Source organism: Equus asinus, chromosome 28, assembly GCF_041296235.1.
Source record: "Equus asinus isolate D_3611 breed Donkey chromosome 28, EquAss-T2T_v2, whole genome shotgun sequence".
NCBI classification, from domain to species: Eukaryota; Metazoa; Chordata; class Mammalia; order Perissodactyla; family Equidae; genus Equus; species Equus asinus.
In genome coordinates, this window is record NC_091817.1 from 50,893,178 (window position 1) to 50,998,424 (window position 105,247).

A 105,247-nucleotide genomic window follows, 5' to 3' on the forward strand; every position below is an offset into this window, starting at 1 on the left:
GACAGATTTGCATGGAACCAGAGTTGGAGGGACAGACACCAACATGTCACGAGTTTACTTCTGGGCTTGGGAGGGCGTTTACCTGCTTATCTCATGTCCTAGTGTTTCACAGGAACCGTCATGATTTCCTGCATAACCACAACAACAAGGCCACGAGGGGGATGGCCTTTCCTGCGCCTGGCTGCTTCTCCCCTTGTCGCTGGGCCTTTGTGGGCTGGGGGAGCAGAGGGGCAGGTGGAATCCTAGGACCCGCCGCCTCCTGCAGGCCCTCCGGAGGCCATGCTGGCCCAGGCATCGCAGACCCCGGCTATGGGGAATGGCCTTTTCCTCCGCAGCATCGCCCCATGGGTGCGTCTGGAGCTGCCGCCGGCCCCTCCTCTTGACTCAGCTCCCAGCTGAGGCCCAGGTCACCCTCCGGAGGCAGCCACACCTTTGAGGTTGTGGCCAGAGACCCCAGTGGACCCGAGAGACTCGAACTCCCAAACTGCATTCTCTTTCCTTCCCCCGCACTGGGTGGGAACGCCACCTCCCCCTCACCTCCTCCACGGTGCATGCGCCTGATGGGTAAGAGCCAGATTGGCGGGTTTAAGCCCCGCACCCCGACTGGCGAGCCAGGAGGCCTTGGGCAAGTTTCTGAACTTTTGGAAGCCCCTCTTTCCTCTTCTGGGGCTGTGGGAGGGTTAGTGCCTTAACCATTGCCGTCAGCGTGGAAAGTGTGTGGCAGAGAGCAGATGTCACAGCCTCCACACCTGGCAGAGATGTGGACATTTGCCAGGGGTCGAGGCCAAGCTGCGAAGTCGTTGGGGGAACTAGTCCTCAGGGGAAAGCTCCCCAAGACCCGGCGGGCCAAGGAGCCTGAGGAGGAGACCCTGAGCCTTGCAGGAGCTCTGGGCCTTCCTGTGTGGGGCTGCGTGCCCACTGGAGCCCAGCCCCTCTCCTGAACTTCCCATCCTGACCTCCTGAGGAGCTCAGAGAGGCCAGGGCCTCGCCAGGGCGGGGGGGCAGGTGTTCTGGGGAACCTGGCTCTGGCTCTGGGAGGACCTGTGGCCCCTGCAAGCCCGGAGCCGCCAGCACAAGCCCACGTGCACGGCTGGTGGACTGCCCCAGCTCCGGGAAGGTGGGCTGGGGAAGGCACGGGACTGGGAGGCTCAGAGCAGCCCCCAGCTGGTCTCCACAGAGGGAGGTGTGTCCTCCGACAGCTGCTTTCCGAAGCTGTCTGAACCTGGGCCAGCTTCCTAGCCGGGGTGACACAGGGGCTGGGGGAGGCACAAGAAGCCGGCTCCAGATCGCCCCACATCCCTCTCTGTGTCTCACTTGCCCCTCGCCTCTTCAGCCCAGGGGCTCAGGAAGCGGGGCCTGGCTGCTGGAGTCCAACTGACACAGCCCGGTTGCAAAGCAGTGCCCTTCTCTGGAAACCCAGCACGTGGTCCTTGCCATGGTGCAATCCCATCAGGGTGCAATCTCATCGTCCCCACAGCCTGCCTGTGAGGCCCGCCTGTGGGGACTCCTTGGCGAGGCTGCCGTCTCAACCTCCAGTCGCCTGAGCCCATCTGGGGAGCATCCTTGTCCCGTCGTTGGTGGGCCCTCTGACTCCAGGATCATCTTCTGGAGTCCTGGTGGCCAAGCATGAGCCACCTGACCCCTGGTCTCTCCTCCCCTGGCCCTTGGCCCCCTTCATCTTAAGTGCCCTCCTGTCCCCTCCCACATGGGTCTTGGCCAGGTCTATGCCTATTTTTGGGCAGAAATTGGCAAAGAGAGTGGGCTGGGAGGTGGCTTCTGCCCCCGGGGACACCTCCTCTGCCGCACAGCATCTGCAGCCAGGACCAGATGTGCCAGAGCAAGGTGAAGCTCAGGGTGCAAGGCGCCCCTCCCAGGGATCCCAGGCCTGTTCCCATCAGCTGCGGGCTGACAGGCGTGGAAGGGCCCCCAGGCCTGGCCTGGTCAGACTCTGAGCCTCAGCCCAGACACCCCCAGAACAGTGAGGGGCTGTACCCGCTGTTGGACTACAGGTTCCAGACAGCAGGGACGGTTCCGCCTGTCTCCAGTCCCAGCCCCAGCCAGGTGCCTGGCACACAACAGGCGCCCACGAACGCTTGTTGATTGAGGTGGCCATCACCAAATGCCGGGGGCCTGGAAGCCAGGTCCTAGAGATCAGGGAGGGGAATGGGGATTTGGTGACCAACTGGGACTCCCCTAGGGGCTGCCTGTGGGGGACCCTGCGCTCAGGAGCCAGCGGGTGGCAACCTTGAGGCCAGAGCGCACATTGCCCAGGGGGCCTGCCCTCACCTCAAGTCCAGGAGGGTGAACACTGGCCTGAGCCGAACCTCTCCGCCTGGGGTTCCCTGGAAGATTTGAATCCGGCCAACCCGGCATCCCAGAGGAAGGATGCAGGACTGAGGCGGACTGAGGCCACCTTGCAGGAGCACCCTCCTCCCGCGGCCCCGGGGGCACCCTCTTCCCTGCGGCCCCTCCAGCCTGTCCCTCCACGGCTCCCCCTCTTCGGCCCGAGTGGAGGCCTCGCTCTTCCACTGCCCCCTCCTCTGTCCCCCTCCCCGCCCCCCTGCAGTCCCCGCGTGGTGGCGGCCGCGGAGCCACGTGTGCCCCCGCCCGGCGGGCGTGCGGGAAGCGCGGCCGCGCCTGGCCCGGCCATCATTTCCCGGCGCGGCGGCGGCGCCGACTCGCGGGCAGCGGCCCCTCGGTGCGCCCGGCCGGTACCCGAGCGCGGCGGCGGGAGCATGAGCGCGGGCTCGGAGCGCGGGGCGGCGGCGGCCCCCAGGGTGGTGCCCGCGCCCTGCGCCTCGAAGGTGGAGCTGCGGCTGAGCTGCCGGCACCTGCTGGACCGCGACCCGCTCACCAAGTCCGACCCCCGCGTGGTGCTGCTGCTGCAGGCGCAGGGCCAGTGGGTGCAGGTGGGGCGGGGCGGCCGCGCGGGGAGAGGCCGCGGGCCGTGCGGTCGCGGGCGCGGGCGGGGGCCCGGAGCTGGGGACGCAGAGACCGAGGCGGCGCGTGAGGCTAGTGGCGTGCAGGGCAGAGGCGTCCAGGAGCTGGAGCTGAGCGCAAGGTCAGGGATGGGGTTCCGGGTGGAAAGGGTGGGTGCCCAGGAGCTGGGGCGGGGGCTGCTGTAGGGGCTGGACAGGAGGCGGCAGCGACCGAGAGGCGCTCCAGGTGGAGAGAGGGAGCGTCCCAAGTGGAGGGTGCTACCCAGAGTCCCAGGTGGGGACTGCGGGAAGAGTGAAGTGCAGGTATGGAGCTTGACTAAGGGGCCAGAAGGCGGCGGGGGGCGGGGGGGGGGGGGTGCTGCAGCGGTGAGCAGCACGGCTGAGTGGAGCCTAGGGGTTGGACTGGGGTCATAGGTCCCCCTCTGGCCCGAGAGGCACCCGGAGCACTGCTTGTGCCAGGTCCTTGTCCGAGAGGCAGAGGCGCCGGGACCGCGGGTACCCTGGCAGTGGGGATTCCGGGAGTGGAGGTCTCCCCGCCTGTCCCACTCCTCCTGCTCTGCAGACTCCAGCGCGAGTCTCCAGCGACCCCCGGTGACGGTGATGGGCCACTGCAGCGTGTGTGGCTGAGGTGGGGACGGGCGTTCCTGCGCCCTCGGACCTGGCTCTGGGCGGCGGGTCTCGGCGACGCGAGTTCCCCTTCCACGCCCTTGGGTCCTGGGGTGGTCGGGTGCCTGTGCAGGAGCAGGGTATCCCCAGGCCCCCTCCCTTGTCCCCCGGCTCAGCCCTCCCCGCGGGGGCAGGTCCGGCGCTCCGCGCTGCAGTCACCATCTCACAGAGATGCATGGCTTCACCTCAAAAGGGCGAGAAAAGGGACGCGAGTTGCGGGGTCGGGGGTGGGAGCCTCGGTGGAGCCGGGGAGTCGGAACCCAACCCGTTTCCGACCGGGTGTGAGCGCTCTCCATGCGGCCCTGGCAGGATGGCAGTGCAGCCCGGGTGGGAGGGACCATCCGGGCTTAGCCTCTGAGGGGCCGAGGCTGCTGGACCCTGGCTTCCCGACTGCTCTGCTGTGACCTTGTGCCATCTCCTGTCATCTCTGGGCCACCAACCTTCTAGAGCTGACAAACCCTGCAGTCGTTGACCTCTGGGTGAAAGGCTGGCCCAGCCCAGGGGCGCACGCTGGGGCGATGGGGAGGATCTGCCAGCAGGGGCCCCTGCACCCCAAACACCCCGTAGCCTTTGTTGCCTGGCCTGAGCACCACCTGGCATAGACATCCCTGGGTGGGAGCAGCCCCTGCACCCCTCCATCTGGGGGAGCGGGAGTCTGTGGGACTCTGAAGAGCAGCACAGAAACCTACCTCCCCAATCTGGATTGTGCTTTTTGGGGTTAGGGGACTCAGGTCAGAGGAGAAAGCTGAACCCCAGGGGGAATCTGTGCCCTGGTCCCCCTCAGTCTCCCTGCCTGCCCAGCCAGGTGCTGGGGAGAGAGCTCCACTGTGGGTTTGCCCAGCCCAGGGGTCCAAGCTGACTCTGTCTCTAACTCAGTGTGCCCTTGGGCATGACCTTTCCTCCGTCTGAGCCTCAGTTTCCCCATCTGTGATGAGGGGATAGAGCAGGCCATGGTGGGCATGAGGTGAGAAGACACAGAGAAGCAGCAGTCCAGGGCCGGCCGGGCAGGTGTGCCTTTATTTCAGGGAAAGAGGTGCCGGGGGTCCTGAGAGTGACCCCCTGGGGGTGACCGGAAGCCTGGTGGCAGCACTTGGGAGTTGGAATCCTGGTGGGTGGAGCACAGGTTGGTGGGAGTCCTCCCATGGCATGGCCTGGAAGTGAGTCCTCCAGGAGCCCCTGAGGCCAGACAGATGGGAGAGGGGACCCTGAGGTCTTGGTGCCTGAGGCCACGGTGCCCAGGTGGAAGCCCCTCCTGTGTGGGGCCTGCTCACCCCGGGCTGCTTGCAGGTGGACAGAACCGAGGTGGTCCGGAGCAGCCTGCACCCTGTGTTCTCCAAGGTCTTCACGCTCGACTACTATTTTGAGGAGGTGCAGAGGCTGCGCTTCGAGGTCTACGACACCCACGGGCCCAGCAGCCTCAGCTGTCAGGATGACGACTTCCTGGGGGGCATGGAGTGTACCTTGGGGCAGGTGGGCGCCCCCATCCCCTTGGGAGGGAGGAGGCAGGAGAGATCCAGGAGGGCAGAGGGGCCGACGGGCTGGTCATGAGGGCTGGTGCGATGGCAGCGGTGGCATGGGGACAACGTGATCAAACACTGACTATGTGCCAGGCACCACAGGGGTCCCTACGGATGAGCATCTTAGCTCTGCCCATCTTCATGGCTCCTTTTCTTAAAAAATTCCTTATTAGTTCTTTTAAAAATATGTAATTTTGAACTGGGAGATGCATTCATATGGTTCAAAATTCAGAAAGTATAAAGGCATGCCATGGGATGTCTCCCTCCTGTCCTATCCCCAGGTTCTGTTCCATCCGACAGGAGAAGTGTAGTGTTGCCCGAGGAAATGAGCAGATGATTCTTTCTCTCTATCTATGTTTCAAAACGCAGATTACATCTGCTGTTCTGCAACTTGCTTTTTTCACTTCCGTGGCATAGGGGGCCCGTCCACATTGGCACATCAGAGTGTCCCTGTCTCTCTCTGCGGCAGCGTGACGGGCCCATCGGTGGCAGCTCCATCATCTGTTTGTCCAGCTCCCACCTGAGGGATGTGTTTGCAGTCCTCTGAAGATGTCCCCCTGTTAGCTTCTCTGTTATCAGTGTAACAAGAGCTCTCTAGCCACCAGCCAGATGCCGAGGTGCCAGGCTCCGGGCCCAACCTTCACAGGCCGCACAGTGGATTCTCACAGCTCCCTGTGGGGGCACTTCTTCTTTCTTGAGGTGTAATTTACACACATTAAGCTGTGTAGACCTTGAGGGTTGGTGTTGATGAGTTAGACAGTCATGTACTCCTGACCGTCGCTCAGATCCCACAGAACATTTCCTCGCCCCGCAGGCCCCCCACTCCTCTCCAGCCAATCCCTGCTGGCTTTGCCTGTTCTAGGATTTTGTGTCCGTGAGTCAAACAGTATGTTCTCATTTGTGTCCTGTGTCTCTTGCTGACGTGATGTCTGTGTGACTCACCCCATTGCTGCCTGGGTCGGAACTGGTTTAGGGCAGAGCGTTCTGTCATCCCCATTTCACAGATAAGAGGACTGAGGTTTAGGAGGGGTGCAGCCCCCGGTGAAGGCAGCAGCGCAACATTCCACCAGGTGCTGGCCTCCTACCTGCTCGTCGTGAGCACGGGAAAGGACAACACACACACATACACATGGACACACATGAATACACATGCATGGGCACACACGGATGCATTTATGGACACAGATATTAGCACATGCATGGACACACACATGTTGGCATACATGTAGGGACACCTGCATGCACACAAGTGCAGGTCCATGCACACACATACAGATGCACACATGGACATGCATGGACACACACATGTTTGGATAGACATGTAGCCTTTAGACAATGGCATGCCCACTGAGGACCTGCTGTGCAGCCATCCTGGCCGACTCTCCAGGTCTGCAAGACCCTTAGGGGAGCCGCAGTCAGTGGTCAAGGTGTGGGCGCTGGCTTCACATCCCAGTGGTGTGAGCTTGAGCAAGTCCCTGAGCTCTGCCTGGACCCACTTCTCCTCATCTGGGAAACCAGACGGTGACATCAGCTCCTCAGCGGGATGTGAGGGGACTGAGGTAAAGCAGGCCCGCTTGGCCCGGAGCCGGCGCGAGGGAAGTGCTTGCTGACCGCCAACCGTTACCGGGAACCTGCAATGTCTTTTCCTAATAGGAGAGCCCGGGAGTGAAGCCGGCAGACGGGAGAATCGGGGCCAGGCACGCAGCCCCCTCCCTTCCCACCTGGCAGAGAGCTTTCCTGCCCCCGCCCCCACCTGGGGTCTGTTTTCTTTTCTGCACGGAACGTTCCCAGGAAGCTGCTCGCCAGGCAGACCCTGATGGATTGGTGGGTGGGTGGTGAACATCCTCCGTCACGTCTGTGTAGCTCCATGGTCTCCCTGCCCCTCAGACAGGAGCCTGTGTTGGGCGGGCGAGGCAAGCTGCCCCCAGAGAAGGGTGGAGTCCCCGACTGAGTCACTGATCCTCCGCAGCCCTGAGGGGGTGGTCATCATCGGTCCGTCTCGTTTACAGACCAGGATGCCCGCCTGCCTGGGTACTGCCCTCTGGCTATATACAGTGTCCCTGCATCCACTCCCTGGCCCAGTTAGGGGCTCATTGCCCAGAGCGGGAGGCAGCCAAGGAGGGGCTGGTGACGGGGTGGGGAAGCCCAGGTTGGGGGACGAGCCCCAGGGGAGGCTGTGCACCAGTGCTCCCACTGCAGAACCCCCTGTGCTAAGGAGAGGATGGTGGGCAGCCAGGCTGTGCCTCCATCTCGCTCCTGCCTCCGTGCCACCCCGGGGCAGCCTGGCGGTTCAGGGCGTGGCCTGGGAAGCCCCTTGGCTCATGCCTGCTGTGGGCTGTGGGAAGGCCCATGCTGCCCTCGGATCCTGTGGGCCGGGTCCATGGATGGCCCAACACAGGCCCTACCGCTGGGCTGGCGATGCGTCGGCGGTCAGTGCACGGACACCTGCCCCTTCTGCTGTGGCTCGCATGCCTGCTTACCAATGTGAGCTGTGCGACTGCTTCCTGACCCTGGCGGTCTCGCCACCTCTCTGAACCTCAGTTTCCTCACCTGATACACAGGTGATGGGAGGCCCATGAGGTGGTGGAAGTGCAGGCACCTGGCAGAGTGAGAGGTGGTGGCCACACGGGGGGACATCAGGTGGCTGAGCATCGCGAGAGAGGGCCATGGGCTGGTCCCTGCCAGGCCCTGAGGGCGTGGGGCCCTGGGAGTACGTTTTGAGGAGCCAGGCCCAGGGAGACTGGGGGTCTTGGGGGGAAGACGGGGGACTGAGGGCGGGGTTGGGGTCCCCAGGGCTGCAGGAGCTGACTCCTCCCTGGCTTTTCTGACTCCCAGATTGTGGCCCAGAAGAAGATGACCCGGGCACTGTTGCTGAAGTTTGGCAGGCACGCCGGCAAGTCCACCATCACGGTGAGGCCACCTGCCTTCCCGCCAGCCCTCCCCGCCTTCAGATGCTTGTCTCTTCCTTGCCATGGCTCTGAGGGGTCCGAGGAGGGACCGAGGGCTGAGGCCCAGGGCTGCCTGCGGAGCCCGCGGCTGCACAGCTGCCTGGGTGTCCAGACGCCTCCCTTCAGGCTGGGCTGCAGGCTGCGGGTCCCGTGGTGGGGTCAGGCCCGCCTTAGAGCCCAGAGCCGTGGCTTCGCCCTGCCAGGTGATCGCCGAGGACATCTCCAGGAACAACGGCTACGTGGAACTCTCCTTCCGGGCCAGGAAGCTGGACGACAAGGTGGGGGGGTGGGCGCCCCCGCGTGGGGCCGGGGGCTGGGAGGGGGATGGAGAAGCTCAGCCCCGACCCAGCTTTGCCCCCACACATCAGAGGCTGCACCTGCAAGATGACGCAGGACAAAACTAGCAGCGGGGAGACAGGGGATGCGTCGAGTGAGAAGCACTCAGAGCTGTGTGGCTGGCAGGCAGGTGTGCTGCTGTCACAGCCACCGCGTCTGTCATTACTCTCAGCGCTTTGCTGCTCTGTCCTACTCCCTGGGGATTTTCCTGCAATATCTCATTTAATCCTCGCAGCTCCCTATGGCAGGGGCACTCGTGGACGTTGAGTGATGGGGACACAGACTCAGGGAGGCCCCCGTCTAGACAGGGGAGGAATTGGATCTGAACTCGGTTCTGTTGGCTCCTCACCCGGGGCTGGGGCACAGAGCAGTGGTGTAGGGTGTCGTCAGCCCCCTCCCCTGGACGAGAGATTGAAGCCTGGTGGGGAGGGGAGGGGACAGCAAGTGCTGGCTGGGGATGTGCACAGGTAGCGAGAGAGGCTGGGCCAGATGCTGGGGCTGGGAGTCCCGGCGAGGTCCTGGGGAGCTAGAGAAGGCTCTGGAGGGGAGGGCGAGGCCTGGGGTCACTCTGAGATGCTGTGCGGAAGGGCTCTGCCCTCCTCTTACAGCCGAGGAGACAGAGGCTCTGAGGGGTGAAGGACACAGCGGGAAATGGCTGAGCAGGGCTGAGCCTGGTCCCACCCGCCGGTCCTCCTGCAGGATCTCTTCAGCAAGTCTGACCCCTTCCTGGAGCTGTACCGGATCAACGACGACCAGAGCGAGCAGCTCGTGTACAGGACAGAGGTGACGGGTCCCTGCCCCGTGCCCTTGGAGCTGACACCCCCTGCAGGGCTTTGGGGACAGGAATAAAAGGACAGCGGGGTGGCCGACCCTCGACACCCCCTGTGTCACCCGGGGCCCCCACACCTTTCGGGGTCTTCACCCCAACCACCACCATCTCCGTTTCAGCAGGGAGTGAGCAGGCTCGGAGGGAGCGTCTGTATTAGAACTCAGGAATCATAGTTTGTCGTCACTCCCTCAGGAGAAGTGGCATTTCAGTGACAGCACTGAGAGCACTTCCTTTTGAGATCAATTAACTTGAATAAAACAAGAGGCTATTTAAGGAAAAAAGGAATCCAGGTGGCTCAGGGATGTGGCGGGTGTTATGAAGGTGGTTCCCATCGGAGAGGTTTGGAAATGTCGCCCTGGGCTGGCCGTCCCGCCTGAGCCAGGCCCTCCGCCCGCAGGTGGTGAAGAACAACCTCAGCCCAGTGTGGGAGCCCTTCAAGGTGTCGCTGAGCTCCCTGTGCAGCTGCAAGGAGGCGCGGCCCCTGAAGGTGGGAGACGGGGCTGTGCGGGGGAGCCAGGGGGCAGGACGGGGGGCTGGGGGCCAGGCACCCTTGACCACACTGGGGCCTTCATGGAGGTGAGGTTTGTGGGGAGGGGTGGGCCAGTCGGAGGTGGTGGGGAAGGGGGCAGCCTGGCTGGGGACAGGATGGAGACACCCAGGCTGGCGGCCCCGGAGGGGCAGGCGGGCTGAGGGGCCTGGGTCCCCAGTGCCTCGTCTGGGATTATGACTCCCGCGGGAAGCACGACTTCATTGGAGAATTCTCCACCACCTTTGAGGAGATGCAGAAGGCCTTTGGGGAGGACCAGGTGAGCTGGGGCCCCTGCCCGTCACGGAGGCTCTCAAAACTGGGTGAGGGCTGGGTCCTGACCCGTCTGTGGTGGAGTCGCCAGGAGGAGCGAGCCACAGAAAGCAGGTGGGGTGCTGGCTCCAGAACTGTTATTATTGGTATAACCCAGAGAAGACTAATGATGATGATGAAGAATGATAACCATCCCACCAGGTGGCCAGAGTAGGGACAAGGATCGCTGTGTTATGGTTGGAAAATGGCCGCCCAGGGCTAGAACTGAGACCCGGGGCCCCTGGCTGGGGCGTGTGAGAGGGTGTGTGCACGAGAGAGCGGGTGTGTGTAGGGGGGACCGTGTCAGACAAATGGCTGGGCGTTGGGGGACCAGGTGGAAGTGGGGGACAGGGAGAGACCCCTCGATGTGCTGCCAGCCCGCAGCAGCCCCTGAGCTCAGGTTGGGGTGAGGTCACGACGAGGATTGCTAGCCTCCCTGGCCCCTTGGGGTGGGGTGTTGGGCGCTGGCCCTCTGGGGTGGGGTCTCTGCCAGTCCCTGTCCCCCAGGCCCAGTGGGACTGCGTGAACGCCAAGTACAAGCAGAAGAAGCGAAATTACAAGAACTCAGGTGTGGTCATCCTGGCAGACCTGAAGGTGAGCCAAGGCCCCTGCCCGCACACCCTCCCCATCCACCCACGGGGCTCCCGCTGAGCCTCCCTGGAAGTCTCCCCATTGCCAGATGGACCCTGAAGAGCTCCCACGGCAGAGGTCCAGTGGCCCCGATATGTCAGGGAAGGAGGTGGGAGGCATGGGGGGAGACAGAGGAGAGAAATAGGGAGAGCCCCAGGGCAGAGAAGAGACATGGAGAGAGGGGCTGAGGGCCCAAGAGAGGAGGGCATGGCCCGCCCGCTCCTGCCCTGGTCGCCCGGGATGGGGGCGGGTCCCTGGGCCCCACAACCTGCAGCCGGCAGCCCCAGCCTGTGTCCCGGGGGGTGGCGTGTCCAGGGCGGGCTGCCGACGCTGCTGCCTGGAAGTTCCACAGGGTCTATTCTTTCCTGGACTATATCATGGGCGGCTGCCAGATCCACTTCACCGTGAGTCCACGGGGCCCCGCTCTCCACCCGGCCACGGTGGCTGCTCCATGCAGCCAGCCAGGGCACACCCCACAGGACGGGGGTCAGCCTGGGCCCCCCTCCCAGGGATCCTGAGTGACCCTTCCCTACCCTGGACCATTTAGCACCTGGGGTGGATGTGTGCAGACAAATGGGTACAGTGAGGCCCTTCTGCAGGGTCTGGAGGTCCACACGCCCTCCCCGGGCACGGAGCCTTCAAGCACCTCCCTGTGAGATGGAACGGCACAGTGGGGTTCAGGAGCTGCCCGAGGTCGTCCTCGGGAGGGACATAGCCAGGACTCGCCCTCGACCAAAACATAGTGACGAAAAAACATGCAAGGAAAGAGGAACCATAGGGACGGCACACCACGAGCTATAAGACCAAGCCGGTTTGGCCCTGGCCAGGAACGGCGGGCGGCAGTGGAGCTGGACAGAAAGCCCCGTGTCTGTGCCTTCCTGGTGGCCTCTGTCCTCGTCCATGATGCACTGGCTCATGTCGCTCCACTGAGCTGCAGCCAGAACGGCAAGGGGGCACACGGGGACCCCAGCCTGGGGCTCATACCTCTCAGGCTCTGCCCGGGGAGGGTGGCGGCTGAGAGGAGCTGTGTCCAGTCTGGGGCCTGGGCCCCTTCCCCACCCAGCCTGGGCCCATGACGCTGCAGGAAATGCTGAGGGCTCAGAGTGACCACATTTGCTCCCTGCGGGCCTCGGTGGGTGTTACCCCCAGAGGTACTCGTTTCCTCCTCAGGGTCCCAGAAGCTTTGGGATTGGCAGGATCTGTTCTCCTCAAATCATTCTCTGACTGCCCCAGCGCAGAGCTAGGCCCTTGGGCTCTCACCCCTGGGGGCGCACCCAAGCCTTGGTTTTCCTTACCTGTCAAATGGGGGTGCAGGTGCCCATCCCGGTCCGGGGGGAGGAAGGGGCTCCTGGCTCATGGTGCTGGGGCCTCCGCAGGTGGCCATCGACTTCACGGCCTCCAATGGCGACCCCCGGAACAGCCGCTCCCTGCACTACATCAACCCCTTCCAGCCCAACGAGTACCTGCAGGCGCTGGTGGCCGTGGGCGAGATCTGCCAGGACTATGACAGGTGTCCCCACCACACTGCCCTCGCCTCCCGGGGCTCCGGTCAGGCCTGGCCCATGGGGTGGGCTTCATGGCTGTGTCCATCGGTCGGAGGAATCTGCCTGGGCAAGGCCGGAACACACGGGCCACGGAGGGGCTCACTCCATGGGGCAGCCCCGGCGCCCCTGTGTGGCTGACCGCCGTGGGCAGGTCCAGCTCCCTGAGGGGGAGCGTGAGTGGGTCAGAACCTCTGTGCGTCAAGGTGGGACTGGCCCTCACCCACATGGTCCCCATCACTCTCCACACAAACATGAGGGGTCTGTGTCCCACTTTATGGACTCAGTAAACTGAGGCCACGGAGGGGCAGAGCTCTCTGTCTGGGGTGATAGTGGCGGCCGCGGTCCTGCAGGCAGGTGGCTGGAGCCTTCCCAGGGGCCTGGAGCAAAGGTGCAGAGACCAGGGAAGGCGGCTCAGAGCCATCCAGTCAGCTCTGCCCCCACCCCTCTGCCTGGTGGGCAGTTTCTTCATGTTCTGTGCCTCAGTTTCCCCCATGTGGCTCACAGCAGGGCCTGGCCCTCAGTAAAGTGTCAGCCTTGGCCCGGGTCACCTGGGGGTGGCACAGAGCCCCAGTCTTCTGGCTCCGGTTGATGTCTCCCCAAAGCGCCTCGACTCCTACCCCTAGAAATCAGGGACCCCTGTGTGATGGGGCTGCCTCTCTTGCAGCGACAAGAGGTTTTCTGCTTTGGGGTTTGGAGCCCGGATCCCTCCCAAGTATGAGGTAGGACAGCCTGGGGGCTGGAACCCCAACCCCCTGCATCTGCCAGGGCCTCTGGGCCGTGCTCCTTCTGGGCCCCTCCCCGTAGAGGCCATCCTGTGTCCCGCCCAGCCTGCTGCCCCTCCCTGCTGGGAAGGGCGACTAGTTGAGGGCGGTGGGCAGGGTGCAGGGACCCCACCTTCCAGCCAGAGGGGCTGATCTTCCACCTCCCAGCACGAGTGCTCTTTGGGAGAAGGGAAGGCAAGCTCGGTGTCCCTGGCAGGAGAAGGAAGGACCAGTCCTGAGTCTTCGGGTTACAAATGCAGTTCAGCTGGCTCACGCAGGAAAGTGTGGTGGGAGGTGCGTGTGGGCTATTGGCTAAGGCAACTCCGGACCTTCAGGTCCCGCCAGGACTAGTCTGTCTGTCTGTCTGCGCTCTGTCCTGGGGGCTCCCTGCCACGAGGCACTTTCCACCTGGAGGCCCCAGGACCTCCAAACTTCCCTCTCCCAGTAGGTGGGCTGTGGGGGTCCAGGAAGAGTGGACCAGCTGACCGGTCCCCTTTGTGCCCACCCAGGTGTCCCACAACTTTGCCATCAATTTTGACCCCGAGGACGATGAGTGTGAAGGTGGGAGCCTGAGGCATGCTGGGGAGCGGGGGTGCAGCCGGGCCGGGCTCACGCCCTCTCCCCACAGGAATCCAGGGTGTGGTGGAGGCCTACCAGAACTGCCTGCCCCGGGTCCAGCTCTACGGCCCCACCAATGTGGCGCCCGTCATCTCCAAGGTGGCCTGCATGGCAGCGGCCGAGGAGCACACCGGGGAGGCCTCCGTAGGTGCCTGGGGCAGGCCGTGGTGGGGACCGGGTGCATTAGAAGGTGCTGTCTGCCGTGCGGGGATGGGGAGGATATGGGGTCAGCTGTGTGAGGTCAGGCAGGCCAAGGAAACAGCCCATGCAAAGGCCCTGAGGCAGGAGGCTGGAGGCCAGTGTGGCTGGAGGAGCTACAGGGGCCCTGGGAGACACAGGGGGCCAACACCACCACCCGTAGTTCTGATCTCGAGGTGCAAGGAGAATTCTCACTGGGGGGTCATGCCCCCCAGAGGCTGATTTACTGATAGTCTTGGTTCTCCCTGTCCCGTCCACGCCTCCCCACAGGCAGCCCCACGTCTGTGTGTTCTGTTGCACATATATCGTTACTTTGTTCGCATGTATTTTTAATTTGCACAGATGATACTGTGCTAAGAGTCGTGTTCTGCTTTACTTTTTCATCACGGTTTGTAGATCTGTTTGTTCGTCTGTACGCGCAGGTGGTCTGTGGCTTTCTCTTAATTTTTTATTTTGTAACAACCCTCACATTTACAGAAGAGTTATAAGAATGGTACGACTTCAGTTCGACCTTCACCGACTCACCAGTCCCGGCTCCTCCCTGCCTCCTCCCCCCTCCCTCCCTCACTCTGTCTCGCTCCATCTCTCTCTCTCTCCGTCTCTCTCTCCCTGTATATTACTACTGTCTCCTTTCTGAACCATTTGAGAGCCGGCGGCTTACCTCCTGACACCCCCCAAGTTCTCCCTGTTGACCTGCTAACAGCTACGACACTCTGTAGGTGACACAGCTCAGCTTTCAAGCCCAGGGTGGTGAAGGCAACCCCTCTGATGTCTCACGCCCATGTCCACATTTGCCCATCGTCCCAGGATCTGCCTGCCCATGTCCTGGTCTTCTGACCAGGCTGTTCCTCAGCCTTGCTCTGTTCGGACTCCAACCCCCATTGTCCCGTTGCCTGGACTGCCCCACACCCCACACCCCACGTGGGGGGCGGCCCCACGTTTTGTGCTTCCTCTCCTGACGCAGAGCCCCAGAAGCCGAGGGTTGCTGTATCTTGTCCCTTCACCACTTAGGACTTCAGTGCATGTTTCCTGAGAGCCAGGTGTTCCCTTATATAACCACCACACAAATATCAATTTCAGGAAATTTAACTTAGATACAATACTTTTGGTTTTTTTTTTTTTAAATCAAACAAAGATAAAACCCACCCTTTTTTTTTTAGGTATGCTTTTTTTTTTTTATGGTGAGGAAGATTGGCCCTGAGCTAACATCTGTTGCCCATCCTCCTCTTTTTTTTCCTCCCCAAAGCCCGAGTACATAGTTGTATACCCTAATTGTAGGTCCTTCTAGTTGTGGCATGTGGGACGCCACCCCAGCATGGCTTGATGAGCAGTGCTACATCTGTGCCCAGGATCCGAACCCGCAAACCCTGGGCCGCCAAAGCAAAGTGTGCACACTTAACCATTTGGCCACGGGGCTAGCCCCCAATACTTTAATCTACAGAATATATTCCAATTTCATTAATTTGACCAATAATCATTCTATAGCAGTATTATTTCTGGCACAGGATCGAGTCCAGAATCAAGGATTACATTCAGTTGTCATGTTTCCATATGATTTTGAAGCAAGTCCCAGACACGTAATTTCATCTATAAATATCAGTATAAACTCTAAAAGAGGTAAGATGCAGCCACAATCGCATTATCACGCCCGAAGGACAGCAGCTGTTCCCTAGTGTCAAACGTCCAGGTAGCCCGTTTCCGCGGCCCCACTCATGTCGGAGTAGGTTCCCAGGCAGACCGTCATCCTCGCTAGTCCCCCTGACAGTGGCAGCGCAGCTGCTGAGGAAGCAGGCTGTATGTCCAGTCACAGCTCCCGGTCTGGGGTCCGAGGGCTGCACCCTCCCGGTGGCGTCCACACGTCCCTCTCTTCTGAGTCCTGTAAACGGGCCGTCAGACTCCTAGGAGGCACTCGGGTCTGCCGCCTCCTTCGTCTTGGCCCAGAGCCTTCCTCAGGGTTCTCGCTGGTGCTTAAGTTGTTTTCCCTGGAGCCATGTTGATGCTGTGGGTAGACGCTGGGTGTGCATCCAGGGACCCACTTCCCAGCGCCCTCTACCCGAATTTTCCTGCTGCCCATCTCCTTTTGCCCCGTGCAAAAGTGCTGACCTTTCTTCCTGACACACACATGGCCTCACAGGGCCCTGACTGCATCATTCGTGTCCAATCCTGGGAGGCCCCTTACTCACAGCGAAGCTTCCAATCCATCTGGCGGGGGATGGCACACGGTGTTTGCACAGCTGGTGAAGCGAAGCACAGGGCCGCTAGGTCTTCACCAGACCTAGTCTGGGGGGTGGGAGGAGTGTATGTGGAGCTTTCCTGAGGAGGGGCGTCTACCTGGGGCTGGGAGCCTTGCTGGGCACCCCCGGGGCACTTCCAGCCCTGGACGGGAGCCTGCTGAGCACGTGGGTCTGGAGGCTCAGTGAGGGGAGACGGGCCCGGGCAGCAGGGAGCCTCTCGGAGGAGGTGGCGTCTGAGCCTGTTCCACTGCCCGTTGGTTGCTTTCCTCCAGCTGCGTTGCAGTGCTGGGCGCCCGCTCGGCCAGGGCTGGGCCCATTGGTGGACAGCCCAGCCTTCTGGAGGCCGGAGCTCCAGGGCCGTTCCTCCTTCTTGTTCACATTTTCTCTTGTCCAGATTTTTAGTAACGGGCACTGAGTGGTTTGTTTCTTTTAACAATGGAAATGGACTTTTATTTGGAACAAGTCCAGTCTGTGACCCAGCCAGGCTGCACCCATGTGTGTCCTCTCTAAATTTTTCCTTGGATTTCAAGGTCCCTTCAGGGTGTGGGGAGCCCCTTCCTGCCCAAGGCCTGCAGATCCCTCCTTCTCTGGCCTCCAACCTGGGTTCAAATCCTGGCTCCACCAGCCTCAGTCTCGGCATCTGTCAGATGTGGGCATTCTAGCATCTGCCGCAGAGTCAGAGGCCAGATGGAGTAGGAGACAGGTGGAAGCCTGGAGCACAGCACCTGCCAGGGAGAACAGGCTTGTGAATTGTTATGCGTGTGATGTGTGTATTATGCTTCATCAAAACCGATTTAGGAAAGCCTGTAACTACCAGTAAGGGATGCCTGTGGCCGCTCCAGGCTGTCTGGGGGACTTGGAGGGTTGGTTGGGAGTAGACAGGCTGCCCTGGAGGTGCAGTCCCCAAGGGCCTGAGGAAGGGCGGGGAGCCCCACTCATTCCCTGTGCCCCCAGCAATACTACATCCTGCTGATCCTGACGGACGGCGTGGTGACCGATATGGCAGACACGCGGGAGGCCATCGTGCGTGCCTCCCACCTGCCCATGTCCATCATCATCGTGGGGGTGGGCAATGCTGACTTCACCGACATGCATGTCCTGGATGGGGACGACGGTGTCCTGCGCTCCCCAAGGGGCGAGCCCGCACTCCGTGACATCGTGCAGTTCGTGCCCTTCCGGGAGCTCAAGAATGTGAGTGCTTGCGAGGGGCCGGTGGCCAAGGGCCAGCGAGGAGGTGCCCACGCGTCCCTGGACTGTGCGCCAGGCTCTGGGCCCGGGGGGCAGGAGGACACGCAGGTCCATCACTCAGAGGCTGAGTGATGGTTCCCAGGCCGCCTCCTTCCCCTTGCTCTAGACATCAGCAGCTGTCAAGCACCTAAAACCCTTTCTGCTATGAAAAATGTCAAACCCACATAGTGGAGAGAGGGCAGACAACGGCTCCCATGAGTCCTGCTTGCAGCTTCCCCCAGGCACTCCCAGACCTCTCTGTGCCATAGTCGGAAGTGCACGTCCCGTGGACACACGTGATTTCCCAGGGGAACGTGGAGGTGGCCTCGCCTCCCTTCCTGCCCCAGCCACTTTCCCTCTGTGCCTACCTTCCCGAGGGGTGGATAGGGTCCCGTGAGCACAAATGCCACTCAGGACAGTGCCCCAGAGCCCGTTAGATGTCACCCGTGGTGTCACTGCTGTCAAGACTGCATGGGCTTTGCAGCCTGCTAGGTTCAGGTCTGAATCTTCAGCAGAGGCTCAGCTGCCACCAGGTGAATTCCTGGTCGGGGTCCCCTGAGCTGATTCCAGAGGAGGAGACCACGGTGAGGAGGGCCCAGCTCTCGAGGACTAGGCCGGGGGTGTGACCAGTGGGGACGGGGGATGGGGCAGACCCCCAACTGTAGCCACGTTCCCGCCGACAGGCATCCCCAGCAGCGCTGGCCAAGTGTGTGCTGGCCGAGGTGCCCAAGCAGGTGGTGGAGTTCTACAGCCACAAGGAGCTGCCTCCGCGTGGCCTCGGCACCCACGCCCGAGCAGCCGGCCCAGGCTCAGCCCCGTGAGGACACCCCGAGAGAGAGGGCGGCCAGGAGGCGTCCCGTCTCCGTCTCCAGCACCCTTGGGGCCCCTTAGCACCCCTCAGAGGCCTCCTGTCCCCCAGCCCAGGCCTGCCCCTCGTCCTCCCACGCTCCTGCTGCCGGGGTCAGCCTCCAGGCCTCCAAGGTGCGGGATGAACAAACCCAGGCCCGTGGGGAGTCCTGAAGCAGGAGCTGCAGTGTGGGGCTCACAGTGGCGCCATGGCTGGCCCTTCCCAGCTGGGCGGATGTGGGAAGGAGGTCCTGGGAGCTGGAGGGGCCTCCAGCTCAGCTGGGGGTAGGACCTGCTCCTGAATGAAAAGACGGGTGTGGAGCGGGGGTTCCTGCTGTTCAGCCGATCTTTGGTAGGCAGCGTTCGGTCAGAGAAAACACCCCTGTCCCGTCCCCACAGGCAGATTCCTCTTTGTCCCTCCTGGTGCCCCCACTCCCCCTCAGGCCCCTGCACTGTCTGTGGGGCCTGTGGGGGTGGGGACGGCTGAGGTGTAATAAAGTGTTGTCTCGTCCCAACAGCAGCTGTCTTGGGCCTTTACTGTCCCCACCTCCCCTCTCCCCACCCTCCAGCAGAGGCCTGCACGATACCCCCTCCAGCCCCCACACCGGAACAGGGAATCTTCTAGACACAGGCTCACAGGGTTCTTCCTGGACTGAACGAAGGGCCCTTCCAGGAGTACAAGGTGTTGGAAGGGCGATGCTTGACTCCTGCAGGGCCAGAGGGTGTGAAGGCCTCCCCCACCCCGAGCGGCCTCCTCTTGGCCTCTTGTGACCCTCAGCCTAAAATCTGCACCAGCCAGGCTCAGGTGGGGAGGGGCTGCCAGGCAAGGCCTCTGCTTGACTTCAGTCTGCACTGGGATTTATGAGGACCTACTATGTGTTACATGCTACGTGCTCTGTCAGGGGAGAGGGCACCACCTGCCAGAGTCTCCCAGTCCTGTGGGCATGGGTTTCCGATTGAGATTTCCTTGAATTATCTTGTCTGGGAAAAACAAACTGTCCCAATCCTGACTCCAGGCCCACCCAGCCACTCACCCACCTCTCCATCCATCTGTCCACCCATCTGTCCACTCTTCCATCCATCCTTCCACCACTCTACCCATCCGTCTATCCACCTGTCCACCCCTCCATCCATCCATCCACCCCTCCATCCACCCATCCACCCCTCCACCCATCGGTCCATCCATCCACTCTGGGGGCCTATTTTTAGCTCCTGATTCATCTCCTGTTAGGCAGGGATAATAGGCATCACCATGGTAACCTGGCTACTGCTGAAATCCGAGGGGCCGATATTGGTCTCTTCGGGTGGGGATGGAGAGGACACTAGAGAAGCAGCCCCCTCCATCCACATTGGGAGGCAGCAGGGCCAGTGGGTGGGTGGGGTCATGGGTCCCAAGGTAGGGGGTGATCGTCAGCCACGTCCTGACCCAGCCACTGAGTCCTGTGTGACCTGACTGTGGTTTCAGCATCAGAAAGCCTCAAGAAGTTCTGGGCTCCACTCAGGGGCGAAACCAAGGGAGGCTGATCAGTTGAGATCCCCGGGGAGGCGGAAGGCACAGAGGGTTTGGCTAAGAAGAGTGCAAGGGGGTCTGTGCACAGCGCTGTGGTAGCAGTGGTGGCCCAGGGAGCCGCCCCCGTCCAGGGCAGGGCAGGGGGCCCAGTGAGCTGGGCGTGGAGGAAGGGGCCCTTCCCAGAGCCGCTGCCTTAGAGGGATGTAGCTGCTCCCAGAGCACGTGAAACAGGGAGGGGGCAGAGGTGTGAAGACCTCCCCTCCCACCAAGAGGAAGCAGGCAGCAGTGGGGACAGCCCTCAGGGGACACCCTCTTGGAGAGCAGGTATGGATGGCGGACAGCAGGAGGCAGCTGCCCTGGGGCTGGGCCAGTGGGCAGGCTCAGCGGGCTGTGGAGGTGGAGGGCCGGCTCGGCTGTAAGGCTGTGGTGACCTTTACCAGCCAGTGTCCAGCCTGGGAAGGCCACCCAGCTCTACCAGGGCGCATACAGTCATAGAGGAATTACCGCCCTGGGGGGCTCTGCTGGACGTCCACTGCTTTTGCTTTCCCACGTCCATTCCCACCTCCCTCCCATTAGCAGCCTAGTTTTCCTTTGAGGCCCCCTTGCTCAGTCCAAGTATTTTGAGGGCCTGGATCACTGTCCAGATGCCAAGGCAGGCATGGGACCACGCCTGGCCAATCAGAGAGCAGGCTGTCCCCTGGCCACAGTGATTGGCTCACAGTGGGCACGTGACCTGAGCTGGCCAATGAGACTCGGTCTTGGGACTTTCACTGACTGTAGGCTGGTGTGGTGGGAGCAGGCAGCACTGATGGCAGCAGCTGGGCGGGCATGTGGGCAGGCCTGCTGAGGAGGAAGCCCCCGCAGAGCGAGCAGCTGAAATCACTGCTTGGAGGTGCCTGGGTCCTGAGCCCGACTGTCCTGTGAGGGGAGCCCCGAGGGCCCTCTGCTCAGGCCAGTGGCTGGTGTCCGCCAGAGGTCGGCGGGTGCTGCAGTGCACAGCCTAGAAAAGCAAGCTCAGAGCAGGTGAGCGACGGCCGGGCCGCCCAGCTGGCCGGGGCAGTTCCCAGATTCACACCCTCACCTGCAAAGTCCTCCGTCAGGTGACGATCATCCAGACGGGTTCCCAGGGTGGGGACCCAGGACCGGGGTCAGAAATCCTGCCAACCTGCGTGGCGACCTGCAGATGAGGTCAGCAGGTCCCCGGTTCCCGAGCACCAACGCCAGGACGCAGGTTCTCCCGGCCAGCAGAATCAGAGTGTGCAGCAGCAAGGACCCGCAGCGGGACCACCCGCACCGACTCCAGAAATTGCTGCGTCTGCCGAGTGGAGCGGTCCCTTCTCAGAGCTGGATTCCTGATTTACAAACAGCCTGAGGGTGCTTACAATGGCCAGTGGCCTACTCACTGGTCCAGAGTCAGACTGGACATGTAGCTCCAGCCTTCAATAGCTGTGTGACCTTGGACAAGGTCATTCTTCATCTTCATCTGTCACACGAGGGTGTGCAGCTTTAAGTCATGGCCCTAAATTCCTTGGCCACCCCTCCTGTTGAGAGGTGAGTGGGTGTTCCTTCTCCCTGGGTCCTGGCAGACTCGGGGTCCTGTGTGGCTTCCAGCCTTGGTCATGAAGATGCCACTCTGCTGTCTGGCTCACCCGACACACTGGCTCTTGGGGCCCAGCTGCCACGCTGCGAGGAAGCCCAAGCAACCATGGAGCAGAACCGAGGTCCCAGCTGACAGCCAGCACCAACCAGCTGTGTGAGCGCCCCTGTGAGAGGAGCTCTCCAGCCGGGCTGAGGTCCTCACCCCGAGCCAGGACCACCCAGCTGATCCCTTCCCGTGTTCCTGACCCTCAGAGACCGTGTGAGTTTATCCGTGTTTGCTGTTCTAAGCCACCTAGTTTTGGGGTAACTTGTTAGGCAGCTAGGCCCTCTTCACAGCTGCCTGGAAGTATAAGGTGGTGGCGCACAGGGCCGGGCACAGAATGCCTGTTTGGCAAATAAATATCAATTTCGCAAGGGAGCGTGGCTTTTCTTCCTCCTTCTGAAGGGGGGTTGTGCCAAAGCTCCGTCCCTTTGATTGTAAATGTGCCCCCTGCTCTGCGGGCTCTCTGCCTCCCCCACAGAGGCCAGGCTGGGCCTCAGAGGCCAAGGACTCCCGGTCCGTGTCCCCCACGCCCAGGGCCTGCCCTTGCCAGCCTCAGAGTCTGCCGTGGCTGGCAGGAGTGGGAACAGGGGCAGCTCGGCATCGAGGCTGTGCTTTCTTCTGCTGCACAAAGGAAGCCAGGCAGAAAGCTGTGAGTAAGTGCTGGTAATTGGTGCAGGGGTGGCAGCAGGCTGTCAGATGGAGAGCAAGCGCAGCCCTGGGCGCAGGGGAGCCGTGGACGAAAGTGGCCTTCCATGCCCTGCCCCTCACCTCCCCCTGCGCTGGTGTCCACCCGCCGACCCCCCTTTAGCAAGGGCACCCAGCACCCTAGCCTGGCGCAGAGCCTTTCCCCCCATCGAGACCTCAACAGCTGCTGAGCCCCGCTTGCGAGGAGCGTGTTCTGGGTACTCGCCAAACTTGGCTCAAACCTCAGTGCACTGAAGTCCCACCACCCCTTGTGGCTGCCTGTTGTAAGCGTGTTTCACGAGCTGGGAGAAATTAAGCCACTTGGCCCGGGATGCAGCTGGGAGGTGCAGAGCGGGGGTCCTGGGCTGGGCCTTGCAGCCTGGTTCCCAGGACTCAAGGACACAGCCCCTGGCTGTGTGTGCACGTGTGTGTGTCTGTGGGGAGGGCCGAGTGGGGGTCTTTGTCCTCAGCTGCTGTCCTGAAGGCTCTTTCTGACCCCCAGCCACAATCAGCCCCGTTGCGTGGCTCTCTCTCTCTAGCTCGTCAGCCCACTCTGGGAGACCAGACCAGGCTGTGTGGGCTGATGGCCACTGGCGGGTCGCTGGGACCCGGGTGCCCTGCCCAGGACAGACATTTCCTGGGGCCACTGGGTGTTGACCAGGACGTCCCTGAGAACACCAGGTGTGTAGACTGCAGACCAGCACAACCTTCTCCAGCCCTTGGAGGAGCTGGTCCAGGGGAAGAGGTTCCAGACTCCCCCTGTGGGCCTCCTGGAAGGCAGGAACAGGCAGAACGGGCTCCTGGGGGCCGGGGGCCTAAGGCCCAGAGGAGACTCAGGGACTTGGCCCAGGAAACTTGCCAGAGCCACTGTCTGCTCAGTGCTCAGGTTGCACCAGCTGGATGGGCCCCCGGAGCACAGCAGGCGTGGGGTGAGGGTGGGGCCTCGTGAGGCTCAGATGGAACAGTCAGCACCTCTGGCCGCTGCAGGGGAGCTGCAAACTGGCCCTCGGGGCAAGCTCCTCCTTCATCCATCCAGCGTTTGCTGAGGTCTGAGGTACCCCATAACGATGCCCATCTTCAAGGTGGGGGCGTTGGTCCCTGCCTGGAAGGGGACCTGAGGCCAAGGGTGATGGCATGAGCAAAGGGGCTCCCCTCCTGCCGCTGGATAAATGGGAATCCGACTCTGCCTGGTCCTGGCTTCTTCCTGGGGTCCCCAGGCTCTTCCTGAACACAGGGCACTGAGAAGTTCCCCACACCGAGTGCCCAGCAGTGTGGCTGGGCCTGGAACCCATGGCCCACCTCCGATGCCCACCTGGGCTTCACTTTGGTCTGTCCCCACAGAGAGGGACCAGCCGGTGCCTTGTGACGACACCCGGGGGTCCCGGTCCCCAGGAGGAAGGCAAAGGCCACCGCTGGTCCTGAGCCCCGATTATGCTCATGTAGCACCTGGCAGCAGCGCTGGGGGCAGGCAAGGTGGGAGCAGACTGGACAGCTCGCCAGGAGGCAAGGAGCATGGCCCGAGGGGGCTGGTGGGGCACCCGGGCTCCCCACACCCTGCGGGCTGGGCGCCGTCCTCTGGTCTTCCACCCGGCAGAGTGGCAAACGTTTATTACACGCCTGCTGTGTGCCAACCCGAGAGCACAGCAGTCACGTCCACCTAGCCAACAGAGAGACCTCGATCACGTGACGTGGGTGCCCGGGACAGGCCGCACCAAGTCGGAGCAGCCCGCCTCCACTTTGGGGACTGCTGTGTCTCCAAGGCTGGCCCCTCCTCTGTCATGCCCACTGCAAGCAACATCCAGCCCATGGTGCGAAGATACTAGGGGTCATCTGAAGCTTGTATTCCCCTCTTCCATAATTACAAGCCCCAGTTTTCATCAGGGCACATAGCTGTCCCGATAAAGACTGTTTCCTTTGCTGCGAGGTGTGGCCACATGACTACATTTTAGCCAAGACTATGAGGAGGAGTGGTATGCACAACTTCAGGGTGTGCACTTCTCTCCCCATTCCTTCCTGTTGCTTGGATTGAGATCTAATGGCTGGAGTTCAGCAGCCATCTTGCACCACATGTGAACTTGGAAATGGAAACCACACAGGGTAGATAAAGAAGATAGGAGGGCCTAGGTCCTGACCCTCTCAGAATTTCTTGGAGGGGAGAGGGAAATAAGCGTCTACTTTGCTTTTTAATTATCCATATTACTTATAGCCAAACCTAGTCTAAAGTAAAACAGCTTGTAAAACACTTAGCATTTGCATCAAATAAGTTTCTGGAAAATGTCTCCCATCGTTATTATGGGTGTCTCTTTTGTAGGGAAAACCTCAGAAAGGGAGGCTGACTCAGCCTTGGCATTCCAGGAAGGCTTCCCTGAGGAAGTGGCATGTAAGTGGAGACTTGATGAATAGGAATAAGGTAAGTCACTTCTAGGGCAGAGAGTGACTTCTCAGGGCCACTTGCTGGGGAATGCTGCCACCTGTTTGGGACCATCAGAAGCGCCCTAATGGCTCCTGAATTTTGTCTTAACTCCTTAGCTTGGTGGTCATAGCATGGCTTCAGGTATGGTGTGTTCCAGCAGATTGTCTTATCATCTTTCTTTGCTTCTGGGTCTCGGACCTTATTATTGAACATAAAATTCTCTTTTTCTTCTTACGAAAGCAATTTGTGTTCTTTGTGGAAAAATTAGAAAATCTAAATAGGCAAAAATAATTTTAAAAATCAGCAGCACGTCCCCCTGGAGCAGCCGTGTGAAGACCTTGGTGCATTCTCCTCCAGAGTTCTCCTTGAATGTTCCCTTGCCTGTTCTGTGACAGAGGAACACTGTCATTGGGGTGAGTGCTGTGTAATAGGAATTGGTGGCCCACACGCCTCAGACCCCCCAATGCCCTCAATTCTCACAGCCCCAGAGAAGGCGCTATGACCCCATGCTGCAAATGGCTCCATAACCCTCCTGAGGACGCAGCGTGTGGAGGCAGAGGAGGGCCGTCAACTGGGCATCAGGGAGCGCTGGGGAGCGGACCCAGGAGCTCCTCAAGAAGAAGGGAAGGACAGGGCGCACCCACGGTGGTGGCAGGGCGGGCACCACAGAGGCACCCCAGCTGGCCCCCACCTGTTGCGGCCTCGGGCACTCTGGGATCCTTCCATGTCCGTGGGTGTCTCTTTCAGCATCCTTTTGGTGGCCTGAAGGGGCTCCTCCCACATGAGCCCCGTTCTCAATCACGTGATTCCTCCTCATCCACGTCGGTGGCTGTGGTTCGTCATCATTGTGAGTGACCCTTCAGTGGCCATTCCTGAGTGAGCCCAGAGGCTGCCCCAGGGCCCCGGGGCCCGCTGCCCAGTGATGGACATCTGGGTCACCCCTCCCCACTTTGGGGTGCTATGAAAAGGCTCGTGTGGGGGACATGCTCGCGCACACCTGCAGCGTGCACTGGCGCAGCCTCCGAAAGTTCCCAGGTTCAGCTGTGCAGCAGCCACAGTGCATAAGAGCGTCTGTGCCTGCACGTGGGGAGTCTTCAAAACCAAAACAGCTGCTCCCTCCGCTCCGGTGGCCTTCTTTCCCTGTGGGCAGGGAGTGTACCTCTCCCTGTGGGTGAAGTGGTTGCTGTGACAGGTGGAGACATGGCGGTGGCTGGGGGGGCAGAGGACTGGACTGGAGCTCGTTGAAGCCGGAGGGAAGAGCAGAGTTCTGTGGGGCCTGCGGCGTGGCGGGGTGGGGTGGGCAGCTGGCAGCAGATCCCTGGTATCCAGACCCTCCTGGGCTCCCCAAGGAGGAGGCTGGGGAGGGCGAGGGGCAGTGGCCACAGCCTGGGCCTCTCCAGACCCTCCCTCACAGCCCGAGCACTGCCCGTGTGGCTGTCCATCGGTCCAGATGGTCCAGTGGTCTGGGTGGCCTGGCAGAGTGGCTACTGGTCACAGCATCAAACTAAGGAGTGACCCGTGGAGACTCCCCGCGTCTCTGGGGAGAATGAGGGCTCTCCCTTCCCGGCTGGCCCAGCTGACCATGTCAGCTCCTCAGCAGATGGCCTGGAGCAGGGTGGCCCGTTGTCCCCACATCTGAACAGGAGAGGCAGCCACGGCCGGGAGGGAGGCGGGCCGCGGGGACGGTGCCATCACACCACATTCTCCCCTTAGTTGGACTTGGCGCCAGCCTGTAGCTTTGCGTCCCCCACTGTCTCCTCCTGGGCCAGGGGAGCATGGCCACCTGGGATAGTTTTGGGCAGGAGGAAACAGTCGTCGGGCTGGACCCTCTGCCCAGGTGCCCAGCCCTGGGGTCTCAGGGGTGAGCTGACACACCTGCCCGGCTGCAGCTCGCCTGCCAAGCTGGTGAGTTCACCGTCAGAAAAGACCAGGCAGTGAGTGGAGGACCACTGCTCGTGTCTGCTGAGCGCTTCTCTGAAGCCCCCCCTCGCCCACAGCAGGGCTGCGCTCACAGCCGGGTCTCCCAGGAGAGGCAACCGGGGCTCCACGACAAGAACCTCAGGGGGCCTGTGAGCCGCGGACAGGCCTTCCTCATCAGGATGCCGATCGAGCCACAGGAGCACCTGCCTCACCAGAACTGACAGAGCCTGTCCCGGTGAGGATGGGGGCCCCAGCGTCTCTGACCCAAGCTGGGCCGAGCGATGATCGGCCACCTTGGAGAACTGGCAGGCCCAGACGCTCGCTCCTGGGTCCGCACCCAGAGAAACACGTGGATCCGTCACGCAAACCTCCACACAAATGTGCAGGCAGAAAGTGGAAGCGACTCAGACGGCTGTCAACAGCAGAAGGGACCGATAAGTCATGGAACGTCCACACGGTGGAGCCCTGAGACCCTCAGTGAGACCAGGCACCACAGGCAGACGCGCGGGAGTCGCCCTTGCCGGTCCGTTGTGTGAAGTTCGAGGTCAGCAGGTGGCCTGGGGCGGGTGTGCTCCGTCTGGTCCTGGTGATGAAGCTGTGCACACACACACACACACGTTGGTGTTCACCTCGACGGACTTGCACGTGTGCGTGTGTGTGCTTTGAGGAGTATACATTCACATATGTAAATTACATCTAATTTACTGGGTGCCTGGCCGGCACCCCCAGGCCCTCTCACCCCCTGATGTTGGAGTCTGGCCACACTGACCCCTCAGCTGGACCAGCAGAGCCTGGACAGGAACTTGTACCTGAATCTCACCCAGGAAAACCAGAGGAGAAGCCGGAGGCGTGTGCCCGACCTGGGCAGTCTCTCCGGGGGTTTACTCCCAGATGCCCTCCTGCCAGAAGCTCCGGGGTGGCTCCTGGAGGCCTGGGGCCCTGAGTGGGGGCAGCCTGGTCAGTAGCAGACTCAGGGTGTCTGAGAGAGGAGCCCACCGAGCACCCCTCCCAGGCTGTTGGCCACAGACCAGGGATGCCGTGGCCCCTGCCTCTCGTGGCTGGGGCTCGAGGTGGCGCTGTTGGCACTGGGTGGAGCACACCTGTGGTCGTGTGATGACCCTCAGTCTGTGGGCTTTTCAGTTACGAGCCTCTCAGGCCCTCAGCTCCTCTTGGGAGAAGCAATGGGCGCAGCCATGAGCTCAGGACTCAGACAGATCAGGATTCACTCTGGCTTCCTCCTTCCTAATGTCAAACTTGGGCACCTCCCGTTTCCTGTCTGTGGGATGAGAGTACCAACCTGCAGCGTTCCCAGGATTAAATAAAACAGTGAGTGCAAAGCATCCGCCCGCCTCCCCCCCAAACCCTGTGGCTCCCCTCGGCAGACTCGATTATACTGGCGGCCCTCGGTGGCTTGAAGGTGGCATTGTCACAGCGCCCTGTCCTGCAGACATGAGGTTAGGCCTGGAGTTCAGCAAGGGGCGAGTTTCACAGAAGCCCACCTGCCGGCGGTGGGAGGGGAGTGGTCCTCAGACACGAAAGAAAGCTGCGAGCAGGGTCGCGCGGCAGGCCCCTCCGCTTTTACTGTCAGGCTGGGGTGAAGGCCCACCTGGGTGGTCAGGGAGCCGGGCCGGGAGGGAGCAGGTGGGGGGTCAGGGGTGGGGTTGGTGCATCGTCCAGGGGAGGTGAATGCTGGAGTCGCCCCTCTTGGCTTGGTAGACAGTGCTGAATTTCTCATTCTGCACAGGAGTCAAGTGCTGCTTCCAATCCCCCTGCAGTCTCCCCACCTGGGGGAAGGCGGACGAGGAGCTCAGGCTGAGGGGGAGAAACCCCCCCTGACCACAGAAGAAGCACAGCTGACCTCTGGGGTTCCTTGGGAGAGAGGAGACCAACAACCATCCCCTCCCAGTCTTGTGGTCCAAGTCTGTCCCCCAAAAAGACGCGTTCCAGTCCTAAGCCCTGGTCCCTGGAGTGTGGCCTTGTTTGGAAATAGTCTTTGCAGACGGGATCAAGGTCAGTGAGGTCATTAGGGCAGCCCTAATCCAAGGACTGGTGTCCTCATAGGAGAGGGTGGTCCCAGGGACTGGAGATGTGCGGCCGCAAGCCAAGGGCCCATGGATGCTGGAGAGGCAGGAAGGACCCTCCCTACAGGTTTCAGAGGGATCACGGCCCTGCTGACCTTGACTTTGGACTTCTGGCCCCCAGGCCTGTGAGAGAATAAATTCCTGTTGTGTGAAGCCCCCGGTTCGTGGTACTTTGTCGGGCAGCCTCACGATGCTCACCTGCCCGTGGACACCCCTGCCTGCAGCCGGGCCTGCTCCGAGGAGGAAAGGAGGCTGCGGGACCTGGAAACTCCCCTGAGACCTGGCGTGTGGGGGGCTTTGAGGAGCAGCTGGTTTTGTTTTATTTTTCAAATTTTCCAAACTATTTTATTGTTTAAATAGAAGGATTCCATAGATGTGCTTCGGTCTGGTACACTACATTCTTAACAGCAGGCGTGCAGAGCTGTGACGCACAGCAGCTGTTCTCAACTTTCCCGCCCGCCCTGGGGGCCTGGCCGCCCCACTCGCTATTTTCCCTTCTGGAATCCCGGGCCTGGCAGGGAGCTCAGCGGACACTTCCTACAATAGCGCCCGAGGGGACAGGCCTGCTTTTCCATCAGGTGAAGTGACGAGACTCGGACTTCCATCCCCAAACCATGACTCAAACAGAGTGTGACGAAGCGGTCCCGTGAGGACATCCTGGCGTGCGTGTCATCTTCCTCTCCCCAGCTTCACTGAGATACGGTCGACATATGGCACTGTGTAAGTCTAAGGCCACAAGGTGACGATTGACACTCGTACGTGTTATGAAGTGATCCCCACGATAAGGCTGGTTAACACCCCATCGCCTCACACAATGACCGATGTGTTGTGTGTGGTGAGGACATTTAAGATCTACGTTCTTGGGGCCAGCCTCGTGTCCGAGTGGTTAAGTTCACACACTCTGCTTCAGCGGCCCAGGGTTTCGCCAGTTCGAGTCCTGGGTGTGGACATGGCACTGCTCCTCAGGCCATGCTGAGGCGGCGTCCCACATGCCACAACTAGAAGGACCCACAACTAAAAAGAAATATAGAACTATGTACCGGGGGGGTCTTTGGGGAGAAAAAGGAAGAATAAAATCTTCAAAAAAAAGAAGATCTACCTTCTTAAGTACAATACAGTATGTTAACTCCAGTTCCCATGCTGCACGTTAGACCCCAGGACCTACTGACCTTGTAACTGGAGATCTGTGTCTTTCACCCGTGTCTCCCCATCTGGCAGCCCCCGTTCTGCTCTGTTTCTGTGAGCTGGACTTTCTTAGAGTCCGTGTGAGTGAGACCAGGCAGGATTTGCAGCATTTCTCCATCTGGCTTACTTCACTTAGCATGATGCCCTCCAGCTCCGTCCATGTTATCGCAAAAGGCAAGACGTTCTTCTTTTTAAAGGCTACATACTATTCCATGGTTCAGACATTCCTCGAACGTTCAGGCAGATGAGAACCCATGCGTGCGCGCTGGCCCTGGAGCCTGTGCCCCCAGGACTCGAGCTTGCCTGGCTTCGTAAACGCCTGGCTTCTGAGCACGCAGCAGACACCTCCATCGAGGGGTGGGGCACCTCCTCTTGTTCCAAGTTTTCCAAGAGCTGCTCAGGCCCTGCCAGGCCTGAGTCTGGGGGGGTCTACGCTCAGGGGCGTGAGTCTCATCGCGCCATTATATCTGCTCACGTCGACATGATCACAAGTTTTATGCTGAAATACTTTATCTTTTTAAAGTTATTTTCCTTATATTTCTCCTGCATAGGATGGTTAGGATAGTATATTGATTTTAAAGAAATGGTGGCAGGGAGTTGTGTCTCCTACAGCTGTGGTTTCAGAGGAGTGAGAAGGTTGTGCTGCCCCGTAGCCGGAGGAGGCCAGGGGGGCAGCAGGGGACCTGCTCCCACGGGAATGTGTGGAGCAGAGACTGTTAGGAGGGAATGGATTTGGGGGCACCTTCTTGGAGGGGTTCAGGAAGTAGGATTTAGGGGCCCAGGAAGAGACGAGAGGAGAGAGAGCTGTAAGCTGGGAGAGACAGGCCGCCAGCACGGGAGAGCACCACAGGCTGGCGCCCCTCCGGGCAGGAGCTTCTCGGTCATTTTGTTTTGTGTCCTGACTCTGCACTGTCATCATCAAGCCTTTAGTGACGTGTGTTATACTGACAGCCTGGAGCCCATGGGCTAAGGAGGGGGCTGGGAAGGAGCGCAGCTTTCCGCAGGAAGCTGCCCTGCTGTGGTCTGGGGTCTCCGTGCTCTCCAGGCTGCTCTGGCTCATGAAGGAGAAGGGGCAGTGTTCGGGATGCTGTCCTCCTCTCCCAGCCCAAGCGGCAGCCCCAGGAAGTCACTTAGTTTCTGGAAGGTGCCCTGCAGTTCCTAGATCCAGACAGGAAAGACGCAGGAAGAAAGATACATATTTGCAATACATATTTAGGACTAAATAATCAGAAAATAGTGTACTAAATAATCAGAAATGTGAATGACGATGTTCAGTTCAGCATGATTTGTAGTAGCAAGAAATGGGAGGCAACCTAAACACCCAGGAATGAAGGGAAGTTATTTATGCCGTATCTCACCACAGAACAATATGCAGCCATTAAAAATTTCATGGAAGGGGCCAGGCCCGTGGCCGAGTGGTTAAGTTCGTGTACTCTGCTTCGGCGGCCCAGGGTTTCACTGGTTCGGATCTTGGGCGCGGACATGGCACCGCTTGTCAGGCCATGTTGAGGCGGCGTCCCACATGCCACAACTAGAAGGACTCACAACTAAAATATACAACTATGTACTGCGATTTGGGGAGAAAAAGCAGAAAAAAAAAAAAAGATTGGCAACGGTTGTTAGCTCAAGTGCCAATCTTTAAAAAAAATTTTTTTCATGGGAAAATACTTATACTAAAATTTTAAGTGAAAAGTCCAGGTTAGAAAGTGTTGCATGGGCAACATGAGCTCCACTATGTAAAAATAGAGTAAACAAAAAAAAGAGTGAAAAATTAGATAGATGAATAGGTAGATGAGAGTGGATGGGTGGATGGATGGATGGATGATGGACGGGTGGGCATAGATAAACGGATGTATGTATAGCTAGATGGTTAGATATCTTTAGAGCCCAGGAAGTGCAGATCTACTCAGCTGATACAAGGTCGCAGATGTCATGGCACAGCAATGAGAGAGACCCACAGGTCCTGAGAGCTATAGGGCCAACCTCTCTTTAAGTTATAAAGGTCTTATTATTTTTATTTTATTATTTTTTTTTCTGCTGAGGAAGATTTGCCCTGAGCTAACAACTGTGCCAGTCTTCCTCTATTTTGTGTGTGGGTCACCACCACAGCAGGGCCACCTATGAGCAGTGTAGGTCTGTGACTGGGATCTGAACCTGGGCCTCCAAAGCAGAGCACGCCGAACTTAACCACTAGGCCCCGGGGCTGGCCCAGGTCCTATTATTGTTGGTAACACTGTTCTTGGAATCTCCCTGTCTTGTCAGCCAGAATTCTGGCAGACTCTGCGCAATATCTCTGGTCACGACACAACCCCAGCCAGCTGAGAAGGAAACCTCTGAACCCACTTGGCTTGTTACAATTGTCTCCTTACTGGGTGAGCAACGTTTTTTGGTTCATTCAATAAATCATTTTTGAGCGCCTCCTGTATGTCAGGCACTATCCTAGGTGCTGGGGGTACATTGGTGACCAAACAGAAATGCTTCGCTAATAAGGCCACGTTCTAGACAAGGAGACAGACGATGGAGCTGAGTGAAGGCGAGGGGGCTCCCCGGGGGTCTGGAGGCCTAATTCCAGCCCCGGCCGTGCCAGGAGCTGGGCTGTGTCCAAAGTGAGGCCAGCATTATCTTTAATTCCAAAATTATTTAAAAATACGTACTAGAAATTCTAAAGAATGACACCTGTGGCATCAATATTTTTGTGCTAAAGAAATTTTACGTATTTGGCATTTGAAAGTCTCGTAATATTTTAGAGAATTTGGTCACAGGTCATATTCACTCCCAATCTAAAAGCTTTGAAAAATGAGTCTTTTGTTAATTATTGCACTAACACTCATTTGATTGGAAACACCTGGCCTGAACTGACGTGAAGCTATTTGTAGTAATTTTTGTCCCACTGAGAGTGAATATTCTAATGTCTTGAGGCAGAAACAGGGGAGCCTGTCCCTGCCAGACCTTACAGCATCTGCAGAAGTGGGTGCGATTCCTGAAATCCCGCAAACCCTGAGTTCCTAGACACCGGCGGCCCCAAGGGTGGAGAGCTCAGCTTTGTGAGAGGAATTTGAACATGTTACTGAGAAATCGATTTCGACTTGTGATTCTCAGCTGAAATCTTACTGTGCACTACAGCGTTGAAGCAGCTCAGAGAGCCTGTGGTGCTCCCGCTTTGTAAGTTTAAGTTGCCATCGCTGAGGAGACTGTCGGGGGGCGCTCAAGGAGCCCCACAGGTGCAGCCGTGCCGGAAACCGTCCTTGGCAGCCAGGCCCTGCTGGCGGAAGGCGCAGGAGGCAGCCCGTGGGCTGGTGTTAGATTCAGGGACGACGATAGGAAGGACTTGGGGAGGCGGGGTCCACTGCCCGGTGTCAAGGAGGGAGTGAGGCTCTGGGTGGATGGAAGGGGCAGTGTGAGCAGCGTTGCCCAGACACCCCCACCCAGCCGAGGACCCTCACCTGAATGAGGGGAATCACCAAGAGGACGTCTGTGTCTGGAGCTGGAAGGTACAGGCAGCCTGCGGGGCCGGACTCTGAGGGGTGCGGACGCTGCAGAAGCAGGCCTGGGCGTGCTCATCCGCGAGCTCATGTGGGTCCCCGCGGGGCTGCGAGCAGAGTCTGGAGCCTCGGCAGGGAAGTGGAGGGAGGCTCTGCTGGCAGACTGCCCCGCCAGTGGGCTGGTTCCGGCAGGTGTGTGCTAGAGCAGCCACACTCACTGCTAAAATGTTGACGTAGGTCCTTGCCAGGTGACGGCTGGCCATTGTCCTGAGTCTCAGCTGCCCTCACAGGCCCGTCCTGATGCCCCTTGCCAGCCCTCCACTCTTGTCTGTCTCCTCGGCCGGAGGCCCTACCCCAGCAGAGAGACAGTGCTCTGAGCAGTGGGTCTGGCAGGTCCCTGGTGCCCATTTAGCCCCTCAAGGCCATGAGCATCCTGCCAGGAAAGATTCTGCTGGAGTCACCCTCTGGGGCCACTGGTGGGACTCACTCTGGCACTGAAGTTCAATGGTTGTGACATGTTGGGGTCCCAGCCCCAGATCCCCAAGCAGAGGTTGGGGTAGGGCAGCGGCCATGGCACATTTTACCCAGAATATCTGTTCATCAGGCAGAAACCTCCGACTAACACCCTCCACCCCCTTTAGTCTCCAAGACCAGCCAGGGCACCCCAAGCCACAGGACCTGACCACACTGTCCCCACCCCGCCTGGCCCCACCCCGCCTGGCCCCACCTCCTTCCAGGCAGGGTCTGGTGAGGATTTACACCCATCACATCATCTCCCAGACAGTGATGGGATTGTGAAAGGGAAATGCAGTCAGAGCTTGTGTGCGTGTGCCTGTCTGTGTGTACACCCTTGCACACACATACGCTCCCACACCTGTGGTCGGCCGAGTGTTGGTCAGGGACAGCTTTCAGCAAGGGGTGAGGTTTGGGGAGAGCTGGGGGAGAAGTAGATGCAACCCATGGACCAGGCAACCAAGCAGGGAGAGAGCCTGCCAGCAGAGGGAACGGCATGTGCCAAGGTCCTGAGGCAGTGGGGGAAGTCTCTTAAAGGATAGGCCAGCAGGGGTGGTGGTTCTAGGAGGAGGGCCACTCCCATTTCTGTCTGTGGTGAGGTGTGAATTACCAGGTTTGTGGGACAGTGCCCTCAGAGGGCAAGAGGGCCTCTGCTTCCTAGGACAAGAAGCGGGGCTTTAAATGTTCGTGCTCCATGGTGAACCCCCCAAACACAGGCATTATAATTGTGCCAATCAAAAGCATTTAAGGAGTGTTTACAAAAAGTACTGGTTTCCACGGCCCAGGAGAGGAGTGATGGGTCATGAGACCCTGCTGAAAAGGGGCGCACACCCTTTCAGTCCTGACGACCCCAGAACAAACCTCCCATCGTCAAAGTCAGAAGTCTGGGAGCATGTATGGTGCTCCCTTGGGCAGTGGCGTGTCTGGGGTCCCAGAGCAGCCCCCCACCATTGATCCCACCTGCTGCCTGCCCCTTATCCCCTGGGGGAGGACGGACCCCGTGGGCACCCGCCAGTCTGAGCCCCCCGCTCACCACGCAGTCCTCCTCATTCTGCCTGGTTGCCCCGCCCTGGAAGGCTCAGCTCACCCCTCAGGCTGGGCCAGGGCAGCCCCAACCTGGCAACTCTGGGCTTGAAGCCAGGGAGCTGGGATTGGGCTGGATTTGGGGTCAGATGACAGGGTGGGGGCAGTGTCTTCTCTCCTCCCTTCTGTACGATGCCATTTGCCATGAGCAGCACCCTGGAGACTTCACACATCAGCATATAGAGAGCCGCACAGAATACTTGTGTTTTTAACCGTCCTCCTCCAGGTAGACACCAGTTGTCCACACTCCTTTGCTACTAATACATAATAGGTTATTTCCAAAGATGACCACTGAAAACAGCTCCCCTCCCTCTGTGTGCACCCTGCTTTTCCCTCCCCTTGAACATGGGCTGCGACTTGCTTTGACCAACAGAATGTGGCAGACGTGAGTCTGTGCTGGTTTTGGTGGGTTCAGACAGCTTCCACCACCGGCCTCTGGAAGGCCCGCACTGCTCTGCTGGAAAAGAGGCCCAGCCAGGCCGCAGACAAGCAGCTGAGGCTCGGACACGGGAGTGAAGGTGTCTGGGACATTCCAGCACTGGCCAAGCCCCAGGGAATGACCCTGCTGACACCCTGGGAGCAGAAGGACCCCGGCTGGGCCCGGCCGGTCCACAGACTCGTGAGAAATAATGAATCATCGCTGTGTTAGACCCCAAGCTTTGGGGTGGTCTGTGAAATGACAGACAATGCTGCAGTGGGTCTCCGCATGTCAACCCCGTCTCCGGGGTGTGCGGACGGCTATAGGATAAATTTCCCAAAGCGGGACAGCTCGTCCAAAGGACAGAGGTGATTCTGATTCCAGCTAACTTTTGGATTTTTTCCAATCGGCTCGGTAGAAGAATGGTCTCTTGGTGCCGTTTGGTGTGCTTTCTCTCATTCTGAGTGCAGCTGAGCATTTATTCAGGTGTTCGGGGATGTTTTTTCTGCCATCTTTTTGTTTGTGTCCTTTGCCCTGTTCCTGTTGGACTGCGTCCTTTTTAAAAACGGTTTCTAAGAGCTGCTTCTGTGTCAGCACTTTGTCTGCCGTCTACGTTATCGCAAACACATGTCCTGGTTTGCCGCTGACCTTTCGTCCGCCGGTGTGGCGTTTCCTTCGTAGGAAAATGCACCGGTGTCTTTCTCTACGCCTTGCAAGGCAGTTGGAGAATCTGCATCTGTTTTCTTCTAGTACTTTCAGGTCTTGTCGCCACTGCTCTGTTGCTGGCACACCCCGTGTTTGTAGAGGGTGAGGTGGGGAGTACAACCTGGTCTTTTTTCAGATGGCTGCATCATTGTCCCAACATGATGAGTGAAAAGCACGCTGGTGTGGTGGCCCAGCTTTCGTATGGTAACTGCTCACGTGTATTTGGGTATTGAGCTTTTTAAGCAGAGCGGCGCGTTGCGCCAGGTTCCTGTGCTCGGCACACACCCATCTTCAGTGGCTGCATGACTCCATCCTGGGGCAGCAGTGGATGCACCTCCCGTCCCCTTCCCTCACTGTCGGACATTTGTGTTGGCTCACGATCTGGCCCTGTACGCAGAGGGTGGCGAGAGACTGGAGAAAGAGGCGGCCGCTCCAGGTCAGTGGGGGTGGTGGGGGAACAAGCAGGGACACCTGCAGACGAGACCGGTCTTGTGTGGCCGCAAGACGAGCAGATCTCCCCACCCGCCTGCCAAAGCTTGAGTTTACACGGAGGCCTTGCCCGGGTTCAGTCATGTACCATCCAGGTGGTCCTGACCGCACCTCACTCTCTCCGGGCTACGTCCTTGGAACAGCTCACGGTGGGAACGGGGTGCAGAACATACCTTCCAAGGAGAGGGGAGGGGTAGGAGCCTGGCATTGCCCCGAGCCAAGAGGCGGTCTCATCCTCTTGACAACCTCCTCCAAGAATTTGGTAGATAAAAAACAGCACCAGTTTTCTCTCTGGTATTCTCCCACACGGTAAAGTACGGGAACCAAAGCTGTCGGCAATCCACCCACTAATATTTCTGGACGTATACTCTGTGCCTGGCCTGGAGATAGCAATTGTGAGGGAGACAAGTACCACCCATGCCTTTGCGGGGCTGGCAGTGAGTGGGCGTCAGGCCACAGTAGCAGACGCTCACCAAGGAGTTTGAGCGAGCTTCAGGGGTCTGTGGGGTCATAGGAGACCATTGAACCCACCCTAGTGGTGAAAGCAAGAAAGACTTCCTGGAGGTGGTGACACCCAGCTAAGGTTGGATGAGGAGTTGTCAGCCAGGCGGGGGTGGGCAGAGTGTTGGGGACCTGAAAGGCTTCCCGCTTGGCTGGATTGAGGGTGCACAACCGGAAGAGCTGGAAGGTGGCCTCAGACTCAGGCAGGGATTCACTGTCCCAGGCCCGGTGCTCAGGGCGGCACCAATCCTGCCACCCCCTCCGCTTGCATTCCTCCAGCCACCACCCCTGGGGCTGCCGCTGAGGTGCAACTCTGCCAGCCCAGGGCCCCGCTCGAGGACCCTGCAGGAAAGCCCCGAGTTTGCGGGCAGCCTGGGGTAAGCTACCCCGCTGGTTTCCTGCTGGACCAGGGGAGAAGGCCGAAAGCCACCAAGGCCCGGGACCTTCCCTCTCCTGACCCTCGTGCTCTTGGGCACCACTCGAGAAGACTGACCAGGGGGATGCACCGTGCCTCCTGTCCCGAAGCCGCCCCGTGCAGACAAAGCCCCTCTCCCTGACCGGACCCCAGCCAGGCTCCTCTGAGCCCTCATCTCCACAGGCCTCCCCTTGGCCTGCAGACTCGAACAAGTGCTAACACCATTCTGACAGCTTGAGCTGCGTCCCTAGGATGACCCTGGACCCCTTTAAAGTGCCCACCTGAGACAGCTCGAGACTGCCCGGGAACTGCCCGCCTGTTCCAGCCACGCCCGAAGACAGGGCCTGTCTCCCAGCCTCTGAAGGAGCACCAGAGCCCAACTTGGACGAGCGGCCATGAGCAAACCCAGATGGCTTCCCAGGGACCAGGCCTCCCTGCCTGCTTCTTTTTTTTAATTTAACTTTTAATAACATACTTTAGTCACATGCTTAACATAAAACATGACTCATCCACAGCTTTAAGCCAGAGGGTGGAGGAAGTGTGTGTGAACGTCGGCGCCTCTGGTTTGGGCACTCGGAAGGTCCTGCCGCTGTCCTAAGGGGCGAAGCTGATGCAACTGCTTGTCAACCCAGCAGGGATTAGTTTGAGCTCTAAGATCAGAGAAAATCCAAAACAGGAGGAATGTCACTCGTTTTTCCTGAGCTGTTCAAGAAACTAGACCAAAATTATAAAATGTCCAAAGTTCCTATTCCTTGGGGTGTGTTTCTGTGAGTAACTGTGCAGAGGACAAAGGGGACTCCCAACGCCGCAAGAGCGTTGACTTGAGTCCTTTCTCCCAGGAAGCGGAGGCTCGAGCAGCATTCAGGGCTTCAGCACATCCTCCCTTCAGGCTGCTTTTCAGCAACTATTACGGCAAATGCGTTTTGGGGTACCCTTCCCACTTTTTGTGACTTTCGACCTCTGTGACACCATCGACCCCAGCTCTCCCCTCTCCACTCTTCCTTCTCCCCTTACAGCAAGTCTCATCTGCACAACCGAGTGGAGTTCGGTTCACGCTGGGCTCTCCCCTCCGCCCGAGTTATTGCTGATGGAAGTCTGTTCTCCACACTTCAACCAACGTCTGGCTGAGTCTGAGATGTGCATGGCTGGCAGGCTGCCACACTGCCATCTGCCCCTGGTTACTCAGGATTCAGGCCAGCTGTTCTCCTTTTGAGTGGGCTTGGAGGCAGGAAATGCAGCCGACACACAGCTGACCCTCCTGCAGTGGCAGACGACTGTGCTTGGCCCACGGCTGGCAGGACAGTGGGGAAGCTGGCCTGGTCCTGCCTCCGTCACTAACCAGCGGCAGCACGTGCACGAGTCACTTCCTTCTGGATCAGCCAGCGGCCCTGGGGGTGGAGGGTGGGCGTTTATACCCTCGAGGGCCCCTCAGCCCAGACAGGCCCCCGCCACACTCCCCGCTTGGACCCTGCTCACAATCCTCACCTTCAAAAGAGAGAGACCTGCAGGCATGTCCATGCCTCGGCCCTCAGGTGTCCTGGGGGAACAGAGACGCTCAGGAGGAATCATCAGAGGTAAAAGGTCAAAGCAAGCTGGGAGGGAAAGGAAGCAGGGCAGCCCCACCCCACGCGGCCAAGGTTCTCTCCCAGCCCCCTGCCGCCCTGCACTCCCTGCACACCCTCGTGGCAGCCCCTCCCTGGCTGATCCGCCCCTGCTCTGGGCTGCAGCCAAGGGGGGCCTTTGAGGCCCAACTCTGAGCTCCTCCAGCCCCCGCATCTCATGCCTCCCACAGGAGCCTGCCCTGCGCCCCGCTGGCCTGAGCTCCCGCAGCCAGGCATCCATGGGGGGTCGGGTGCAGGAGTGGAGGAGGGGCTGAGACCCACCTCATCCACTCCCACTGGCTCTCCATCTCCCCTCTCAGCACGGGTCACCGCCACCCTACTACAGGGTGGAAATTCCCGTGTGACACCTTGTTCCCACCTGAGGCGGACACACCAGTGCCACTCTGAGCATCCCTGCACCCCGAGGGGTGTTCTTGTTCCTGGCTCAGCCTGCCAAGGCCGGACTCCGGTGGACCTTGAGCAGGACCACGTGAGGTGTCTGTCAGCACGTTCCGCCCGGGGGCCCCTGATTCCCGCCCCCTGTGTGTCCTGTTCCTGCCTCTGTTCCTCAGAGGCTGCCACACCCCCCGAGAAGGAACCGACTCCGAGAGTCTTTGCCTGGAGGAGAGTGGAGAGGCCCTCGTTAACCCTGTTCTCCAGATGTGCCTGGGTTTTTCCTCCCGGCACAGGGAGACCGGGTCTGGCCACTGCCCTGGGCTCCTCCAGGGGAGCGACTGTGGCCCTCTGAGACTCTTCTTTCCTTCTGCTTGTCCCAGAGTGACTTCAGGGCACAGCTGCCCACCCTTGGTGGACCCGCAGCAGGAACAGGGCACATGTCACTGAGAGAGGGGTCACTTGGTATCACAGCGTCACCGAGGGTGTTCCGGTGGAGCCGGTCTCTGTACTCCCTGGTTCTGAATCTCACTCACTCACCAGCTGGGTGGCCTCAGGTGGGTCATTCAGCATCTGTGAGCCTATGTATAAGATGGGGCGCAGATTAAACCCCCCTGCGGTGTGTGGAATGGTGGCCCCCAAAAGGTATGTCCCCTGGAACCTATGAATGTGACCTTTTTGGGAAAAATGCAGTGTAATCAAGCTAAGGATCTCCAGTTCCAGGGACATCCTGTGGGCCTGGCCTGGCTGAACGGGGCCGCAAGGAAGTCTGGGGGCCCTGGGAGCTCAGGGCTGGTGGGAGGTCAGTTGTGTGAGGCCATGGGCCATGGAAGGACTTCGGCTCTGACTGAACCAGCACGGCGGCCCTGGAGCCCAAGTGCAGCTACAGGGGGACCTTTTCTAGGGCGTTAGTGATGGTCCCTGTGGCTGGGGACACCATGCTGTTTCCTGCACAAAGGTGAGGGCTCCCACAGCTGGCCCCTTGGCCTCCCAGGGTCCCAGGCTGGCTCCACAGACCCAGGAAAGGTGCACGCATTGGACATTCTTGTCCTTCCTTGTCCACCAAACTTGCAAAGTGTACCCTGATCTGGCTGCAGCTCCCAGGCCCCATCCTTCAGATTTTCCCAGAGGACAGTCATCCCCTGACTCGCCGACCTCAGGAGACGAGGGTCCAGCTCTCTGGAGGGTCACCGCCCTGGGTGCTCACTTGTTCCCACATCACCTGCTCCTGCACTGAGGAGCTGATGTAACAGATCTCAGTGCTCAGAGACTTCCGTGGGGCTGTGTCCCATCCTCCGCCTCGCCCCGCCTGGAGGCACTGCTGCCAGAGCACGAGCCCCCGGTTCCAGGACTCCACACACGTGCACCAGCACAGTCTGGCTTCTTCCCATCTGCGTTGTCACGTGTCAACAGTTCCGGTTCATTCTTTGTCACACTCCACAGAAGGACCCGCTACCACTTGTCTATCCATTCACCTGTGGACGGACGTCAGGGCTGGTCCCTGCTGCTGCTGTTGTGACGGCTGCACTGTGAGAGATCCCAAACGCCGTGTGCTGTCGACCCCAAGTTCATATGTGATGGTGTGAGGAGGAGGGGCCGGTATGTCCAGTCAGGGGCACAAGGTCATGGAAGGACAGTTGGGCAGTGTCTCTGGACCTGCTGTAAAATGCACGTGATCTGGCCCAGTAATATTACCTTCAGGCACATTCGAGGCAGGCAGGGAGCGTGCCTGTGGTAGCAGGCGATTAGAAATAGCCAAACGCCATCCACTGGGGCTGTGGGGAGTGTCCCGCACCTCCGTATGGTGGAATAGTCTGCGCCTGCTCGAAAGGGGGCGGTCGGTGCAGCCACCCGGGGTGCAGCCTGGCCGCATCCCCTGAAGCTGGGAGCACGGGCCTCAGACAGGTGCACACGTGCCCAGGGGACCTCCGTTAGAGCCAGGGGTAGAGACAGCCCATGCAGTTAATATCGCTGTGTGGAGCTACCCCAAACTGAGCAGCTTCAAATACCCGCTTTTTTTGTGCTCACAGACCTGAGGGTGAGGAAGGGGGCCAGGCTCAGTGGACGGCTAGCATCTGCTCCACAGGCCCCATGGGGCTGTCACAGATGCTCTCAGCATGGTGGCTTGAGCGTCCCAGCAAGCATGTTGTGGACAACTCAGATGCTGTTGGCCTGCTGTCGGCTCAGGCTGCTGCAACAAATACCACAGACCCAGGGCTTAACAGCAGATATGTCTCTCTCACACTCCGGAGGCTGGGAAGTCTGAGATCAGGGTGCCGGCAGATTTGGTGTCTGGGGCAGGTCCACGTCCTGGAGTGTAGACAGCTGCCTTCTCTCTGGGTGCCCACGAAGCCAAGAGAGATCAGCTGTGTCCCTTCTCTTCCTTTAGGGGCACTAATCCCAACACGAGGGCTCCATCCTCATGACCTAATTACCTCCCAAAGACCCCACCTCCTAACACAGCACGTTGGGGATCAGTGTGTCAACATCAGAGTTGTGGGGGGAGATAACCTTCAGTCCCTAGCACAGACCCTGCCTCGGAAACCACTCAGCATCACATCCACCACATCCTACTGTCTACGAGCAAGTCACAAACCCAGGCAGAGGGTCATGGACCCCACCCCTCAAGGGAGGGAGGGCCAAGGTCGCATTGCTTGTGTGGCATGGGAGATGTGGCTGTGTGTACCAGAGCTGGGGCAGCCTGGGGGATGGCAGACCATGGAGTACTACACAGCAAGGAAAATAAACAGCTTTGTGGAGTTCCGAGGGAAAGCAAGAAGAGATTGGTATGAACAGAAGGACCGGGGTCCCAGGGCTGGTGTCTGCTTCTTGACTTGGGTAGCAGCTCCCTCAAAATAAGTCATTACTGTGTGGGCTTGGCAAGCCGAGGAGTTGAAAGAAAGATTTCTTGGACTCTCAAGGTCTGGCAGTAGTGCTCTTTTATTCAGAGAATAGCATGGGGACAGGACCCATGGGCAGTGAAGAGCTGCAGGCATGGGGACAGGACCCAGGGGCAGCGAAGGCCTGCAGCATGGGGACAGGACCCAGGGGCAGCGAAGGCCTGCAGCATGGGGACAGGACCCAGGGGCAGTGAAGGGCTGCAGCATGGCGACAGGACCCATGGGCAGTGAATGGCTGCAGGCATGGGGACAGGACCCAGGGGCAGTAAGAGCTGCAAACATGGGTTGAGGGTAGGGCTAAATTTAAGGCATAGGTATGTGAGTTATCTCTTTACAAGACAAAGGAAGATGTTGGTGGTGGGCTCTGGTCATTGGGTGGTCCTATAACTTTAGATAAGAATCAGATCAGATTAAGTAAATGGCTGAAGCCACCACCTTAAATATCATCTTCAGCTAAAGACAAAGGAGGATGTTGTTGTTGGTGGGGGGGGGGGGGGTCAGTTATATGAGGTTACCAGACAAGTACAGCAAACAAGAGCAAGATTATTATGCAGACTTAGGTCCTTGCCTTCCCCATTAAGAGTTTCTAGAGATAAGATCACCCCCGCTTCCTCCTCGTGCAGAGAGGGAGACACCCCCACAGATGGAGACTTCCTTCACAAATGCAAATGTCTCTCATCAAAGGGCAAGCAAATTCCACCCTTCAGAGTTTCCTTCCTGTCTGCAGCTTTCAAAAGTAATCAGCCCAAAATAATCCTCATCAATTAGACTGTACATGTTTTTAATAATAGCTTTATTGAGATATAATTCACATACCATAAAATTCACCCCTTTAATGTCTACAATTCAGTAGTTTTTAGTATATTCGGAGTTGTGCAACCATCACGACTATTTACTTTTAGAATATTTTCATCATCCTAAGTAGAAACCCCACATGCATTAGTAGCCACACCCCATCCCCCTCCCCCTGTCCCTGCAACCACTGACTCACCTTCTGTCTCCTTAGATTTGCCTGTTCTGACATTTCACATAAATAGAATCTTACATTATGTGCCCTTTTGTGTCTGGCTTCTCTCACTGAGCATGATGTTTTCCAAGTCCCTCCCTGTTGTAGCATGAATTAGTACTCCATTCCTTTTCATGGCTGAGTAATGTTCCTTTGTATGGATGGACCACATTTTATTTATCTATTCATCAGTTGATGGACATTTGGGTTGTTTCCACTTTCTGGCTATTGTGGATAATGCTACGGTGTACAAGTTTCTGTGTGCGTGTACATAAATGTCTTACATATGTTTTGGCATATATGTTGTATTTTCACAGTTAAAATGTATGATAAAAAGAACGAAGGAGGCTTCCATATGCCGACATGGAGCAGTCTCTAAGATCTGCCACCGCAAAGTTGGACAAGGTGACCCACAGCGCCAGCACCCTGAGTGGAATGAAGCATGCCCACACCTGTCCTCCGCGATGCCCACAGGAAGCTGGGAGATCGTACAAGAAGGTTCCACCCTGGAAAGGGCTCTGGGAGGCTGACGGGGAGGGCAGGGTGCTGAGAGGAGAGATTCCGGGGGGAAGAGCCCCTTGCCTTCTCTCTCCCACCCCACCCCCTCCTTCCAACCCGCCCCTCCTTCCCACATTCGCAACGTTTCTGCAGCGGAAATGGGGCATTTTCACCTTCCTGGGGAGAGGCCTGGGAGGAGAGGCAGGTGGCTGGGGTGAGGCCAGCGCAGCTCTGAGCTCGCCCAGGCCAGGAGTGCCTGGCTGAGAACAAGCCTGAGTTGCCGAGGCCAAGGTAAGTGGGCTGGGGGTCGGTGGGGCCAGGGGTTGGGGGCAGGAGGTGGGACGGGAGAGGGGGCGGCGCTGCTGCCCAGGGGGGTGCTGTCTGGTGGGGAGGTGGCTGGAATATCATGCCTGCCCCCGGGAGTCTGGAAACAGATGGAATTCTAGAAGGTGGGGGAGCTGTAGTCAGCCCCATCATCGTTTACGGATGGGAAACTGAGGCTTGCGGTGCCTCTTGCCGCAGAGTTCTCCCCTGCACCCCGTCTTGAATCCACAGCCCCTCTCTGTTGTCCTTAGGATGAGGTCCAGACCCGTGAAGGCTGGTGAGGCCCCTGCCGGCCCCTCCGGTTTCTGCGCCTCCACATCTCTGCTGTCCTCTTTGCCTAGAATGTCCCTCCCTTGCCACCTGCCCTTCAGGATTGACCTAACTTGCCCCTTCCTCCAAGAAGCCTTCCTGTTCTGGAATTCTGCCTGGCTGCTTGGCTGAGAGCAGGGGCCCCGCTGTCTGCCCTGCCCACTGCCATCTCTCCACCAGGTGGAAAGAATCTGTTGAATGAATGAATGAGTGAACGAATGAGTGGATGAAAGGCAAAGCGTCCATCTGCAGGGGCCCGTTTTCTACAGGATGGAAAGGGCTGTTCGGAAGCTCAGAATGTTCTGTCCTCTTGGCAGACCCAGAGCATCTTGGGACGGTACCTTACAAAATAGTGTCAAAATGTCCTCGGGGCGAGTTCTTTGTATCTAATGCAAAGACGTGTCCTCACCCAGGCCCTCCCCTTACTTACCCTCATCCTGGCCCTCCCCTTACTCACCCATGGAATCGGGAGGCATCCAGGCCACAAAGCAGGCACGCGGGGAGCCGGCTGGAGGCTGAGGACTCAGGTGAGTCATTGCAGCGCCAGCCCTCAGCTCTGAGCCCCCTGCCCCTCTGCTGGGTGTGTGGGGGGCATGCCTCCTCCAGACGGACCGGTTAAAAGTGTCAGCCTCCCTTTGTGTTCCCCTTGTTAATTAGTGTCTTGGATTCCATGTCACAGCAAGTTAAATAAAGTTTTAAAGATTAATTATTTTACAAGCAGCCTGTGTTACTTCGCTTTTTCTTCATTCAGGCTCTTCTTTTCTGAGATGAGCCCTGTGTCCTAAGAAGAGGGCCTTCAGGGGTCACAGAAGATTGCAGGGACACGGCGTCGGGCACAGCAAGAGTCAGATCTGGAGCTCAGGGGACATTGTGGGGACAGGTGAGTGTGAGCCAGGACGTCAGGGACTGGCCAGGGAGAGACACTGGCTGGGGCCAGGCAGCCAGGAGAACTGGTTTCCTGGGGGCGTGGGGTAAGGTAGTGCACTGCTTTCTGAGATTTGGAATTGTCCCTGACCTGTGACCAGCGCCAGGGAGGTGGTAGTTTAGTGTCATGGGCAGGAGGGGGCATCCAGTGCCCCCTAATATGCAAATGTCCCCCAAACATGCCCCCTCAGGGCTTCAGCTCTTCTCTGTAGAAAGGCACATTTACTGACCAATCCTGATGGAACCCTAGGTCACGTGCGCGGCTCTGAGGACTGAGCGGGACTGAGGCTGGAGGTGCGGGGTGAGGAGGGTCTCCTCCTCCAGGTAGCGATGTCGGCATGCATCTGACTGCAGTGCCCACTGGGACTCGGGGACAGCAGGGGCAGTTCTTGGAGGCGCGGCAAGTGGCCCCCGATGCTGGAACCAAGGGCTCTTGGTCTCTCCTGGGGGACAGGGCATGTGGGAGAAGCCTCGGGCCGCCTTCTCTCCTCCTGCTGCCCTGAGAGGTTCAAAAACATACAGACAGTCTTGGGGCCGGCCTGGTGGTGTAGTGGTTAAATTTGCGGGCTCTGCTTCAGTGGCCCAGGGTTTGCAGGTTTGGATCCCAGGTGCAGACCTACACTACTCATTAACCATGCTATGGCTGTGTCCCACATACAAAATAAAGAAGGGTTGGCACAGATGTTAGCTCAGCAACGATCTTCCTCACACACACACACACATGCATGAAAACAAACCCTATAAGAACAGTCTAGTGGTCGATGCACACCTCTGGAACCTTCTGGAACCCTCTGAAATCCTGCAACCTGGGCTCGAATCCCAGCTCTAAGCAGTGTGGCCTGAGCTTGTTCAGTCCGTGCCTCAGTTTCCAGAGCTGGAAAAGGGGATAGCCGCAGCTGGGCAGCCCTACGGGGCCCAGAGCTGCCGGGTGCTCCCCCCACAGGGAAGTGACTTCCCAGGCCACACCCACAGGGCCCTGATGGGCTACCAGGAGGCAGCAGCAGCTGGGGGCAGTGGAGTGGACAGGAGGAGGCACAAGGACACCTGCTGTCACGGCCACCTGTGCTCATGCCCGTGGGGTGTGGATCTGAGGAGAACGGGCAGCCTGAGAAGGACTGACCCCGAGGCACCAGCCCAGCCCCTGAGTGTCCATCAGCCTCAGGCAGAGCTGGGTTCTCAGCCTGGTCCACAGAGAGGACACTGAAGCCCCCACACAGTGCTTAAGAGTCCCTCAGCATCTTCACACAGGCGCCTCCTTCAAATCTGAGTGTCTCCATGTGGGCACCATTGTCCCTATTCTACGGTCCAGGGGACCAGGCTGGCCCCAGCGGGAGGCCCCTCATGCACGCTGCCTGCCTGGCCCAGTGACGGCACTGCCCCGTGGGGGGGCCACGCCAGGCTTCTGAGGCTGTGGCCAGGAGCCCCTGTCACTGCACTGGGACAAGGGCTGTAAACGAAGGGTGGCGCCCAGGACAGCGGGCTCCCATCAGAACAGGGATCTGCTGACGGAGCAGCTGGCGATGTGGCGGAGATAATGCTGGACCTCAAACCTGCCCCTCCCTTGGGGGTGGCCCCTGGGACAGGGCCTCCTGCCCCTCCCTGTCCAGGACCCGGCTGCCTCTGAGTCACCCACGAGGCCCAGTGGGAGAGCGGACCCAGCAGCCCTGGACAGGACACGGTGGCGCTCTCTAAATTTCCCTACAGATGCCTTGTGCGCTCAAATGCACCAAGTCCGACACCAAACTGGAGACCCCTTGAGGTCCCTAACCGGAGCTGTGTGTAGGGCTGCTGGCGTGGCCGCAGGCAGCGCGGGGAAAAGCCCAGAGCCCAGAGCCCACCTGGGCAGCCGCAGTCCCCCAGCAGCCTGGAGGCAGGAACCCCACTGCCAGTATTGTGGACCGGCTCAGAGGGGACGTGCGCAGATCAACACTGCTCCTCTGCCCTCCCTAACTCTCCGTGGGTGCTCGCTGTGGACTTGCCTGTTCTAGAAGCTGAGGACGCAGCAGGGAATTTGGCAAATAAAACCCCAGTGAGGACAGAGCCTCCAGGAGGCAGGAAACAGCACAGGGAGAAATCCTGCCTGCAGGAAAGTGCTGAGTCCTGGGGAGGAGGAAGCTGCGATGACATGGCGACATGGGATGTTTTTCTCGCATGGCCCATGGTCCGTCAGAACACCCTGAAGATAAGACTCAGAACTTCCAGACAGCAGAGTGGTAGCCCAAGCGTGGGCCCTCTGAGGCTCTCCAGGGAGCCAGCCCTGACCCCTCTGTGCAGGCCCCGGCATCTCCTCTCAGCCAGGTGGCCTTTCTCGAGGGGGCAGGTGGTGACGTCTCCTGGCGGCTGTCCCTTCCTACATCCTTCTCCCTCTGGGCCCAGGCACTGGCTCTAGGAGCCAGAACACGCGTGTGACAATGTTTGAGGGACCCGGGGCCCCTCAGCCCCAGAAGGAGTGGAGAAGCCGGCTGCCTGGAGGTGTGAGTGTTTGGACACTGAGCTTCCTCTGGATACCTCGCCGAGGGGACCTGACACCCGGAGGGGCTGTGGGTGCCATCCACTGTGAGGGTACTCTCCACCAGGCTCACCCCAATAAATGGCTCCCCTCAATTGACCTAACTAGGGGTGTTTTCTCTCTGGGGACTTTCAGAAAGACAAACATCTCCCTCGGGGCCACAGACGGCACAGCAGGGCCTCCCCATGCTCACCGTCCACACCCTGTCCCTTCTCCCATCAGGATGTCAGCCTCGAGGTGAGGCTGAGGAGCGGGTGCCTGAAGCCTGCAGAACCCCACAAAGGGGGGCTCAGGGCAGGGCTGGGGCCCCGAGGGTGCCCCGAGTCAGTGGGGACTCTGTGTGGAGGCTGGGGAGGCTGCCTGAGCACTCCAGAGCCTCTTTTTCTGTTTTAATTAGTTTGATTTTTCCATTTTAATGCACATGCTAAAAATTTCAAATAGTGTAAAAAGTAATGTGGACACAAGTCATCCATAACCAATCTATAAATCAAAATTGGGGTGAGTTTACTATGAGCCAGATCTGAGGACGCTGTGGCCCGAGGGGAGTCCTTCCGCACAGGAATGGAGCGCTCCAAAGAAGTGGAGGTGGAAGGATTGGTCATATACATCAAAGAGCACGTATCACGCATGATCGGAATGTCCCTTTCACAACAGTCATGAGATTGCCTAGCCAGCACAGCGATTCACACAGCAATTGACGGACACAGCAGGTCTGTGGTGTCGAGCTGGGTGGTCACAGCAGGTCAGCAGTCAATCCCTAGCCTGGGGAGAGATGCTTATGCTTAAGGAAATGCTGACAGACATCTTTCTCAAAGGGCATCATTCTTGTCTTTGGGACATAGTAAACGCTTAATGCAGATATGCAATGCATGTTCAACGGCCATGTCAGGCCCTTTTGGAAAAACAAGGTCAGGCTGAATTAGTTTTACACCAAATGGCTTCCTCATAGTCTCCAATAGATCCTATTGGTTGCCATTTATTTATCAATAATAATATTGAAAGTAGCAATCTCTCTTGCCGACACCTGTCCTTCTCCTGCAAGTCAGTGCCCACGACAGATCCAGGCCCCCTGCCCGTCCCTAAAGGAGGGTCTGGCCAGGAGAGCCGTCCTGGATGATGTCAAGCCTGGGGCCCGCCCAGCAGGGAAGTTCTGGTCTCCAGTCTTTGTGCCCCCCGAGCGGCACCCCACCGAATGTGGAAGTGGGGGGCTGGCCTCCAGGCCAGGCCTGGTCTGGGATGCCCAGAGAAGGAGGCCCAGCCCTTCGTCCGCCCTCCGCTAGAGCAAGACCCTGACTCAGCCCTCTCCTGTGCCCTCACTGCCTGTCCCCCCTTCATTGGATCCTCCTAGACTCTGAGGTGAGGGGACCCCCGCCCTACCCCCGGGGCCCATCACTGTTTCCCTTCTTCCCATGTCTGGTACCTGAACCTCTCATGGCAGAGCCCCGACCGGCGGCCATCCCGCATTTAGACACTGCGGCTGCAGCCCAGGAGGCAGCATGGGCCCCAGAGCCAGGGCAGAGGGAAGGCTGGGGGCCGTGCGCCCCCGACTGTGCCTCCACCCTGCTGCTGTGGGCCCCTCCCTGTGTGGGGACAGGACAGCCTGCTGCCCACCAGAACCCATCAGGGTATGCCCCCCGCCCCAGATCTGAAACCGCATGATGGAACCAGCCCCGAGCTGGGCTGGGTCCCTACCAGACCTTCCCCTGATTTCAAAAATCCCATGGCTCTGCCAGAGGACATTCCGATCCCTGAATGCCTTTGATCCTTTAGTAGCTGAGAATGTGGGGAGATCAACCCCCCATTACATATGTGGGAACCGGGGCCTCCCAGCCCCTGGGCCAGGCTATAGTCAACCCCGCTCCTAGGTTGAAGAGATATCGAGTTTCAACCCTGGGCCACAGAAGGTCACTCTCGACCCCAGGGAATGAGGGTGGTGGGCAGGAGTCAGGGAATCCTCAGGTGACAGGCTGGCTGCTGCCTTGGGACACTGTGGGCTCAGCGGGAGAGTCCCAGACCACCTCCATGAACCCCTGTAGCTGACTCCCTCCTCCCTACCTCCTAACCCAGCCCTCCCACCTGAGGCCGACAGCCTGCCTCAGACAGCCCCCACGTTATTGTCTGAGGGACCCCAATTCCTTTTCACCCAACACAGTCCCGTCTTGCCAGCCCTGGGCCCGAGGCCCAGCCTGTGGGCCGGAGAGAGCCCCAGCGCTGGGGCCAGCTGAGTGTGTGCGACGGCTGAGGCCTCCGACGTGTCTGCAGAAACTAGAACCAGCTGACATGTGTGGGACATTAAGCCCTTCTCTCCATGGCCCATTGTGAAGGCCCCTGGGGGAATTTTTTTTAAGAGGTGGCTTTTTTGTGCAAGGGAAGCTGGGTGGAGAACTCAGGGGAGGGACAGAACTCGAGAAAAACAGAAACAAACCCCCAGGCCTCAGGAGCACAGGCGGTGGGCGGCAGAGCTCGGTCCTGGCAGCACTGGGCCCCTCTTCCTGCTCATGGTGAGTCTCAGGGGCTCAGGGCTGAGCCTCTAGGTTAGGAAGCACCCGCCAGCGCATCCATTAATGGGCACCTGCTGTATGTTCCGTGAGGCCTCAGAGTTTGAACTGGGGGAGATGGACATTGAGGGTGTCGTGGGTGGGGGAGGGGGAGGGCCTGACAGGCTGGGGTCCTGGGGTTCTCTGGTGATGGACGGAGGGTAAGATGGAGCAAGGACGTCAGTGCCAGGCAGAGGGGCTACAGGGTTGTTTCCGGGGTGAGGGAGGTGGTGAGAGGAGGCTGGAACCCCCTCCCCATTCAAGGCTGAGGGGCCAGGACCTCATCGAGCGTCTCAGGGGGTCCCTGAGGGAAGGGACCTGCTGCTGTGTGTTCAGTGGGTCACAGGCCTCAGAGCGGTGGGGGCAGCCAGAGGAGCCATGAGGTCACCCCAGGGAGAGTGGGGGGCGGGCCAGGACCAGGAGGGGTGTGGAGAAGCCACAGCCTGAGGGTGACTCCTGTGGACTGGGTGCCAGAGTGCTGTCCTGGAGCACACTGGGGATCCAGGCCTTGCAGGTGGGGGTCGGGGTGGTGGCCTCACGGCTGGGCCAGGAAGGCTGAGGGGCCTGAGCACACCCCGTGCAGACGTCGCCTGGTGTGGAGCCGCGGAGGAGGGCTGTGGAGCTGTCTGTGAGCCCCAGGTCCTCTCAGGGACTCACCCCGCGCCCCCGCCGTCCTCCCTCCAGGCCATTTCAGGACCGCTGTGCCCAGCTCTGTGGGTGGTCACAAGGGCGGAGGGGGCTGCAGGCACCGAGGTGGGCGTGGGGGCTGGGTGGGCGCAGAGACCAGGGCGCCTGTGGGCTCCCAACCCCATGCAAAGCGTGCATGTATGTGTCCTGTGTGTGTGAGGGGACAGGCTTGCAGCGTGTGTGGTCATGTCTGTGTGCTTGTGTGTGTGTCTCGTGTGTGCACACAACTGGATGTCTCAGTGTGCGTTTGCATAGCACATGTGAAAAGTCCGTGCCTGCGTGTTTATAAGCCTGAGCACGTTTCTGCACGATCAGGTGCGCGGTGTGTCTGAGTGTCTGGTCTGTGACATTGTGTGCATGTGTGTGCAGGGTGTGGGTCGTGGGTAGGTGTGTCTGCACGTGTCCACTTGTGCAGACATGGTCAAGTCTAGATATGGGTGTGGATGAGGTCTGCACACGTTTGCTGTGGGGGTCTTTGTGGAGGCACGGGCGTGTTTGCATGTGAGTTGTCTGGGTGTGTGTAGCTGTGCCTACACAGGTGTCGGTCTGCTTCTCTTTTTGCACGTGCAGGGTGCTTATGCGTGCTCATGTGGCGTGGGTCGGCGTGGGTTGAGCTGTGTGCACGTTTCTGTCTTGCATACATCTGTGTGTGTTTGCTCATGTACTGTAGAATGACGGTGGGTCATGGATCTTGGGACGTCTGTACTGCTGCGGGCTATCTCGGGGCCATGGGCTCCAGTCCTTCTTGGCTGGTTGGTGGCCCAGCGCACGTGGGCACGAGTGGCAGGTGAAGCTTTGGGGAGAGGAGGCCTCCTCGGGCCCCACATCACAGCGCAGTTTTGGTGGAATGATCCTTGGTGGCTCCAGCTGATAATTTGTTCCCGAGGCTTCCCTGACGGGCCCTGCCTCCAGGCCCACTGGGCCCCCTCTGTCCTCGCAGTGTGTGTGTGGGAGGAGCCACCAGCCAGCTGGCCGTGACTGCTCCCTGGACAGGGAAAGCACCCGCTGGAACTCCTCATAGCTCGCTTCTCCAAGGCTCTGGCTGAGACATAAGAACACTGTTTAATTTTTTGTTGTTTATTTTCACTGTATTCCTTCTGTTTATGGCAAGAGATCCTGATTTCCCAACTAATAATACCATTCCCTCTACACAGATAAAAAGTGATTAAGTGTCTCCCCTGAACACAGAGCTTGAGGCAAGGTTTGGGCGCAGACTGCTTCTCTGAGAAGTGACCACAGGGCCAAGGGGGAAGGAGAGTCTGAGATGAAGGCATCATTGGGTGGTCTCAGGATGTCCTCCCGGGGACAAACTGGCAAGAGCATTTGTCCCTAGGCTTCGGGCCTGTTGGTTGGGGACCACCACACAGCATGCAGGAGGCATTGCTGTCACTCTACGTCATCCACGTGAGACTGAGAAGATGTGGGGTGGGCACAAGAGGCTGTTCTTTATTCAAAAGAAACAACCGTGGGGCACGAAGAAGGTGACACTCATGGAGGGAGCACCCGAGGCTGATGCGTGAGGAGTGCTGGCTCACAACAGCCCTGTGAGGTTAGGATCATTTGTCCCCGTTTTACAGACAGGAACATCAGAGTCACTAGTTGTGGGAAAGCAGCCAGTGTATCAGGCCTCTATTGCTGCGTAACAAACAGTCCCCAAACGTAGCAGTTTAGTGTGCATTAGTGCTCACGCTTCCTGTGAGCTGGGCCTTCCTCAGGGCCCCGTGGGGCCAGCTGATCTCTGGCCCTTGGTGTCTGGGGCCTCAGCTGGGGCTGGGGTCATCCGAAGGTTCCTGTCTGGCTGTCAGTTGGGGCCGAGCTGGGGCTGTTGAAGAACAGCCCCGCCAGGTCCCAGGGGAGTGTCCAGGGGACAGAGGCCGGTGGCACCCACAGTCACACCCGCGCCTCCCTGGGCCAGGCAGCTGCCCGCCTCCGAGGAGGGGTCGACGCTGCAGCGCAAGGAGCATGTCGGGTGGGAGAAGGCGCAGCCATCTCGGGAGGTGCCATCTGCCACGGCCGGGAGTTTGAGCCCAGGGCTGTCCGACCCCAAAGCTTGTGCTCTTAACAAGCACAAGCTCCAGCTCCTGGCTGCTCTCCTAACAACGACTCTAGAAACAGGCGGCCTTGGCCGGGCTGGCTGCACCCTGGGATGCCGCTGCCCGCCCGGGCCCTGGCCTCACCACACGACACGATATGGTGGAGCATGGCTGCCATGCCGGCGACCGGCACAGGGGAGGAAAGGGGATCCAACCAGACCCAACCCGGGGACTCTTGCCGGCTGACCGTCTGCCGCGTCCTCTGCTCAGACACCGGACCACAAGCGCTGCCCGCTCCTGGCCAGTCGGGTCAGAACCACACGTCAGAGGATGGAAGGTGTCCATCGGCGGCAAAGACTCTGACAGATTTCTGGGAACGATGGATTGGATGGAAGCAGAGTAAGAAGTCCTGTCAGGAAGGGTACAGAGGGGGCTGTGGCGACAGTTGCACTGTGGAGGGGCTGAGCCCCCACGCCGCTCACACGGGTGCCAGGCCTCACCAGCCCACGGCCAAACGTTTCCTGGGTGACAAACCCCAGGAGGTCCTTCCCAAAAATATATTGTTTGAGAATCAGGGTTGCTGTCAAAAGTGCTCATGTCGCCTTCTGCCATGAAGGGGCCACGTCGTGATGCCAGCCCCCCCTGCTCCTTTCTACACAAAGCCTGAGGCCGGGCGGCTGCCGCATCCACACGGCAGAGCCAGCTTGGCTATTTCTGCGTTCCTAAACACTAAATAGGAAGCGACAAAAATTGCCAGCTACAATGCAACCAAGGTCCAGAGAAACAGTGGGAACAATGCATCCCGAGGAAGCGCATGGTCTTCTGGGGTCAGAGCGTCGCTTCCATAACAAGAGCAGGGTGCGAGGGAGAACTTCAGCAACAAGACACAAGACACCACTCTTGGGAGGTTAAATACATGATTCCTGAAAGAAAACGTCAAATCAAAGTGCTGGAAGACATTACTGAGGAAAGATCTAGGCCATAGACTAAAAATAGAAGAAAACCAAAACAGGAGACAGAAAGGACCAACCCAGGAGGTCCAAGCTCTGCCTTCGAGCGGTGCCGGAGAGACGGGACGGAGAGCGCATCACCTGCCAGAACCGGGACTCACATCGACTCTGGACTTCCACCAGCGGCGTGGACAGACCGCAGAGCCCTCTGGTTCTGAGGGAAAACGGTTTCCAACCCGAAGCGAATGTCCAGCAAAACTGCTGATCAGTTATGAGGGACTGTTGTGAGGGAGGTCTCAGATAACTTCTACGTCACAGGTGAAGACACCGAGGCTGAGAAATCTGACCAGCTCACACACGCAGTCTGACCCCACAGCCCACTCAGCGATGCTGCCCTGCCACCCACAGGTCACGAGTCAGATCAAGAAACAATGCAAAATGGAATCCACACAGGACCCGGCACGGACCTGGGTCCCTGCTCAGAGGGCTCACGCTCACCCTCAGCGTGAGCTCATGCTCGGTGTCATCCTCTGCTGTCACCTCATGTTTGAAGAAGGGTGTGCAGGCCCTGACACATGGGGTGGCCCTGGGGCCTTGCATCCTCTCCTCCCAGGAGTATCTGAGGAAGTGCGGTCATGCCCACAGCTGAGCTCCCAGACGGGCCGTCCTCTGCCATCCGCTGACAAGATTTGTCTGTGGCTGAAGTCACAGAACAGAGGGGAGTGTTTCCCGTGAGACCAGCTCCGGGTGGAATCGTGTAGGAGCTGGGGTGAGAAAGGAAAAGTCAGAATACTGGCCCTGTCTTTATTTTGTTCATCATGGATTTTTTTTGCTGGAATTTTTGATTTTCTAAAATATTGCATTAAAATACTATTTATCTCAGTGACTGAGGTTTTCAGTGACTCGCTACTCTGCAGTTTGCACCCGCGGCAGTGCCTCACTCTCCTCGCCCTCGCCGGCTCTGTGCTGCCCGAAGTTGCAGGGGAGGGAGATTTGTGGGTTTACCAGGGGGCTGGGCAGTTGACCCGCGAAATCCGGATCCTGGTCAGCAGAAGAGGAGGTCGGTCGGGACCAGGCGAAGCTGACGATGAAGGAAGAGGCGCGGGGCCGTGGTTCAGTGACGCGGAGATGACCAGAAAGCTGGAAGCTGGCGTACCTCCCGCTGTGGAACCAGGCTGGGTCCCGAAGGCTTTCTTTTCTACTGGACTTCTAGACTGATAAAGTGTTTTCAGACAATTAAAGCCAGTGAATTCTGAATTTGAAAATGGAAATAAAGCCAAAATCCAGTGTGAGGCAGGTTTGAAAGACACCCCCGACCCCTCTTGGGGGGGGGATGAGGGTGAAGAAGAGCCTTGCGGACGTGGGGAGACCACCCAGTCGCAGAGGAAGGAGCCAGCCCGGCTGTGACGGGTGCCACCATTCCTGGGAAATGGCCCAAGAACGGCTGCAGACGAGTGAGAAAAAAAATCACAGTAAATGTCTCAAGAGAGGAGAAAAGGAAGTGCATAAGAAACAGCGAATCCAGGAAAACATGTGGCTACATTTAAATGAATGCTGCCAAGACCATGGGCTGTGACCACGTGTTACACATTCTATGTGTTGACAGAGAAATATAGATCCAAATATGATGTTAAAAATATGAGGGAAAATGCTAGCAAAGTCGTGACACGTAGAAGAACTTTCTAATTGTGTGAGACCGCAACTGATAGGAACCACATAAAGAATGCAGCAAAAGCAAGGAAGCGGGAGACAGGGCCGACAGCTACAGGAAAGAGGGGCTTTATGACACGCAGGAGAGGGAGGCCAGCACCGTCATTGTCATAATACTGGCTTAAATGATCAATTTGAAAGACAAAGATGCTCAGATGAGGTTAAGAAATAAAGTACAATTATATGATCTTAAAAAAAAAAACCAACTCTGAAACAAAAAGGATAAGAAAAAAAAGTTGAAAATAAAGAGAAAACTGTGGAGCAGGCAGAGGCTGATAACAGGAGCACGGTGTGGTGACAGCCGTGTCAGGCGGAAGACCCTGGAGAGGAGTCCTGGAGGAGCCAAGGGAGCTCACTGTGGAGGGCATGGTCCCCCGTGAGCAGACCTGAGCCTCACCCACGAAGCAGTGTCCAGGTCACCAAGTGACAGGTCAGGGGGGTCGAAGGTGAGTGCACACGGAGCATTGGAGGACCAGTGACATGCTGGCACTCTGACCTTGGGGTGGCCCAGCATCTAACAGGTCACAGCCCCCAGGTGGTCTGGTCAGAGCCCAGTCTGGACCCAGATTCCTCATCCATCAAGGGGGGCTCTTTTCTGCACAGGGTTGTGGTGAGGGTCCAAGCCTGGGGCCTGGCACAGAGGACACCTGGGCCAGCAGCGGGGGGGTCCTGACCAAGGGACAGGGGCCTGGGAGCAAAGTCCTTGACGGATCTGGGGCCAGTGGCCCAGGCCCTAGGCATCCTGGGGCAGAGATGGAGGAGAAGCACCGAGGACACTCTGCTCCTCCTCGCAAGGGTGCGAGTGGAGGCTGGAGGGACGAGAGGCTGAAAGGACTAGAGCAAACGATGTCTGTGCCTTTGGTCCCATTCTCCAATCAGCCCTGCAAGCTGCTATTTCAACAGGAGGGAAACTGAGGCCCAGGCACCTGCCTGGGACACGCAGCTGATGGCTGAAGGAGGGATGAGACCTCCTTCTCAGGTGGGAGGAAGGGTCTCCTCGTCTCGCCCGCACCTCTTACCAGCTTTCCTGACCTGGCTCCCTCCCAGCCAGCCTGGTTCTCAGCCCGGCTGCTCATCAGAACCCTGGACACTGGCCCAGCCCTGGGACCAGGATTCATTGGTCCCAGTGCTGCCCAACATCAGGTTCTTAGAAGTCCCCAGGGAGACCTGAGTGTGTGGCAAGCCTGCGAAAGGACCCCAGTTCTGAGGAATCACTGGTGCTCCAGGTTTCTGACCCCAAACCCCAGAGTCCAACCTGCTTGGTCAGAAGCCTGCAGGCGGAGTGTGGGTCCCTGTGATGCCAGAGGGCCACAGGCTGGGAACTGGGGTACAGATGCCCCACCACTGGGTTGGGTATGGTGGGGCCCGGCAGGGCTCCAGGAACCAGGTGCAGACCCCCAGCATTGGGGTGGGGTGTGGTCTGCGCAGCATCTTCCTCGGTAAGTAATGTAAAACTATTTTTACAAGCAAACAGAGGAGCGCAGGACCAGAACTCAGCACTTGACTGTTTTAATTCTTGTTTGCAGATCTCAGGCCCTGGGTGCTGAGGGCAGCAGTGGTAACAATACAGCTAAGACTGTTGACCGCGTACCCCAAGCAAGCCCCCTCTGAGCCCACTGTCTTTTCTTCTGGGCTCCAGCCCCTCCCCTGGGGTTGGCAGCCTCTTGCCTGCTTCAGACAGCAATGCCCAGCCCACAGGGTCGAGGACATTCCATCCACCCACCCTCTCAGGGAATGTGCTGATTACTGATTGATTACTGATTAAACAGGAGAACTCCTGGCAGCAATCACCTGGACCAAGGCTTCTGCTCTCTCTTCTGGCACAGAGAGCGGCTCCTTACAGCATCGGCTCATCCTTGTGGAGCAAAGGCCGGCCAGGCCAGGCCAGACGAGCCAGGGCAGCAGCGGAAGCAGGTGCCTGGGGACTGTGTCATGTGGACCAGCTGGTGGCTCTGGCCCTTGGTGGCCATCTGTACTGCAGACCAGTTCTGGGACCAGGCAGAAAGAATCATGCAGGGCACACCTGTCATTGACGGGTAAGTGGTCACTTGTGTGACAGGGCTGGGGGTCCAGGGCTGGGGGTCCGGGATTGGGGGAGCTAGGATTGAGGATTACGTGCCCTGGACTTGAGGTGGGCGCTGCCCTCTCCCCACCGGGACTGTTTCTCTAGCTATAGTGTGGCCTTGGCTCTCTGCTGGCCTCAGCTGCTCCATGAAGTCTCCGAGGGCCCCCAGGCTCCAGCAGATGAGAGCCTGTAGGGAGTAGGAAAGAGGCAAGTGGCGAAGCCCCTGGCCCTCAGATGCTCTGGGGGCGCCCCACAACCTGGTCCCACCTGTGCCTTGGGGGCCAGGTGTCTGCTCAGAGTGGGTGCTGGGGCCAGGCACGGTTGGTGGTCCAGCCCGGGGTCATGCCTCGCACTAGCCATCTGGCCTGAGGGAGCTGCGTTTCCTCTTGGGGCCTCAGCTTCCTCACCAGAGACTGCAGGTGAGGGTGGCATCCCTCACGGGCTCCTGGGGGCCCTTCTTGGCCCTCTTGACCCTCCTCCCTGAGACCCTTTCCTCACACCCCTCCCTCTCCAGCGTCCACCCATGGGTGACCCCATCTGGCACGGGGTCCCTGGGGTCGCCTCTCTGCCTTGCCTACGATGCTTGGAGTCATGCTTCAATGGCCCAAACCAAGCTCCTGATGCTTCTCTCGAAGGCCCCCTTCCAGCCAAGACTTGCAACACCTTGTTGTTCTTTCTCTGATGTCACAGCCAATCTGGCAGCGCCTCTTGCATCTGCATCCCAGTACATCTGCATGGACCCTCCTCTCCCCTCACATCTCCACCTCTGCTCTGGGTCAAACATGAGCCTCTGACTGTCCCCCTTCTTCCACCGGCCAAGGTTGGGTCTCAATGCTGCAGCCAGAGGGAGTCTTGGAGACATAAGTCCCAGCTCCTGTCCTTCCAGCTCACCTCCCACCTCCTGTGGCTCCCACTGAGCTCAGAGTAACAACTTAAGTCCTCCCAGCGGCCCACAGGGCCCTTCACTGCCCCTCCAGTCACCCCCACACTCATCCATGCTCCAGGCAGGCCACACACTGCGCTATCCCTGCCCATCTGCCCCCAGGTCCACACTCCTGGTCTCAGCTCCTCCAGGGCTTTGCCCAGGGCCACCGCAGCAGCCAGGCCTGTCCTGACCCACCAGCACACCTGCCAGCCTTGGCCTCCTGCTTCCCTTCCTGCCATCACTGAGAGGAGGGACTCTCGCATGCTCTTGGGAGCTGAGAGTGCTAAGGAGAACATCCGTGTGTGTCTGGCACATGTAGGTGCTCCATAAATGCTGAACATCCGCGTGTGTCTGGCACACGTAGGTGCTCCATAAATGCTGCCGTCATTACTATTTGGCAGATGCCTCGGGGCTTTTTTTGGACAAAAAAGCTCTGCAAGGAAAGCAGAGAAAATGGGGTGTCCCTCTATGTAGGACTTCAGTGAGCTGTGGCAGCCCCCAAGAAGGAATAGGGGCCCCCAGGGGTTGTGTGCGCCCCTCCCTCCCCTCCTGCCCTCGGATCCTCCCCTCCATCCTGCCTGGACCCTGCGGCCCTCTGCTCTCCTCTCTGCCTCTTGCCAGGTGCCTGCCTCCGACATCCCTGCAGGCTGGGTCTCCTCCACAGGCTCGCTGGGGAGCCAGGTATGGGGAGGAGGCTGCAGAGGCCCTGCCTGGGCTCCCCGCCTGGAGCCCCCGCTGTCTGGCAGGGGGCAGCAAGGGCAGCAGAAGATGCCAACAGTATCAGCCAGGCGAGCTATTCCTTCATTCTGGGGGACTTGGGGCGGCTGGGCACCGAGAGAGGGCGGCTGAGGCCAGGTGTGGGGAGCTGCCCAGAAGCCCACATGAGGGGTAAGATGGCACAAAGAGCCCAGATAGCCAGGAATGCTCAGGGAGCTGGGATTGTCCAAAGAGCTAGAAAGCTAAGACTAGGCTGATGGAATCAAAATTAATAACTGTGGACCAGCTAGTCTTAGCTACTCTTGTAGGTCAGAGCCCCAAGTAAGCAGCTTCAACACAGAGATGTCCAGAGGGAGCTCTAGCATGGCATTCCACAGTTCCAAGGACTCCTTGTGGCCACCATTCCCATGGTCATCTCATGATTTAGAGTGGCTGCAGCAGCTCTGGCCATCACATCTGCATGCCAGCCAGCAGGAACAAGGAAGGGACCTAGAAAGGGCAAAGGGGAAGCAACCACTCTCTATCAAGGACAGCTTTTGGGAGTTGTCACAGGGCAGAACTTAGTCACATGACCACACCCAGCTGTAAGGGCGCAGGGAAGTATCTTTGTTTCAAGTGGCCATGTGCCTTGCTAAAAATGGGAGGTTGTGTTACCAAGGAAAAGGAGAAGAATGGGCGAGCAGCGGGCTCTCTCACAGCTGCCGGCCTGTGTGTGTGCCGGCTGCAGCGCGGCGTTCTATAGTGCAGTGGGGTCCTCATGTCATGGCCAAGGGCACTGCCCAGGCCACCCAGATAAGGAAGGAAGCTCTGGCAGGCTCCAGAATGCAGGGCTCATCACAGGGCGGAGGAAATTCTGTCCCCACTTTGGGTTCCAACCGAGGGTGGAGTGGCCGAGGGGAGGAGGCGAGAGTAAAGTGTGCCCTGCCGTCCTGGTGGGTCCTGGGTGGCAGCTGGAGGGCGGGGCCAGATTGCCCAGAGGCTGGGGTGCCTAGTCCCATCCAGGGGCCCTGCCCAGCCCTGCCCCGGGGACGGTGCCCAGGGCTGGGGCTTGAGGCGGTAATCCCGCCTGGCTGGAGCTCACCCACCGTCCACTGCTCAGCCAGCAAAGGCCTCCTGACCACTCGCGCAGCCCTGTCACCCAATCAAATCACAGATTCCTGGAAGCAGCACCTGTGGCTCGAGCCCCACAGAGAGCAGGGTCTGGAGCTGGTCAAGGGGCGGGGCCCAAGGGAGGGGGCCCGGCCAGCTTGCTTTGGAAAAGCCCAGCCCAGGGGCTAGCTGACCTGGGCCTGCAGGAGGCCAGCATGATCCCAATGTAATATTAGTATTAATAGCTACTCATTTACCCTCACAATTCACCCTTAGGAAGGTTTCAAGACATCCCCATGTTACAGACGAAGACACAGCAAGAGGGGTGGGAGCCAGGATTGGACATGGGAACTGGATTTGGGTGAGGAGGGGGTGCCATCCTGGGAGAGAGGGGTCTCGAATGCGGGAGTGCAGCCCCATCCTGGCCACCCATTCACCGCCATTGCACCCCAACTGTGGTGTTCCTCCTCTGCAAAGTGCTGTCCCCATGAGATGGGGCTCCGAGAGAAGGGGGTGGGGTGGGAGGGGCCCATGGTGGCACCAGAAGGCCCCAGGCATCCCCAGAGCGAGACACCAGGATGAAACACCCCCCAGGCAGTCCTCACAGCCGTCTTGTCACTAGATTGCGGGCCAGCCAAGGCGCCTCCCTAGATGTCCCACCCATGTGGGTTGCTGGTGAAAGAGCAGATCCCACTGCTGGGTCTGGGTGAGCCACTGGTGAGCCTCTACGTTTCTAACTAGCTCCCAGGGGCTGATGCTGCTTCCAGCATCCAGGACCCAGGCGGCCTGGCTCTCCAGCAGTCTCGCCCTTTGGGGCTTCCCCTGGTCTCCCTCTGCCCATTCCTGGATCCAGGGAGGAATCAGACCCACCAGCCACTGACCCCTCTCCCCTTCCCCTCCTGCGTCCCTTTCCTTGCCCCTCTGCCCTCCCCCCTCCCCCCCTTTCTCCCTCTCTTTTCTTCCCCCTTCCCCTTCCTCCAAAACACTCACAGGAACTGGCTCCTCAGGAAACTTGAGAGACCCTCAGACCTTTGTAAGCACAGGGCTGCTCAGAGCTTCTTGGACATGGCGCAGGGCTGTCCAGAGCGATGGAGGCAGCCGGGGGCCTGTGGGCTCCCAAATCTTGCACCTGAAGTCACTGCCCCAGAAAGGTGGGGTGGGGGTGCCAGGCCCCAAGAGCAGAACCCTCCCCATGCTTCCCTGGCCCCTTCCTGTGAGTGGAGGGTTTCATCTTTAGCCTGTGGAGACCTTCAGGCCCCAGGCCCTCTGCCTCGCTCCCCCAGGGTCAGCCAACCTCGTTCGTGGAGGTTGTTTAAGCTCCTGCCCGATTTTGAAGCAGAGCAAGCATGTGCCCTGCCATCTTGCAGAGTGAAAGGCCCTTGGAGGGAGGACCTAGCCATGGGGGGCTCCCTCAGCTCGCGGTTCCCTGGCCTGGGGGGCACGGTAGAGAAGCGCACCTGTGGTCAGTTGCGTTCAGGCACCTCACCCCTGCAGCTGGCTTTAGTCCTGAGCTTGAGAAGCAGGGAGTGGAGAGGGGACAGCCTGCGGGGGAGGGAGCTGGAAGGCCCCAGGTCCAGGTGGCTGTCCTGACCTGCCTCTGACCCCTCCACTTGGCCCCTCCAGGCACAACGACCTGCCCTGGCAGCTGCTGAAGATGTTCAACAACCAGCTTCGGGATGAGCGGGCCAACCTGACCACACTGGCCTCCACGCACACCAACATCCCCAAGCTGAAGGCTGGTTTTGTGGGGGGCCAGGTACAGCTCAGCCCGGCCCTGTCCATCCCCCCCACCTTGGGCCCTGGCTAAGGTGCAGCGGCTCCCTGGTGGCCACAGGCCCTTGGAGGGGACTCAGCCATCCAGGCCATAGGGAGGACTTCCAAGGTGGGAGGAAAGCCAGATGCCCATTGGCGGGTGGGGCTGGGGCCGGGCGCTGTCAGCTCCAACCCTTCTCTTGGCCCCTCAGTTCTGGTCCGCATACGTACCCTGCGACACCCAGAACAAGGATGCTGTGCGGAGGACACTGGAGCAGATAGATGTCGTCCACCGCATGTGTCAGATGTACCCCGAGACCTTTGTGTGTGTCACCAACAGCACAGGTGGGTCCCAGCCACCCCCCAGGCCCCACACCACCCCAGTTCTTGTCCGGAGCAGAGTGTGCTGGTGCAGCGGGGGCATTTCTCATGTTGAAGCTCCCCTTGGACACCTACTCGCCCACTGCCCAGGCGTCCACTGCCCGGCCGGCTCTCCTCACAGGCATCCGCCGGGCCTTCCAGGAAGGAAGGGTGGCCAGCCTGGTGGGCGTGGAGGGCGGCCACTCCATCGACAGCAGCCTCGCTGTCCTGCGGGCACTCTACCACCTGGGCATGCGGTACCTCACCCTCACTCACAGCTGCAACACACCCTGGTAAGTGACCCCAGAAGCCCCTGGGCTGTGTGGGACATTCACGGGGGTTCAGAGGCCAGCTCGGCCCTGCTCCCGTGCCCTCCTCTGCTCCTGAGGGTCCTGGATGTGGGGGGGACAGGACAAACGCGCTGCCCCTTGGTACCTGCTCTCTGCTCTCGCAGGGCCGACAACTGGCTGGTGGACACGGGGGAAGACAAGGCCCAGAGCCAAGGCCTGTCGCTCTTTGGGCAGGTGAGTAGGGTGGGCGAGGACTGCAGTCGCCCTCAGAGAAGTCACCCAGGACACAGTATCTCTCCTCTCAGAACCTGTTTCCTCACCTGTAAACTGGATCTGGCAGGGGTCATCCCCAGGGACACACTGGTCACTAGAGTAGCCCCAGACTTCCGGCCATTGAAGGGTCATTGATGCCCTTGCCCAAATGCCCCCCAACCCCGCGCCTGGACCTCTCAGGGGGCTGCAGGGAACCCCAGAAGGCCGTGCACACTGCAGCCTGCCTGGCTCTGGGGTCGGGCTGTCCTGGTGCCCTGAGCCGTCTCCCCTCAGACTGTGCTGAAGGAGATGAACCGGCTAGGCGTCATGATCGACTTGGCCCACGTGTCTGTGGCCACCATGAAGGCCGCTCTAGAGCTCTCCAAGGCCCCCGTCATCTTCAGCCACTCCTCAGCCTACAGTCTGTGTGCGCACAGGCGCAACGTGCCCGACGACGTGCTTCAGTTGGTGGTGAGGGGCTGTGGGGGTCTGCTCCCAGGGTGGTCTTCAGGGCACCTTGCTGTCCCCCTGGTGGGTGGTCCTCAGGGAGCCTTGCTGTCCTCCTTGCACCCACAGCTCCACTCTCTCCCCCTTACAGAAGCAGACAGGCAGCCTGGTGATGGTCAACTTCTACAATGACTACGTTGCCTGCCAAAGGGAGGCCAACCTGTCCCAAGTAGCAGGTAGGTGGATGTGAGCAGCTGTAGAGGCCAGGCGGTGGAGGGCCTCTCAGGACCCACACCTGCTGCCCCCCCTGCAGACCACCTGGACTACATCAAGAATGTGGCGGGAGCTGAGGCCGTGGGCTTTGGTGGGGACTATGATGGTGTTTCAAGGTAAGGGGTGAGACCTGTGTCTTGTGGATGAACTGGGAGGGTCGTGACCCCCGTGAACACATTGTGAGGGGCTGGAGGAGGGAGGTGTGTCCTGATGATGGGTCAGCACATCCCACTCTGAGGGCCACTCCCTGGACTTCAGTGTCTTTGGATGGGGGTGTGGGCAGGTCAGTGGCTTGTGGGGAGGTGAACAGGCCCCTCGGTCCCTGGGATGCAGAACCTGATTCTCTCCACCCTCGTCTCAGGGTTCCCTCGGGGTTGGAGGACGTGTCCAAGTACCCAGACCTGGTCGCCGAGCTGCTCAGGAGACAGTGGACGGAGGCAGAGATCAGGGGCGCCCTGGCTGACAACCTGCTGAGGGTCTTCGAGGCAGTGGAGGAGGTGAGGAGGCCCCACACTCACCCACCCCACCCTGCCTGGCAGGCAGGCACCCAACCTGTGTCTGTCTCCAGGCGAGCAACCATACGCAGACTCCGGAGGAAGAGCCCATCCCACTGGACAAGCTGGAGCCTTCCTGCAGGACCAAGTATGGGTACTCACAGGCCCCCAGCCTCCACCGCCAGCTGGGGGCCCTGCTGGCCTCCCTCGCCCTGCTCCCCCTCGGCCTGTGTCTTCTATGAGCCACGGGCACCAGGACCCTCGGGCTCCCGCGGCTTGAGGAAGACTGGTTGTCAGAGCGGCCGAGGCTCTAGGAACGCGGCTCCTGGCGCACAAAGACGGGGCTCCCAGGGGGGCTGCCTGCTGTGGGCCCACTCAGGACACGGGCACACAGTGGACCTCAATAAAGGCAATGACCCCTTGGAGTCCTGAGGGTGTGTTTCATCAGCACCCCGGCCCTGGAAGGGGGCTCCTGAGCATCCGGGGGCAAATTTTGTGAAAGTGGCCCCTGGCTGGACATCCAGACACAGGAGGGCCTGAGTCCTGGAAGGGTGGGGTCGGGCAGGGCGCGGGGCCTGAGGAGGGCTTGGACAGACGTGGCTGAGGCACCTTTAAAAACACGTGGCCCAGGCTCCAGCTGCCACCTCCCCACATGCACTTGTCCTCACACACACGCCCCTACAGATATCCACACACGAACACACACGTGCACTCCACACACCCACACGTGCAGTTACGCACATGCACACATACACACACAGGCACACTCATGTACACAACCATGTGTGCACATCTACCCACATACACACACCCACACCCCTGACATGCACTCACTCACACCCACACCCCACCCCTGGGCCCAGCCTCTCGATGAATGGGAAAGTGCGTTCTGGAGCAAGGAGCACTCTCTGGGGCCCACCCCGGGGGTCTCCTCAGGGACTGGGAACATGCACCTGCAGGGCAGAGCATCGGAGGGTGGATACGTCTTGAGATGAGTAAGCTGGTGGGTGAGACCCAGGGTGGGGCCCCAACACATCCCTGCTGCCCCCGTTTGAGGCCAGAGGCCTTGAGAACGCCCCTTCTGGACAGCTGCAGGCCTTAATATCGGGCAGGAACTCCTGTGCGTGGCACCCTGGGTGCCCGCAGAAGGGTGCCCGCCCCACAGTGCCCTGAGCCCGGACAGTCCCCTCTGTGCTTTGCTACCGTTGTCTTCCTCAGACTCTCTGTGAAGGGGCTGCACGTCCCACGAGAAGGCGGGTGACCTGACCACAGGGGCCTGCCTCTCGTTCCAGCCGGCACCTCTCCGGGAGGATTGAAAGCCAACAGAAGGGACATTTGTGGGTATCTGCTGATCACTTAGGATCAATTTAATGTAAAAGGAGAAACAAGCAAGCAAGGGGTTCTGGCCTGAGGCGGCCGACCCCCACCAATGTCCCCATTCCCCACTGACTATGGAAAGGGCCCCCTGGTGCCCTGCAGGGGTGGCATGCCTGGTTTTGCTACCTGGGAAGTATTTTCTCCCAAGAAAGGGTAGTCCTGAAATCACCTTAACTGCATTAAAACCATACCCCACAGAGGCAGTGCCCTCAGGTACTGTCCTGGATACACCTGGGTCCAGGCAGGTCTTCAGCTGCCCATCCTCAGTTCTTCCTGCTACAGCATTTCCACCTATCCCTCGCTCCACCGAGAGGCAGACACGCCGGCCCTTCCTGAGTGAACAGCACTGAGAGGGAGGTCTGGGGACTTGGTAACCGGCCCCACACAGGCGGGCAGGAGGCTATAGTGTGGAGCCCACTTTGGGGTGCAGAGTCCCTGGGTGGCGTCTGGATGCTCGGCCACTCGGGCTGCCCTCCCGGGGTCATCTCTCCCCCGGAAGGGCCCATATCAGCGCTTCATAAACCCGGGGTGCGCAAGCAGCCGAGGACCCTGTCCAAAGACAATGTGCTCGGTGGAGAGACATGGGAGGACCCACCCGGTGCTGTGGGGCCTGTTGCCACTGAGGGGTGGGCTGAGGCCGAGGAGCAGGGACATGACTCTAGAGGCCTGGCCATGTTTCACACGCCAGCCAGCCAGGACGGGGAGCACTGGTGACATACACACCAATGAGCCTAACACAAGACTAGCACACTCTGGAGAGGGCAGGGATGCCGACGAGCAGGGCACCTGACCACAAACTGGGAGGACTGCCCACAAACACTGTCCTCTGGGCAGTGAGGGGCTCTCACAGGGGTACAGTGAGCAATCCTGAGACCACTGTGCACAAGACAAACAAGCCAAGAAGTGAGCACGTGATGGCCGGGTTTCACAGTCAAATACGTTAGAAATGAGGAGGGGGAGGGCCAGACCGAGCCTCACTGGCACTGTGAACCTGTGGTCCTGGTGCCCACAGAGGCGCACAGATGCAGCTTCTGACGTACACAGAGAATAAAGTAAACACCTACAGGTCCATGTTGATATAAATAACGGAATAAATAAGCGGAGAGAAGGAACTCAGAACTGCAAATAGGCATCTCCATGAATACTGCCACCAGGAAGATTTCATCAATGGACAAGAATGTCAAGGGCAAAGCATGACGAGGTTTGCAGTCTTCGAACATATACTCAATGCAGATACTCAATGCAGGAGAAAATGTAACTTTACAAGGGAGAAGCCTGGCTGGCACCACTTGTCCCAGGTGACAGTGACACTGCACACCTGGTGTGACACACTGAAGACACAATGCCACATCTGTGGGTTCTTTGCCAACAGCTCCGTCCTCAATGTCATCATGTGCAAATGTCACACCAATCTGAGTGGAAGGTCAGTCTGCAAATCACCTGGCCAGCATGCCTCAAGGCCTTCTGTGTCATGAAGACAAAGAAATGGGAGGCCCACCAGACTGGGGGCGGGGGCCTGGCCAGTCAGTAACACCGGGCGCTTGGCTGGCTTAGCAGTTGTGTGTGGTTAACAAGGATGCTGATGTGAAGGAAGCTGGCAGACAGAAATATGCAGAAACCGCATCCTTTGTTTGCAACTTCTATGTGAGTTTAAAATCATTTCAAGGTAAAAACTTAAAGAGAATTTAAAACTGCAGGTTCTGATTCCATCTGTGTGGGTGGGGCCTGAGACTCTGCATTCCTCACACCACCTGCCTCCCCAACCCCAGATGCCCCTCCTCAGCCTCGGACGAACCACCCTGCAGGTCCCACCCATGACTCCCCCCGCGCCCCCCAAGACCAGTAACACAAAGCTGGAGAAAGTTCTCAGGGATCAACTTGTTTACTCACAACAGCATTTTAGGAAAAAGGGCAAACATGCCCACTGCCCTTTGAGGAGCCACGGCCTCCGCCCCCCACCCAGCATGTCCGTGGAGCTCTGCACCCCTGGGGAGAGGATACTCAGGACCTTCTCTGAACCTTCAGCACGTGGGCACCCCAAGGGACCCCAGCCAGGGAGGGAGGCGAGGTCGGCATGGTGGAAGAAATGCTGGACAGTGCCTGACCCTGCCCTCTGGCCTCGCCACGTGGCCCACGGCTGCTCCTGGCACGACTATCGCGCACAGGGAGGCCGGGAGAGTCAGACAGAGCAAGTCAAGGTAAAGGTCCCCAGCGCTCCTGTTCACAAGAGCTGTCGGTGAGAGGACAGGCCAGCTGGTGGAGGCCTCTGTGAGGGCTGCGTGTGGTGGTCAGCTGTGCACAGAGCCAGGCCACGGTCAGGACCAAGCACGCAGTTCCCACCAGCTCACGCCGAGGGGGCTCAGACCCAATGCTCTGCGTCTGCTGCCTGCTCCTTCTATTTTGGCAAAAACAGAAAATAAAAAGCCCTGGAATCTTCAAGAAAATGAAGTAAACTTCAGGAATCGAAAAAACCAGACAGTGGCCTGTCCCAGGACCCTCCCAGGCCGTCCCAGCAGGTGGTCAGGAGGAGTCTGCGGCCAGCCTCTGCGCAGCAGCAGCAGCCGAGGGCTCCTCGAAGCACCGCTGCACTGGCCCTGGCTCCTGAGGTCAAGTGGTGTGAGCCCAGAAGGCAGGAGGGGAGGCCAGTCGTGGGGAGGCACTCGTTACAGCGACAGGGGACAGCGACAGAGAAAGCATGCCACTGTGCCAGCCCACTCCGTGGCTGGGAGGTGCCTCAGCACACTCTGGGTTGCTGGAGGAGACACGCAGGATACCCCAGGGGGCCCATAGCCCTCCAGAGGTGGCAGTGGAGCAAGGACGCAGACCCCCGGGGGGGGACACCTGGACTCAGAGCCCAGCAGCCCGAGTGGGGCTCAGGCAGTTGGCAGGAGCACAGGTCCCGGCTGGAGTGGCCGAGACCTCATCCCTGGGATGTTCCATAAAGGCCCCAGGATGGAGTGTTTGCTGGGTGGCCCTCAAGGACATCCTTCAGCACACAAAGGCCCCCAGCACCTCCTCAGTGTACCACTGGGGCCATGTCTGTCTGAGGGGTGGAGTGCTCCCTGCTCCCTGCCTGGCAGGAGGGGCCCTGACCCTGCTGGCTGACCACCAGTAGCATGTCTGCCATCATGCGGAGTGTGAAGGTCCCACAATCCACATGGTGTCCACTGGCCAGGCCCCATCAACTCCTCAGAGGGTGGGGGATGAGGGGAGCCTGCAGATCCCCCAGCTGGTCGGCCCAGAATCACAGAAATTACCCACAGAAGCCAGAAGTTGGTGCAAACTCACCAGGACATAGACCCACGGCCCCCCTAAAAGAAGAGGAACAATTCCCAGGCCTGGCAGGTAAGGCTGGGTGCAGCGAGGGCTGACGGCTGCTGCTGCAGGGTCAGCAGAAAGGCAGGACGCAGTGCAGAGGGAGAGGCTTCCTTCCTGGCCCTTCCTGCGCATCGAGGCTGGGGCAGCGCACTGCGGCCGGGCGCGGCTAGTTCCTCAAGGCGGCCAACCTGCAAATCAACAATACCGGTGAGGGAGGCGAGGGCCAGGGCCGTCTCTGAACCACGGTGCACTCAGGTGCAAGACGCCACCCTGGGAGCCACCCTGGGCCCCTCATCCATCCATCAGGCCATGGTCTTTTCCTCTCAATTTCTGCTTTTCAAGGCTGTCCCGAGATAGCACGTGAAGGGCTCCAGAAACGGCCAGGCACCCTTCCATCCTCGTTTCTGTTCTGTCAGGAAGAGCAGACCCCCTCTCTAAAGCGAGCTGTGGATGGGCGTGTGAGCCTCATGCTGATGCACAGCATGGAGCAGGGGAGAGGCCATCAGACAGGCAGAGTGAGCTGCTCCTGCGCCTGGAGGCATGCAACTGAAACTTAACAACTGGGGACGGAGCCGCCCTCTGTGCAGGCCCCTGGAGGGTGCTGGGGGTGGGGCATCTGAGCCGAGCTCCCCGGTCCAAGCCTCGCCTCAGAGGTGCCTGGAGCCCAGAATGCACTCCGGCCCTCACAAGCACAGCATCATGGCAGGGGTCCACCACCTGCCATTTCCGGTGCCGGGCCCACCTCCGAGACAGCTGGTCCTCCTGGCTGCGCACAGAGCTCTCGCCCACGGCGGAGGCGCCCTCAGGCAGCCGGCTGAGCTGGTCCAGCACCTCTAGGCCATTCTCCTCGGCGATCTGCATAATGAGGCTGTCCACCTGCTCCTGTGGTGTGGTCAGTGTGGTGGCCGAGCTCATGGAGTCCTCCATCACCTGGGGGGTCATGTTTGAGGCAGTTGAGCCCAGGCCCCAGGAGCCCCCGCTACAGCCTCAAGAGGGCCCCACAGCCCCCGTACTGGTCACCCTGTCTGGATACACTTCCTGTCTGCTCCCTCCGCCCACATCAGCCTTCTCCATGCTCCACTCTCTCCTGACTGCTTTCTCCAGCTCTCTCATCCCTTGGGTGTCATGCAGAGTCGCCTGCACAGAGAGCCTTCCTGGCCACCACACCCCAGCCCCAGGCCCCCTCATCTGCTGACCTCTGTGTGCTGGTCCAGACTCCCCGCAAGGAATCAGGGGCCCAGCGCAGAGGACACGTGGTGACACTGGGGAGGGAACACATGCCCGGATCAAGGGCCGACCTACCGATGTATGCACGTCCAGGTTCTGCACCTGCTGCTCGAACCTGTCCATCACCGCAGAGACCTTCTGCAGGTCCATGCTGCTCAGCGCCCTGTCCAGGGCCTTGGTCACCTGCGCCATGTTCTTGGTCACCTGGCACAGGAGGCAACAGGACTAAAAGAAGGAACACCACCCCCCAGGGACAGGCGTCTGAGTGCCCCTGAGGAGAGCTGGCCCTCTGCTGTCCAGGCACGCAGGGCCAGCAAGACCCGGGCTGGGCCAAGCCGAGCCGCGCTTGAGGCAGGCTGGGCCTCTAGGATGCGCGGGCCCTCTCCTGGCAGGTCCCCAGGAAACGCTGTCAACCAAAGGACAGACACAAGGAGACCCAGCCCGCGAGCACTTCAGAAAAGTCCAAGGACACCACGGATCTTGGGGGTTGTTTTCTCCTTCGGCACCGGCCTTCCTGTGTGGAGGGAACCCCACCACGGAACCAAAGGGTCGGCAGGATTCCCCCTCCCCAGCCAGCCCCTGCTCCTGCCAGCAGAAGGCGGCTCACGTGGCCTAAACACTCACCCCTTTCATGGTCACAGCCGTCTGCACCTTGGAGGCCACTGCGTCCACGCGGGATGCCATGCGGAGCCAGTTCACACCTTCGTTCTTCTTGCGGATGGCATTCTCAGCGTAGACGCGGGCACACTCCACGTTCTTCTGCTGCAGGGCCTGAAACCGAGGGGAGACACCGGCTGGGACGACCTGGCTGTCTGTCTGCGCAAGCTCTGCCTGCCCTGCTAGCGTGGGGGCCGCTCCTGTTTCAAGACCCTCTGCAGGCGTTCTCATCAGAAACGTCTGTGAGCTTCACGGACGTGCAGTCACCCAGGCCCTGAGCCTGCTCAGGAGCGAAGGTGTCCCAGGGCAGAGCCACCAGACCAGCCTACAGAGGGGTAAACAGGAAACACAGCCACCCCTCCCAGCCTCTCTACCCCCACGATGCGCTCAGCCCTCTGCAACTTCGTGTCAAGTTGCCCAAACCATCTCACACCAGCTCATAAAAGCCAGAGAGGGCAACGCTGATCCCAAAGGAACCACACGGTGGGCGGGAGACGAAGGACTCAGACCAGGGTCAGCTGCCAGCACCCTTTGTGCCCTGCGAGCCCCAGGCTGGGTGAGGGGGCACCAAAATCCAACACTCCCACGGACATGGTTAAGAAAGTCCCTGGGAGAGCAGCCCGTCCCTGGAGAGGCCTCGTGTGGGCAGGGACCCCCCCCAGCCCTGCTCTCCACCACATGGAGGAGGTGACTGAGAGCCGAAGTGATGGGGTCACGGTAGGCACAGCTGGAAGCCCACTTGCCATGCAATTTGCAAAAAAAGCAAGCTCAGAACACTGGAAAAGAATAAAAGGCATGGACATTCCAAGAAAAAGAACAAAGCGGCGCGTAATCTTCCTGCTCTGGACACCCTCGATGCACGCGCTGCAGGCCTCATGCGGAAGGAACGAGTGAGTCATGGGGGCACCTCACATGAGAAGACACCCCAGGGAGACAGAACTGGCAGAGGGCGGGCAGAGAGGGAGAGCCCAGCGGAGGCCCACCTTCTTCACTTTGGCCTGCTCCGCCTTGGCGTCCTTCTCCGCTTTCTTGGCCAGCTTCTCCAGCTGCTTCGCCGTGAACTGAGTAGAAATAGGACGCGGGTCAGACACTTGAAGCCAGCCCCCGGCCTCCGCTCCCTGCTCCCCACACTCTGCCAGGCCCTGGCCCCCAGGCAGAGGAGCCCAGGGAAAACTCAGCAGGCTCTCGGAGGCTGTCGGGGAAGAGGCTGTGAAGGGTTTTCTGAGACGTCTGTCCTCTCCCAGAGCATCCTAATCCAACCCTCCCCCAGAGCAGAAAGTTAAAAAGGCGACTCCTACAATCCCTACTTCTGTTCACGGATGGATTTCCAACTCAGGGAAAAAACCCAACAGAACCTGCTTCAGGCTACCCAGAGGAATAATACAGAATTCCAGATGGAAATACACCTCCGAGTGTTATCTGTGCTCGTGAGGAGCTGCCAGGCCACGCACGCAGCTTCCTGACACCCAACTGTTGACCCTACAGGAAACCACATCTTGTTTCCCCGGGCCTCTGCAGCCCTGGTCCAAGTCCAGGACCAGGATGACGGGTCGGCTGCGTGAGGGCTCGGCGCAGGCCCCCACCACCTGGATGGAGTGGGTTGAGAGTGGGCTGCCTGGCCCTGAGCCCCTCTCACACATACTGCCATCTCGTGGGCATCTTCCCACTGGTCACTTCTGTCCCAGCAACATCACAGACTGGGTCACCTAGGTGAGTTAGCCCGAGGTTTATGTGAAACACACCTCAGCCTGTAAGTCTGTCAGAAGGGCGGACATCGCCATACCCTGAGGGTGGCCCTCTTTAGAGAGAATTTTCTTCCCACCACCACTATCCCATCTTCGCAGCTCTGTCCCCGACCCGCCTTCCTTCCGCACAGCCCGGGCCTCGGCCCCTTGCCCAAGCTCCTGGGGGCCTCAGCCCCCTGGCAGCCCTCCTTCCACCGACCTTGAATCGTCCTGCACCAGCTTCTCTGCCCCCTGGTCAGCAGCTGGGAGCAGAGGAGAAACCACCACAGGTGTCAGGAGCATCATGCAACCCCACGGCCTTGACCCCCTCCTTCTCGCCTGCCTCTGCCCTTCAGCCCTGAAATGCGCAGACAACAAGAAGGCAGCCGGACCAGAGGCTGCCACCAGCTCCTAACCGTCAGCCTTGCTCCTCAGGCAGCTCACATCAGCGTTCGCGGCCCCTGATGCTGACGTTCTTCCCTCCTTCCACCCCTTTAAGCCCGCACGGTCCAGTGCAGTAGCCACTCACCACATGTGGCTATTTAAATTACCCCAAATTAATTAAAAGTAAAAATTCAGTTCCTTAGTCGTACTACCCACGCTCCAAATGCTGGATGCGGCTGTGACGGGGCAGCACCCAGCGACCACACTCCTGGCTACAGCGTTCAGCATGCCCCCCCGCAGCTCTGTGTGTCTGCAGCCCACGTCCTGGTTGCGCTGCAGAACCAGGGACCCCCACCCACACAGGACGTTCAGCAGGCACCCCGTCCACCCAGGTGGAAGCCCAGGCTTTCTCCCCGTCCTCCACCCCCAGCCCTGCCCCTTTCTCCTGACGCTCAGTGGCCCGCTCTGTCCTTCTGACTCATGCCACGTCCACCCTCGCCTAACTCCCTGCCTGCTGGACTCTCACAGGCCTACCTGTTCCTAGTCTTGGCCCTCCCTCCACGGCCCACAGAGGGCCTAAAGGACACATCTGGCCACCTTCCCCCTTCACACAGAAGCTTCCAGCAGCTCCCACTGCCTTTAAACGAAGCCCACTCCTCAGCAGATGCCCCAGGATCCACCTGCCAGCAGCAGCAGGGACCCCCGAACACCCAACCTCCTACCTCGACAGCATGGTTCACAGAGTTTCTCCCTCCTGGAGGGCCCAGCCCAGCCCTGGCCAGAGTGGACCACAAGAGCCCCTAAAACAGACCTCACTTGACCAGGAGGCTGGTGGGCAGAATGCTCCGAGGACCCGAGGGAAGGAGAGACCTCCAGAGGCCCACCTGGCTTCCGAACTCTGGCCCCACTGGCGGCGTCCCCTCAGCCTGCAACACCCACCACCTGGGAGGACGTGCCGCCCCTCAGCCCCTCCACAGCCCCGGCTTCCCCCAGGCACGTGGGACTCTGTTCTAGAGAAAGGGTTTCCTGTCTGCCTCCCTCACACTCCTACGTTCATGGAAGGAACATCTAGATTTTCTGACTCTGAGCACCCAACATAGCCCCTTCCACTCGAGTCTGCTGAACAGAGCGCCCGAGGCCTCAGTGTTCCCTGCCCTCCCGTCTGTGGCAAAGCCAGTGTGACGAGCTACAGTGGTGGCCTGCGTGTATCACTCCTGCCCAGACTTTCAGAACTAACCATGGGTGAGGGCATTTAAGGGAAACGTGGCAGAAGCCTGCCCTGGATTAATCAGAAGTGCACACGCCACTCCAGACAGGAGGAACGCTCAGCTGCCCGGAACACTCCTGCAGTGTGCTTATAGAGGCTCTGAGCCACAGGTTTAAATGCCTAGTGGAGCATCGAAGGGTGCACCCAATACCCAAACTGTGTTCTTTTTTTTCTTTTGCTGAGGAAGATTCACCCTGAGCTAACATCCATTGTCAATCTTCCTTTTCTTTTTTCTTTCTTTCTTTCTTTTTTTTTTGCTGAAGAAGACTGTCACTGAGCTAATGTCTGTACCAGTCTTCCTCTATTTTCTATGTGGGTTGCCACCGATAGCATGGCTGCCCACGAGCAGTGTAGGTCTGCACCTGGGAATCAAACTTGGGTCGCTGAAGCAGAGTGTGCGACCTTACCACTACCCCATGGGGCCAGCCCCGCTGTGTTTCTTAAAGATAACACCCTCCCTCTGGCATGGAAGAGCCCAAGCAACCTGCTTCCACTCAGCCCGAGACAAGGAAAGAGTTAATACGCCATCAAGCCAACTTAATAACCCCCTTTTGTCGTCAGTCAGGCTGAGCACTGTGCAGAGACCACCCAATTTATAATTTGTCCCTCTGAGTGTGACTTACACCATGTGTCCCCATTCGCTAACCAGCAAGACAGGGTTGGGGTGACCGGTCACGTGATACATACCTTCAACTGGAACAGGGTATCTGCAAAGAGAGGAGATGGTTTGAGGATTTAAAGAAATGCACTTCTAACAAGCAGATGGGGTCACTAAGACTCCCCTAGACATGAAGAGCTGGACAGAATGCAAGCACGGATGGCACTGACTGGGGCCTGCCTGGAAGCCCCCTCCACACAGGACCAGTGCACCAGCTCTGCTCCTGTGAGCCACAGGGCTTGGGCAAACGCAGAGCTCCTGCACCTCTGATCCCTCACAGGCAACACCAGGACAGCATGAGCAGACCTCAAGGATTAGTGTGCGGGCAAATGAGGTCTGGGATGCAGTGCACGGCCCACGGGGAAAACGCAAGATGGCAGTTTGTAATTAAGGCAACTTTAGGAAGGACCATTGGGAGTCCTTCCCAATTTAATGAGGCTCAGTACTTGACAGGCTATTTTTCACATACTCTTTCTCTCCAAAAGTAAACGGATATAAATAGCAGAGTGATGACTCTTACACTGTCAAAAGGTGGCCCACAGACAGAAATGACCCACCCAGCTGCCACTTCTGAGCCACTGAATCAGGCTCAGGCGCCTCCCTATCCACACGCGAGGAACCAAAGAGACCTGAGTGTACCAGTGGCTAATTCCTCTGACATCGAGCTTACTACTCACCACAAGCAAGAGCTGGGCAGATTCAGGTGCATCTCAAAACTATCTCAATTCATTCAATTTCTAAATTTGGAGAATGATTCCTGACAGGGTTTACCACCCTAGCCCAGAATGAGAAACAAATCCTGTAACCAGAATGGGGTGCTGGGTGTTGACAAACGCAAATCAAGGCTCCGGGCTCAGAGCCCAGCCCACTCTTCAGATAAGCTCCGCGCCTCCACCATCGACCACTGCAGGCACCGTGAAGGCGAAGTTGCCAGCCATGACTCCGGAAAACAGAGCTAACCTGACACAGGTGGCAGGCAGGGTGCCGACTGCAGGGAAAACAAGGCTGGCCTGGGTGTGGCCGGGCCCTTGCACTCAGTGTGTGACCTGAGTCGCCCTCTACCCCCCACCCCCCTCACTGCTTTCTCATCTAGATGTGAGTGGTAGGAACAGGATCTGAAGAGCAGGGTTTGCCAAGGCAAAACTAACCCTGGAGAAAAGTGACATGGGCAGAAGAAATGCCCTTGAAAGCTGAGTGGATTGTGGAGCAAAAACCAACATTTGTGTGGGGGTGACGGAGGAAGCGATGCTGCTCACCTCTCTAAGGTGGTTTGTATAGAATTCCCCTCATGACAATGACATGGCTGTGCAGCTTTCCACGACTCAGTGATTTTCACCACGTCTCCATCACACCAGCCCTTAACAGCCTAGCAAGCGTACGTGGCTTCACTCTATCACTGATTCTTCCTGTTCTTTGGCATCCCTGAGCACAGAGCCGGCAGAGTGGGCCCCGAGGAGGTGCTGCAGGCAGCGGGAGCCAGGACCAGGAGCCAGACCGCCCGGGGCGTGTCCTGCACAGGCTTCCTCTGCCCCTCTGTGACCCCATCTGCAGCAGGGGGCATAAAGCTTCATCTCAAACCGTGCCTGGCACGTAGTGAGTGCTTTCTGCCTGAGCTCTTCCCACTGCTCTTAGTGGTGTTCCGGGGACAGTGGTGCCAACTGTCTCCTTTTCCGGTGCCCTCTGACCTGACATCTCAGGGCCTCAAAGGCCAATGTCCCTTGCGAGTACCGGAGTTGGGGGTGGGGGTTGGGGAAGGAGGTCAGGGTCTGGGGACGGGAGTCCAGGTCTGGGGTCGGGGATCGGGGTCCGGGGTCGGGCCTGGAGCCCCGCCCGCGGGAGAAGCGGCCTCGCCCCGCGTGGCCCCGGAGGGCAGCTGCTCTCACCGTCCATGGCCAGTCCGGCAGCGACGGCCCACGGAGAAACGGAGGAACGCGATCTCCCCGCGGCGTCGATCGCCCCGACCAGCTCTGCGGGGCGGGAGCTTCCGGGGTCGCCCCTCACTTCCGGCTCCTGCCCTCTCGCGAGAGGACAGGTGTCCCGCGGGCGAGGCGTTGCCGTGGAGACCCGCGCGTCAGCGGCCCTCTGTGAGTCAATCGGCCGCGCCCGCAGGGCGGGGTGGCTCGCCTATGGGCCTTTCCAAAAGCAAACGTAAACCCGGGAAAGGTAAAGGGCCGCCGCCCTCCGTCTCCCTGGCGCGGCCCCGCCCGGGGCGAGGCCCGGTGGCCGCGGCGGGCGCGGGGCTGGGAGTGCGTCCAAGGGCCAGCGGGTCCGCCCCGAGGGGCCTGTCTCTTGGGCGCCCCACCCCGCCATCCCCCCTGCGCCTGGGTCCTTCCTGATGACCGTGCCTCTCGAATCTTCCTCCACGGAAATAGCCGTGTTTAGGGAGACGGAGCGACCCAAGTCTTGCAGGCTGTCTTATCTCAGTCTGGACCAAAGCAGGCGACTGAAGGATGGTGGGATCCATTGCCCTAAATTCGGTAAATTACGGGTCTGATTAGTTATCCTACGTTGCAGGTGAGGAACAAAAGAAGGGGTGCACCTATTCAGTCCCAAAGGCTAGGGGCAGGTCTACGGACAGGCCTTCCCGAGAGCCTGCGAAGCCTCCAGACACTCAGCCTGTGGAGAGCTTCCATCAGGAGGAAGAGGCGGCCAAGCAGCAGCGGCCTTCTGCATCTGGAGTCGAAGGTAGGACACGCCCAGAAGGAGCGAAACCGAGAAGTGGACCTTCCAGGAGTTTGGGAAAGGGGGAAACAGGAGCCTGAGTGATGGGACACTAATAGCAGGGGCTTGCCCTACGAGGGACCGGGTTTTAGGACCTTTATGTAGCAGGTGAGTATCCAGGATTCTAGGTGGGAAATACACGTTCAGTAAAGGTTTAGGTCAGTTCCCAAGGAATAGATGGATAACAGATGGTCCAGAGGGGCTTGGCAGTGTCCGGACACAAGGCATACCCACGTTACCCCAGAGCACTGGGTGTTTCTTGGCACCACTGTGGTTCCTTCAACATTCCACAGACTGGAATGGAACCTTGGGAGTCTGCTCCTGTCTGGAGTGTCGTCATGTGTAAGAAGGGCTGTGGGAGCTCTCTGCCTGGGTGCAGGGGTGGAGGCAGGAATAGAACGTTCGTGGGAGGAGGGTGAAACAGTTTGGCACATTTATTCACTTCATAACCACCCAGTGAGGCCAGACCTTCGCGTGTGGGTGGAGGGGATGAGGCCACAGAAGCAGCCAGAGTATGAAGTCTTTTATTAGTTTTATCATGTGGGTTGTGGAAATGGAACTGTTAAATAATTAAAATGAGGTGTGATGGGGTTTGTGCCTCGGAAAAGTCTCTCTGTCACCAGAATAGATGCCATCCGGGCAGTGAGGAGACTTGTCAGAGGCCCATTGCAGTCACTGAGTGGGAACTAATGAGGCAGTGGAAATAGGAATTCCAAAAGGATCCAGGAGGTAGACCAGCAGAACCTGCTGTCTATGAGGTGTGGGGGGAAGTGGGAGGAGCCAAGAAGGTGGGCTTTAGGGACCATGAGAATGAATGGTTGGTGGGTCACACAAGGAAGGAGGACAGGAGGAATGCTGGCCCGCAGGGAGAGAGGAGCTGGGCCTGCCAGGTTCAGACTGAGGCACCTGTGGGGTCATCAAGGGCAGGAAGCAGTTTGAAATGAGGGTGTTGGGCTTTGGGGCAAGGCCTGAACTTCAAATCCTGATGTAGGAACCCTCACTTGAGGGTGGAAGACCATAAGAAGGGCCGGAGTCCCAGGGAGGAGGTTTGGAGAATACTACCAGTCTGTCAGGAGGCTTGGCCAGTCACAAAAAGCCACCCAGACGCGGCTGTACTGCCACATGTTCACTGTCTGCCAAAGGAAAGAAGGGTCAGAGGCAGGGCGCTCGGTGGTTTGCTCAGCAGCACGGCAGCGACATCAAGGACTGTGTGTCTGCACTTTGCCACTCGCAGTATCCACGGTCCCCAGAGAGCTGGACGGCTCTAGGTCACTCCAGACAGGACTGCGCCTAGTCTGTGCTTCATGTCAGCAAAGAGAACCTTCCCCCGGTGGGCCTCACCTGCCCAGCCTCTCCAGGATGAGCTCAACCGTGCAACTTCCAGGGCTGGGCCTGTGCCACCAAGGGAAGGCTGGGCAGGGAACTGCCTGTCACACCCTCATTTCAGGGGGCGAGAGAAGATGCATATGGAGGGGACAGGCCAGAGAACAAGAGTGAGGATGGAGTGTCCAGAAAGGAAGTGAAGAGTGTGGTTTCTCTGTGTAATGAGACATCTCAGCGATAACAAGGAACAAGCCAGTGACACCTGCTGCACACTGAAGGATTCTCCAAAGCACGATAGCGGGAAAGAAGCCAGATGTAAGACCACATGTATTATTATCCCGTTTGTATGAAGTGTCCAGAAAAGGCAGGTTCATAGAGAGGGAAGCCTGGGCTAAGGCTAGGAGTGGGGATTGGCCGCAAATGGGCAAAGGGGTCTTTTGAGGGTGATGGAAATGTTCTTAAAAGTGGATCCGTGGTTGTCCAACTCTGAAAGTTTACCAAAAGTCATTGAATTGTATGCTTTAAACAGGCGAATTTTATGGTATGTAACAGCAATAAAGCTGCTAAAAAAGAAAGGAAGAGCACTGGTCCTCAGTGTTGAGTGCTGCAGGGAGATGGGTAAAGCAGGGGCGACTCGGTGGCAGAGGCGAGCAGCTGGGCCGGGTGGCCTTCCAGAGAGCAGCACGCAGGGCTCAGAAGAGCAGACGCACATGTGGCCTGCCCGGAAGAACATCTCAACCAGGGAAGCGCATCTTCTCTCTCAGTCATGTTTTAAAGCTGAGGAATTTCCCTATTAGATTTGGAAAAGTTAGAACTTTTGGAAGTCAAAGTTTCTTTAAATTAACCTAATACCATAAAAGCCTTGGAGAAGTGGAGAGTTCCAAACAAGCCAAAAATACTGTGTATTATAAAATTATTAAAAGTTGGTTTTACTCTTGTGGGATAGAAATCAGAAAGTGATTGCTGGGGTAGAGGAGGCTCGCCGACTGGAAAGGGGCCTGTGGGGCCCTTGTAGGGTGATGGAGAGTTCTGCATCTTGTTTGGGTGATTACATAGATATGTACAGTTGTGGAAACTCATCTAGCTGAACTCTTAAAAACTGTGTATTTTACCTTGTGTGAATTATGCCTCTAAAAACATGGAATATACACGAGTCCTTGTCTCTTTGAGCTGCACCCAAAATATTTAAGTACAAATGGATGTGGTGAATGGAGACCGTGTCTGGGATTTGATGCAAAGAGAAGGAGTGTACACGTGGATGACGGTGTTTTCCAAAGATGGCCACAACTCCTCTCTCCCACGTGTTCTATGGTGTGACCTTGATGCTCCTCCCACTTGGGGGGGGGGGTGTTCCCTCTCCTTAAATCTCTGCAAGCTTGACATTCTCTTGTAAGCAATAGAATGTGGCAGGAGTGACTTCTGAGGCTGGGCCATGAAAGGTGCTGCAGTCTTGCCTTGCTCACTGGAATGCTGGCTGGTGCTTGGACCCCTAGGCCACCATGCTGTGGGGCGCTGCAGTCAGCGGTCCTGGTCTCTGGGCCCTTCCTGCCCTGGCCAGACTTGTGAGTGAACAAGCCTTTGGGTGACTCCAGCCCCTACCTTTGAGTCTTCCCGGCTGAGCCAGCACCCAGCTTGTAGCAGCCGGCATCACTCCCCAGCCCTATGAGCGGCCGTCGTGCATGTCCAGCCCCGTTGAGCCTTCAGATGACGGCAGCCACCTGGGGTCCACAGATGGGAGCTGCCCATAGAACCTGTGCTGAATTCCTGACCCGTGAAACCATGAGGAGATGCAGTGGTCGCTTTCAGCTGCTGAGGTTTGGAGTGAGCTGCTACCTGGTAGGAGTGACCAGGGGTGCTGGGGCAGGGAGAAGTTTGCGAGTTTAGAACTGTGGCAGCTGTGTGTTGGGGTATAGTGTACTATTCTCACTGCTTCTGGATATGCTTAAAATTTTGCACTACAAAATCCACAAACATACACACATTATAGAGATTAACACACCACAAACTTGCAATCAGCCAATTCCAAAATGCTGGAAATTCTACTGAAAAAATGACCCCGATTTTTCTACAAATAAATGACATGAAAAAAAGAAGGGCGCCTCAATCTGTTTGGACGGCTATAACAAAATACCGCAGATTGGGAGGCTTAAACAACAGACGTTTCTCATGATTCTGGAGGCTGGGAGTCCCATGATCTGAGTGCCGCTGATCTGGTTCCTGTAAGGACCCCTTCCTGGCCTGCAGATAGGCGTCTCGTTGCTGTGTCCCCACATGGCCAGAGAACGAGAGCTCTGGTCTCCTCCTCCTCTTACAAGAGCACAAGAATCCCATCGTGAGGTCTCCCCCTTCATGACCCCATCTAAACCTACTTCTCAAAAGCCCCACCTCCAAATACCATCACACTGGGGACTAGGCCCTCAACAGGTGAATTTGAGGGGACACAAACAGTCCATCGCAGAGAGGACTGTCATAGGAGACTTGAGACCTGTGAACCAAATGCAGTGTTGGACCTGGGCTAAGTCGTTCTGGAGATGATCAAACTGGGTATGAGATGGTAATAAAGAATCAATGATAATTTTCATCCAAGTGACAGTGCTATTGTGGTTATGCCAAAAAAAATCCCTACTGATAGAGATATACTGCATTATTGATGGGTAAAATTATATATCTGGGATTTGCTGGAAAATACCCAGGAAAAAAAAACCTCAGTAAAAAAAGATAAAACAAGGTGACAAAATAGAAATTAGGTGATGCACCTGTGGGTACTCATTATTCTATTTTCATATGTGTGAAATATTTCTGTAAGTTTTTTTTTGAAGGTAGAGTATGCATAATTGCAAGAAATGTTTGAAAAAGAAGAAAAACTTAAGGAACATTTAACAGCTATTAAAAAATATGCTGAGTGAAAAGAGCCAATTTCAAAAGGCCACATATTGTGTGATTCCATTTACATGATGTTCTCCAAATGACACAATTAGAGAGATGGAGAAGAGACTAGTGGCTGCCAGAGCTTAGGGTGGCGGAGCGTGGCTGTGGGGAAGGGGCTGACTAGCCAGGGGCAGCACAGAGGCCTTGTGGGCATGGAACAGTTCTGGAGCTTGATCTTGGTGGTGGTTACATGTGATAAAATGGCACAGAAAACACACTGTACCAAAGCCAGTGTCGTGGTTTTGCTATTTTACTGTAGTTATGTGAGATGTTACCACTGGGGGAACTGGGTGAAGGGTACATGGGACCACCCTGTACTACTTTTGCAAATTTCTGTGAATTTATAATTTCAAAATAAAAAGTTGAAAACTATATAAAAAATTATAATTAAAATAATGTAGTTCCAGTTAAAGAGTAGCTGATCAGTGAAATAGGAAATATGGACAGAATAAGTCCCTACTATGTATGTATGTGTGTGTCTGTGTATATATTTATTTTAGTGCATGATAAAATTGGCACCAAAAGTAAGTGGAAAAGGAAGGATTATACAATAAATCATGCTAGGAAAATTACTTAACATTTTAATGAAAAACGTAAGTTGGACTGTAACCTCCTGTGTGCTCAGATAAATTCCAGATGGATAAGTCTGAATGCAAAAATCGACTACAGAAAATAAGATGTAAATTTTAATCTGATTCTTCAATGAGGAACATCTTTCTAAGCCTCAAAGCAAAGACATTACAAAGAAATAGTGAAGGATTTGATGACACTAAAATGTAAAATATTTCTCCAAGTCCTCTATAAACAAATGTAAAACAAATGATAAGCTCAAAATATATTTGCAACACACATGAGAGGCCAATGAGAGATAGATCACGCTCTGACACGTCGTTAGTGGAGGTCAGACTCCTTCTTGAAGGCGGTCGGGTAATGTGGGAGGCAGGATCTGAGGCCCCATCTGTCCCAGAGAGCAGGCCCTGTGCAATCCCCTCCCCGTGAGGGCAGGCGGAGCCGTGAGCCAGATGGACGTCGTTTCTGTTATCAGGCCATTCATCCTCTGGTTTTGACTTAATCAAAATGGGGATTATCCTGGCTGAACCTGACCTAATCAAAGAATCCTTTTAAAAAAGGTAGAAGTGTCAGAGGGGTGGCTATGAAGAAGTAAGCTACCATGTCACTTATATCTCAAAAATTTTTTAAAAAGTAAAGTACCATGTTGTGAGAGGAGCTGCAAGAGACCCCCCGCGACAGCCAGCAAGAAAAGGGGGACTCCCGGCCTTGACCCACGAAGAACTGAATTCTCCCTATAACTGGAGAGTTTGGAAGCCCCCAGGTCCAGATGGGGCTGCAGCCCCGCGGACAGCTGGGTTCTGGCCAGGACTCAGGACCTGTGGGAGCTGAGATGATAAATGTTATGCGCTGTTTTAAGTTAGCCGCTAAACGTGTGGCAATTTGTTAGGCAGTAATTGAACACCAGTAAAAGTAGGGCGTACCAAGAACCCTACAAAGATTCATGTTTCTAAACGAAGAAGCTTTAAAACTCTGAGGAAGATAAAAGAAGTCCTGTTTTGGACTAGAAAGCCTCGATAATGTAAAGATGTTCATCGTCCCTTTATCTTTAAAATAACCGTGACCCCTATTAAAACACCGCAGGTCTTTTTGGGAACAGGACCAAATTATTCTAAAGTTCACCCAGGAGAATAAAAATGTAAGAATTGCAGGAAGCACCTGCAAGAGCAGAGGTGTGGGAGGGATTGAGTTCTCCGACGTGAGGCGTGTCATCCAGAGTGCCTCCTGTTCACGTGGGATTCATGTAAAGCTGCGGTGTCAAAGACGGGGAGAGACGGAGAGAGCGCTCACTGGCCTAGGACAATGCACTAGACGATCGAGAAAACACAGGGCTTCATTATTTTTACCTCAGTCACTTCTCAAAAAATTCTACGAGTCAAAAGGCTAAACAGAAAATGTGAATGAAAATGAATAAATGTTTTTATAAGTCTGGGGTAGGGAATGCCTTTTTTTAGTCTGAGAAACTCTGAAAGCCATGAGGGGGGCTGGCCTGGTGGCGCAGCGGTTAAGTTTGCACGTTCCGATTCTCGGTGGCCCAGGGTTTGCCTGTTCAGATCCCGGGTGTGGACATGGCACCACTTGGCAAAAGCCATGCTGTGGCAGGCATCCCACGTATAAAGCAGAGGAAGATGGGCATGGATGTTAGCTCAGGGCCAGTCTTCCTCAGCAAAAAGAGGAGGATTGGCAGCAGATGTTAGCTCAGGGCTAATCTTCCTCAAAAAGAAATAAAATTTTTTTTAAATAGCCATGAGGAAAGGACTGATGAATCTGACTGCTGCAAAAAGCAACAAAGGGAAGCTAAAAAGCCAGGGGACTATTTGCAACACAAATCACTAAGTGTGAATCTCCTAAATATACAAAAAGCGCTCTCACACACACACAAAGGTCAAAGTAGAAAATGAGGAAAGAGTGTGACATGCATCCACAGCAATAAATATCGCTGGCCCATGAATGAGGGACAAGGTGCTCACCCTGCCCGTGCTGAGGGCAAAGCTTCAGAGGAGTCGACGGTGACCCGTGCGGGGGCGGGGTCAGCTCTCCCATGTTCACTATGGCATGGGAAAAGATTCAGAAAATTGACAAGAGCCAGGGGAGGGTGTGGAGAAACATGCTTATAGGCTCTTAGTGGAAATATAAGTTGATATCTTTATGGAAAATAATTTGACAATATTTACCAAAATTTTCCTTCTAGTAACTTACCCAATAGATAAACCCTCAAAAGTGTGTAAATACATAAATGCAAGAATGTTCATTGCAGCATTGTTTGAAAGAGATAAAAACTGGAAATAACCTAAATTATGTTCCTCAAAGGGAGGTGGGTACGTAATCAGTGGGCCCCCAGACAGTGGCACACAGGCTGCCATGGAAGAGGAGGGGCGGCACCTGTGTGCAGACGTGAGGCTCAGCGAAGCCACGTGGTCAGCTGCAAGACAGCCTTCCACAGAGTGAAGCCAAGTGCATCCGATGGTGTGTGCGTGCACACGTGACATGTCTGGAAGAAGAAAATCACTCCGTATGCAATTTTTAATCATGTATTATTTTTTAATTAATATTCATAACATTTTAAGTAGTCTTAATATATAAAAAGCTTGTATAAATCAATGTGAAAAAACCGAACGCCCCAATTTATATTAAATGCATAATATGATAAAAAGCAGTTTTTGGCTTAATGACAAAACAAGGATACTCTCAGTGCCCAGTGCTGGCCATAGGTCATTTGGCAATTGAGGCTGTGGATGCAGCACTGAAGGTTGAGGGGGGCTCTGGACCCCAGCATCTCCCTCTGCCCCCAGCCTTCGGCAGGTGACTTAACCTCTCTGTGCCTCAGTTCTTTTGTCTGTAAAACGCAGGTCAAACGCAGGTCGTAAGAGGACAGACTTCAGAAGCTGTTGTGGGTTGTTACTGTCACTATTCTAGCTCAGAACAACATCTGGCACAGAACAGGCAACTACTATTCGTCCCCCCATGTGGCCAGGTTCATGAGATATGAAGTGGGGAACAAAGCATGCTGCAATAGGACCAGCGTAATCGTGTTTTTCTAACAAGTATGTGATGACAGGAGTATTCCAACTCTGTTTACGTACACATGTGCAGAGAGCGCGCCCTCTCTTTGTAGTGCTTTAACCAGAGGCTGAGAGGGTGTGCTTCAAGCTTGTCAGCCTGGGCAGCAGGCTGGGAGATGAGGCCGCGGAGGAGCTTCTGCCTTTGTGTTGTGTAATGTTTGACAAACTCAGCGTTTCACAAGTCCTGTGCATTCTTTGTAACCTTAACGAGTTTAAGAAAATGTTGTGGCCAACCTCAGAAATGTCATTTTCTACAGGATTCCAATGGATAAAGTTCTGTACAGAGAGCTTTTACCAGGTTAGGATCCTTTGGAAACTACGTGGGAACCTTCGCCTCTGGGGCAGGCCCTGCCGTTTTGCCTTCTGTCTCCTGCATTCCTCTCTCCTTCCAACATCTGTCACCTGAGCTGGCAGCTCAGTCTCTCCCTGGTGGATGGTGGAAGTGTCTCTTCTGTTTTCTTCCTTGAAAGAGGACCTCTAGGGCCTCCACTCTCGTAGCTGAGTGGTCAGCTTGTTTAAGCTCTGGAATGCTCATGCTCACACACGGTTGTGGCTGCCTTCAACCTCGCCTGTTTCTTTTCCTGAACCATGAATCTAATTCCTTTGCTCCGGCCCTCACACAGAAATTGTCTGCTGTATGGAAGAACTTTTCCACAGACTTATTAAATACTTGGATGTTTTCTTCCTTCTAGAGACACCTGATGTGAAGTCGAGCAGGAAGCAGGTTGCCGTTCCACAGATTGTCATCACCAGAGCCTCAAAAGAGACTCTCATCAGCTACAGTTCCATCAGAAGTGAAGATCAGACAACTATCCAGGAGCGGGCGGACTGGGGCCCCTACCACCGACACAGGAACCCCAGTACAGTAGATGCCTACGGTCCACAGATCAAAGAAGAAACAGGCGCCCCAAATCGCTGTCGTGAGTCACTATGCTGAGTCTCAGCGATGATGGCAGAAGGGTCACCCTGCCCTGTGGGAAGCTGCAGGTGCCCCTTCAGTATACGAGGTTCCCCTCAGTGACCACTTTGGTCACACCTCCCCAGAGCAGCTGGCAGTTTGGCAGAGGGCAAGAGTGACTCTGGCTCAGAGTGGACTTTGTGGTAATAAATGGATAAATCCGTATACACCTGTTGGACCTGGCTGGTTGTGCACAGTGATCAACAGATGGCAGGTGGCATCTCTTGCTCGGACTCTCGTGGCAGTTAGAATCCTTCCCTTCCGCTTCTGAGGGAGCGTGGTGTAAGTACTTGGTGGTTACAGTGAATGCAGTGTCCCCCACACTTGGAAAAAAGGTTGGACTCTGAGGACTAAACTTTACGGTGTCACATCCCAGAACAGGCAAGAGTGTAGTTGCCTTGGAGGGCCCAAGGGCTCCTCGTGTGACTGTAACCTGATCCAGGGTATTAAAGGATCCAGAAGAAGAATGTGGAGTGGGGGCAGCCATGGCACCTTGAACTGTGGAAGTGGCCTTGTCAGAGCTGCCCTGGAAGGAGAGCTGAACTGACACCTTCCTGTTTTTCTGGCTGTGGATGAGGGCTTCCACTGGTGAGGGGACATTCAGGGGACCCCCACCCTGGCTGTTTCACCCTCACCAGCAGCCCTCAGGTCAGGCTCCACTCTCTTCTGGGGTGGCTGGAGAGGATGCCCTGCTCTGTCTGGTCTCATACGTCTAGGCTGGTGACAGTATGTGTTAGCTCCTTAGTTCTAGAATGCACAGCAGGCTTTACACATGGTCTCCATGTTTCTATCTATTGATGAGCATCCTTTCTTTTAGTATTAAATAGTGCAGCTGATTTCCAATCAATTAGTTTTGGTATAACTTCAGAAAGAACAGTACATTTCATATTGACGTTGTTTACTAACACATTAATAGCATCACTAGTATTTATTCAATACATTTATTAATGCATTCTGACTGCCACAACTAAGTATTTATACGGAAAAATCAAATCCATACAAATGTGAATTTGACCCCACAGGGTCAGCACGCCTACCCTTTTCCATAAAATTTGTAGTGGCCATTACATTTCTATTATTTGGCCTAGAAATTGCTCTTCTCCTACCCTTGCCCTGAATATCTCAAACAATCTAAAAATTATCCTTACCACGGCACTAATTCTAATCTCATTATTAACTAGAAGTTCAGCTTATGAATGAATTTAAAAAGGACTAGAAAGAACTGAATATGACAATTAGTTTAAATTAAATGACTCGACTCATTATGATTAATTTCATAATTATCAAACGTCCTTAACTTATACTGACGTTACCGTAGCATTTACATTACAGTCCCCTTCGCGGGAAGCCGGCCCTGGCTCCGTCTTCCGACACGTCCCCTTCGCTGCCCCGCTTCACTCTCCCGCATCCGTCTTCCTTCCCGCGGTGGCCCGCCTCCAGCCAGGACGGAAGGTCCGCAGGGCAGAGCCTGCAGGGCCAGCACGTGGCGGGGACCCTGTGCCCCACCGCCCGGCGCTTCCTCGCGGCTCTCCGTCCCCACGGCTCCAGGGCGGCCTCGGTGCTGCAGGGAGAGCTGCCGCCACGGCCCCGCTGCGGGGCTGGAGCGCCCAGCAGCCCCCGGGGCCCCAGCCCCTCAGACTTCGGCCTCCTCCTCCGGCGGCGGTGACCCAGCGCCCCAGCCGGAGCAGGTGCCCGCGCTGAAAACTGAAATGGGGCCCGAACGTCGGGGGTCTGAGCCGACGGAGAGCAGAAACGCAGGCGCTCGGGGTCCTCAAGAAGTTCCCAGGGTAACCGTTGCTAAGGAGCGGACGCCCCGGAAGTAGACCACGCGCCTGCGCCGAGGAACCCCGTCTGCGCCTGCGCGCAAGGGAAGCGGTGGGTTGGGCTCGGCATGGGGGATCCGGACCCGGAGTCGGAGCAGATCCGTCTGAAATGTATCCGTAAGGAAGGCTTCTTCACGGTGCCTCCAGAACACAGGGTGCGACGGGGGGTGCTCGGGGAAGCGCTGCCCTCGCCGGCGGGGGGCGGGGCCGAAACGCGCGGGGGCCCTCAGTGTCGCGCTAAAGCGCCGAGCTTGCCGGCACTGGGGGAAACGACAGTCCCAGAATCCCCCGCGGCAGGCCCAGAACCCGGCGGCGGCGGTAGCCCCGCCCCGCTCCAGGCGAGGAGGGCGGAACCCGGGGTGGGTAGCTCCCGGGCGAAAGGGACGGGCAGGCTCTGTGCTGCTGGCCTCCTCCGGAAGGGCAGGCTCCGGGCCCGACGCGGGGTTTCTGAGCGTTGCGCGCAGGCCGGAGCGTTTGCCCGTGGGAGGAGTGGGAGGCGTGGTCTCCCGGGCTGTGATGGGCCGGGCCCACCCGGGACCCGGCGGCCTCTGTGCCTCGGTCTGTGCGGAGCTCTGCGTGTTACTGTCACCCAGTCCGCTAGTGACCCTTTCCGGGCACCGTTGGCGGCCCGTGCTGGGCGGGTCTGATCCTGGCGGTGTTAACTGCTGCTGGTGCGCGAGGCCCAGTCACGTGTCCGGTGAGGACCACTGACCGGCTGGCTGAGCGAGCGCCAGGGCCACTGTGGAGCCACCCACTGGCCGCGGTGCATTGCTCTGACGCGCAGGGGTGCTCTCACAGGAGCGTGAAGAGGACCAGATCAGCACAGTGCAGAGAGCACGGTAGTAGGTGCTTCAAGACATGAAAGTATCAGAGGATGTCATAAGAAAAATTGTTTTCTGCTGGGCCAGGAAGTGTCGCTAGGATTTGGACGCGCAGAGGGGAGGAGGCGTGGCATGCCAGACTTAAGGAGCAGTAGGAGCGAAGTCCCGGAGAAGGGGAATACAGAGTGTGAATAGGAAGCACAGGCGTTGAGCCTGGAGACAGAGACTGTGAGAGAGGGAATTCGGTGGGAAAGGGAGGTTGAGGCGAGATCACAGAAGGGCTTCAATCCAGACTAGAAGGTTCTGACTCGGATCCCCAGGTGTTAGGAAGGAATGCAATGGAGGGCAGGGTGGCTAAGAGAATAGAGGCAGCAAGGCCGGAGAGGAGCTGTTAGAATCGAACCTCGCTGCATGTGCTGCTGAGACCCAGGGGGAAGTGCTCCTTCAGTCCACCTTCGAACGCACCACCTTGTGAAGGTGTATTAGGGTACAGACAGAGAAACCCCAAAATACAGTGGTTGAAGTACAAGACTATTTCTCTCTCCCCTAACATTCCAGAAGGTGCAGGCACTCAGACTGTCTTGTTGCTCCACCTGTACCTTTTCTGAATCCCAGCCTGCCTCAAAGGGTAAAAAGGAGTGGGCGGCAGTCAGCTTCCCTTGATCAGGAAGTCACAGTTGTCCTTTTTGCTCATGTCCTATTGGCCAGAATTCAGTCATATGCTCATACCTAGCTGCAAGGGAGGCTGGGAAATATGACCCCCAGCTGGATGGCCACGTGCTACGGTGCAGTGTTTCGTAACTCAAAGGAAGAAGTCCTGTGTGGATGTTGGGGGCAGTTCCCATGCCACACAAATGTTTCTGCTGTGTTTGGTAGATACTTTGTGAAAGTCTTCAAGCTTTTTCCATCTCCAGAGCATGATTTAGTGAGTGCTGCCCAGCAGGCTTTCTCTGATGATGAGTCATCCAGTACAGTCACCATGAGCCACAGGGGGCCGTTGAGCACTTCACACGTGGCTGGTCCAACTGAGGAAATGAACTTTTATTTTAATTAGTGGTAGCCATATGTGGCTGGTGGTTACTGTGCTTGGACAGAGTATGTCTGGATGTGGGATTAGACGAGAGTGGGTGAGCTGTCTTTGATATTCGATTCGAAGCCTCTGGCCTAGTGTCATTGTTCTCCTTTCCTTATTGAAAGTCCCCGCACTGCCAGCCTCCGTCTCTTTCAGCTGGGACGGTGCCGGAGTGTGAAGGAGTTTGAGAAGCTGAACCGCATCGGGGAAGGCACCTACGGCATTGTGTGTGAGTGGCTGAGATGGGAGGCCTGGGCTCCAGGGGACTATCCAAGCAGGAGCTGTGTTCGGGCTAGAAGGAGGTTGACAGCCCTTGCTCCACAGCCAGCAACAACTTGTACAAGTGAACTCTGATCCCTGGCATGACTGCCATAAATTTCACACCGTGTCCGAATAAATGTCCGTCTCAGCTTGCTTATGCGTAACCGTGAGTGGACCTGTTACAGCAATAAAACGTAGCACTTCGAGAAGCGGCCAGAGCTCAGCTCGTAGCCGCTGAGGTGCTGGTGTGGATCGTACTGCTCAGGGTTTGGAAGCTGCGCAAGTTAGCACATCTTTTTGTGCTAATTTGGGGAGCCATCTTTGCTCCCCAAAATAAGTGTTCTTTTTTCTAGATAAAGTACGTTATTTGCTGTTAGAACATGGTAACAACAGAACACAAAGCAGTGATCTGTGTGCTGACTATAAGAAGGAAGACTTAGAGGGACCGTGTTATACCCAGGCCCCTGTCCCCAGCTCAGACAGGAGGACCCCCAGGGGGCACGGCTAGTGGGGCTGGGGGTGTTGCTTGCACAGAGTGAGGACTGAGTGTCACTGGGCATCCAGTATCGAGGAAGAGAGAGGGAACCCCCAGAGTTCAGGAGGAGGCCCCATATGGCATGAGGATGTCAGGGGGCATCAGATCAGAGTCCATCATGGATGAATTTCCAGATCGGGCCCGGGATACCCAGACGGATGAGATTGTCGCCCTGAAAAAGGTGCGGATGGACAAGGAGAAGGATGGTGAGTGGGAAGCGGGTACTGGAGGGGAACGGTAGAGGGTCTTACTGGGACTGAGGGCGAGCCTGCCTCCCAAGAGCATTGGCCTGATCGTTAAAGGGGGCTGGTCTCGGGGGCTCCAGCCGGGCCTGCTGGCCTTGCCCTTCCTTCTCCAGCTCATCCCGCCCCCCGCTCTGGGCCTCAGCGCCCGGCCCTGTGCAGTTGGCCCCTCTGTCTCTCCTCTCCCTCCCATCTGGTGACTGCCTGATGTTCTGTCTCAGCTCGGCTGTCACCCTTCCACAGGGCCTTCCCCGCCGGAGACCGGGCGAGCAGCCCCCATGTGCTCCATGCACCCCTGCTCACCACCCCCCACCCCTTCCCTGGCTGCCTGTGGGCAGGGCTCTGCTTTGCTCACTGTGGAGACCCCTGCCATACACAGTGGTCAGTGCAGAGAGCTGGTGCCTTGCTTTTGATGAAGGAAGGGGGGTTGGGATGGCCTTGATTCTCCCTGAGGTGATGGGCAGAGCCGTGAAAGACTTAGGGGTCTGGGTCACTGAGGACTGACATGGACCAGGGTGGGGCTCACTGAGGTGGCTAGCTGCACGGGTGCCCGTCTGCAGGGGTGGGGCCCGCTGAGACTGTGTCTGGTTGCAGGCGTCCCCGTCTGCAGGAGTGGGGCCCGCTGAGGCTACGTCCGGTTGCAGGGGTCCCTGTCTGCAGGGGTGGGGCCTGCTGAATCTCTGGTTTCAGGGGTCCCCCTCTGTAGGGGTGGGGCTTGCTAAGGCTGTGTCTGGTTGCAGGGGTCCCCATCAGCAGCCTTCGAGAGATTACACTGCTCCTTCGCCTTCGCCATCCAAATATCGTGGAGCTGAAGGAGGTGGTTGTGGGGAACCACCTGGAGAGGTGAGCAGTCTGCTGCCTCTCCGCATTAGGCCCTGCTGAGCCCACCCTGCCCAGCCCCCTCCTTGTGTTCCCCCGAGACCAGAGTTGCCCTTCCCGCAGCCCTGGGCAGGTCCCTTGGCCCACCCGGGAGGAGGTGGGAGGTGGTGTGTGTCTTCCCCTTTTTTCTTGCAGCATCTTCCTGGTGATGGGTTACTGTGAGCAAGACTTGGCCAGCCTTCTGGAAAACATGCCAACACCCTTCTCTGAGGCCCAGGTGCAAGGCTAGGGGTGCTGGGAGGGGGGCCGGCATGGGTCCTTGTCGGGCACATTTGTGCCAAACATGGCTGGTCCTGACTGGCAGTCCTGGCCCTCTGCGTAGGTCAAGTGCATTGTGCTTCAGGTGCTCAGGGGCCTCCAGTACCTGCACCGGAACTTCATCATCCACAGGTGGGCGGGGCCTGGGTAGGGCAGGTCCAAGGGGCAGGTTTTGGGCTGATGGGAGGGGTCTGGGTGGGATGGGGCCTCAGGGGACATTTGTCCAAGTGGGTGCTGATTTGTGACACTGGGGAAAGGTGACTGCCAGTACTGATCCCTGGCTGCCAGTGCCAGTGCCTCGTTGCCCAGAACGCAGGAGAGGAGCAGACATGGCCTCAGTGCAGTGGGCTTCTCTAACTGCTGATTGGGGAAGGGTCTAGGAGAAGATAATCCCTGAGGGGCCAATGGTATGAGTGTAGTCAAGGCTCTGAGAAGTCCTGCAGTGGAGAGAGCCTTCCTGGAGTCTTGTGATGCACAGCAGGAAGGGCTGAGCCTAGAGGGGTGGAGTGGGGGCCTTCCCGGCTGGAGCAGGACTGTGTAGGCAGCAGCTTCTGTGCTCTGGGCAGCTCATGTGGCCCGGCTGGGGAGCGGGGTGGGCCTGGCAGTTAGACCTGGGCTTGAGGCCAGCTCTGCCACTGCCTCAGAATGTTAGCGGGAGCTCCAATGTCCCAACTCTCGAGTGGCCCTGTGCTGCCTGCCCTGCTCGTTTTTAGGAAGTTCCGATAGGAGGCTTGTGAGAAAGCTTCCTGAGCGGACCTGGCCACCCGGGAGCTTGCTTCCGGAGCCACTGATGCTCTTTCCACCGCAGGGACCTGAAGGTCTCCAACCTGCTCATGACCGACAAGGGCTGTGTGAAGACAGGTGGGCCAGGGCGCTGGCTTGGTGGGGTGGGGCATCTCTCCACGTGTGCTACTGGGGCTCCAGCCGGGCCTGCTGGCCTCGCCTCTCCTTCTCCAGCTCATCCTGGCCCCCCGGCTCTGGGCCTCAGCGCCCAGCCCTGTATAGTTGGCCCCTCTGTCTCTCCTCTCCCTCCCATCTGGTGACTCTGCCTGATGTTCTGTCTCAGCTCGGCTGTCACCCCCCACAGGGCCTTCCCTGCCCGAGATTAGGTGGGCAGCCCCCGTGTGCTCCATGCACCCCTGCTCACCTCTCCCTGTCCCCCCCTCCCCCTGGGAGGAGGTCAGACCTCATAAGCACTGAGGCTCATTAGGCTAAGAGCTGGAGCTGGCTCCTTTGTCTTCGTGGCCCCAGGTGGCAACTTGTTAGCTCTTACCTGGTGACACACCCTCCCTCCTATATCTGCCTCTGTCACAGCGGATTTTGGCCTGGCCCGGGCCTATGGCGTTCCAGTGAAGCCAATGACTCCCAAGGTGGTCACTCTTTGGTGAGTGCCTCAGACCACGTCTGCCTGGAGGAGGGGAGTCTGGGGAGGACACCCTGAAGTTGCAAAAGGATCTTGTAGGTCTTTAAGCTGTAGGGTTCTATGCACACTCAGAGGCTGGGTCTAGGACAGCTTCCCAAGACAGCAGGGCTGTCACTGGAGAAGCAGACTTGGTGGTACTGCAGAAGCTGCCTCCTTGGATGGGGCGCTGCCCTGGCCTGAGGCCGCTAGGCCCCCAGCCTGGTCGGAGCCAGCTCGAGAAGGGGAGCTGGTGCCCGACTGAAGGATGGTGGTGTACACAGCTTTGTGTTGTTATTTCTCACTTACACCTCTAAGAGGCAGGACAGGGTCCTGGTCAAGGGTAGGATATTGAAGTCAGATGCTTTCTGCCCCGTGTCATGCAGCCCCCATCTGTGAGACGGGCTGGCGGGAGTCTGTGTCTTTGTAATACACGGGACACCACTCCACAGAGGAGCTGTCCAGCAGCCACAGGGCTTCTGAGGATGGGGTGGTCCGAGCTGGGCCTAGCAGTCCGGTCGTCTAGGCTGTCTCAAGGAGGCTGGTGGCCGGTGGGTGGGCTAGCACAGAGGCTGTGCCCGTGGAAGCCCAGGCTAGAGGAAAGGTGCTACCCGATGTGAGGTAGAGGCTTCTGTTTGCAGGTACCGAGCCCCTGAACTGCTACTGGGAACCACCACGCAGACCACCAGCATCGACATGTGGTGAGAAGCAGATGCCGCTCCTAGGGCGTCGGGGAAGGGCCGGAGTCGGTCATATCAGAACTGAAGGGACAGGAGTGCAGCTGGGGCCTTTGTCAGCCTCTCAGCCCCAGGAGGGTGGGCCCACGCCTCGGATCCCGAGAGCAGGTGTGAGAAGGGGCCCCGAGGTCCACAGACGACAGGCCTGCCCTCGTGGCCACCCTGAGAGGCCTGCAGGGACCAGGTGACATGGCCCAGGGGGGGCCGAGTAGTCACTCACCTGTTCCGTCATGACTCCTCCCGGGTTCTGCCCCCAGCCCATGGAGACGTCTGGGCAGCGCTCGCCCTCCGTGGTCACACTGCAGTGGTGCTCAGCACAGGTGTGTGGCGGAGCGAGCAGCTGAGTCAGGCGCAGCCTGCGCTCCTCTGCAGGGCCGTGGGCTGCATCCTGGCTGAGCTGCTGGCCCACAAGCCCCTGCTCCCTGGCACTTCCGAGATCCACCAGGTGGACCTGATCGTCCAGCTGCTGGGGACACCTAGTGAGAACATCTGGCCGGTGAGTGCCTGGCCTCTGCCCTCACTCGCCCTCAGCCAGGCTGGCCTGTGTGGCATCAGCTCCTGCTTCCTGCAGGGCTTCTCCAAGCTGCCGCTCGTGAGCCAGTACAGCCTGCGGAAGCAGCCCTACAACAACCTCAAGCACAGGTTCCCGTGGCTCTCAGAGGCCGGCCTGCGCCTGCTCAACCTCCTCTTCATGTACGACCCTAGGAAAAGGTGCGGACCGGCCTACAGGTGGGGGCGGCGGCACCTTGAGCCTGAGCCCTTTGGAAAGGTTTCTCAGAACACAGGACGTGCAGCCACCCAGACGCCGCCTCCCAGGACACACATGGCGGGTCAGGTGCCCAGTCTGGGCGGTCTGCCCACCCAGGTCATGGAGCCCACTCTGCGGTTCCCAAGGGTTTCTGGGCCACAGACCCCTACCTGCCACCCCCCTTTCACTTGTCGGCAAACTTGAACCAGACACTGCTGGGCTGGGCATGGTGTGAGGGGGACGAGCCTCAGTGAGGCCCAGGGTCCTGCTAACAGCACGGCTGCTTCCAGGGCGACGGCGGGGGACTGCCTGGAGAGCTCCTACTTCAAGGAGAAGCCCCTGCGTGAGTCCCCCAGACCCCCCAGGCTCTGCTCTGTGGGGCACAGGGCTGGCGGCCCCTTCTGTCCCAGGTGGTTATGTTGGGGTCTGGCCTTGCGTAGCTGCTCAAGCCCCTGCAGGCGGTGTGGCGGGCTCCCATGCACACCCCTCGGGGAGGGTGTGGGCCCTGGGCAGGCAGGGGCTGTGCAGTGAGGCTGGTGGGGGTGCTGGGGCCGCACAGACTGTCTGTGGGATCAGAGGAGGGGAGCAGGGGGGTGCTGTTCAGACCCGAAGTGCTCCCAGCCTGAGGCTCTCCCGTGCCCTGGGAGGCCCTCCCCAACCCAGTGCTGAGCAGCCCCCTCCCTGCAGCCTGCGAGCCGGAGCTCATGCCCACCTTCCCCCACCACCGCAACAAGCGGGCCCCAGCCGCAGCCTCGGGCCAGAGGAAGCGCAGCAAGCCCTGACGGCTGGCGTCTGCAAGGCCTGCAGTCCAGGTCAGCCGTGCTCCTTTCCAGCATGTCCGTGCCAGGACCCACCAGCTGCTCCAGCCAGCTGCCCCGCTTCCTGCCACTGCCCCAGAAGAGCGAGTGTTGACGTGGGGTGAGAGTGGGTACACCCCAAGGGCCAGGACACCTTGAGGCAGCCCCACCCAGGCTGTGGTGGCGCCACCTGCTGGCCATGCTGGGTCCTACCACTTGCCAAGCTCACTTCCCAGCAAGAAACTCCCACTGGCCCATCTCCGTGGGTGTCACTGGTTTGGGACCAGCAGATCCTCTATGGCCAGTTGTGTTCCCTCTTGGTCACCAGAAGCTGCCCGGGGCAGGCAGTGGCTGTGGTGACCCCCAGGTGGGGCTGGCAGGACCTTGGGGTGGGAAGGAAGGATTGGTGTGGGGTGAGCCAGCCTAGTGGGCTGGGCCCTGGGCCTGGACGCTCTGAGCCCAATCGAGTCCCGTCCTGCTCCCACACTGAGGCCCCGGGGAAGGGGCATGACTGGCATGGGGCACAGAGATAAAAGCTCTACTGACTGTCCTGAGCGGCTCAGTGATTTAATGTACTCAGAGGTTCTGATTCGTGACTGACAGCTTCTCCCAGTGCTGGGAAGGCCGGGAGTTGGAACAGACAGGCTGGGTGGGCACCCGGTGTGGAGGGACCAGCACAGAAGACAGGCACCTGCCCCAAGGGCTGAGGCAGGCAGACCTGCCCCCTCCAGTCCTGTGAGCCGGTGGCTCCTGGGTCACTTGCCCGCCCCAAGGGACAAGGGGTTGCATGGCCCTCCTTCCTTGGCCTTGGGGGTCTGCCTCAGGGGGCCTGCTGCGTCTTTACCACTGGACTTGGGGGGCCTGGGAGACCTCCCACCCCGCCTTCCACAGCCAACACAGCAGGACAGCCGCCAGGGTGCTGGTTGCTCAGACGCCCCTACACTCCACCTGGAGTGGAGTGACTCAGGCTCGTCCGGCTGTGTCACTGTCTACCTCCTGCTGCGCTTTCTTGAGAGTTTGCAGGCACCTCCTTGCTCTGGTTTCAAACCAGATCATGTCTCTGTCTTTGCCCCCAGCTTCCCTGCCCAGCTGTGACTAGGGCACATGGAGTCATTCAGTGTGGCTTGTGACACCCACAGAGGGGCTGAGTCAGCTTAGGGGCTGTCACCTGCAGGCCCCCAAGGACACGCCCATGTGGCGAGTCCCCCTGGACATGCGGAGGGAAGCACCGTGTCCTGAGCCACCGCCTGCAGGGAGTGGAGCTACGCCGATAGCTGGGCCCCTGCCGTGGGGTGGGGGAAGGGGTGAGAGGAGGGTGAGGGTCCTTCATGGGGACAGGTTCGGGTGCTGTGTCCCTCTACCCAGCACGTCTGGGCGTGAATCTGTGTGCTGAGGACAGGGACAGGACAGCTGGAGGCAGGAGCTGGCGATGGCAGGTAAGCCCCCACCCCCTGCTCTGTGGGGCCTGGACTCTCCCTGCCCCTTCTGTTGTGCCCAGGGCTCCTCGAGGGGAGGAGGGGTAGGTGGCCAGTGGCCCAGGCCCAAGGAGGGATGAGGCCAGAGAAGCACCGAGGTAACTCCAGAAAGCCCTGACCCAGGGCCTGGCAGGGCCTATGGCCGGGCCCCAGGGCTGTCATAGAGCAGACTGTCCACCTGTGCACGCTGCAGCCACAGGCGCCGCTGGGTGTCGCTGAGCAGGGTGTGCTGCACGTGGCCCTGATGGCAGACAGGCAGGGCAGCACAGTGGGCAGCGTGTAGCTGGCGACACGTGTCGCAACAGAGCGTGGGCAGGGCGCCAGAGGCCAGGCAGCTATGCGCCTGGTAGCCGGGGGTCTCGGGATTGGGCCCATGCACATGCTGGGGGCTGGCCCATCCGGGGCTCCCTGGGGCTCTGGGAGCGGCTGCGTCCCCAGGCCGACTCAGCAGCTCCCGCCGCAGTGAGAGAAAGGAGAAGGCCGAGGGCTCCGGCTCCAGCTCCTCCTCCGAGGCCTCGTAAGGCGGGCTGCTGGCCTGCTGCGGTACCTCGGCCTCTGCTGGCGGCTCCCAGGCCCTGCCCCCAGAACCCCACAATTTGGCACTCTGCTCCCAGAGTGGAGGCCGGTAGGCCAGCTCTGAGGGGGGCGAGTCTGGGCCTGGTGAGGGCCCTCCATACAGGCTGGCCTCCTCCGAGCCCTCGTCCTCCTGCAGGTCCCGGTACAGGTCCAGCGGGGCCCGGTACATAGCTGGGGAGCCCCGTGGGGGCAGGGGTGGCGGCTCCTCTTCCCGGGCCAGCCGCTGCTGCAGCCAGGCCACGCAGGAGGCCACGTCTGCGCTGGCCCGCCGTGCCCTCAGCAGCTCGTCAGCCGGCAGCACGCTGGTGCCCAGCCGCTCCAGCACCTCTCCCAGGATCTCGCATTCCAGCCGGAGGGCAAAGCAGCCCAGGGCCACGCGCAGTAACTGGGAGGCAGGGGGCGGGGTGGCCACCATGAGGCGGTGGTCGTCCCTGCGCACATAGCCCATCTTCCGGAAGCTCTGGATCAGGAGGTCTTCTGACAGCACGCCCTTCAGCACGTGCACGTAGCCCCCAGAGAAGGTCTGCAAGGGAGGGGCCCGGTCAGCAGCAGCCTGCCCTCCCGCAGACCCGACCCCACCTTGGCTGCACACCGGCCTTGGCCAGCTTCAGGGGCCCCCACTCTCACCCCAGAGGGCAGCATGGTGCCAAGTGACTGGGCAGTTCCGGGTTGTGCTGAACTCCCTCCAGACCAGCCCACTCCCAAAGCCTGTCTCATGGGCTGGGGCAGGCTCATAATCAGGAGAGTAGAGTCCCTACGGTGAGAAGTCTCTGCCCACCCCCCAGGCCCCTCCACCTCCTCCCACCCTGGGGCTTTTCGGCTCCAGTCAGGTGCCCGTGTCCCTGCTGAGTGCTCGACTGTGCTAACACCATAGAGGTGCTTATCTCCTTGACCAGGGAGCCTCCTGAACGCAGTCCTCTGGACGCTGCTTTTCCAGGGACTGTCTTAGTGAGTTCTCCCCATCAGGACAGGCTTTGCCATCCGTTGTTTCTCGTCGGGTAGCATTCCACCACATGGATGAAATAGCTGTATGTTTTGGAGGCTCTAATGTGCAGCTGACAGATGGCAAAGTGCTTTCTAGACTGCAAAGTTATGTGAGGAACTAAAAGGATTATTAGGATAGTGATCCAGTGTCTCTCCCAACTAAAGCTCCCCAACTCTGGGAGTGCGTGAGCATTCCTCGGTTCCCGGCTCAGGACACTGCCTCACTCGTATTGAGCACCACCGAGTGCAAGCAGTGCACTGAGGGCTTTGCATTCACCCCTCACAGCAAACCACAAACTGGACTATTCTTGTGTCTATTAGACAGAGGAGGAAATAGTTCAGAGAGATTAGGTAACTTGCCCAAAGCCACGCAGGCAGGAGGAGGCAGAACCAGACCCCATCCAGGTCTGCCCAACACTGAAGCTGTGAGCACCTCGAGGGCAGGCTTGACTATTCTGCTTTTGGCGCCCCATGGGCTGGCCCTGGCGGGTACCTCCTGCCTTCCAGTGTGAAGGGATGAATGAAAGTCCTAGAACCTCAGACCAGCAGGTGTCCCCGCAGAGCCATGGGCTCCAGAGCTCACCTCCCTAGACGGGGCTGCTGCTGTCATGGCAACCAGCGGAGGCGGACTCGCCCACGTGCCTGGTGACGTCATCACCTTCCTACTCTTCTGAATTAGCTCAGAGCACCAGCGGCCTGCTCCCTTCTGCTGGCTGGCAGCTCACCTAGAGGGGCCATGCCAGCCCTGGGCACAACCTCCATACCCGAGCCAAGGGGTGAACTAAGTTCCAGCCCAGCCCAGCCCACCCCCAGGCGTGCAAGGGCATATAGCCCCTGCCTGCTTCATAGGGGATACCCCACCCACAGTCCTCCTGTATAAATGGGATTAGCTCACGTCCTGGAGGGATTAGGGTGACCATGGAATCTCAAGTCTCTCCTGTGCACCTGTCCTAGAATTTCTATGGCACCGTGGCTGCGTGGACTTTGGGGAGGGCAGTGATACAAGCTTTAGGGGACCGACTACCCCCTGGGAGGCAGGCACCCAGGGCAGGTGGCCTCCACCCACCCCATGTTCTCAGCTCTTGGAGTGCTGGAGGGACCTCGGCCAGAGCTCTGCCCCAACACTCCCAGGACCCCTCAGCATGTTCTGAGCCCTGTGAAACCCACCAGGTTCTGAGGACACCTGAAATCCCTAGTCCTTGACTGTAGCTGTCCTCCCAACGGTAGCCAGACCCCAGCAGCCCAGGCAGGGGAGCCCCACTAGGCCCGCCGCCCTACCTTGATGGTGGTGAACTCCTTCCTCCAGGGCAGCAGGTACAGGTGCACAGCGGCCAGCTCCAGCAGCTCGAAGGCGCGGGCCAGGCTGCGCAGGGCAGGGGCCAGGTCAGCGCGGCCCCACAGGCCGTCGGTGAGCAGCGCCAGCGCGTCGTCCTGCAGCACCCCGTGCAGGTCGAAGTCTTCCACCAGGATCTGCCAGAGCACGGCGCGCAACGACGGGTCCCCGCACACGCCTGCGCGGCCACGTTGAAGCTCGCGCTCCAAGCACAGGCGGTAGTCCTCGGACAGCGAGCTGCTGCCCATCCTGGCGGGCGGGGGTAGGCTATCAGGAATCAGATACCCCTCCCGCCAGCTTTGCGCCCCCAAAGCGCCCACCCAGCATCCAGAGATCCCCCTTCAGCCTGGCGACCCTGTCCCCGGCAACTGTGAGCCCCCTACCCAGCATCCAGAGGTTCTCCTCCAGCATGGCGACCCTGTCCCCAGCAGCTGTGTGCCACCCCCGCCGCTGCGAGCCTCCACCCAGTATCCACAAATCCCCCCTCCAGCATGGCGACCCTATCCCTGGAAACTGTGAGCCCCCTACCCGACATCCACAGGTCCCCCTCCAGCCTGGCGACCCTGTCCCCAGTAGCTTGTGCACCCCTCACCCAGCATCCACAGGTCCCCTTCCAGGGGGGCGACCTATCCTCGCGAGCTGAGTACCCCTCTTCCCTGAGGCTCCTCTCAGCCCTCTGAGTCTCCCCTCCCGACCAGAGACCCCCTCGCCCACCAGATCGTACTGACGGCCCCGCGGGCGACCGCACTACCTGTCCGTCCCCAGCGGTCTCCAGCACCCGCCGCTCCGCTCTGGCGTCTGCCCCAGCAGCGCGCTTCCGCCGGGAGCCGGCTCCGCGCATTGGCCGAGGCCCGACGCTCGGGGCGTGGCTTGCTTCGGGCACCGCGCCCTCGGCTGACTCGGGCTGGGCAGGGCGTGCCGGGGGCGTGGCTGCCCTCGTTCCCGCGGGCGGGGCGGGGCCTGGCGACGGCCGGGAGGACTGCGGCGGCCAGCCCCGTTGAGCACCTGCGCGACGCACCTGGACGGCCACTTGTTCCCGCGTCGCCGTGTCCCCACGGGGCGGGGGTCGTTCACGGCCGAACCGTGGGGCGAGGACTGAGCGCACACAGCGGGCGCTCAATAAACGGTTGTGTCCCAGCAGCTCCTCCCAGCGAGGAGCCACGGAGGCTCGGAGCGGCCGCGCCAGCTCTCAAGCTGTGAGCTCCCGAGCCGTGCCCTGGGAACGTCAGGCCGCGGGGAAGCACGTGCTGGGGTCCTCCTGCGCCGCTGAGCGGGGGGCGGGGCCAGCTCCTAGGGAGGCGGGGCTACCCTCAGTCGGGGCAGGACCCTTCACGTTACCTAATGGGGATTGGTCAGATCTGGGGAGGGCGGGGTAAGGTGGGGCCACCTCCTGGAGGGGCGGGGCTGCCCTCAGTGGGGGCCGCACCCTCCACGTTACCTAATGGGGATTGGCCGGATCTGGGGAGGGCGGGGTAAGGCGGGGCCATCTCCTGGAGGGGCGGGGCCACACAGGAATAGCCGAAAGAATTGTAATTCGGGATGTGGGTGCTATGGCAAACCATAGGCAAATCCAGAAAACAAAGGAGGGGAGCTGCTTTTATACAGAAAATGGGGAGAAGGAGGAGCTGTTCTAAAGAAAAGTCCATTGGGGGAAAGTAACAGATCAGGGAGGTAATGGCTTCTCATTGGCTGAGCTGTGCCGTTTCTGATTGGCTGAGCTGTTGCTTGGTGGGGAGAGAAATCCTCCTTCGGTAGCAAAGCAGTTTTACTTACCTTCCAAGATGCAAGCACCTGTCTCTTCCTGTTTGGTGTAATTTGGTGTAAATCACAGATCACAATGTGTGATGGGGCCTGAGATCTGCCTCTAAGGGCCTTCATGGCTCCAGTTCAGTTAAGGTTTCTTTAATAAATTTCCAAGGTGCCAAGCAGGATCTCTTCGAGTCATCTTGCCAGCCACCACCGAACGTGGAAGTCTTTCAATTACTGTTCACGCAAATCACCTGGGCCACACCAACCCTAAGGGGACAGTTAGCCTCTTACACCTCCAACTCTACTCATCTCCTGCTTGTGTGAAGGGCTGAGAGAAGCCCCCTCTGCAGTTCCTGACTCAGTTTAATGTGGTCTTGGGTGGAAGCAGGCTTCTGCCAATTTGTCAAATGGCCTTCGTCCACAGCTCCAGCCCCTTCCACTCAAGGTGGTGGATGTCACCCTCCTGCACATGCTGGTGGAGTGTGCAGGCCGGTGCCTGCTCATCTTCAGCCCTGCGTGATGGTGTTCTGCTCGGCACCTCACTCTGCTTCTTTGCTTCTGTACTCAGCATTGTCTGACATCCATCCCTGTGGCTATGTGTGACCCCAGGCAATTGCGCTTAACTGCTGTGTGCTGCTCAAGGGAATGTGGCTGTCCTTCAGTGTGACACTTGAACCTGGGCAGGTCTTTGCACCTTCCACTACACATAAGTCATAAAATGCCTTGTTGTCTTCAGCCAGGCCTGGTGGCCTAGTGGTTAAGTTCAGCGTGCTCCACTTCAGCAGCCAGAGTTTGGTTCCTGGGTGCGGACCTGGGTGCTACACTTGTCTGTTAGCGGCCATGCTGTGGCAGTGGCTCACATTAAAAAAGGAAAAAAGAGGAAGATTTACAATAGATGTTAGCTCAGGGCAAATCTTCCTCAGCAAAATAAAATAAAACAAGACTTGTTGTCTTGAGATGCTCACTCTTGGAACCTAGCTGCCACACTGTTAGGAAGCCAGCAGTCACATGGAGAGGCTTTGTACTGGGCTGATTATAATAATGTCCCTGGAATTCATGTCCACCTGGAACCTGGGAATGAGCTTATTCATAAACTGGGCCTCTGCAGATATAATCAAGTTAAGATGAAGTCACACTGGATTAGGATGGGCCCTAACTCCAACATGAACAGTGTCCTTACAAGAGGAGGGAAGTTTAGACACAGACACACAGGTGTGAAGGCATATGATGACAGAGGCAGAGACTGAGTGATTTGGCCACAAGCCAAGGATTGCAGGCGCCACCAGGAGACAAAGGCTTCTGCTCCAGCACTCTGAGGGAGCACAGCCCTATTGACACCTTGATTTCAAAGTTCTGGCCTGTAGAACTTTGAGAGAGTAAATTTCTTTTCTTTCTTTCCTTCTTTTTTTTTTTTGAGAGAGAGTAAATTTTTATGATCTTAAGCCACCAAATTTGTGGTATTTTGTCACAGTAGCCACAGGAAACTAACGCAGGCCTCATAAAGCTGTTCTGACAGCCCCGACTGAGCTCCTAGCTGACAAGCATCCACTGCAGACCTTTGGACAAATCGACCCCTGGACATGGGGTCACCCAAACTTGGAAGCTGACCTAGCTGATGCCAGGCGGTCAGAGACAAGCGGGTCCCACTGAACCTGCCCAAATGGAAGACTCAGGAGCAAAGTGAGCGACTGTGTGGTGTTTAGTCCAGTGAGACAGGGTGGTCTGTCACTCAGCAGGAGACAGCAAGTGCTTTCCCCACATCCTCCTCTCCCCTCTCCTGGGGTAGATGTACACTGCCTCAGCTCCATCTGTGAATACGTCTTCCCATGACCTCGGGCTACAACCGGGAGCAGAGTCGCAGGGCCCGAGGAACAAGTGACACGTACACTGGCCCAGGACTGCAGCGGGCTCTCTGAAGCCACTGCCGTCTACTCCACACTGTGCAAGCGGTTCCGATCTGCCACACACCATCATGCTCCATATTGTCCAGCTTTCTAGTTTCCACCAGTCTGACACCTATGAAGTCTCACCTTGTTATTGTTTTAATTTGCATTTCTTGATTTTTTTGTGACTTTGAACACCTCTTCTTACGCTGATTAGCTTTTTAAATTTCTTCTTCTCTAGATAGTCTGTTCATAGCCTTTGCTCTTTTCCTTTTTTTTTTTTTAATGTAAGATTAGCCCTGAGCTAACATCTGCTGCCAATCCTCCTCTTTTTGCTGAGGAAGACTGGCCCCGAGCTCACATCCATGCCCATCTTCCTCTATTTTATATGTGGGACGCCTACCACAGCATGGCTTCACAAGCAGTGCCCTGTCCACACCTGGGATCCGAACCAGTGAACCCTGGTCCACCGAAGCAGAACGTGTGCACTTAACTGCTGCGCCACCAGGCCGGCCCCTTTGCCCTTTTTCTAATTGGGGCTCCTGCCTTTTTCTTGATTTGCAGGACTATCAATGTGAAGAATCAATTATTTATCCCTGTTGTGTGGAGGAGAGGCTAAACGACTGGCCCAAAGCCACACAGCAAGAAGCAGCCTGAGGACAAGCCTGTCTGATCACAGTGCCCTGGGCAGGGTGCCAAGGAGTCAGCCCTCAGAGAGCTCAGCCCACGATGTGGCCCCTGGTGCAGAGCCAGCAACTGCTCCCACTCTCAGGCTCGGCTCAAGACACCTCCACCCTCCACACGCACGAGGAAAGGGGGCTTTAAAAGCCCATCCTTGAGATGGCAGCGCCAGGCCTGGGACAGGGACATGCACCTGCTCGCCAGGCTCTGGGGCTAGCGGGGACTCACAGCAGGTCTGGGGGACTCAGAACTCCACACTCACAAGAGCACAAGCAGAATGCCAGGGAGGCTGAGGACAGGGCCACGGGGAGAGGCAGGGTGAGGAGACAAGGGCGGGCACGGGGCTCAAGAACTCAAAGCTTTGAGGGCAGGGCACGTGAGTGGGTGGGCGCTGGCCTGTCTGTTCCTGGGATGCTGCAGGGAGGGGCCCCCAGCCCACAAAGGCTCCTGACAGGACAGCTGCCCCAGCCCTCCAGGCCCAGCGCCTGCCCTTGGGGTCACAGCCCCAGGTACCCACTGGCCTCTGGAGCCCACCTGCTGGGCTCAGACCCAGCTCTGTCACCGTGAGATGTGGCATGAAGAAGGCACTTCACCTCCTGTGCC

The 105,247-nt window shown here is 58.4% G+C and overlaps 6 protein-coding genes and 1 long non-coding RNA gene across 32 annotated transcripts; 4 read left to right on the forward strand and 3 right to left on the reverse strand.

Annotated features, from left to right (window-relative positions):
* Positions 1 to 2,611: 2,611 nt before the first annotated feature.
* CPNE7 (copine 7) lies at positions 2,612 to 18,641 on the forward strand. 8 transcript variants are annotated; one of them, XM_070500648.1, is made up of 16 exons: positions 2,612 to 2,909; positions 4,893 to 5,075; positions 6,776 to 6,946; positions 7,958 to 8,032; positions 8,274 to 8,348; positions 9,106 to 9,189; positions 9,633 to 9,722; positions 10,021 to 10,041; positions 10,581 to 10,667; positions 11,048 to 11,107; positions 12,080 to 12,213; positions 12,912 to 12,966; positions 13,518 to 13,569; positions 13,637 to 13,770; positions 17,013 to 17,249; positions 17,969 to 18,641. In XM_070500648.1, exons 1-16 carry the CDS (start codon positions 2,736 to 2,738, stop codon positions 18,104 to 18,106), a joined length of 1,770 nt encoding a protein of 589 aa, XP_070356749.1. In that variant the 5' UTR covers positions 2,612 to 2,735; the 3' UTR covers positions 18,107 to 18,641. The 8 variants fall into 8 exon arrangements, with proteins under 8 accessions (XP_070356749.1, XP_070356748.1, XP_044617517.1 ...); XM_070500647.1 differs by having other exon boundaries at positions 2,613 to 2,909; positions 9,943 to 10,041; XM_070500649.1 differs by lacking the exon at positions 2,612 to 2,909 and adding an exon at positions 2,926 to 3,061 and having other exon boundaries at positions 9,943 to 10,041.
* Positions 18,642 to 32,875: 14,234 nt separating this feature from the next.
* DPEP1 (dipeptidase 1) lies at positions 32,876 to 64,695 on the forward strand. 3 transcript variants are annotated; one of them, XM_044761573.2, is made up of 14 exons: positions 32,876 to 33,057; positions 43,390 to 43,861; positions 44,146 to 44,730; positions 44,955 to 45,083; positions 57,323 to 57,589; positions 61,973 to 62,105; positions 62,314 to 62,446; positions 62,604 to 62,754; positions 62,916 to 62,985; positions 63,298 to 63,474; positions 63,602 to 63,686; positions 63,764 to 63,839; positions 64,085 to 64,220; positions 64,292 to 64,695. In XM_044761573.2, the coding sequence occupies exons 5-14, from the start codon at positions 57,486 to 57,488 to the stop codon at positions 64,457 to 64,459; spliced, it is 1,233 nt and encodes a 410-aa protein (XP_044617508.2). In that variant the 5' UTR covers positions 32,876 to 33,057; positions 43,390 to 43,861; positions 44,146 to 44,730; positions 44,955 to 45,083; positions 57,323 to 57,485; the 3' UTR covers positions 64,460 to 64,695. The 3 variants fall into 3 exon arrangements, with proteins under 3 accessions (XP_044617508.2, XP_044617507.2, XP_014692049.2); XM_044761572.2 differs by having other exon boundaries at positions 57,380 to 57,589; XM_014836563.2 differs by lacking the exons at positions 32,876 to 33,057; positions 43,390 to 43,861; positions 44,146 to 44,730; positions 44,955 to 45,083 and adding an exon at positions 50,084 to 50,137 and having other exon boundaries at positions 57,380 to 57,589.
* Positions 37,589 to 39,253, reverse strand: LOC139042357 (uncharacterized). The gene is made up of 3 exons (XR_011499022.1): positions 39,153 to 39,253; positions 38,658 to 38,709; positions 37,589 to 38,560 (listed from the first exon to the last, which is right to left on the reverse strand). It is a non-coding gene; the product is annotated as an uncharacterized lncRNA (long non-coding RNA).
* Positions 64,696 to 67,457: 2,762 nt separating the features above from the next.
* On the reverse strand, positions 67,458 to 76,827 carry CHMP1A (charged multivesicular body protein 1A). Its single transcript, XM_014836562.3, has 7 exons — positions 76,713 to 76,827; positions 74,859 to 74,878; positions 71,780 to 71,857; positions 70,764 to 70,910; positions 70,215 to 70,343; positions 69,655 to 69,842; positions 67,458 to 69,100 (listed from the first exon to the last, which is right to left on the reverse strand). The coding sequence occupies exons 1-7, from the start codon at positions 76,717 to 76,719 to the stop codon at positions 69,079 to 69,081; spliced, it is 591 nt and encodes a 196-aa protein (XP_014692048.1). The 5' UTR covers positions 76,720 to 76,827; the 3' UTR covers positions 67,458 to 69,078.
* On the forward strand, positions 76,717 to 87,236 carry SPATA33 (spermatogenesis associated 33). Of its 3 annotated transcripts, none has more exons than XM_014836561.3 (3): positions 76,717 to 76,913; positions 77,344 to 77,514; positions 86,126 to 87,236. In XM_014836561.3, the coding sequence occupies exons 1-3, from the start codon at positions 76,718 to 76,720 to the stop codon at positions 86,368 to 86,370; spliced, it is 612 nt and encodes a 203-aa protein (XP_014692047.2). In that variant the 5' UTR covers position 76,717; the 3' UTR covers positions 86,371 to 87,236. The 3 variants fall into 3 exon arrangements, with proteins under 3 accessions (XP_014692047.2, XP_044617605.1, XP_044617606.1); XM_044761670.2 differs by having other exon boundaries at positions 76,885 to 76,992; XM_044761671.2 differs by lacking the exons at positions 76,717 to 76,913; positions 77,344 to 77,514 and adding an exon at positions 77,020 to 77,306.
* Positions 87,237 to 88,205: 969 nt separating this feature from the next.
* CDK10 (cyclin dependent kinase 10) lies at positions 88,206 to 96,513 on the forward strand. Of its 13 annotated transcripts, none has more exons than XM_014836555.3 (13): positions 88,206 to 88,369; positions 90,264 to 90,336; positions 91,038 to 91,109; positions 91,886 to 91,988; positions 92,160 to 92,241; positions 92,347 to 92,414; positions 93,091 to 93,143; positions 93,597 to 93,666; positions 94,323 to 94,382; positions 94,791 to 94,914; positions 94,990 to 95,129; positions 95,457 to 95,509; positions 95,854 to 96,513. In XM_014836555.3, exons 1-13 carry the CDS (start codon positions 88,283 to 88,285, stop codon positions 95,946 to 95,948), a joined length of 1,080 nt encoding a protein of 359 aa, XP_014692041.1. In that variant the 5' UTR covers positions 88,206 to 88,282; the 3' UTR covers positions 95,949 to 96,513. The 13 variants fall into 13 exon arrangements, with proteins under 13 accessions (XP_014692041.1, XP_044617600.1, XP_044617601.1 ...); XM_044761665.2 differs by having other exon boundaries at positions 88,241 to 88,369; positions 90,233 to 90,336; XM_044761666.2 differs by having other exon boundaries at positions 88,246 to 88,331.
* Positions 96,506 to 101,616, reverse strand: SPATA2L (spermatogenesis associated 2 like). 3 transcript variants are annotated; one of them, XM_014836560.3, is made up of 3 exons: positions 101,083 to 101,616; positions 100,277 to 100,580; positions 96,506 to 98,537 (listed from the first exon to the last, which is right to left on the reverse strand). In XM_014836560.3, the coding sequence occupies exons 2-3, from the start codon at positions 100,577 to 100,579 to the stop codon at positions 97,575 to 97,577; spliced, it is 1,266 nt and encodes a 421-aa protein (XP_014692046.1). In that variant the 5' UTR covers position 100,580; positions 101,083 to 101,616; the 3' UTR covers positions 96,506 to 97,574. The 3 variants fall into 3 exon arrangements, with proteins under 3 accessions (XP_014692046.1, XP_044617598.1, XP_044617599.1); XM_044761663.2 differs by having other exon boundaries at positions 101,350 to 101,467; XM_044761664.2 differs by having other exon boundaries at positions 101,046 to 101,337.
* Positions 101,617 to 105,247: the final 3,631 nt, after the last annotated feature.

Coding starts and splice junctions, on each gene's coding strand:
- SPATA33 (XM_014836561.3), top strand. CDS start 76,718: ATGGCCAGTCCGGCAGCGACGGCCCACGGAGAAACGGAGGAACGCGAT. Junction 76,914..77,343: donor CCGCGCGTCAGCGGCCCTCT/GTGAGTCAATCG, acceptor CCTACGTTGCAG/GTGAGGAACAAAAGAAGGGG. Junction 77,515..86,125: donor TTCTGCATCTGGAGTCGAAG/GTAGGACACGCC, acceptor TCTTCCTTCTAG/AGACACCTGATGTGAAGTCG.
- DPEP1 (XM_044761573.2), top strand. CDS start 57,486: ATGTGGACCAGCTGGTGGCTCTGGCCCTTGGTGGCCATCTGTACTGCA. Junction 62,447..62,603: donor GTGTGTCACCAACAGCACAG/GTGGGTCCCAGC, acceptor CTCTCCTCACAG/GCATCCGCCGGGCCTTCCAG. Junction 63,475..63,601: donor ACGACGTGCTTCAGTTGGTG/GTGAGGGGCTGT, acceptor TCCCCCTTACAG/AAGCAGACAGGCAGCCTGGT.
- CHMP1A (XM_014836562.3), bottom strand. Junction 70,911..71,779: donor AGCAGGCCAAAGTGAAGAAG/GTGGGCCTCCGC, acceptor CCTCGGTTTCAG/GCCCTGCAGCAGAAGAACGT. Junction 69,101..69,654: donor GAGGACCAGCTGTCTCGGAG/GTGGGCCCGGCA, acceptor GTTGATTTGCAG/GTTGGCCGCCTTGAGGAACT.
- SPATA2L (XM_014836560.3), bottom strand. CDS start 100,579: ATGGGCAGCAGCTCGCTGTCCGAGGACTACCGCCTGTGCTTGGAGCGC. Junction 98,538..100,276: donor AGGAGTTCACCACCATCAAG/GTAGGGCGGCGG, acceptor CCTCCCTTGCAG/ACCTTCTCTGGGGGCTACGT.
- CPNE7 (XM_070500647.1), top strand. CDS start 2,736: ATGAGCGCGGGCTCGGAGCGCGGGGCGGCGGCGGCCCCCAGGGTGGTG. Junction 8,033..8,273: donor CCGGCAAGTCCACCATCACG/GTGAGGCCACCT, acceptor TCGCCCTGCCAG/GTGATCGCCGAGGACATCTC. Junction 9,190..9,632: donor AGCTCGTGTACAGGACAGAG/GTGACGGGTCCC, acceptor CTCCGCCCGCAG/GTGGTGAAGAACAACCTCAG.
- CDK10 (XM_014836555.3), top strand. CDS start 88,283: ATGGGGGATCCGGACCCGGAGTCGGAGCAGATCCGTCTGAAATGTATC. Junction 92,242..92,346: donor CACCCTTCTCTGAGGCCCAG/GTGCAAGGCTAG, acceptor CCCTCTGCGTAG/GTCAAGTGCATTGTGCTTCA. Junction 94,383..94,790: donor ACCACCAGCATCGACATGTG/GTGAGAAGCAGA, acceptor GCTCCTCTGCAG/GGCCGTGGGCTGCATCCTGG.